At 38.2% G+C, this 144179-nt stretch overlaps 2 protein-coding genes and 1 pseudogene across 6 annotated transcripts; 2 read left to right on the top strand and 1 right to left on the bottom strand.

The window, feature by feature from the left end:
• Positions 1 to 12462: 12462 nt before the first annotated feature.
• LOC308519925 (mitochondrial intermembrane space import and assembly protein 40-like) lies at positions 12463 to 12889 on the top strand (annotated as a pseudogene). Its single transcript has one exon. The product of its transcript is annotated as a mitochondrial intermembrane space import and assembly protein 40-like (transcript).
• A 57458-nt stretch (positions 12890 to 70347) lies between these two features.
• Positions 70348 to 109688, bottom strand: FBXO8 (F-box protein 8). 2 transcript variants are annotated; one of them, XM_081091882.1, is made up of 6 exons: positions 109553 to 109688; positions 94341 to 94677; positions 91100 to 91226; positions 75208 to 75326; positions 72247 to 72443; positions 70348 to 70979 (listed from the first exon to the last, which is right to left on the bottom strand). In XM_081091882.1, exons 2-6 carry the CDS (start codon positions 94667 to 94669, stop codon positions 70792 to 70794), a joined length of 960 nt encoding a protein of 319 aa, XP_080948008.1. In that variant the 5' UTR covers positions 94670 to 94677; positions 109553 to 109688; the 3' UTR covers positions 70348 to 70791. The 2 variants fall into 2 exon arrangements, with proteins under 2 accessions (XP_080948008.1, XP_080948009.1); XM_081091883.1 differs by lacking the exons at positions 91100 to 91226; positions 94341 to 94677; positions 109553 to 109688 and adding an exon at positions 87845 to 88562.
• A 153-nt stretch (positions 109689 to 109841) lies between these two features.
• CEP44 (centrosomal protein 44) lies at positions 109842 to 135319 on the top strand. 3 transcript variants are annotated; one of them, XM_081091880.1, is made up of 11 exons: positions 109842 to 110364; positions 118807 to 118945; positions 123822 to 123969; positions 125066 to 125212; positions 125592 to 125714; positions 126778 to 126945; positions 129523 to 129729; positions 130474 to 130549; positions 133672 to 133793; positions 134053 to 134090; positions 134812 to 135319. In XM_081091880.1, the coding sequence occupies exons 2-11, from the start codon at positions 118857 to 118859 to the stop codon at positions 134858 to 134860; spliced, it is 1167 nt and encodes a 388-aa protein (XP_080948006.1). In that variant the 5' UTR covers positions 109842 to 110364; positions 118807 to 118856; the 3' UTR covers positions 134861 to 135319. The 3 variants fall into 3 exon arrangements, with proteins under 3 accessions (XP_080948006.1, XP_080948007.1, XP_080948005.1); XM_081091881.1 differs by having other exon boundaries at positions 110123 to 110364; positions 129559 to 129729; XM_081091879.1 differs by having other exon boundaries at positions 110144 to 110364; positions 126775 to 126945.
• The last annotated feature ends 8860 nt before the right edge of the window (positions 135320 to 144179 follow it).

Below are 144179 nucleotides of genomic sequence, written 5' to 3'. Positions count from 1 at the left end.
CCATCATCCGCTGCCTTCAAAAAATCTTTCCCCAAACAACTGCCTACAATTAAGCTTCTTTTCAGCTTTCCAAAGACATTCTCAATAGTGTAACTATCATCCTAGGATGCTGCCTATTAAAAATGTGATTCATTCACTCCTGATAAAGTTCAGTGATAAATCAAATACCTGTACCATGAGCATACACTAATATCTTTCAGAGAGCGTGCATTTACTCTGAAATCCCAAAGAGCAAAACAGAGGGGCAGAGCGGGAAGAAGAAAGATGGCTGGAATAAAATCCATCAATTACTATTTTTGCCTTTCTTTCTTTTTCCACGTCTGTGTTGTCTCCTTGAGAAACCCAGGATGAGATCACTCCTCACATACGTTCCTGTTTACTGGTCGGCTTTTGGTGGGCTTAACTGTTTCTCAGTAATTAACCGGAATCCCGTGGGAATGCTGAAGGATGTCAGGCCTGTCAGTCAGAGTAGCCATGTGGGAGGTCTTAAAGGACCACAGCAACGTGGTGGAGCTTTATTTTATTTTATTTTATTTTTTTACCTTTTTACAAAAGAATTTTGGATCCCCTTTAAAAATCAGTCAAAGTGCAGTCTGACTGCATGATTTCTGACCCAGTCTGGAACTGCCTTCCAGGCAGGGGATTTCACACTGTGAAGCATCCTGATCATTTGCAAGGTCTTACAATAAGGTGCACACAGAGGTCCAATGTGGCACTTGACCACACACACACACACACACACACACACACACACACACGCCTAGAAGTGTGCCTCTGCTACATTAATCATTGTATACCTTTACTTTTTAAAGTTTGAATGTCATGGGAATAATTGAGATCTTGTTCCCCAGCATATGTTGTTAGTTTGGTTCAAATAAACTCATAATAATTTAATAAAATAAAATCTGTTTGCCATGTTTTCCTAAGCTACACAAGAAGTGGGAATTCCATGACTATTGCCTGTCCATTGAGCGACTTGCAGTGAGTTACTTCCATCTAATTGATGTGGAGGAGGTATTTCAGCTATAGAATGTTATCTCCGTATCTTCAATCAGTCTTAACAGTTGTATTTTCCAAAGGCAGTAGCATAAGTAGGAGTTCCAGCATCTGACAAGGACCTCAAGCAGCACAGCAATCCATTGACACTTGCGGGGAATAAAGTTTCATTTGCCATAGTTTTTTGACCCAATAATATGCATGGCTGGGATCTTTTGGAGGGTGGGAGCAGTCTTAAAACAAGGGGTAAATAAAAAGAAAGATGCTAATGAGAATTTAACATTCTTTTTTATCAGTAATTCCAATTCAATATATGAAAATCAGATAAATAAGGTTTCTTGTAAAGACCTGAGGTGTTTTTCTCTTTCTTTCTTTTTGTTAATCCTCACCCAAGGATATTTTTCCATTGATTTTTAGAGAGAGTAGAATGGAGGGGGAGAGACAGAGAGAGAAACACCAATGTGAGAGAGATACATCAGTTGGTTGCCTCTTGCATGCGCCCTGACCAGGGCGGGGGATCGAGCCTGCAACCAAGGTACGTGTCCTTGACCAGAATTAAACCAGGACTCTTCAGTCTGTGGGCCAATGCTCTATCCAAACCGGCTAGGGCAAGACCTGAGTTTTGAAGAATAGCAGAGACAGAAAAATGGCTGGTGGTTTTTGAGAAATGGAAGAAAGTGTTGGGGAAAGTTTGACCAACTCACTGGGGCAAGGAGGGGGCAGAGAGAGGATCTAGTTATATTTCAGGCCACAGAATACCAAACAAGAGTATAAATGAAGAGGAGAGAAGAGAGTTAAGAGCATCAAAGCACAGACTGTCCTAATTTAGTGCACGACGTGCACAGCCCTGCTAGGACATCACAGTGCGTTACAGGCGCCCAGGGACAGAGCAGTCCCCAGAAATACTTTTTACATTTTATTGCCCCTGCCCAAGAGTAAACGGATGAAAGTGGTTTCGAAGCCAATCTCCCCAGAAAAACAGAAAGGAGTATTCGCTACTTCTAGAGGTGTCTCATGGGGAAAAATAATTAAGTTAAATTCACCTTAAAGACTTAAAGAAAGAAAATGCATTTATTAGTTAAGCAAAAGTTCTAATCAGCACACTTATTTGGCAAACCTGGAGCAATTACTGGCTGCTGCGAAGGTTTCCGCTGCAGATGCAAGCAAAAAGGGTCCCCACACCCTCTGCCTGAATGTGGCGGCCAAGACTGAATGGGGGATACAGGGAAAAAAAGGAATTTTTGCAACTCAGCAATAACTTTGTAAACAGTGAAGAGCCTGTTTTACCCCAAAGAAGAATAAAATGTGAGTTTACAAGACAAGTGTTGGAAAAGTATTCCCTACACCATTGCCTTCTGATTGATTCCATTTTAAAAGGCTTAGGGGTTAAAACAAATTAAAGGCAAGCCAGTAATTCTTCTTTTAAAGCTTTAATCCAAAAAAAGAAGTAGTCTCTGTGGGACCGCCACCGCACTGCCATCATGGACATGAGCCATGTGCAACCTACCAAGCCAGCCAGTCACCAAGGTGCTGGGCAGGACCGGCTCCCTACGGGAAAGGCCCAGGTGCGCCAGGGCCACATGCACACCCTGTTGGAGTCAGAGCGAGGGGCTCTGAGGCTGCGCGGTATTTCTGGGTGGGCCACTTGACCCATAGGGATGATATTCAGTTGTTAATAAAGCATTTGTATTGTAAAAAGACACAGAAAGAAAGAAAAGAAAATGCCTCATTCTATATCAATGAGAAAAACAATTTGGTAGGTTTTATATCTGTAAATATGAACAAACATGTCCCTATGTTGACATGTTGCCACATCTAATGGTTATTGGTTATTAAGATTGTAGATAGATAGATAGATAGATAGATAGATATAGTGATAGATAGATGATTGATAGATATAGAGATAAAGATATATCAAACCATATACAAAGAATGAAAAACTGAATGGTGACTAGATAAAACACCTGAAACTAATATAATTAAAACATAAAAAAGTATTTAAAAACAGAAAACAAATATTTTCAAATCTGGAGTAACGTCTTCTCTATACACTGTAGCACAATTTTATGTATATTCATACCCAAAAGACTCTTCTTAAGATTTTTAAATTATAACATGTCTTTAACCCAGTTTGTTCCCTTAATTTCCTAAAAATATAGGCACTCTTTACCACCTTTATAAATTCTTCTATAAAGTTGAGCTTTGAGAAAGACTGTATATGAGCAATCACAATGCTCTGCCAACCACTTAAATAGCTGAATTTAATGAGATATAATAATTTTAAAGAGCAAATTTTAAAGTTGACAGTGGCATGCATCATTTTGTCAAGGAAAAGATACAAGTAAGTCACACAAATCGCTCATATAAACAACATAATCAGTGTCAACATCATTAAAATTCTAAAATTATGCTACTTAATACACTATCAAAACCTGAGATATTACCTTCTCACTACATTTTCAACTACTATGTTATCAAAAATTAATTCAATTAACACTGTCATTGTCTTAAATAAATTTGTCCACTATAAATGCACTCATATATTATTAAACTAAAAGATATGTCTACTAAGGTAGAGAACAATTCCTTTATAACATGCTACTAGTTGTGTTTTCTAGATGTGTATAAAATAATGCCAGGTCAAGTAAAATGTGTTTATCTATCTTGCTAAGAAACATGTTTTTTTCTTTAATTTTGAACAACCACCAAGAAATGACATGTTTACTTTAAAACACAATCTATAACTTTTTAGAAACACTAAAGGGTGTATTAATCACCTCAAGATAACAGGATGTTTTCAGTGAGTATCAAAATGTGAACAATAAGTAAATTCTCCAGTGACTCCCCAATAATGGCTTTGATTTTTAAAATTCTGTTCAACTTTTAGACCAATACTCTGCCAGATAATAAAATGAGCATTAAATAAAGTACGTTTTCAAAGTACAAGGTTTGGCAGAAAATACTTTCAATGAATATGAGATGGGTCAGTATACAAATTAGATAGTTACCTCACAATTCAAGCAAAAACACCCGATAGATGCCTCCTTAAATGCTGGTGGAAATCTACAATTTGGGTGGCTAATTTTTTTGTTGTTTGGAAGGAGACCAGAGTAGGATGAGAACATAATCTTCAAACACCCCAGTTTACATTTGGTGGCAACATAATTTGTGCTTTAATAAAAAAAAAAAATTAAAAGAAAGTAATTATTTGAACTCAAAGTATTATTTTTCTTCTTAAATTGTTTTCACTTTAAATGTTAAGATTTTCCTCTTCTAAGAAGTCAAATGAAGAGCCAATACAGCTGTTTTCCCTTTGAACATGGAAATGGCTTTCACAGTAGTTATAAGTTTGACTATGTCCAGAGACAGACTCTCCCAAGGGAAGATTTATCAACCAAGTCAGCATCAAGTACAAATATTCACCAACAGTGGTTGAAACAGTTGTTTATCAATAATATGGGATGACATCTGCTCTGCCCCATGGAGTGGAGGAGGGGGAGCGGGAGATCTTAAGTCTCATCTCTTCCCTTGTCGACGCAGCATATTTAGCTCTGGGGTTCATTTATTATTGCTAATCAAAAGAGCACTGGGGAAGATACAGAGAACACATTGCTTATTCTGAAAATGGCTGAGAGTCCCTGAAGGAAGAAAGTGGGGCAACAGAGCCAGGCAGGGAAGGGAGATAAAAGAGACAAAAGAGCATGGATCCTGTTGGGGTAGGGATTGAGAAAATTTGCAATGAGCAGAAAGGATGGAAAGGAAAACTACCCTGCACGCAGGAGGCTGAGGTGAGAGAGAAGAATTACACTATGTTGCTCTTTCCACTGCGGAAATTTCTTGAGATGCTTAGCTTTTCACTTACTTACATACTGGACGATGACTTCTCTGGCTGAGACCCCTGCCGAGACTGTCCTCAGGCTAAGTTTGACCAGCCTTTCACCTCTCCCAAAATGTCCCTGGTGCATTCTCTTCCCCCATGTTATTCAGCCTCCTGTTCTGGGCGGAACTCGATCCTCCAAAAATGCATATGCTGCTTGAAGTCCTAACCCCAGTACCTCAGAATGTGACTACATTTGGCAATAGGATCTTTTTAGAGTTGAGGATAAATGAGGTCATTAGGGTGGCCCCGAACCAATATGACTGGTGTCGTTGTAAGAAGAGATGAGGACACAGGCATAGAGGGAAGACCATGTGAAGATACTAGTAAAACACAGCTATCTATAAGCCAAAAACAGAAGCTTCAGACCCTGCCAACACCTTGATCTTGGACATCTAGCCTCTAGTTCTTAGGTAATTAAATTTCTGTGTTTAAGCCACCCATTCTGTGGTACTTTGCTAGAGCAGCTCTAGTAGACTAATACAGGCCCACTAAAGTCTATTCTCCTTTGCTCCCATCTTTTCAGTTTTACCCTCTTCTTTCTCTTCTCTACTGCCCCAGATTTCCAAGGTTCTCTATACCAGTGCTTCTCACAGACCACCCAGATACCTGAACTCAAGTGAAGGCCAGTTACCAAGATGAGGCAGAACCTGATGTAGGACTATGAAGTTGTCAGGAAGGAGCTGGGTGCTAGAAGGACAGGGGGAGGTGCTGGGCACTGAGTTCACTCAAGAAAATAATTTCTGGGCCTGAGGAGGAGGATGGGATAAAGTACTTATGACATGGAACAGTGTTTCAGCTCTGGAGTGTTAAAAAGAGAAACAGTGTCATTTAGTGAGTAATCCTTTGTACTAGACTACTGAGTTAAACACTCAGTGTGTTCTGTCATCTATAACCAGCCTTAGTGACCCTAGGGTATAGGAATAAATATAGGTTAATCCTCAATTTACTAATGACGAACTTAAGTTCAGAGAGGTTAGGTATCTTGCTCAAGGTCTTGTAGGAATGGTCACACCATACATCAACCCTGATCCCCCTTCCTCCAGGTTCTGAGCCCATTCTCATTACACTAAACCCCAAGGTTCTAAGACAGATGAACTAAGGATAGTGAAATTCCTGACTAATAAACATGGGAAACCAAGGCCCTGTACTGGTGTTGTTACTCATCCAGGCCAGAGAATGAAGGCAAGTGGAAAGTGCAAAGAGGAAAGAGGCAGAGGAAATGACACTGAAGACCTAACCTACCATCTGGAAATTGGTCGAACTAACTCCCATCAAAACACTCTTATTCTTCCTATCTTTCTTCTGTTCTCCATCCAAATAAAGGACTTAGGTCTGATTCCACACACATATGAACATACTTATTTGATTCTCAGCTAGTAAATGATTCCCTTTCTTGCAACCCTGGCTGCCCCATCCCCACCCAACTATATATTTAACACATCCTAGGAATATTCCCACCATGAAGCCACCAGCTGACCACATGGTTGCCTTCATCCATAGAAAAACTTTCAACTTGCACAAATGTGTTTGTTCACCTGCTGACTCATAACACCTGCTGATATCTAGACATGTGTGAGGCATCTGATGGGAATGGCACCTTTTACCAGGCAAAATGTGCCCTCATAAAACACAAAAATCGTGATGAGTTAAGCTTTGGAACATGTTTAAGAGTTATTAGGACCATGACATTTCATATCCCAAGAAACTCTTCAGCAAACGTGGATGCTTGCCTTTATGGGTAAAATTTAAGGCAAATTCAAACAAAAGGGAGTTCAGACAAGAGAATACTCACAGTAGAACACAACTTTACAACATTGCCCGATTTTGAGTATTTGAGCCCTAATTATTCACTAACTGCTTTTGTTCTGCTCCACTTCCTGTAAACCAATGTTGATTAAATACACTTTCTGTGTATGTGAATAGGGTTTTGCAAGATGTTTATGAATTCAAAGACTTTACTGGGGATTAAAAGCCCCTGCCCTAGACACTCCACTTGTAGGATTCATAAATCAAATGGCTGAACCTTCCCTACATCTTCCAGATGCAGCTACAAATATTTTCAGTTGGCACAGAAGCAAAAATGAGACACTCACATCCAGGCTTTAAATGCTAACTTTAAAGCTATTGTACACATGAGTTTGAAATATGTTTAAAAACTAGAATTTTAGCTTCTCCCATTTTAATTTCCCTCTTTTATAATATACTTTGAAACCATCATGGTCTTAGGTTAAGCAACCAAGGAGAAAATAGCTTTCTTACAGGTTTGTTGCATTTTTTTAGGATTTAAAGTATGAATTTTATTTTTCATCATCACTTATGTAGATGAGATATTATATAAGTAATTTTCAACCATATTACTCTATTGATGATTGTTTCAATTATTAAAAGAATATTATTTTGGACACTTAACAGCATGTCTACTAGTGTACTTACTATTCTCTGCAAAGTCCCACTGAAATTACATTTTTCTACTTTGTTGATTAAAACTTTGGTGCTATAAGTAAATTTATATTTATTGTACCAATTAAAATTGTAAATTAATCTCATAACCTTAACATTTAGTTTTAACATTATTTAAAATCAATCTTCCACATACTAAATAACTACCATTATCAATATAACATGTCATCTATAATATGTATTTGCATATACACATATACATATCTATTATACTATTACTTACATATAATCCTATATAATAGAAGGCTAATATACAAATCGACCAAACGGCGGAATGACCGGTCGCTATGACATGCATTGACCACCAAGGGGCAGATGCTCAATGCAGGAGCTGCCCCCTGGTGGTCACTAAGCTCCCACAGCGGGAGCACCGCTCAGCCAAAAGCTGGGCTCATGGCTGGTGAGCGCAGCGGCGGTGGCAGGAGCTGCTCCCACCTCTGCTGCAGTGCTAAGGATGTCTGACTGCTGGCTTAGGCCCACTCCCCTGAGCAGGCCTAAACCAGCAGTTGGACATCCCCCGAGGGCTCCCAGACTGCAAGAGGGCACAGGCCAGGCTGAGGGACGCCCCCTCCCTGAGTGCACAAATTTCGTGCACTGGGCCTCTAGTCCTATATAATAAAAGCCTAATATGCTAAGTGTCTGACCATTGGTTCAACCGTTTGACCAGTTGCTATGATGTGCACTGACCACCAGGGGGAAGACGCTCCAACTGATAGGTTAGCTTGCTGCTGAGATCCGGCTGATCAGGACTGGGCCAGATGGGCTGGACATGCCCTGGAGCCAACCTCCTGCAGTCCCTCCCTGGCCTCTAAAATATTCTTCTAATTAATTTCCTTTCAATGTGTACAAATCCATGCACTGGGCCTTTAGTAATAAGTATAATCCTATATAATAAAAGCCTAATATGCTAAGTGTTTGGTCATCCAGTCATTTGTTCAACCAATTAAAGCATAATATGTTAATGATATGCTAAGGCTGTTCAACCGCTTGCTATGATGTGCACTGACCACCAGGGGGCAGACGCTCCAACTGGTAGGTTAGCTTGCTGCTGGGGTCCACCCGATTGGGACTGAGCAAGATGGGCCGGACACACCCTAGAATCCTCCTGCAGTTCCTCCTTGGATGGTTAACCTCCTGCGTCCCTCCCCGGTCCCGATTATGTACCAATGGAGTCCCTTGGCCTGGCCTGCACCCTCACGCAATCCGGGACCCCTTGGAGGATGTCGGAGAGCTGGGTTTTGGCCAAGGGACCCCACTGGTGCATGAATTCATGCACCAGGCCTCTAGTATAATATATTAAACATGTAAATGACTGCTTTAGTTCTTGAATAATTTATTTATGATTTTTCCATTCTTTATTTTTTATTAACCCTTGAGTAAATTATTTCAGTTTTTGTCATTTTCAGTAGCAGGTTTTTTTTTACCAAAACGGGTTTTATGCTTTGTAGCCATTAATCATGACAACTATACCAATTCATAGGTTAACCACATAAGTAGAAACATGCATCTTTATGGAATAAAACAAACATGATTAATTTTATCACAACTTTTTACTCTTGATATTAACCATTTCAACCCTTTTGCACAACGTTTCAGTACATGTGTTGAAAAAGAGTATCATATCATCCTTATTTCATAAAAAAAATTACAGTGTTTGGAGGAATTTCCAAATTGTTAAAAATGAATTCAAAGAAGGAACAACTTCTATGGCTTTGTACTTCAAAGTAAAGTGCAATATGTAAAAAAAAAAAAAAAAAAAAAAGAATATTTTGGTCAATCAGTTTCAGTACATCAAACTTGCTAATAGTGGTTTCCTATTGTTTTTTAGTTCATAATAGTTCTGGCATCATAGTTCTCTTTCATCTGCCTTTGCAAAAAAATAAAAATCAAAGATGATCTGATCTATAAATAAAGTATAGATATGGAGCTGGTATAAATTGTAGCCACAAAAATAAGAGTGTAAAAATGTAACTATTGTAGTAATCAAGGCCCCATTTTATCTCATCTAGCAGTCACTTTTAAGAAATCCAATTTGTTATTTTTTTCAATCAGCTCAGGTTTGATTTTGAACTAATTGAGAATAGCCTCCCTTCCACTTTTTTCTTCCTGAGATTGGTGTTAAACCCTAGGTGGCTTAAGCCAATGCTACCTTTACCGTAGACAGAAGAGACCCACTACCTCTCAGGTGTCACAAGCCCCTGTTCTGTATTGACATTCTCTTTTATTTGCCCCACCTGGCCATCACACAGGTCCCCTTAATATTGGCACCTGCTAAGATGTAACTGTGACTCATCCAGTTTCCAGCAAGATAAGCACTCCTAGTTCTCAGCTGGCTTTTCTTCCATCTGCAGAAAAATCCCCAAAACTCAATCTCACCCTCTTCCTTCCCTTCCTCCCTAATTCTTCATGCTTTTGCTCTGTGCCCTAATCTTGGGTGAGGAGATACGTTCCTAGGTTAACTTGGAACTACAGGAAACTAAGCAGGCAACTCTTCTCATGTGCAAGTCATCAAGTGAAGGAATGGTGCAGGGCCTTTGCAGTGAGCCTCTCTGTCATCCTGTCTTTACCTGAAGAGTGAGGGGCAAGGTCTCTCTCCTCTTTACTCCTAAGCCTCCAAAGGAGTTCCATCACATTATGCCCTGGACACGCTGCCAAGGGTCAAGGGTGGTCAATTAGTTTCGGTATTATTTTTGAGTGCATCTAACTTGCTAAATTCCTGTTTGAGCTCTTCTCTTACCTTCCACCTCAACAGTGTCTATGAGGTAAAGAAATGTACTTGGATTTAATTTCCTCAGAGCTTTTATTTTTAATGCCAAACCCAAGTTTCCAAATATACAAATAGAGTGTTGGGTTGCAAGAATCTCTTTCAAAACTCACAAAGATAGTGAAGGTGGATTCTTTACTTTTTGGAGGAGTGGAGGGAGTCATGGGAGCCAAGACACATGGATCCAGTAAACGTAAGAAAAAATTATCTCTGTCAACAACTCAAAATTATTATCCTGCTACAACTACCTTTCATGATTAAAAACTTAATAAATTTTAAGAGAGAAGAGTGAGTTCACGTGTCACTTAAATATATTTAGAGATTTAAAAGATGTGAAAATTTTCTTCTATGAGTAGTTCTTTGATTGTGTTGACTTTTCTAATTGTGACTTATGAACATTAGTGTAACCAAGCTTTTACATCTTTACCCAAGATATATGTCTTGTTCGTGATTTACTCAGAAATAAAAGTATTTCAAAGTGGCCAAAGTAATTAAAAATTATCAGGCCAAGTTTTATTCCCCTTTTAAAAAACAAAATTTAGCCTGACCAGTGTGCTCAGTGGTTGAACATCGACCTATGACCCAGGGGATCATGGTTCAATTCCCAGTCAGGGCACATGCCTAGGTTTAGGGCTCGATCCCATTCAGGAGGCAGCTGATCAATGATCTTCTCTCATCACTGATGTTTCTCTCTCTCTCTCTCTCTCTCTCTCTCTCTCTCTCTCTCTCCCTCTCCCTTCCTTTCTGAAATAAATAAAAATATATTTAAAATATAGTTAAAAAACAAATTTTACATTATATAATATATACTCATCTCAGACTGGAACATGCAGATATTTTTCAATTATAAATATGGGGTTTTTTGTTTTCCCCATTTTATTATAATTACCAGTGCTGTGCCTACAAATGTCACAATCATCCATCAAATTGCTTTAAAAGTTCATTAAAAAATCCAGTCAAACCAAAAAATCAGTCAAAATCAGCTCCCATTTCAGTTAGTGTCAGTTCAGTTGAACTCTCAAATACATAAAGTATGTATTTTTGCTTTTATACAGCACCATGTACTTATTTTTCAGTAGGGTATGTTGGCTTGATATCAGTGAATAGAGTAAGGTTTAGGGAATGTGCTATATAATATGCCAAGTTCTACGTCTTACCCAGTAATCTCATTTTTAGATGCTGCTTCCTAGGTCTTTCATTAGTCACACTTTCACATTTTAAAAATGAGGTGGGTATGCAAGGAAATCAAAAGGAAAAGAAGAAGAAAAGAAATTGGAAAGAAAAAGGATTCTTATATAGTTCCTAATACATTGGGTCATCACAATTAATTATTTTCATATCTTATTTTTAAAGTTTATCCTTCTTTTCGTCTACACCTCCCGATAGGATTGCTTCTAAATCTTCGAAAGAAGGGGTGACAGAGAGCGTCTAGGATTCCAGAAAGGGACATTACAAACTGCCGACAAACCACAAGCCAAAGAAAGAAGTTGTCAACAGTATTCATCATAGTAGAACATTAAAACGTTTACTGAAAATGTAATTGTTTACTTGTAGGATATGTTAAATATCTCAGTGCTCAGAAATATTCCAGAGCAGATATAACTTATTATGCAATAAAGGAGCTCCCATGGAAAATCTGGCTGAATTCTCATTTAAACTTGTGAAAGATAAACATCGATCCTATCATTAAATGCTTCCAACAATGTCTCTTAATTCCCCAAATAATGTAGTTATTATTTTTGTTATGGACTATTGATCCTTTTATACTTTTTGGACCAGATTGATCTTTCTGTTTTTTCAAGTACATGAATGATGCTCTCTCTGCTCTACCTCTAGGCAACACATGCGTGGCAATCACCCACTAAAATACCAATCGATTCTTCAGGAGGATATGATCATGTAAAGTCATCAGGAGATGTAAAGAGAATACTACATGAATGACCACTGTACTGGAGAAACTGACTAAAGGACAGTAGAGAGGAAGTTTTACATGAGCTCAAAAGTGGAACATACACACTTTTCCTGAAAGACATCGAGATAATTTTACAATGAAGTGCCAGTTCAGCAGGGCCTCAGATTGGTCAGAAAGTGGTCAACTAGAGCAAAGCAGGCCCTCCACGCACAGGAACTGAGAGGTAGGGAGAGTGGATGTGAAATTACTTATCTAGAAAATGCAAAATGCCCTCAATCATAATCCTCAAGTGCTCACAGACCCTGCAAGTCTTGTGGCAAGGGAGGTCCTTTTTAAAATGCACATGAAGTGTGTGAGCGCCGGGCATCAACCATCTAAAATAATCGATAAGTTACCCGAGAAGAGGTCACGGCGTGAACCACGGCGAGGTCTGAGCGCTGGTCGGCAGCCATGGCCTACTGCGGGCAGGAAGGGAAGGATGGAATCATATTTATGACCAAAGAAGACCATGAACCTCCAAGCAGTGCAGAGCTGGTGGCTGACGATCCCAATGACCCATACGAGGAGCATGGATTGATCCTGCCGAATGGAGACATTAGCCGGAACTGCCCGTGCCTTGCGGGAATGGCTAGTGGCCCCTGTGGGGAACAATTCAAGTCAGCCTTCTCCTGCTTCCACTACAGCATGGAGGATCTCAAGGGGTCTGACTGTGTAGACCTGTCCAGGCCTTGCAGGAATGCATGCAGAAGTACCCAGACCTCCATCCCCAAGATGAGGAAGAGGAGGAGGAAGAGGAAGAGAAGAAGCCTGCAGAACGTTTAGAAAAGGCAGCTCCTACTGAAGCCACGCAATGGAAGAAGAGAAGGGATCAAGCTAATGAAGGCCGTGCTGCAGCACTGGCTCCAGGCCTTCCACTCAGAGTGAGATGAACCTTTTGCAAATGCCTTTCCGTGACTCTCCAAGAAAAGTCTTTGCCTCTATTGTTCCATGTGCTGCAATGTACAAAATAACTTATTTTGATGATCAGGGGTTTGGGCCCCTTGACATATACACTGAAAAATGGCTGTGTAGCTCACATCACTCTACCAGTGACTGTGGCTGCCAATTTTAAATTCTCCTTTGAAGTTACCTCTAAGTTTGCCACTTTGAAATAATGTGCCGAATAGTCTCAGCAACCAAAATCATTATCTAGGAGTGTCTCTTGTGAGTGAGCTGATTTATTCTGATTCATTATCTCCCTGTTAGTAGATTGTATACCGGTTTGGGCAATGAAATAGAAACAAAGACATCTTCCTTTAAAAATGCTGGCATGGGGTCAAAACCAGTTTGGCTCAGTGGATAGAGCATCGGCCTGCGGACTGAAGGGTCCCAGGTTCGATTCTGGTCAAGGGCATGTACCTAGGTTGCGAGCACATCCCCAGTAGGAGATGTGCAGGAGGCAGCTGATCGATGTTTCTCTCTCATCGATGTTTCTGACTCTCTGTCTCTCTCCCTTCCTCTCTGTAAAAAAATCAATAAAATATATTAAAAAAAAAATGCTGGCATGGGGCCCTTCCTCATACAAGAGGCCAGATAATCGGATACTTATTTCTCCAAAAAACCATCTTGAGCTTGAGTATATGAGGTACTATGCTTCATATCTGATACATTTTGGTTTCCATTTTTATATTGAGCTCCAGGTTTTCTTTTTAGAGAGTGGAGCTTTGGACCCTCCTGCTCATAGGCCCTTTCTCCCTGAAGAAGTTGGTTTTGCTGTTCTCGTTTTTCCAAAAGCCCTGGTTTGGGGCCTGTGTTCAGGCTGGCTCTGGCTCAGCCTGTTCAGATGCACTATTCATGAGAGGTGGGGACCTACTTGCAACCAAGAAGGAAACATGAATTAAAAAGAGAGCACAGTTTTACCTGAAAAATAAAAAAAAATAAATAAATAAAAATAAAATAATAAAAAATCAATAAAATATAAACATTTTCTACATTTCTGCTTTAAATACCAAGCACAAGAAATAATTAATGTTGATTTTAATGTGAACACAGTAAAACAGACTAGGATCCATAGACAGTTCTAATATGAATCCTGCCATCCATTTGCATACACGCACACACACACACACACACACACACACACACACACAGGTGTTTGATACTTTTTTAACTTCATCTTCCATCAAAATGAATTTTTGTCCTCCTTTCATTAAACACCTGAAGGTCCATCATGAACTTGCAGGGTTCTAGATTGGTCATTTGAGTCAAAGTTTTGATGCCCTCCAGAAGCATGGCCACCAGGTCCTCAAACTTCACCAAGAGATTTCTCATCTAGATATCAAGAACTACATGTGTTTTTCTTCCTTCTTCTTTGCAGCCTTGAGAAAACAGGAGTCATTTCATTCCATTGCAACCATCGAGAATTAGGAATGAGAGTGCAGGGTTTTTGCGTGCTATGTGACATGAGGGGCACATATGGAACGCTTCCTTACTCTGCATCATGTTTTTAAAATTTGTTTTAAAATTACCTTGTCACCCGGTAGACATGAGATTATTTGAATAATGTAAAGCACTATCTAGTTGCAGGTTACTATCTGAACTGTGGAATTCTTCAAAGAACAAAAAAGTCTTCTTTAAAGAATTAAAAAGCAAGATTAAAAATGCTTTTTAATCATAGGCTCCATGAAAAAAAAAAAAAATCTGATAATGAGAAGTACTTGTCACAGTATGATACACACTACTCCTTATTAAACTAATGGCACAATTGTTTCTTATTTAAAAACTAGAGGCCCAGTGCATGAATTCATGCATGGGTGGGGTCCCTCAGCCTGGCCAGTGATCAGGACCAATCAGGGCCATCTTACTCAATCCCAGTTGGGGCCGCAGGAGGTTGGCTGGCTGTGGGAGGTTGGCTGTGGGAGCGCACTGACCACCAGAGGGCAGCTCCTGCGTTGAGCATCTGTCCCCTGGTGGTCAGTGCATGTCATAGCGACCTGTCGACTGGTCATTCGGTTGACTGGTTGAAATAGTGGCTTAGACTTTTATATATATAGATTGCTTTCTGTGTCATTGTGGCTATTGGCAAAGGGAATTTTCTAAACACTTGCTGTCTATTTCCTACTTTGCTTTGCTTTGTATCCATGTTTTACTTATATAAATTTTAAAAGGAAAATAAAAGCCCAAATCATTTGGACGCATGCACCCGAGGTTTCACAGCTAGATCATGCGATAGAAGGGATGTTCATCCTTTTCCTCCAAAGAACCATCTTTGCTAACAGCTCTAAACGACATCATCACAGGCAAGCTCTCCATCAGCTGTACAGCTGTGACACGAGACAATGTGCAGCATAATCTGTTCTGCCACATCTGCTTGGTCTGTCACATATATAACCAAGCTTTCATCTCTGAAGTGCAAAGATAATTATTTCCAGAAGTCACAGAAAGGGGCAGGACCATTGGAGAACATGGGTGTCAGAGATTTGCTTGACTTTCAGACAGTGAGAAAAAGTGAAAATTTCCGAAAAGAAGGATTTGTGAAATCCTACAGGAAGTGTGTGTTTCACAGTTCGGTTTTTGTCTTAGAGGAGGAGACATCGACTACACGACAGGAAATCCCACGAGGGCAGGAGGAACCGGCGGTTCAGCAGTCATTTCGGGGATTTGAAGAGCTCTATGGTTATCCAAAGAGGGAGAGGAAAGCCTGCAACATTGAACAGCCTTGGAGGTAACAGGGCTCTGGCCTGGGCACAGGGCTGCACATAGCCCCATAGGAACAAGAAGAGATGGATTTTAACAATGAACATTAGATATTTCTGTTAACAATGTTGAGACCTCAATATAGTTGTACTAATCCTAGCACGTAATTATTGAATTTCTTTTTCCTAATTAAGCAAATAAAAATAGTTCTTGAGCCCTAGCCAGTTTGGCTCAGTGGATAGAGGGCTGGCCTGCGGACCAAAGGGTCCCGGGTTCGATTCAGGCCAAGGACACATACCTTGGTTGCAGGCTCCTCCCCAGCCAGGGCCTTGGATAGGGCTTGTGCAGGAGGCAACTAATTGATGTACTTCTCTAACATCGATATTTCTCTCTGTCTCTCCCTTTCCCTTCCACTTTCTCTAAAAATCAATGGAAAAATATCTTCGGGTGAGGGTTAAAAAAAGTTCTTGATTTACTTAAAATTTTGCAGTTACTTTTAATTTTGTTACAATCATGTCATATCATTCAGAAATCGCCTAGTTTGTATTTATTCTTTTCACCCATTCTACTAGACTTGGTATGAGAAGATTGAAAAAATAGCTATTAGTAGGTCCTTTATTGGTTTGTGATAAATAACAAAGTAGCTATACTTTCAATCAATTAACAGAAAAAAGTTCATAAGTAGCAGGAACATGCTTGATTGTTATCATATTAAAAAAACACCTCGGAAAAGTTAGAACCATTCATATTAAAGGTGACAAACATCGATCTCTATTTCACTATTTCCATGATGCTAACCATTACTTTATGAAGATAAGTGTTATAATGATTCATTTATTAAATACAGTACTATGTGCCAAACACTATGCTAAGAGCTTTACTTTCATTATCTTTTATCTTTTAAATCATTTCAATTATGAAAAAGTTCAATAATATATTAAATAAAATAGTGTCAACCCTAGCTGGTTTGGCTTAGTGGATAGAGTATTGGCCTGCAGACTGCAGAGTCCCAGGTTTGATTCTGGTCAAGGGCATTTACCTTGGTGGCAGGCTCTATCCCCGGCCTTGGTCAGTGTACATGAGGGAGGCAACCAATTGATGTGTCTCTCTCACATTGATGTTTCTCTCTGTGTGTCTCTCCCCCTCCCTTCCACTCTCTTTAAAAAATTAATGGAAAAATATCCTCGGGTGAAGATTAACTAAAAAATAAGATTAATAAAATAAAGCAGTATCATGAACTCCCATGTATCTCATAATCCATCCTCTATAATTACAAACTCATGGCCAATAATAAACTTATGTCTATATTCCCACACACTTCCTCTCATCTGTACTATTTGAAGTCAATCTGAACCTTCTTATGATTTCACCTATACATATTTCCATATATAATGTCTGGAAGATAAGGATGTTTTTAAAGCAGCATCATCTACACTAATAAAAGAGAAAAATGGTAATTGGTGTACGGCGCTACTCTTTTCATTGGCTAACCAGGGCTATATGCAAATTAACTGCCAACTAAGATTGGCAGTTAACTGCCAACTAAGATTGGCAGTTAACTGCCAACAAGATGGCAGTTAATTTGCATATGTAGGCACAATGCAGGGAGGTGAAAGGGAAAGCAGGAAGAAGCCCCCTGCCACTGACAGTGATCTGAAACCCAGGGGGGAGCTAAGAGCTGCCCCCCCAGCCATGATCAGAGAATCAGGTGCCTTTGCCGCCCTGGCCAGTGATAGCAGGAAGTAGGGGTGGAGCCAGCGATGGGAGCTGGGCACGGTTGAAGCTGGCAGTCCCAGGAGCTAGGGGTCCCTTGCCTGGGCCTAAAGCGAAGCCCACGATTGCGGGGCTGCTGCAGCTGTGGGTCCCCGCTGCCTGGGCCGGACGCCTAGGCCAGAGGCATTAGGCCTGGGCAGGGGCGGAGCCTGCAACCGCGGGGAGCTGGGGGTCCCCTGCCCAGGCCTGACACCTCTGCCGGAGGCCTCAGGCCTGGTCAAGGGGCCCATCCGGTGATTGGTGATCGGAGGGTGATGAGGGTCAACTCCTCTGGCCGAGGCATCAGGCCTGGGTGGGGGGCGGAGCTGGGGATTGGGGGGATATGATGGTCCCCTTGCCCAGGCCTGAAGCCTGGGTCAGAGGCGTCAGGCTTGGGCGGAGGGTGGAGCAAGCGATCAGAGGGAGATGGGGGTCCCCTGCCCAGGCATGATTCCTGGGCCAGAGGCCTCAGGCCTGGGCGGGGGCCAGAGCCAGTGATCGGGGGGAGATGGGGATCCCCTGTCCAAGCCTGACACCTCTGGCGGAGGCATCAGGCCTGGGCAAGGGGGCAATCAGGCGATCGGAGGGTGATGGGGGTCTACGCCTCTGGCCGAGGAATCAGGCCTGGGCAAGGGGCAGAGCCAGCAATCGGAAGGGGCTGGGGGCAGAACGAGTGATGGGGGGAAATGAGGGTCCCCTGCCCAGGCCTGACGCCTCTGACAGATCCGTCAAGGGGCAGATCCAGAGATTGGAGAGTGATGGGGGTCAATGCCTGAGGGCTCCCAGTATGTGAGAGGGGGCAGGCTGGGCTGAGGAACACTCCTTCCCACCCCCCCACCCCCCCCCACACACACCCAGTGCACGAATTTCGTGCACCGAGCCCCTAGTTTTAGATAATATTCAAAATGACCTTATGAAACCGGTCCCATTAACAACCCCATTTCTCAGGTGAGAACACTAGAGCTTAGAGAAATGAAACACCTCGTCCAAAGGACCTGCTAGTGGATAGCCTACTGGGGATTGATATACAGCTCTGTCTGAATCCAAAGTCAAAGCCCCTAAACATTCCATTGACTCTCTAATATCAGATAATTTCACCCTCTAGAAATTTTGTTGACTTTTTAATATCTCAATTCTGACTGGTACTTCATGGAGACAACACTAAGGAAATAAAAAGGCTCTTGATCACTTCAAGAACTGAGAATTTTACTCAGGTCACTAGATGACATGAATTTCTAAACACCAAGGTGGTCACAGAAATCTTTATATGCCTCTTCCCCTTCTATCTTAAGTTCACCAAACTTGGCACTTAGATATGGACTCCTGAGATTCTGGCCCTGAAGAAAGAAAAACCTCTGGTCATTGGTACTCAGAAGGTACAGGGAGCTACAGCCAACCCTGACATACATCCAGGCAGGCCAGGGATAGGCTGACCAGGATATGGGGAAGTCCCAGGAGTTAATACTTCAGTACAACCGACACTTCTCCACAGCACTGTGCATGCTCTGGTGAGGGGGGTGTGGGGGACGACACATAGATGCTGCCAGATGGTGACACTTCAAACTGTTTGTTTTTAATGTGGCCATCCTACATAGGTCCTTATGCAAATAAAATATACCTTTTAAAATAATTACTTATGCCTCAGTACTTTTCTTTAAGATGAGTCATTTATGCCACTGATACTACTTGTAAAGCCAGCATGGGGTTACTTTCATGTTCAGCTACTACGAATAATGACCACTATGATATGACATAGTCATTTGAAATAGAGCTATATAATCACGGCAATTTCCATGCAAATTATCCTAGACATTGGTCTGGCCTAGAGAAACCTAACCTGCAATTTATACTTGCCAGATCACATTGGAATGGTTATTATAGAGCAAGCCCTTGGAATAGTCAAGGATTCGGCAAAAAGTGTGGTTTCCTTGGGTAAGTGATGATGAAACGTCTGAGGAGAATCAACCAAAAGAAGAGAAAATTTAGAAATCTTTGCTTCATATTCCTAATATTAAACTTATACCCTTGTCTACATTGTATAAGATTCCTTACCTTTGAGCACATTTGGACCTCTATACAAGTAAGTCTAAAATACATGCTAATTTTCCATTTTCCACTTGGTTCATTAGCTTACTTCTTTGCAGAATTTGAATCCACAAACAAGCACCATGTGTATACACGTGTGTACACGGTGGATACAAATATGAATAAGTCATAGACTGGCCGTTAAAGTCTGGTAAAGAGAAAAACACATGGAGCACTATAATGCATTGTAGTAAAAGATTCTCTCCAAGAAATGAAAGAAAACGTAAGTGCTATTGGGTTGGAGACGTGGGTTACAGAAAGAACTGATATTATTCAACTGGGATGGAATTTATAAAGTTATGGCATTTGGGATAGGCCTTAGGATATCTCCTACTAAGTCAACCTCTCCAGGAATTTTTCCATGACTCCCCGCCTAAGAGTGAGTTCCATGGCCATTCTTAGTACTCCTACTTCTCTATTAATGCCCTTCTGGTGATTCTAAAATGATGCTGCTAAATCACAGTATTTCCTAGTATATGAGTTCATTGAATTGCAGGGAGTTGACTGTTCATCTTTGCCATGTTTTTGAAATCCTGGCACAGTGCAGGTGCTCAAAACTTTGTTGAGTTGGTGAATAATGCTAAGATTTAAACAGGACCACACCTCAGAGGAGAGGTAGTGTTACAGGTATAGAAGTCACCAGCATAGAGCTGCTCGTTATAGACTTTAAAGTGTATGAGCTCCCCAAGGGCTATGGTAAGAAGAAAATGAGATGAGCCCCTGAGTCCTTGGTGAACTATATTCCCAATGAGGCTTAATCTTATTGATAATACATGCTTTCTGCTTCCAACCTTTGCAACCTCACCCATACTCAGGATGCCCCTTATTCTGCTTGAGTTTTCTTTTTTTCTAATGACTTTTAACATGATATGTAATTTTTTACTTATTTATTATACTTATTATTGCCCAACACTCTTTGTTAGAATGTAAGTTCATGATCTTTGACTATTCTGTTCACTAATGCAGCCTAAATTCTTAGAACACAGTAAGCACTCAATCAACATTTATTGAATTAATGGATAACTATGTATATTTAGGATGTTAAATAAGGAAGAAGAGAAATACTACACTAGCCAATTTGGCTCAGTGGATAGAGCGTCAGCCCACAGACTGAAGGGGTCTTGAGTTCAATTGTGGTCAAGGTTACGTACCTCAGTTGCAGGCTTGATCCCCAGTCCTAGACTGGGAGCATATGGGAGGCAATCAATTGATGTGTCTCTCTCACATCGATGTTTCTCTCTCTCTGTCTCTCCCTCTCCCTTCCACTCTCTCCAAAGAGAGAGAGAGAGAGAGAGAGAGAGAGAGAGAGAGAGAGAGAGAGAAAGAGAGAGAGAGAGAGAGAGGGAAATACCAAATAAAGTAATCATTGTATAGAACAGCCTTGGGCAAACTACGGCCCGTGGTTTCCGGCCCGTTTGAAATGAATAAAACTACTGAAAAAAAAGACCGTACCCTTTTATGTAATGATGTTTACTTTGAATTTATATTAGTTCACACAAACACTCCATCCATGCTTTTGTTCCGGCCCTCTGGTCCCAATTTAAGAACCCATTGTGGCCCTCGAGTCAAAAAGTTTGCCCACCCCTGGTCTAGGGCAATTATATTATGCATAACCATCCTGGCCAGTGAGTTGAGGCTAGCCTGAATGATTTCCAGGGACAAAGTAGTGTCATTAATCACTTCAGCTAAAGTTAGGCACCAATTTACTAGTAATCTCACCTTTTATAAATGGATGATTCCCAAGGTAGGAATGACTTCCCACAGGGTGCACATAGTAAGTCAGTTGTCCCTCTGCCATATACCCTATAAAGAGTAGTCTCATTTGGAGAGATCTTCACTGAGATCTTAGGTCCTATATAATCTACTGGTGCTGTTTCTTTAAATCCTCGAATAATCACCCTGATGATTTAATTTACCATTTTGAAGAGAGAGAAGCAAGTTAGTATAATCAGAGAACAGACTCTTACTGTGGCTATCTATACCAGTGACCCAGACAGTCCAGTCAGGATTTGTTTTCAGAGTTTGTGGACCCAAAGAAAGACTTTAATCAGCCAACCCCTGCCAACCTTTAGTTTTCCAGGTAGCAGACCAAACACGTAGGCCAGTGGCAATAACCCAAAGGATGGTAAAAATACAACTCTATCAAGGTATTGACCAGAGCTGTGAGAACAAATGTTGACTTACAGAGGGACTGAGCTGTATGAATCCACCCATAGAGTAACAAGAATCTTTTCTTGGTGAGCAGGCCCCTGAATTTTGTTGAGATTTATTAGCCACCCTTGCTAGTGAAGGTGTCATAACACCACAATTTGGACCGTTAAGACTCAGGCTCCTTCCCTGCCAACCAGTCGGTCAGCACGTGGATAGTGAGAGCTTTGGACATCAAAGAGCAGAGGCAGTCATATTAAAGCCTGACCCACCCAGGAGACAAGCCCAGGAGTCCCTCTAACACGATCTACTTTCAAACTTGGGTTGTGTTACAGGACAGAAATCTTGAGCTTAAGGACCTGACCACACACCCTTTGATCAAAGGGATGACACTATTACTATCTTCCAAAGCCCTAAGTTAAGCAAACCTGGTCTTTGCTCTGGAGGTGACACAATTTTAATCTTTCAAGGACATTCTTGAAAGAATAATCTGGAACAAAAGGCAGTGACTTGCGCAATGTTCCAAAATGAAACCAACTTGTGGAGAATTATCTCCCAACATTTAAGGTTGCAATTTTCGATAGAACATCAGGGAAAGACTGAGAAGTTGAAATAAAGACCCAAAGACTGTAAGATTAGGAGCTTTGTGGCTATATGAAGTTGAATCATATTCTTTTATTCATACAGAGTAAATGAAAAATTGCTAAAGAATACTTAACTGAGAACAGGCAAGCCTGGGTTAGAGGACTAACCTTGCTCTTGACCATATTGTAAAACTAGTAAAATCAACTGGAATTCTCTCTCTCTCTCTCTCTCTCTCTCTCTCTCTTTAATTGATTTCAGAGAGGAAGGGAAAGAGGGATAGAAACATCAATGATGAGAGAGAATCATTGATCAGCTACCTCCTGCCCAACCCCTACTGGGGATTAAGCCCACAACCCAGGCATGTGCCCTGACCGGGAATCAAACCATGACCTCCTGGTTCATAGGTCAGTGCTCAACCACTGAGCCACATTGGCCAGGCTGGATTTCCCATTCTCAACGTCATCTAGCATGAAGATATTAGACAAGGTGAGTTCGGAAAATCTTTCGGTCTCTGTGATTCCATGTTAATCCGTACCTGCAGAAGTTCATGGCACTTAAGAGCAAATCTTCAGGTGCTCATCATCAATAACATCCTATACTTGAGAATCTAGACTCTCTAAACTGACCACTTTGGCTAAAATGACTGATTTCCACCACCACCACCTTATCAAGGGCTGTCATCTCATATTGATTTATTATTTCTTACAGTATTTATCTCAATTTAAAAATATATCTCACTTTTTTAAAAATTTCCCTCAGTAGATATAGGCTTCATGAGGACAGGGATTTTGTCTTTTTCACTGCCATTTTCCTAGCACCTACAATTGTGCCTAGTAGATAATAAGCACAAGATAATGTTACTGTTTAATTATGAAAATACTTGATTTGTCAGATTTCCTACTGAGATGAATGCTTCCCTACTTAGAATCCATTTTGGTCAAATGGATTTCAAAAATGTTTCTTATTTGTAATTTAAATATCATCCATTTTTTCATTTAGAGGTACTTTGTTAAAGATGATGTCATTTCAAATAATGATTTTAAGTTAAAAAAAAATAAAATAAGGTCAATATGAGTGTACTGCATTCATTGCTTCAGACAAATAATTTTTATAATTTGCTCATTTTTCTTCACTCAGGAAAATATCAGTTTATTGGTTTTGACAGTTAACCTGAAACAACAGATGTATTATTTACTAGTTGTAGCAATAACATTAATTGTTTTTTATATTTTCTAAGATGCTTGATATATAAAATGGAATAGCTTTTTGAAACTTTCCCTACTTCTTAATATAAGGGCCAGTGAATACGTATTTCTTGGACTTTATAACTCAAATTTCAGTACTATACAATTTTTTTAAAATTCTGACTTATTCCTCTGTTTCTTCATCCCTCATAGAAACAATGTACACTCTTTTTCACTTTGCCTTTAAGAATGAGGATGACACTCCTTGCCCCATGGTCGGCAAACCGTGGCTCGCGAGCCACATGCGGCTCTTTGGCCCCTTGAGTGTGGCTCTTCCACAAAATATCACGTGCGGGCGCGCACATACAGTGCGATTGAAACTTCGTTGCCCATGTGCAGAAGTCGATATTTTGTGGAAGAGCTGGTATTTTGTGGAAGAGCCACACTCAAGGGGCCAAAGAGCCACATGTGCCTCACGAGCCGCGGTTTGCCGAGCCACAGTTTGCTGACCACTGCCCTAGCCTGTTTGGCTCAGTGGATAGAGCATTGGCCTGCGAACTGGAAGGTCCCAGGTTCGATTCTTGTCAAGGGCACATGCACAGGTTGTGGGCTTGATCCCCAGTGGGGGGGCTTGCAGGAGGGAGACGATCAATGATTCTCTCTCATCATTGATGTTTCTATCTCTCTCCCTCTTCCTTCCTCTCTGAAATCACTAAAAATATATTTTTTAAACACACACAGACACACAAATGTAAAAAAAAATAAAAGAAAAAAAGAATGAGAATGATAATGTTAACACTTTGGGAAAAGTAATGCTAAATGGGGACATGGACCAAAAGTATTCCCAAAAGAAGCTTTGTTAGAGAAAGAGTAGGTAGATGAAGATATTGAAAAATGTGCCTTCCCAAGATGCCCTTTCTAGAAGTTACTACAGTAATAAATGATAGTATGATAAACCTACCTAAATAAAATGGACGTATATAAACAAAAAGAAAAGTTTGGATGTGCAGTACAGTTTGTTGTCAAGAACATACGTTCTGGAATTGTGTCATTTGGATCCAATTTTGACACTAATTCATGATCCTAAATAAGTTCTTTAACTACTAAAAGCTTTTGTCTCTTCATATGTAAAAATTGTGTAAATAGTAACACCAATCCATTGGACTGTTGGGAAGGCTAAACGAGATAACACTGCATTTATCAATGTCTGGCAGATAGTAAATTCTCACTAAATCTTTGCTCTTGTTGCCATTTTAAACTTTAATTGGCTAAACATCTTTATCAAAATATCTGCTGGTAAATGTAAGCCTGTAATCAATAGTCCACATGTGTTTACTAAGAGTCTATTAGTCTACTAAGAGCTAGCAGTATCACAGTCATAAATATTCATTATGCTGCTGATACAGCCTATCTTAGCCTAGTTCCCTAGAAACAGAACTCCAGGCAAAAGCAGATGTGCCAGCTAGCACTTTGTTGAGGAGTAGATCCAGAAACAGGCACAAGGAGGGAAAGGGTGAAGGAGATCAATATGAGTAATACTGGACACAGCTTCATGGTGAGCAGATTGCTCATTTTTACAAGAGAGATATCTCCAGTATGCAGTTATAAAGCTATTAAGTCTCTAAACCAGTGGTCGGCAAACTGCGGCCCCTTGAGTGTGGCTCTTCCACAAAATACCACGTGCGGGCGCGCACGTACAGTGCGATTGAAACTTCGTGGCCCATGCGCAGAAGCTGGTATTTTGTGGAAGAGCTACACTCAAGGGGCCAAAGAGCCACATGTGGCTCCTGAGCCGCAGTTTGCCGACCACTGCTCTAAACAATTCTTTTATGATGGAAGAAGAGATAAGTATTTATCTATCAGTCCTCCCATTGTTCAAAGTTTGCCCCAAGGTCATTAACACTTATGGGTTGCACCTACAATTGGTTCCCAGTGGATGCCCTTGTATCTTGCTTCTCAGTAACAGGAAGCTACAGGGCCAAAGCAAGAGGTGCTCCCTGAGGAGGGGTCAGCTGGTGCTTTAAGGAATGCCCAGGAGCAACAGGAGGAATAGGGAGCAGCTGCCATAATGAGTCCGTTCCTCTATAGAAGCAGGGACACCTCCTGTCAGAGAGCAAGGCAACTACGTGGATCTGAAGTGGTGTGCAGGCTGCCTCTGCCACACTAGCTAAGGGAGTTCAGAGGTAAGGGAAGCAGGAATGAATTCCTAGATGAATCAAATCTCTTTCAATTCTAAATTAGATGAGACTGGGGTGTATATCAAGTTCTCTGAATATATAAAGCACTTACAAATGGACTCTGAACATCTTTAGACTCCAAGAAATCTATTTCTGTGATTGATCTTCAGTCTTTTCCAATACCATTTCTTTCTTCTTCTTCTTCTTTTTTTCAAATACCATTTTATTCCCTGGCTTGCAAATGAGCAAAATAACCAAAGTCAAACCCACACATACAAATTAGCTAAAACAAGCTCTAACAGTGCAGTTAGAAAAAAAGTATACATGAAGAAAAAAAAACCTTGTCAATTATTGTTTTCAAAAGCTATACTGAAAATTTCTCATATTGAATAATATTTAGAAAAAGTATCATTTGGGCTCTGCACAAGTTAATATTTGACATATATGTTACTGATATATCATGATCCCAAGATGTAAACCAGAGTTGTTTGGAGGCATTTCATATAACTGAAAAAATCTATTTCAAACAAAACATAAAACAATGGGCAAAGTTTTGAGGTGTATTTGGTTAAAGTTAAATGGGAAAAAAAATGTTGGGGGAGAAAACTATGAATATTTTTAAAAGATGGTGTTTAGCCCACAGGTATTCTGCTTTGATCTGTTAGGTCAGCTTCAACCAACAGTAAATAAATTGCCACTGTAGTGAGGTAAATTTGATCATAACATGGACAACAATAACATCGGTTTTAGGAATTAGAAAGAATTACAGGGAGAATGGTAGACTAGATAATGTGAAATAGACCTCTGCAATGTACTAGAAAAACTGGACAAAATGTCTGCTTTAAGATATGGGAGAGCTAACATGTTAGTGAAAAGCTAGTAGTGCAGAATCTTGAGGTACAAAAGAAAACCAGGAGCCCTAACCGGTTTGGCTCAGTGGATAGAGCGTCGGCCTGCAGACTCAAGGGTCCCAGGTTCGATTCCTGTCAAGGGCATGTACCTTGGTTGTGGGCACATTCCCAGTAGTGGGTGTGCAGGAGGCAGCTGATCAATGTTTCTCACTCATTGATGTTTCTAACTCTTTATCCCTCTCCCTTCCTCTCTGTAAAAATCAATAAAATGTATATTTTTTTAAAAAAAAAAAAAAAAAGAAAGAAAACCAGGAAAGTGAGCCAAGCTCTGTGACCACTTTCCATCCTTCTTCTTCTTTTTTTAATCCTCACCTGAGGATATTTTCCCATTGATTTTAGAGAGAGTGGAAGAGAGAGGGAAAGACAGAGAGAAACATGAGAAACATCGATATGAGAGAAACACATCGATTGGTTGCCTCCTGCACAAGCACTGACCAGGGCCTTGGCCCAGGGAGGACCCTGCAGCCGAGTATGTGCCCTTGACTGGAATCCGATCCAGGACCCTTGAATCTACAGGCTGATGCTCTATCCATTGAGCAAACTGGCTAGGACCCATCCTTCTTTTTTCTTAATTGAGAGAGGAAGGGTGAGAGAATCAGTGGGGCCTTCGGCAGAGAATAGAAACAGTCCAGAGCCTGCCAAAGGAGGTTGAATCCCCTTCCTTTTAGTTGGGACTTAGAAGAAAATGCACCTTCAGATGATAAGTGTCAAGGATAAGGGTAAGGATAAGTGTGAAGTGTAGTGTACAGCACTTGCAGGAACCACAGCTCAACTAAAATCATCTCAATACATGAAAATGGATTAAGATGATCCCCAACGTGCCAGTATTCCCAGATTCCTGGTGGAGGGAAAAGTAAATCCTCTGTAGAAATTTTAACATTATCCTCTTTTTCAGAATCCTTTAAGGGAAATCTCTAAACTCATTGCTAGGGAGTGACGTGGAGGGAAAGAAGCAGACAATGAAAAATAACTCTACTGAAAAATAGCAAAAAGGAACAGACCCATAGGAACTCTAAATTTGGAGTTAAGCTTATTCTGTTCAAAGACATAAAAGATAAGCCTTCAAATTTTAGCAAAAAACTAAATCAATTTTTGAAGTAGAAATTCCAGATCCACTATTAAACAATTAGCAAAGTTAAAATCTCAATGAACAGGTTTTATAGGAAATTAAAGATGATTAAGTAGAGAATTTGGAAACTGAGATGTAGGTCAGAAGAAAATTTTCAGAATGAAGCATGGAGAGACTAAAGAATTTTAAAAAAATGCAAAAAAAAAAGAATTGTAAAGAGATATAGTTTAAAAGTCTAACATAATTATAATAAAAATCTCAGAAGAAGAACAGAAAGAGAATGGAATAGCAATTATATTTAAAGAGAAAATGGCTGAGAATGTTCCCAAACAAATGGAATAAATCAAGCCACATAGTCAAGAAGCCATACAAAGCACAAGTAGGAAAAAACTTTAAAAATTTAATAGCCTACTCACATCATGGTTAAACTGATGTTGAAAATCATGCTGCCCTGGTTTGTGACTCAGTTAGTTGGAGTGTCCTCCCATTCACCAAAGGCTGAGGGTGCGATTCCTAGTCAGGGCATATATCTATGTTGCAGGTTTTTTCTCCTGTCAGGAGAGGTAACCCATTGATCTTTCTCTCCACATCAATATTTCTCTCTCTCCCCTTCCCTCTCTCTCTCTTCTCTCTCTCTCTCTCTCTCTCTCTCTCTCTCTCTCTCTCTCTCTCTCTGTCTTCCTCTCCTTTCCTCCTAAAATCAATAAACATATCCTCAGGCGATGATTTTTTTAAAAAAGAAAGAAAATCATGCAGAAAACCAATCCAAAACAAACAAACAAAAAATCTTGAAAGCAATTAAAAGAAAAAAAAAAAAAAAACAGATTACCTTACAAAAGCAATGATTAGCCTGATGGCTAACAGCTAACTCCTCAACAGAAACAACACAAGCAAAAGAAAAACAAAAATACTAGATTTAAATGATTTAGATAAAATAACAACCTAAATTTTATATATATGAATGGCAAAAAAATACCGTCCAAAAATGAAGATCAAATTAAGACATTTTTCAGACAAACAAAAGCTGAGAGAATTCATCTCCAACAGAGTTGCATTTAGAATATTTTTCAGGCTGAATAAAATTTACCTCTGAGGAAACTCAGAAATTCAAGAAGAAATAAAGAATAAAAATCATGGTAAGTATGTAGATAAATCCAGATGAATTAAGTATCTGAAAAAAGCCTTCTGTGGGGAATGTCATTGCGATGTTGCTCTGAGGACTAGAACACAGAGGTATACATCAATTTCAAATGTTCCTCCAAGCTAGCATGCCGTAATCATGTGTTCAGCTCTCTCACTTTAGAGCTGTGTGTCTAATATGGTAGCCACTAGACACATGTGGCTGCTGAACACTTGAAATATGGTTAGTCTAAATTGAGGTGTGTTATAAATATCAAATACACACTCGATTTAGAAATTTAATTTATTTTTATCTTCATCCGAGGATATGCTTTCTATTGATTTTTTAGAGAGAGGGAGGGAGAGAGAGAGAGAGAGGGAGGGAGAGAGAGAGAGAGAGAGAGAGAGAGAGAGAGAGAGAGAGAGAGAGGAGAGCACCATAGATGTGAGAGAAACACTGATCAGCTGCCTTCTGTGTGTGCTCTAAGCAGGATGGAACCTGCAATCCAGGCATGTACACTGACCGGGATTGAACCCACAACTTTTTGGTGTACAAGACAACAGTCCAACCATCCAGGGTGAGAGAATTTAACTTTTTAAAAATATATAAATATCTTGTTAATATTGCTAATTGATTAAATGTTGAAATAATATTATGGATATATTATTTTGCTATTTTTCTGTAATGTTAAGTAAAACATTAAAATTAATTTCATCTGTTTCTTTTTACTTGTTTTAATGTGGCTATTAAACCAGTACAAATTTCAAAATGACATATATGGCTCTTATTCCATTTTTATTGGGCAGCACTGCTTTAGAGCATGAATTCCATTACCTCAAAATAGAAATTTCTATATTTATATCCACTCTGAAATCACTAGGTAGAGTTTATTAATAGCAGAGACAATAGTAATTCGTGAACACTATCTTTTTTCCTTAAGATAAAGTAATTTCTTAAAGTTGTTTATCATTTTAAGTACAATAATCCTTTAAGCAAGAGTTCTTTACAGACTAAATTGACTTCTAAGGATATAGTTGGACATAAAAATACAGATTTGAAATTGTAGCAGCAGCTTCGGGACTCCACATACTCTCTTCGCTGACTCACTCTGCCTTGTAGGCCTAACCTTATCAACAGTAGTGGAAGCTCAAGTCTCCTTTGGAAATATAAAATGTCAATCACTAAAAAGGAAAGCAGTTGTGTCTTAGAGATGGTTCATGTTTGTCATTTATTACAGTATCTTGGTTAATACTTCAAAGTTTTAACCTGCAAACAGTACTGTGAACAGCACCTGAGAAATACAGTGGAACATGAATTGTAAATGTGAATGCCCACACACAAATGTGCATGAAGAGACAGTAGAGCAGGAGGGAAGCTGGGCAGAAAGCATCACGCACTTACATGCCGGTGTTTGTATGTTCTGTACATGCATCATTCTTTCCTCCTGCGCTCTCCCGCCAGAGTGCTCCATAACCAACTATGTGGAAGGCAAAATGAATGCCATGACACTATCTTTTATCTTCCAGGCTCTGGCCCCTCAGAGGTCAATATGTGCCTGAGATAAAGAAGTGATGCTATAGTGATTTTACCAACTGTTTGTGGGAACGTTCCACACTTATTTCTATTTATACCAAACATGGAGCCAGGAATCTGATCCAATGAGCACATTGCCATCTAATTCTGTTACAGAAGGAAGGTGAGAGGAGATAAGTCATTGGGAAAATATGTTCATGCGTTTATGAATTTGAAGAATTTCCCTTTCTTCAACTTATCAGTTCTAATATCTCTGCATCTATTTTGCATATTAAGAACACTCATAACCTGACTCATAAGAGCCTTACAACCTTACCTCACATGACTCTCTCACATGCCCTTTGCACTCCAGAAAGATGAACTTCCTCACACTTTCCTGGCCATGCTGTTTTCTCTCACACTTACATTTCTTCCCACACGTTACATTTCTAACTGGAGTGTTTTTCCTTGCTTCCTCTGATAGCTTAAATCAATTTTTTCTTTGTAACCAAGTTCAAATTTCACATACCCTCTTTGCCTCATAAAAATTATTTTTGTAATCTATTTTAAAACCTTGTAGATGAGTCTGTGGAAATATGAGAAGTAATGTAAATGAATCTATAATAATTTCAAGGATTTCATTAGTAATCACTCTAATGTAATGAGCTTGTGTAAAAATCTCAACTACACATATTCATACATATATATATGAATACATATATGCTTTTGTAATTGCCCTCTGAAGATAGTATGAGGAATTCTACATACACACGTATACAAATATATGCACATACAATGTTTATGTTAACAGAAATTTGCGCCACTATATTTGTTTATGTTTGGGAAACAAAATCATTTTTAATAGTAACCGGAGATATATTTGCCGTTATTTTGTTCCTAAAATATTTCCTCACTGAAATGACTAAAAATGTTAGCTTATAATTTAAAAAAAATAAACTACACAATATGCAAAGGGATACCAAATTAAAATCTCAAACTTTAGTCATGACAACAAAAACATGTTTCTCTTCAAATTTAATTTCCATGAGAAGCTATTCCAAATTAAAACCTTCCAGTGCAGTGTCCTTCCATTTTTTGCATTTTTACTACCTAAAGATCAAACAGTTTGACACAGCAAAAATTCTAGTGAGTTAGGAAGAAATGCTGATTGGTTTGTTGGCTGGTGGCCGGGGGAATGTTATGACCGAGTAATTATGTGTTCTGGACAGATGCATTAACCAGGCTTGGGGCTGGAGCCACTGGATATTATTTTAGTCATAAGGCTAGAGGAACTGAATCATTTTCAAAGCATTGGCTGGCTGACATTGCCTTACTGATGCCTGTTCCAATGACTCTTTGGCAGTAACTTCCAACGCTGCACTTATGACATGGTAAACAAAAACTACATTAAAGGTTTGCTTTTTAATCATGAAGGAGTTCAACATTTCCACCAAGCTCTCTTGCTATTCATCAAGTCACATTGAAGGCTATTGCAGATTTTCACAGTCCTGTCTTCGGACGGAAGAATCGTAGCAATGTAACAGGCAGCAGGGTTTAGCCTTTTTATAGCAATACAAAGGCACATGATCAAAATTCAAAATGAGAATACATTTTTACAATTGTTTTCAACTGTTGGACAAAGTTGACAATGTCTTTTATCTTTTACCAAGATGCCATTCTTACAACGCATCTATGTTTAAGGATAAGAAAAATATACATAATGATAAAATAATGCAGTCAACATGATGGCTTTTGGCTTCTGGGGAAAGACAATAAGCAGGTCTCATAATAATCAATTGGCTAGTTTCAGGTAACTTTTCCTTTTGTACCACTTACATTTGAAGTTTTACTTTGACATCAGGTACTAACTAGAAACCTAACAATAATTTAGTTGGAATAAAACCTACTCATTGCAAATATTTTTATATGTCATATGATTTAAAATAAAAGTACTTTTACTTCTTGTGAAGCTTTTGAATTATAGGGCCATAGTGGCATTTCTCTCAAATGTAGTTCTACTGACGTGAAATGCAAAGAAAAGTCATGTTTCAGGACATTTTGAAGACTTGAATACTTTTTTCATATTAGCAAATGATTGATTTTGATAGATAGCAAGGTAGGTAATAATGGATGAATGAATGGAGGGATTGACTTAGATGATAACTATAGATTAACATGGGAGTGTTTCATTGGTTTTATTTTTAGAATATAATGACTAGAAACTTTAAAACTATTAAATAGAAGTATTGGAGGATAGTCTCCAGAATTAGATGGGCTTAAAAACATGCATTGAGGAAAAACAAACAGAAAAAATACACATTGAAGATTCATCATTTTGATTCAGTTTCATAATATTGTTGTGATTTTCTTCACAAAACATCCATTGGGGAAAATGAGAAATCATTTTGTTGATGGATTTTTTTTTCCCTTTGATTACAAAAACCCTCAGAAATAAATCCATAAGAGTAATTATAGTAACAATGCATATGCTATAAGTAAATTATATGTCTCAAGTAACCGCAACTGAAATTTCTCAGAAAAATACTTCATGATTATAAATTAGTGATGAAATACATTAATGTGACCATTAAAATCATTATAACCATCTTATTATTTGTATTAAAGTTCCCTGTTTAAAATGTGTATTTGTTTGCTGTACATGAGTTCATCCAGGAACTGTTATCCCCTTGTACTGAAGAATTATCAAAAGTCTGGAGGGCTTAGTTAATTGGAAGGTTCTTAATAATCTTGTTAGGAAAATTTTAAAAAACTGCCCTCTACACCATCAAGCAGCTCCAAAAGCAAGATACAAACTGACACTTTATTAATATCCAAGAAGAATTTACTAAGAGAAAACCTTGAAATAGATCTGAAAAGTAGAAGCCTTATGAATGAAATCACAATAATAAAAATGATGAAAAACTCTTTCCTAGAAAATGGAAAATGCAGAAATAGAAAGGAAAAAATGGGGTTGGTGAAGAAGGAGGCAGAGCTAAAAACCAGTTGAATTGTCTTAAGTCAAAACTGTATTATGTTTTAAGAAATGGTTGTTTATGGTTCCAAAATACAGTATAGATTAACATTTACAAGGAAAAGAATTGTTAATAAATCTAACTAGATTAAAATATATAAGGAAGTATTATAATGATACTATATTATAATTATACGATAATGAAACATTTTATTCCATTAGAATTTAACACATAACTTAAATAATTAATAGAAAAGCTTGTACAGGGAAAGAACATATGTTATGTCCCAACTAGAAAACACTCATTTTTAAAATTTCCATTCCTTTCTTTGCACTAAGGATACAAACAAATATTTTCACAAAAGAAAGGAGTGGTTTGTTTTTTTGTTTTTTTTTTTACTATTTTAACTATTTGAACAAACTTATTTTGCTCTAAATTTTACTAATTTCAAGAATAGTGTTAATTAGTAAAACTAATTAATTTCACTTAAACCAGTCTTTGGATAAATGAGGGGAATATGAATTAGTGCAATTTTATTACATGTGGTACAGCAATCCCTTTCTGAAAAGCAGGTAATCAAAATAGCTGATAGTGTAATTTAGGTTGTAAAATTTAAATATTTAATGCAACATCTGCAATATAAAAGATATTTACAAAATATCATGAATAAATACATTTGGACTTTTGTGTGTACAAAGTCTAGTATTCAGTATTTATTTTCCCACTTATTCTACCCTCATGCTTTGTTTTTACTAGTTATATATTGGATATATACATGTTAAATAATCCTATGTTTAAATGTAAGAAATTCTGGAACCCATATTTTTAATATATATATATATATATACATATTTTTGTTTTTAAAAATAAAAACTCTATTCAATCAGATGTTCACCTTGCTGAAGTACCAAAAAAAGGGGGGGGGAGGGGCCAAGAAACTTTGAAAAAAACAAAGTCTTTGAAAGAGCAAAGTATAAAATATGGTGAAAACGTTGAAAGGTATTTTATTACCATAAGATGTAGTAAATGTGAATTTAGCCTCGAGTGACCTAAATTAAATACAGAAACTTATACACTATTTTCTCTGATGGGTCTAATGAAAATACAGTTTTTAAGCAAGCTTTTAAAAAAACCAAACAAAAGAAAGCATGTTAATGTGAAATGATCCTCCACTAATGATTTTCTTTTAAAAAGGAGAAAAAAACTTCCTATAAAGCCTAAACAAGGCAGAAAAGACACACAGACACACATCTGTCATATGTTTGCGGCTTTATAGTTACTGCTTTAAGAAAGGATGTGAGTTATGAAGTGAGTCCTTTTGTAAACATTCTAATAAAGTCTGGATAAGACACACAAGGCATCAGAACCCTTCAAGCTGCTGTTCTCTAAATAACACTAAGAATTATATGGAAGTCTCCAACGTCCACGTATAAATTGTTACACCAACTCAAAACATTAGACTGCTGCTTTTTCTTTTATTCTTTTTTTTGCTTCATTTTAAAAATTCTTTTAAGAAAACCTGCTTTATTCTTCTACTTTGCAAAGGTGAGAACAGTGCCGTAAAAAATCTACATTTTATAAGATTCCCATGCGTTTTAGAGAAAGAGATCAGTATATTTAATTTCTGAGTCCTAATTCCCCCTTCGCCCCCTTCTAAAGCCTCTATTCCTTAGTTCTAGGGAGGGAACCAAAGATGACGTGAGCTTGAGCCTGTTCTCGGCATTTACTCTTACGAGGAAGGTTGGTAAAAGGGACATAGAAAGGCCGATTAGCCTCTGATTACTTTATTAACTGTAGTCTTTAACAACAAAAATGAAAAGACAATAGATTTTAAAAGTATAGTGGGGGAGATGGGGAGTAATGTGGGGATAAGGACACATATGTAATAACTTAATAAAGAAATTAAAAATATATATAAGTACAGAACATACAGTAGACTATCTTCTCTTTTTCTCCCCCATTTTTCCTAGTAAATATTTTTGAATCAAATAATTTCATTCGTTTGGGATCAATTTCCACAAACACTGTTTAAAGAACTTACATTCTGTCCTGTTCTCAGACTATAGTATTGCTAGTTCAAATCTATTTCTCCTAATACTAATGACTCTTTTTAAGGGCTATTTTTTATCATTTAATTCTAATCAAATATCAACTCCTGAAAAAGGACATGTTAAAAAAATATAAAAATGTTTTCCACTAGTTAAAGAAAACAATATTCTTCTTCATTTCTAAAAGTACTTAAAGTGCAAGAAATGTTAAATCAAGAGAAAATCTGAATCTGTTAAAAGGAATTGACTAAAGTAAAATTAACAAGTTATAATCAAAGTATTGATAACAAGTTTTGTTTCATGACTATTTACAGTGTTACTAACTAAAAGCAACAAAGAAATATAAATATGACAAAAAATAAAAAAAAAACTAACACTACAGATTAAGTGTGCTGGCTTGTGTAGGATGTGGAACTCTAATCAACTTCCTAAGACACTCTAATTAGCATTTACTATTATTTCATGAAGATGTATGTTCTTTAAATTTACTGTTAAATTTAGTCTGTGAATCTCACATCATGAATCTATTTCTATTTTCTACAATAGGTATTACCTACAAATAAGAATGGCTACTGCAAGATTAGATGTCAAAAAAAAAAGAAAAGTAGAAAGAGCAAAGAATTTGAGATTATAGAAGCCATAAAAATATTTTAATTTTTACTTGACTTTCTATTAACAACACCCAGCAACTCTGGGACACTCACCCTCTTTAACTATCACTATATATATGTATGCATGCATGACAACAAAATACGTTTCAATAGAAATATATTTGAACTAGCGAAGCAAAATTGCTTGAAGCTTTTGATCTGTCTCCTAGCTCCCATCTCTGAAAGTCTTTCCCCCTCAACAGTTACATTCAAAAAGTCCAAGATATACAGCTGATGATTCAACCTGAATGACACGACGATAAACTATGGTTTCTCCTGAAGATAAAATACGTCATAAATCGGTGCAACACTTACCTCATTTTAAATATTACTGTCTCCTTTTATCAGGTAACACTATATGACCTCCCCTTACCTTCCCTCTTCCCATATTTTACATGGGATTTTAATTCTATACAATGATCACAACCAGAATTTTTTTTAATTAAAATAGGATATATGGCTTTAAAGGCTTAGGTTATCTGATAGACAGATTTAATTTAAAAAAAAAAATAATGAGGACAGTCTGACTTCTGATGCCCTGTAAAATATGGCAATCACGGAATTAGACCAATTTTTAATTGCAATAACTCTCTATACTTAGCTGCAATTTATCAAATGCTATGAAATGATAGGCAGTACGATTTCATAAAGTGGAAAGGCATTCACAGCTAAATGGCAAAGAGATATTTTTGTAGGGAGTGTATGACAACATAATGTGTCTTTTTTCCTCATTAAAATATCTATTCATGAATCACAGTGGCTCCATCAACACAGTATTGGTAGTGGACTGCTTGATTTATGCTGGCCAGACTCTAGCCAGAAGTTAGCCTTTTTCTGGATACTCAAGTCTGGATTACACTCCCAAAATTACTAAATGTGTTAAATGTACTAGGATAAATCCTGATTAGCACAGCTTTGGACTCATATCCTTCATCTTCCCAGGTTTGTTGAGGGGGGGTAGGGGGGGTCTGTTCCTTGGCTGAATAAAGAGGAAGGAGGTTCCCCAGTTGGGAAAGAGCAGCTGGGAGGGATGCACCAGTGGGCAGCGGACGGCGGGCTAACCTTTTCCCTCCCCACCTGCCCCAGAGCAGACACTGTGCGGCCCTTCCGGATACACCAGTCTTGTCTATCATGGGGAACATTAGTGGCAAAGACTTCTTCCCATTCTCCGGTCGCTTTTATCTGAAACTGGGAATCTAAAGAGAAACCTGTGGACTGAGCCCCCTGACTCACACCCCCAACTGACTCTATCTTTTGAGCTTTGTTCTTCACTTTCCAAAATATCTCAGAAGTCACTTAATGAACTCTTAATTATACCCTTTCACCAGAGGGTCCCTATAATCTGCTGATTCATTCCATCACACATTAAGGGAGATTCCCAAACCAGATGAAATCTCTTTATTGACTCAATCCATCCTATTAAAATCATTTCGAGCTTTTTTTTTAACCACATAAGGACTCTTTACTATCTGAGAGCTTTACATGCATGTAAGTAAATGGCATACCCTATTTTCATATAGTATGAAAAAGAAGTAAGATGCCTTTTATGCAAACGTATTGATTTTAAAGGTTTCCACTTAGGGCATGCTTTGTGAGGCTTTTCTAATTCTGGTGATAGATTTGTTCATATCAGACTGTTGCACCATCCCATGCCTTCGCCATACCTTTGAGTGGACATGGGGTTAATAGTGCAATCTAGAACCTTGACACAGAATGAAGCCAATTACTCTCAACATTCTTTCTCAGCAGCTTTCCCAACCCATAGCCCTGAAGCCCCGACTTTACCTGAGTCCTGCATACTGCCAGCTTTCCCTCTCCCAAACTCTAAACAGCATTCTTTCTACATGATAGGGTTCTCTTCTTCCTTCTTGCCTTTCACAAGTAAACCTCCCCCCTATGCTGCGCTTACTCCCATCTCCTCTTGCCTCCCCAGGCACTTTGCATCATCAATTATCAGCTCTCATTCTCACCAGGGACTCCTAAGAATGTCTTCAAAGACACATGCACCCAGTTGGGGAAAAAAAACACTCCAGTGTCCCACCACATTCTTCAGCTATTCTTCCATTTCTGTCCTTCTTTTCTTTGCTATTAACTTCCCAAGCACTCGGTCTTCTCCTTCTAGCGCACATAAGCCATTCATCATTAATTACTCATTTCATGTCTATCTTCTCAAGAGAGCTATAAACTCCATAAAGGCAGAGATTAAGTTGTCTTGTTCCAGGCTATAAGCTCAATGCCTAATACAGTCTGGCACATAGTAAGCATTCAAAAATATTGATGATATTGTTTTTTTTCATTTTAATAAGTGCTTTTTTTTTTTTTTTTTACCTCTTTCAGCATAATTCCTGAAAATCTGGTTTCCATTCTACTCTCATGTAATTGTACACTATCGAAAGTGTTATGGTTTGGGGGGGTGCCAGAAGCAAGGAGGAATAAATGATAAAACCATTGGATAGAGGAGAAGGGGGGGGAGAGAAAGAGAGAGAGAGAGAGAGAAACATAAAACCACCAATATTTAGCCAGAAAACTAAAATTTCAAAACATATGAAAAAATCTAATAAATTACTATCTCAACAATTACTTACAAATCGATACATAAAGTAACATTTTTCTCAGCCTTCACTTTTTTGACCTTTAAGAACCTGATGCACTTGAGGCCACTTTCTTTGGGAACCCTCCAGCGAATGGGTTTTCCTCACAGTCCAGTTCCTGAGACTTTTTCTCAGTCTCATTCCTCCGACTTTTATAAATCCACCCCAACCTCCTGGCCTGGAATGTTGTGCAAACTCCAATCTCTCCCATCTCAATCCACACTGAACATTATAAGGAGACCAATTTCCCCTGTTCAAAAATTTCCAAAGCTTCCACTGCTTGTATTACTAAATCTTAACTCCTTATCCTGGCATTCAAGGCCCTTCATAATCTATACCTTAATCTCTCTCCAACCACACCTCCCAAATTACTTATAGTCAGCCCAATCTACTTACTAAGATCATGAATGTCTTATATTTTCTTCCCTAGGACTTTGCTTAATGTCAGTTGCCCTGCCTAGAATGCTTCCCCCTCCTTTTAGTATATCCAAATATTATTTTTCTTTTTTTCCAAAAATCGCACCAAAGTAAAGCAGAGCTCTGGTTGATGGAAGCGTGTTGCTTAGCTGTTAGCAGGTCAGCTCTCACTACATGCTTATTGGATACTAGTGCAACCCTAAGAAAAGAATGGCTATTATTCATCTTTTAATATTCAGTCCAGATTACTGTTTCTTCATTAAGGCCCAAAGAAAAAAATCCAAAGAATAATGGTGTCTATTTGAACAATTTCTTTTGGAAACCAACCATGGACTTAATTATTTCTCCTCTTTTCTTTTGTTAGGTTGGGAATAGCTTTTTAATACATTATAGGTGTTCAAAATTCAAAGGGTATAAGAGTACATACCAAAAAAGTCTTTCTCCTAACCCCATCCTTCAACCAGCTAGGTTCCCTCTTAAAGCAACCAATGTTATCAGCTTTTTTATTTTATTTATTTATTTATTTGTTTGTTTGTTTTATTGCTTAAAGTATTACAAAGGGTATTACATATGTGTCCTTTTTTCCCCCCCGCCCTTGACAATCCCCTGGTCTCCCCTACCCCCCAGTGTCTTATGTCCATTGGTTATGCTTATATGCATGCATACATGTCCTTCGGGTGATCTCCCACCCCCCTACCTCCTGCCCCCCAACCCTCCCTGGCCTTCCCGCTGCAGTTTGACAATCTGTTTGAGGCAGCTCTGCCTCTGTATCTATTATTGTTCATAAGTTTATAATGGTCCTTATTATCCATGAATGAGTGAGATCATGTGGTATTTTTCCTTCTTTGACTGGCTTATTTCACTTAGCAAAATGCTCTCCAGTTTGTTATCAGCTTTTTGTGTATTTTATTAAAAGTAAATAAAATGCACTGCTTTTTAATATGTTTAGTATTTTGTATCAAACAAATATTTATCTCCATAAATATTTAATGCTTTATGTACTAACATGTTTTTCCCATTTATGGGGACACTGTGTGCCTTGGCTTCTTTACAGATTTTTTAAAATTATTTATAGATTTTTTTTAGAGAGAGAAATATCAATTTTGCTCCAATTATTTATGCATTCATTGGTTGATTCTGGTATGTGTCCAACCTGTAACCTTGGAATATCAGGATGACACTCTGACCAATTGAGCTACCCAGGCAGAGCCTTGGCTTTTGTATAGAAATGTCTGTCACAAATATTCCTCGATTGATTGTGCAATTTTTTCTTTCAAGTTTGAAACAGACTAGTCAATGGTAAGACTGAATCTCCACTACCTTCCTCCTTAATTAAGAAGGATAAAAAAGTAAGCAGTAGGTTTTCTTCAAGCACTTCCTCCCCATACACAGCCTTTAAAGGAAAATTAAAGCACAACTAATCACTTATGCAGATGTGCATTGTTTTACTGCCATAGTTTAATGTGTTCCAGATAAGGCACAGATTACCCTATTTCCTTTGGTTCTGATACATATGCAGATACGAAGATTAACAGAATCACTGATTTGTAATGGATGATTCTGTTTCATTCTAGAATCTCTCATTTCTGCTTTCCAAAGTTCGCTGAAGGTATGCTTGCACTGAAATTTTTGCTTCATAATTATGTCCCTCTCCATTTCACCTGGCACATATTAGAAATGACAGGAGAGCCCACCCACCTTGTTACTACTTCCTAAAAGCCCTATAGTTTCCTATAATTATGTTAAACATATATACCAAACTCTGAAATGATAAAGCTCCAAAATGTTTTTTTTTATTTATTTAAAGTTATAAAATAATACTTAAAGGTCAAGCATTGGACTCAAAATAAGTTTCATTCATAGCTAAACATTTGACCCAGCGGTACTAACTTAAGGCATTATCCAATACATAATGAAGTATATGTTTGTAATCAAATGGTTTATTTGTCAATAGAGAGCCAAAGCAGATAAGCTAGAACTCCTCAAGATTTATTAAAGTGTCTTCAACTATCAGGTTGGCTATTTTTAATGGATCAAAATTATTATAGAGGTGCCAGATATTCTCTTAACTTCATACTATACAAAACAGCAACTTAATGTACACCCCATGCATGACCCTGGAATTCTTTCTGATTAATCTTATATTTAAGTCAACACCCAGGGTTTAAATATTAATTATAAACTCCCAATTTTTGTTAGGAAAAAAGTATCTTGAACCAATAAATAAAATTCCATTTTCAAAAAGTTAGTCTAGATTATTTTTATCTATACCAGCACTAATACTTTTAAAAAATTAGAGTTTTTTTTTTCTTAGAACACAATAGAAAGTACTAGCATTGTAGGTTTAAGAATTGTAGTAACTCATTAAATCACCAGAATTATAATGCTGGTGTATGCTATTTTCTTTAATGGCATATTTCCTTTCCAACTAGACACACATGCACAAACAATATTTTCAAAAGTTTGCTTTTATTCCTAAGGGCACTTCACCTAGAATAGTCTCATAAATACAAAATTCATGATAAATTACAAAATATGCAGGTGTGAATGAGATCAAGTAGGCTTCACTAATTCTGATCCATCACAAAGATTGGGTTTCTTTTTTATCCTCAACTTTGCTAAACTTTGTTTGGGGTTTTATTTCAAACTTTGGGTCTATATTACCAGCTAATATATTTGAATATTAACCAGCTAAGAAATTAAGTAACATTTAACAGTTAAACATATTGCTCACTGTTAAGGCAGGTTGGAAGCACTTAGTTTTGAAAGGCATGATATATAGCTAGGGAAGTGAGTGTACCCAAATAATTACACTGTCTTTGAAAGAGTGGCCTATTTATAAGTAGAATAGCCAATGAGATTGAGGTAGTAGTTGTCAAATTTACAGGAAGTAATTAAAGGAGCAGAGATTCTCTTCTTTTACTGGTTGTTTCTGGATTCCATAGAGATTATGAAGAGAGACAAGAAAAATGACAGAGCAGCCTGAACAGCCCATCAAACTTTCTACTAAGAAAATTGTTTTCCTCCATGGATAATCTTTCCAGTTAACAAACACTTTTTGCTTTTATTTTATACTGTATTGATTGTGATTTTGCACACAAAAATGTTTAATTTCTACATTTTAATGAAAACACGGGGATGTTTTTCCCCAAGAGACTCGTTCCCTATTTCACCAGCATTTTGTAATCCTCTCCATCTTCAGTTCCTTTGGTTTGCTGCCATCTGGCATTGTGCCTTTGATTTTGTGAATAAGGTCCCCAATTGTTTCTGCAGCTGTTATCAGTGCAGTCTGCCCTGTTGCAAATGGAGAAAACAGGGGAAAAAAATCTCCACAACTTACATAACATTTCATTCCTGTGGCTCTCTTCCCAGGCCCTGATTGTGAGTATCTAGTGTACATTCCTCAACACAGATGCTGACATTACTACACCCTTGGTTCAAGGAAGATATAAAAGTGAACCCTTTCCAGTAATCATTATTTATAAACATATTCATTAATCTATGAATATGACATCTAATAATTCTATTCACATTACATATATATATGATTGTTTTTATTCATGGTCATGATAATGCTTCTAATTATACAATTTCTCTCTTGTTCCAACCAGTTGTTTCCTATGTCCACAATGATGTCTATATCTTCCATATTGACCTCATGCAAAATCATAATTTTCAAATTGTACTCCCAAGAGCCCAGGGGGGAGAAGTAAAGATGTTGAGGATGGTGAGCTGCTACTGGCCAGTTTTCTGTTATAGACCCATCGCCCTCTTTTCAACCAGGGCAATTCTTTCTTAGTTCATTTCATGATTGGGCTTCCAGGTGAAATTCCATTTGAAATACAAGTTTCACTATAACTTTTAAAAAATATATTTTTATTGATTTCAGAGAGGAAAGGGGAGAGGGAGGGAGGGAGGGAGGGAGGGAGAGAGAGAGAGAGAGAGAGAGAGAGAGAGAGAGAGAGAGAGAGAGAGAAACATCAATAATGAGAGAGGATCATTGATCTGCTGCCTTCTGCATGCCCTCCACTGGGAGTCAAGCCCGCAACCCGGGCATGTGCCCTTGACCAGAATCAAACCCAGGACACTTCAGTCCGCAGGCCGATGCTCTATCCACTGAGCCAAACCAGCTATTCTTCTGATTGTGTTCACTATCAATTTTGATGATAACTGAATTCACTCACTATTGTGGAAGGGGGCAGGTTATTTCAGACAATAAATAGATAAGATATTACTGTAGTTGAAAAGGCCTTTATTAGCAACTTCCCCTGAAATATCTGCCCTTGTGGCAAAGCCACCTAGAATTTCCATTTCCAGTCCCACCTCTTTTTAAGCATTGAAAACATTAATTTCAGGGGAACTATAATAGGTTGGACAGGAGAACACATTAAGCCATCCATCAGCACTTCCATATGAATAAGTTTATGTACTAACTCTTGGGCCTGGAGGAAAAAAACCTGGTTCAGTTTTTTGGGGGGTGGGGTTGGGGATAGAGAAATGTTTTCTAGGTCACCACTTCAGGGAACTGTAAGTTACTGTGTCATTGGGAAGTGGAGGGGACGAAAAGAAAAGATATGGAACCCTAAGCAGTAGAGGGCAGTGATAAGAAACCGAGGCTCTAAAAGCTGAGGCGTGAGAGCGAAGGGTGGAGCAGTTCTCATCTGACCCTCCCCTTGGGCAGTAGAGCTCCTACCTCCAAATCCAGAGATTTTCTTTTCTGATAGGACTACTTTATTCTTCTGATTGTGTCAACTATAAATACTTTTGTCTTAATTGATTTTGACTTTAAAAGGATTCTGTTGTCACCAATACCAATAACAGTGCCTAACACAGTGCGCAGAGCTATCCTGAGTTCTGTCTCTTTCATAAAACAGGTCTATTCTTCCCCCAACTCAGGCAAGAACGTTCTCAAAACTACACACAAAATTTGTTATACACATTGATATGTCGGGCCCCTATATTTTACGTAGGAAGTTATTCATCTAGGATACAAAGGTAAAATGTAATACCATAAACTCCCCAAGGTATGCACAGAGTATTTAACTCCCACAATTTGTAAAACGAACAGGCAAATGGCCTTCTGGGTCTAGTTTTTACATTACATTAAGGTGATGAGTAAAATTGAGTTATAGCTCTGACTCAGTATGTGTGAATTATTATTCCACATCTCCAGGCCTGCCCTGGAGGAAGTTCCCTTTAAGCATACCTCTGTACACACAGTGATTTTGTGCCTCTGACCTAACCGAGCATGATCCCTGGCTAATTCTACAGCCAAGTCTGCAGGCAGCTTAACTTTACAAAGGAAGAAGGCGGCAAAGGCTGGATTTTAGAAATACTGTGTCAAATTCCAATAAAGGTCAACTTCAGATGAGAGCGACAGCTAAAGGGGAGGTGGCAGAGAGGTTAAATAAAATGCAACCAGAACTCTCCCAAGAGTTTTCTTACCAGTCACCCCCACATTTGTCTATGAAATTTTCAAATACACATAGGAGACTTGCTATCATTCTACACATAGTAGAGTTCACATGCATTTTCCCTCTTCTGCGGGCTGTGATCCCTGCACACGCTAGGACCCAACAGGGAGTCAGCCAGGATGCGACTTAAGGCTGAGGAAAAGCCGGCTGGACCCCAACACTCTTTAGACTCCTCTGCGAAGAGACCCTGTGAGGGTCTCACAGCTGTGCCTGTGTGGGTGCGCACTTTGTGTCTAGTTCACGTAGCATGGTCAGGACACAAGGGCTGTACCTTCCGCAGGTAAGAGCTTTCTCTTCTGCGTAACCTTTTGTCCGCCTTGTTCTGTAGAAGCCAGCCCCAAGCGCAAACACCTTTCCAGAGCTCTGCGCACTACCCAGGGTGCAGACGCGAATGCCTTGCTGATTTAGCCATTCCTTTGATGATCAAATAAAATCAAGCCTGCTCCCCGCTCTTTGATGTGCGGCTGGGTCCAGGTTCTTAGGGCTGCCGGCCTGGGGCATCCCGATGACTTAATGCAGGCGTCCTAGTCCCTAGTCCCCGCGCGTCCCCCAGGTACCTATGGTCGCTGCAACCTTTTCCTGCGCGTCCCCGTTTCTTTTGTTAAGGCTCCATTTACACAAATTATTCCTTCCTTTCATTAAGGAACCAGGATTTATTTTCTTTACTCTCTGTATCAACCATGCACACATCCACTGCTGTAGAACCAGTCAACGTTTTGTGTTCTTGTTTATTTTTATTTCTGACGGAGGGAGGTTCAAATCAAATAGCGAAGGCAGAGAAAATAATCAAACAGCTGGCGGTGGGCTCTTGGCTTTTGTTTTCATTCCAGTTTTCCTTTGCGGATCTTTTTCATTCTCTTCTTTATCAGGGGCCAATGAAATGCTTGTGAGCAGCGGGTGCAGGCGGTGGCAAGGAGGCTGGGCAAGTCTCTCAGGCCCGGAGACTTCCCTGCCTGCCTGTGAAATGGGCAACGTCCCTTCCCACTGAGGAGGGGAGGCTTTCTGGAGAGAGAGAGAGAGAGAGAGAGAGAGAGAGAGAGAGAGAGAGAGAGATTGATTCAAGCAAAATAAGTCAATACCAGGAGGAAACCAGGCCAGTCCAGATGGCCATTGAAGAGCTGCTAATTCTTCCCCAAGCAACACCTGTGTGCCCTGGGAGCCGGAGCAGAGTGCATCCCAGGTGGGGAGAAGGTCCAAGCACAGCCCTGGTGGAGACAGAACACCCTTCTCTCACGGAGGAACGTGACCTTGACCTGCTTTTGTTTTGAAGTTGGCCTGGAGATCTATGGAGCCAAGATTCCTTAGAGGGCACTGAACGTACTGAATTGATAACTCCAGGAGTTGAATAATGACCAGTGCGAGCTGGAGTGGCACGAAGTGCCCTTCTCCCCAGGGCCATCAAGACGACAGTGGGCTTCTAGCGGGGAGGGGAGGAGGGCGTTGTTACCTGCTATATGGTGCATCGGGGACACCGTGGGAAGCCTCGGGAAAGGAAGGCAGGTGGCTTAAACTTCACATAATAAAGAAAACACGTAGGTGACAGAGAGGTTTCCACCAGGTGCCTCTATTAAAGCCACATCTGCTCAGTGCCCCGCCCAAGGTGAGTCTGAACAATATCAGCCTGACCCTCCCCTCTGGAGTGGAAACTCTAGGAAAGATTTGGTGTAGGTTTTTTGTGGTTTTTTTTTAATGCTGTGTCCCCAACCCCTAAACCAGTAGGCATTAAATAAGTATTTAATTGAATGGTAGAGCATTAAAAGTCACCCCCCCCCCCCCCCCGCCCCACACACACACACACACACACTACCATGAAACAATGGGATTTACAAACCAAGACCAGTGACAGAAGACAGGTTCTCTACTCACAGTTCTGGTAAGATCTGGCCACCCAGGGAAATTAATTCTGACTCAACAACACCTTCATCTCCTCTTTACAATAAAGGGAAGCAAAATCACACGTGGATGGAGGGGGGCATTTGAGGGGGGTGGGGAGTTGATGCTCCTACGGACTCTTCCTTGGTTTCTTGGACAGAAGAGATCCGGGAACTGTGGGCACAGATAGAAGCAACATCAACATTAGCATCATAACCGCAAACCGCAGAACCTTCCAACTATTGTCTAAGTAAAGGAAGTGCATTCATGCAAAATACAAACTGTGAAATGGATTTGGGTGGGGGCGGGGGAGGCTCTACCTAGCAAGAGAATTGTTGACCTGGGTCCTTAGGGTTGAGACTCAGGAGGCTTCCCTGCTCTGGCTCCTGTGGGAAGAGACCTGATCCACGGCGAACACTGCCGTTCTCGGGGTCGCTCCAAAGACTAGCCTGGACGGTGGACGCCCTCAAAGCAACACCTAGGAGCTCGCCGCCGCCTTCGGTTCTGGGGCCCCAGGCTGGTCCCCGGTCGCCGTCATCTCACTCCCTGCCAGAGGCCGTTCGCCTCTGCTGCGGCGGCGAGGAGCGAAGAACCTCTCCCCGACCTCGGTTTCCCAGCGCGCGGCCTTGCAAAAGGGCAGCTTCGGGGTCGTGCGCTGGCAGGACCTCTTTCAGAACCAGGACCACTCCAACTCCCCCTGGGTTCTGTCTTGCCCCTGAGGGCTGAAGGGGCCGGGCCCGCCAGGTTAGGAGGTGCTGCAGACACCAGCTGCGGCCTGCCACCCGGATGCAGGCAGGTCCCTGCGGGTGTACCCATCCCCGAGCGCAGGGCGCCCAGGCGCCGGGATCGCCCTCCTGGCTTTTTTAGAAAGATGCCAAGAAAAAAAGCACCTTTGGAATTCATCCTTCCACCGGTGGGCAGAGGAGCGTGTGGGGAGAGCCTGAGTCCAGGGTGGAGGGTGGGGGGGGGGGCAGCGGAGGAGAGGACCTGGAAAATGGGAAATGCGCCGTCTGCCGACCGGGGGTGATTTGGCTTTGATTTTCAAAGGCAGCGAAATGGGGTGGTTTCGGTCCCCCCTATTCAGTGGCTCCGGTTGATCCTGGAGCTAGTTACGGGTGTTAAACTGGTACGCGGGTGGGGCAATTCATTAGGCAAGAAATGGATTAGTTGTTTATTATCTATAAACATTCCAGCCACAGCGACCAATCATAAAACCGCGGAAGGGCCTATAAAATAAAGCAGCGGTGAAGTCTCCGTGTGGGCGGGCGGGCTTAGCAATTGTTCTCCGTGATAAAGGGGCCATCAGAGCGAGGAAAGGAAAGGGGTGGGAGTCCACAGGAAAGCGAACTGCCGGGAAATAACTTAGATTTCTCTAAGTTGAACGGGGAGGGGGAAAAAATTGAGGTGAGTTGGCAAAGGATGAAGCAAGAAAGGAGGAAATAAGGAGTTGGGTCATTAGTGAGGTTGGTACCTGCAATAAAAGCCATTGATTAAACGGAAGAGCCGTTTAGTCTTTGGTTCCTGATGAAATACCTAGTCACCAAACCCTGGATGCAGCCTAATCATATCTTATGGAGGGAAAACAATTTTAAAAATGGCCTCTTTCTAGGGTTAGAAATTCACTTTTGAGTATGGCTGAAATTCTTTTTAAGATTCTCATTTGGGATACAACGTTTCCTGATAGGAGCTAGGATCAAACAATTAAATGCTGTTTAAAAGTATAAAGTCTGATGGCTGTTGTTTTTTTTCCACTAAAATAGCTATATTGCTTCTTTAAGTATTACTTAAGACAAGCTTTAAACTCTCATTGCTTATTTGATATTTTAATATACTAGAAACAGTGGTCAAATATTTATGCTGGTTTCCTAATAACTAATTCAAGAATATTGCCAATTTGATTCAGAACCTAATATTTAGAAATCAAGTTATGGGTAAATTGCTTAAAGACAGTTTAATAAATGTATTGGTTTGGAAACGTATGATGAATAAATTTTAGAATCTCGTTACATACACACACATCAGAGATGTTCTGTTTCTTAGATTTTAAAAACTTTTTTATTGAAGTATAACAATCCAAAGAGACAGAAATCATAAGTGAACACTTGACAAATAATTTAAAATAATACTTCTCATGTAACTACCTAGATCAAGAAAAGAGCATTACAACACCCCAGACTGACCCCTCATTTTATATATATATTTGGGAGTATTTTGTTTTCTTAAAAAATAAGTTGCTCATCAAGTGCTCAGATCTCTTTTCAATGCCAGCACGGAGGACTTTTTCCCCCTGAGGATTATCTTCAAGAAAACGAAATGCTTTGAGCTCTCCTGTGTCGAGGGGGGACAAGAACAGGCTGGGGGTCTTTTTAGTCTTCCCTCTGGTAACGTGCACCCTCCCCCCAGCTTTCCTTGCTCCGTTTGGAGAGACATAACAAACAAACGATTACATGTTGAAAAACACATCTGAAAACAGAAAGGTCACGTCACTACCGAGTCCTGGGAAACATTAATCTGGTGTTTGGAAAACAGTTGACAGTTGAAGGTTGGGGTTTCTTTTCTATTCTTGGAAGGACTGAGAGGGAGGAAGGGAGGGAGGGAGGGGGAGAGAGAGGGAGGGAGGGAGGGAGGGAAGGAGGGAGGGAGGTAAAGAGAGAGAGAGAGAGAGAGAGAGATCATTTGAATGAGAATAAAAAGGTAGAGATCAATGCTTTGTGGCCTCTTCTGAAATAATGCTGGGGGGGGGGGGGGAGGAGAGCACTACCAACTCTCTAACCCAGATTTCAAAAAGCAAAGCAAAACAACAAACAAACAAAAAACAAATAAAGGAAACTACAGGGACAAAGAGGCCCGGATGTGGCTGGAGTTCGCCCGAGCGTGGAGGTGTGTGCGTGTCTTTTCCTAAAGCAATGAGAAGGCGAATAGTGAGGAATAATCGCGATAACGTCAAGCCCGGGACGCCCGAGGGGAGAGTCCTCTGGACGAAAACCAGTCCCTTTTCTAATGGCAGCCCCTGCGAAGGTGAAAGTTGATTGCCTGACCACTCGCCTCCCCGCGGCATTCCGCTCAGCCCGCGCGCACCCCGCCCCCTCCGCCGCCCGGTCCCCCCAGGCTCCGGCCCCGCGCGCGGAATTCCTTTCCCCGCCCTCGGGTGGGCGCCTGGAGCCCAGCGCCCCGCGGCCTCAGCGCCGGCCCGGGGGGCGAGCTGGGCGTCTATAGGACCCTGACGTCGGTCTGCGGCGCCTCTCATCTGAGCGGGTGGTGTAGCCTGAGAGAGAAGCCCTGAAGCGCATTCCTGGGGCCAGTCGCTGGAAATACCACCTTGAAACCTGCACCGATAAATTGCTATGACAGCAAAGACTTAACCCTTCTTTACCGGCACCCTTAGATGCGACCCCTGTAAAACAGAACGAATGAGAGGCAGGGTGGTGGCGGGGGCGGGCAGGGAGAGCGGGGATCCAGAGGCACGGGCCCCAGCGGCAGTTTTCCCGGGGCTCTCTGTGACCTCGAGAACGCCGCTTTCATTGGGAGGGGCTCCGGGGTCCCTGCCACAGAATGAACCCCGTGATGCGCTCTGACATTCTCTGACTGATGGACCGTCCTCTGGCCGTCGCGAGCAGGACCTTCTTCCCCCAGCCCCTCCCTATGCGTGTCTGTTCAAGTGCAAATGCGTCTTTGGAGCCAGAGGAGACTCTCCGGCAAAGACCCCGAGCAGATCCTCCGTCCGCGTCGGGAAACGTCGCGCCGCGCCGGGGCGGTGATCCCGCCTGGGGCCGCGGCGGCCAGAGCGCTCTGCCCCTGCCGTCTCGGCCGACAGTGATTTATGCGCTGGTGACACGCGTCGGCGGAAAACCCGGACGGTTCGCCAGTCGTGGGGAGCTGCGGCGGAGGTAACGCAGGACCGCTCAGCCAGAGGACCGCTCTCCCGTCCTGCGCGCCGAGCGCCCGCCTCCCCACCCGGCGCTCGGGGGCGCGGGGTTTCCAGCTTCTCCCGCTTCGGTGGATTCTATTCCAACCCCCTTGAGAAACTGAGCGCATGTCCACTCTTGGATCCGTCTGGCCGAGTCTGGTGTGGGTCCCGGCGGCCGCGGGCTGCCCCGGGTGCACGCTGCCGCGAGGCCGCAAGGCGCCGAGGCCCGGCGAGCGCACGGTCGGAACGAGCCGCCCTCGAGTTCAGCGCGAAGCGCCTCGGTGGCGGAGGGAGGAGGGACAGGCCGTTTGCCTCGGGAATGAATTATCCTCGATCATTTGTTTTAAGACGTGAACTCCTCCAGAACCCAGCAGCAGCTGCTGTGGTCGTAGCCCCAACTCCAGGCAAGCGGCCAAACCGTGCTCTCCATGAAAGATCGAGACTGGTTCCATCCGGTTACAAATACAATTATTATTATTATTATTATTATTATTATTATTATTATTATTAATTTTCCCGAGCCAGCAGAGGAAGCGCTCCTCTCGCCATTCACCATTCTCAGCACCGAAGCTCGCCGCACCCTCCAGACGTCGCGAAACACGCCTCCTCCCGGCAGGTCTCGGGTGGGACCTCCCAGGTCCTTGGCCAGTTCCTTTCTCCACGCAGCGGATCAATACATTTTATAAGCACTTCCGGACAAAAACAGACGACGACGAACGATCGCAGAGCCTGTAACTGAAGTCAGGCAGCAGTGTTTTGGGAAAATTGTCCCCGAGACCGAGAGAGGGAAGGGGCTATCCCCCTTTGCCATGCGCCCTATTTCTTCCAACTTCGTGGTCCGCTTGGTCCCAGAGAGCGCGGCGGACGCGGTCTGGAGACGGAATGGGGCGGTTCGTGCTGCTCCTCTCCGGCTCTCCGGAGTTAAATCCCCCAAGCCCATCCCCACCCGCAGCCCCGCGGCTGAAACCAAGCCCGGGACCCCGGGGCACCAGGCCCTGCCGTAGACAGACAGACAGACAGAGATGAAGGATGCGCCAGTGGGGCCTGAAGTGCTCCGCGGAGATAAGGTCCCGGAATCCAGCAGGAATTTGGTCCGCTGCCCTGCTCTGCCTCTGTTTACATCACACCGTCCCGCCCCCACACCCCCGCCCCCCAACACACACCTGGAGGCCGAGCAAGTGCCGCGGGAGACAGTGGGGAAGACTCTCCATCCCCTCCGAGCTCCCGGGCGTTGGGATTCCCCAAAAACCACTCGCTTAGCTAAGTTTTGGGGGAAGATGCTAATGAGACAATCGTCGGTATGGCGCCTCAAAGCCCAGAAGGACACAACCCTCCCTGATTCATAAGTATGAGTCCAAATGTGTGAAGGACGTTAAGTGACTCTTCTTCCTCCTGGAATCTGCCCTGGTCCACCTACGGTGCCGCGCGAGAGCCCTGTGGTTTGCGCGGGTCACGTGCCGGAACGCTGTTAAAGTGAAAGGAAGAAAGGAGCGAGGCGTTTTTAAAAGAACACAACAAAACGCGCACAGAGTTTTATGAGAACAGTTACAACGAAGAAACTGCTTTTTCCAATTTAATGAAATTTGGTTCTTTTAGTCGTTTGCACAGCTTTTCTGAGTGGATGACGTTTGATTGTAAAACTTAACTTTCCAGAAAAAAAGATTGCTCCCCTAACCAAATGATAACGCCAGGGCAACAGATAGGCTATTTGGCTTTTAAACACACGCAGTTATTTTTAAACAGAATGTTTTTAACTACCTGGAACACATACAAAACACTAAAGATGGTTGTATTTTAGAAATTATCACCATACATCCCCTTCTAAGAATTAGGAATTTGCTCCCACTTAAACCAAGAAAGAACAATTCTTTGGGTTAAATATTTTTTCTTAATTCCTAGATGTGGATTGGAAAGTAATAAAATGAATATTTGCAAGAAATCATTAAATGTCAAGATTAAAATGCTGTATAATTTTCCTAGTAAAACATAGCTTACACTTCATAACATGTGAAACTCATTTATAAATTTTACACTTCTTTGAAACATAATTCACTTATGTCATATATATTTTGTAGCAAAATGGAAGTCTTAGTGTTTAAGCACATATTGTAATGTCACTTACTTTGATTTATTTCTTATCTTTTAAAAGCCCCTCTCCCAAATGAAAGATCTTTTTGTTTAAACAGCAAATTATATAAAAATATAAAATCTGAAGAAATTAGCTATTTGAAAATCTTTTGACAATTTTAGGGATTATATTTGTTGTTTTCTTTTCTCTTTCTAATTTACATATTTGAATATATATGTAAATTATATAAGTCATGCATATTAGGCAGGAGAAATTAATTTTGAAACTCATTTATTTTAAAAACGTTACACATAGCTTGAGGTGAGTAAATTAAATTTAGATTTTTTTGTCACAATGCTAAAACAAATATTAGTACTATATTGTTGATATTAAAAGGCAAAACCTTTTAGCCTGTGATTTATATTTTTAAAAAAAGTATGTTGAATTATTTGGTCAGACTCTATAAAACCAGTGTCTTCAGTAGCTTTTATTATAAGTATTAAAATTCAGATTTATAGAACTATCCATTTAAGGAGAACTTTTGAGAAACACAAGCATAAAAGTGAAAAGACAGTTTCCCCACATAGTCACACTCTAAGCTTCCTATCCTCAGTGCAGCAGAAATAATCCTTTTATTCCATTAAAATGGTCACTAACCTTATAAAGATAAAAGAATGTTTTAATCTCTTACCTGAAGGAGTCTTGTCAATGTAGCAGGAACTGGAATTGGGACTGTTCTGTGTTGTCCATTACAGTACAGGGCTCTGGGCTGTTTTGCCTTTGTGAAGGCTCAAGTAACAATGTATGACTATCGCCTCCTGGGACCCTTAGGAAAATGAAATAGATAGCTGGTTCAAATAAATGCTCTAGACCTTCACCCAGGGATATCGTGGAGAAAAACAAATGATTTCACAGACACTAAAAATAATTGAAAGGTTATTCTGTAATTTGTTTTTCTTGTGTATGTTATTTTGTATGTACCTATAAATGCTATGTTCAATCAATAGATATATAAGAAATGATTTTTAAAATGTTACTTTAACCTCTATTTTTTTTAGAGCAGCAAAAATCACCTGAGAAGCAACTTCTACTTTTGAAGTCTTTGAAATGTATATTTTAATTCATAATGCAACTTTCTCATCCTAAAAAAATTTTATGCTTCTTAAAAACTGGCATTTTAAAAATTTCTGTTGTTTAGTAAGTTATGTATGTGAGGTTGGATTTCCTATAGCTTTTGTCAAAATAAAGTCACTGTTTGGGGTTTAGTATTTATTTAGATGTGTGTGTATATTTGTTTAAAACTATGAACTCCGAAGAGAGTTTTAATTCTATGCAACATAAATGAGTTTTATTAACAAATATATATATAGAGAGAGAGTTTCAGCTTAAAAGAACCAAGATTGTATATTAACAACGTATTATCAAAACCTATAAGGATATTGCCAATCTACTATCAGCTTGATTTGCAAACATAACAATTAAGTTCTTTCAATTAACCATAGGTATACTGTTATATGTTGTCTGTATACATATTTTGCTGATTTTAGAATGGAAAATAACCCTCCCGAGAAATTTGAGGTGGATTATCTAATTATTTTTTTCCAGCCCAAATTTTTAGGTGCTAAAACATAAGCATATGTTTTGTTTTTTAAAATATTTCCAAAAGAAAATCTCAGAAATCAAAAAGACATTAGAGAAATGCTTTACCTAAAAATTATGATGATTATTTTGTTTATGAAATCACCAATCTTTATACCAGGAGAAATATCTTAGAAGTCATTAACACTCTTGGTTCTCTGAGTAGAAGCATAGAATGTTATTTTGAAAAAGAATAATACATATCCATACATTTATACATATGCATACACACTCTTTTATTTAAAAAAAAAAAAAGGCTTCATAATTTTTGGCAGCAGAAAAAGGGAATAGCAAGCATCAAAGCCTGAAGTAAGAAGAAAGCTAGTCATGGTTTTCAGGCAAAGGAGAAAGGACATTTCCCAGGGTATCTTTAATTTCATTTGGAGCAGTTGGAGTGAGGAGAGTTAGGTTCTCACTAAACTAACTGCATTACCTGTTTACACTGAGCAATGATAACATCTTCTGCTCCTAATGAACTATGTAGACATATTTCTAACCCCATAATATAGACCCCACCACCACTTACTATTTTTTTCACCACTCACTTTTTAAATAATTTGTAACGTTCATGTCAGTTAGGAAACACATTTCCCCAACACCACATTTCCAATTCTCCATAAGGACAGTCTTTAAATGGAGTATGAACCCATCATTCACTTAACAACTATTTTTACCTACTAAGTGTCAGGCACTATTCTAGGAGCACTGATGAAGAAAAGAAACAATATCCTTGCCCTGGGTTAGAGCAATTCTTTCTGAGAATATGGAAATTAATCACTATAGGGGTGGGGGTGGGGTAAAATAAAATAAAATCCTGTAGTTTCCAGGTTATCCACCAGGTGGCGAAATGTGCAAAACTGTTAGCTTAATATGAATCAAAATTTGGTGCAAAGAATAAGAGTATTTCTATAAAAATTTCCACCATATTTTGCTTAAAATGTCTCTTTTGTAACACTACAATTAATAGCTAATGGTTATAAAGCACCTTGCGTTCAGTTTTCTAAAGCATTCCTTGCGAGGGACTCGTCCCTTCAAGGAGAGAAGAGTCAGCTGTGTTCCCCAGAGGCCTCTCTGGAAGATCCCAAACTTATCTTAAGAAATTCTGCTTTTACCCTCCCATTTTTTTAAAAATATATTTTATTGATTTTTTACAGAGAGGAAGGGAGAGAGATAGAGAGTTAGAAACATCGTTGAGAGAGAAACATCGATCAGCCGCCTCCTGCACATCTCCTGCTGGGGATGTGCCCGCAACCCAGGTACATGCCCCTGACCGGAATCGAACCTAGGACCTTTCAGTCCGCAGGCCGACGCTTTATCCACTGAGCCAAACTGGTTTCGGCTACCCTCCCATTTTTCTCTGTCCCCAAGGAGTGGGGATTATAGAAATCTGCCTAAAGGACTGAACATCTGGCTTTGCATGGGCCTCCAGGAAGCCTTGAGTCTATTGTATTCAAATTCTTGTAGAGACACTTAGGTATCACACTGCGATTTGTTTGTATTGTCCCAAACATTAATATCTTAGAATAACACCCATGCTGAAAAGTAGTCAAACATATATGACAATGTATACATACATACAATCATGTCTATATTTCATTTCCATACTCCCCTTAAGTGTGACCTCTCACTTACATTGAAGGAATAAAATTATGTATTCCAATCTCTTTGGAATAAATATATTCTAAAATAAAATTAGACCTTTCTTCACCTTCAGACTCCCAAAGAGGTAAAAGAAATAAAAAATCTTCCATTCTTAGAAAATGGTTTATATAGGATGTAGAAATACTTTTAGAGTGGTTTAAATGTAGTTTGAGATTTTTCCTAATTTCTTACTATCACCACCAGGCCCTACAAGATATGACCTCTGCCTTTTTCTCTAAAACTCACCTTCCCTGGGTTTCCTCATTCATGCATTCATGCACTCCTCAAATATTGACTGACTGTTCCTTGTTTCAGTGGCTCTTTCAAGGTACTTGGAGTAGATAAGTAAATAAGGCAGTGCATTCCTTCATGAAGCTTACATTCTATTGTACAGGGACCAACTTCGTTTTCGCCTCATGGCCTTTGCATTGCTGCTTCCCTTGCTTTGAAACACTCTTACCCATATCTTCCCAGCGATGGGTGTATTTAGATAGATGCATATCCAGGACTCACTATCTCCTCAGAGGGTACTTGCGAAGACTAAATGAGTTAAGGAATACAAAGCCTTTAGCAGAGTAAGCTTTAATAGAAGAGTAAGATACATGTTACCTGTTATTTTGATGTTATTATTTATTGCCAAATTAAATATCTCCACGATCTTTCCAGAGATTTTTGAGACTCAGTTCCTTGTCATATTGACCAAACTACAAAACGAGAATTCTAACTTACAGAATCTATTTCCAAGATGCTGAAAGAGTATTTCCTGCCAGGACCAGAGCTCTGCTGTGCAGCGTGAATACAAATATCCCTGGTTTAACAGTATGGTTTTTATCATGGATGCCAATTGGAAAATAATTTAGAGATGCTTTCAATTGGGACCAAATTTTGACCCTTTGGTGCATTTACATTCCCACTGCAAAGTGTTTAAACTTTTATTATTGCATTTATCACATTGTATTATAGTCATGGGTAGGGCGACCATACTTCCTAGTGTATGCCTGTTGTCTTGAAGTGCCATCTGGTTTAGCATTTTAGCACTTTCAGAAGTGTCCTGGTGTAGACAATAAACTCTGTAGTCCCCCAGGTTATGGGGCAGGTGCCTGGCTGGAGAGGCTGAGGAGCACTGGGGTGGTCCTAAGTCTGGTGTGGGCCTTTGTGAGGAATTGGTGAGTCTGGTTCCTCGGAGCTGTCTGGCTGATTTGCATGCAGAGAAGGGCTTTGAGGGCTAAAGGCAGAATCAGTGGAGGAAAGTCAAGAGGGCCTCAAAGACGATGGCTAGGCACCGAAAGAGAGGGTTCCTCTCCCCACTTTTGCTGAGAAAACATATGCCTGGACAGGGAGACTTACAGAGAACAGCACCACTTTGGCTCATGAAGAGCTTATAGTTGTAATAAGTATATTAGGGGACAGCATCCCGGTCAAGGCAATGGGATATAACCCAGAAGATGCTTTGCAACCCTAAACCTCAGGGAGGCGTGAAGACAACTAAACTGGAGTGCCTAAGGACTCAGATATTCAGGTGGGAGGTGAGGGCTGATTCACATGTGTCTTAATCAGTGCAAGGTCTAATTTGGTCTGGTATAATTTTAGTTTTGGGTACTTCCATTATAGAGTCAATTACAGTCTACCCATTAAAAAAGAATATTGGATAAGTAGGATGCCTCATGTCCTGGCAAGAAGATTCTTTTGGAAACAGAGAGTTATTCTGAAAGGTTCTTTAAATTGAAACACGGTATGTTTTTATATCTAAGGCATGTTATTTAAAAACTTTAAGACTATTTTTGAATATTTGGTTTGCGAACCCTTGTCAATCAATCTGTTAATTCAACAAATACTTATTTAGACTTCACTACTTGAAGTGCACTGTGCTATTTGAAGTGATCATGACATTGTCAATATACATAGCTATTCCTGTGGTTCATTCTATCATTTTTATACTGAGGACTCTACCAAAATGTTAGCTTTTATTGCCAAGCTCTGCTCTATACTACATTTCCTACCTAACTGACTAGCTGCTGAATATCTTCACACAATTGTCCTATTTGTACTTTAACTGACCAGAGGGGAAGTCATTCTCTCCCACTCAAATCCTCTCTCTTGTCACTTTATTCCCAACCCAAGTAAACTTGTCCTTCACTTGTGTTCCCTCTATCTTCTTCCGACTATTTAGAGTAATTTTTAACTCTTTAATCTTTATGTTCAACAGTCAGTACTTTGCCAAGATGGTCACCTCCAAAATGTCTCTCACATCTTCCTTCTATCATTTGCACTCCCAATAACAATGCTAACGTTCAAGATTTCGATCGTTTTTCACTGGCATAATCACAGTAGCCTCTTCAGTGATTTCCTTACACTACTTTCTGTTGCCTTTCTACCTCATAGTTCAGATTGGCTTTAGATCTTCCTAAATCACAGATTAGAAACAATACTTTTCTCCATGACAATCTCCAATTGCCTACAAAAATAAAGTGCCAACTCCCTATTTTAGCATATTCTTGCTCCAACCCGTATTTTTCAGTCTTTTCTTCCCCTAAATGATTGCTCAGACCTTGCCCTGGAATTCCACATCATTCACTATTCTATGGTCCTCATACGCTTTTCTGTTTCCGTGTCTTTGATCAGGCTCTCCTCCCACCAAGTAAGACCTCTATTAAAATAGCATTCATCCTTTCACAGTCAGCTAGCCAGTATTAATTGCTCATTCTCTTATTTCTAAAACACTTTTTAAAAAGATCTTTTAACACATTTTCTTCTGCTGTTCAATAAGGTTAGTGATATACAAAATGTACCTGGGGCTCTGCCTCTCTTAATCTCTATAAGTGGTCATGTGACCAAGACACGCCCCTTCTCCAGACCTTCTTCGCTACCTTGTGGTGATATATAGAGAGCATTATAGAGCTGAATGTGGTTATGGTTGCCTTCCTCCCCCTGAAGCCCTGGACGACAGGGAAGTTTTCTTTATTTTTGTCCCTTTCACAGCACCTGGTTAATTCCCTCCTTGCATAAAGTGAGCCATCTTTTCTTTTTTTAAATGGAACACTTCACAAATTTGGGAATCATCCTTGTTGCAGGGGCCTTGCTAGTATCTGTATTGTTCCAATTTTAGTATATGTGCTGCCCAAGCAAGTACAAAATGAGCCATCTTTAAATGTTCGTTTGCAAATTTTTTAAAAATATATTTTTATTGATTTTTTTTTAAGTTTTATTTTTCATAGAGAGAGAGAGTGAGGGAGAGAGATAGAAACACATGTGAGAGAGAAACATTGATTGGCTGCCTCCTGCATGCTTCCTATTGGGGATCGAGCCCCCAACCTGGGCATGTGTCCTGACTAGGAACTGAAGCTGTGACCTCTTGGTGCATAGGTCGGTGCTCAAACACTGAGTCAAACCTGCCAGGCTGAATATTTAAATTAAAACTTCACCATAATGTAAAATAATGCTCTAAATTTAGGTCATGTTATAGGTATTTGGGAGCTATCGTGAACTTGATTATGTAAGACATGAGATTTTCCTTAAGCAGCGAGAAAAGCACAAAATTCTTCAGAATGACTTTAGGAGAGCAGGCCATGCTTGTAATGTGATAGGCTACATAAAGGTTCTAAATACATCAATGTAATAATAATTGAAAATATTAGAAACATTCTGAGTCAATGAAAATGGGAGGCAACTGGTGAGGGGCAGAGCAAACATTGTTTAATTTAACAGTATAAAATAAGGAGAAACATGGAAGCAAATACTGGCAAAACTTATTAAAAAGTGAGATTTTAAATATGCAAAATCATCTCTATTGAGACAGAGATGCATTTGGTTCTCTCAGTCTGATACGAAACATTGCATTTGATTCAGGCAACTTCCCTTGCTTCGATTTCAAAATCATTAGTCAACTTTCTGTAGGCTGCTGAAGGGAGAGAACGATCACATGCGTAAATTATTGCTGTAACATTTCCTTTAGTTCTGGATTTTAAAAAATCAATGCTATGAAAAATACATTTGCTTGAGGTGTGTTGACAAAACCAGGTTTCTGAGGCCAGTAAGACCCAGAACCAACACCACTTCAACAGGCCAATAAATGCCCCCCTAGGAGAGCTGTTACAGGGTCTCGGAGTTCACCTGTTCCAACAGGAGCTGGGCCTTGTTCAAGAATTATTTTCTCTGGCTTTTTAATGTGACAATGGCCATACTCTTTCTTAGACGGCATTTTGGAAAATACTATGTATTATTTTCTTTGTTCCCAGGTTAAGGGACAGAAATCTCCAAAGTGAAATAAAATTAACTGTGAATTCCTTCATGAACACAATTTCCTTCATTATATTTTTTTTTTTTTTGGGGGGGGGGGGAAGGAATATTTATTGCGGCACCTAAGTTGTAATCATGTTAAATTCATGCACATTGAAAATAGTCTATATAATTTCTAAGAATTTTAGGAATGCAATATACTAGTTGATGGCTTCAGGATTGAAAATGACATTCGCTTTGGAAGAAACTCCCAACCAGGCTATGTCATGGGGACAGTCGTGCTGGTATATACACAGCTGCTTTATTTTCCTCCTTTTATTCTTCTCTCAATAAGAGCAGCAGCTTCGGTCAGCTTTTCTAGGCCCCTTCACTTTTCTGTGCTCTCTCAGGCTGCTATTCATATCATTGATTATTTTTAAACTAAGTACATGAGTAAGTAAAAAAGGGGGTATATTAAATCAGTTCAGAAACTTATAGCTGAATTTGAAAATCGATTATAAAATTAGGTCATGCTAATGGTTCAAAAAGCGTTTTCAAAAGTGAAAAATGATTTCGTTTTTTAAGAAACGCTTCATCTTAATTCTTTAAGTAAGAAAAAAAAAAACAACAGAAAGTAATTTGAGATCCTAAAGTTACTTTGTTTAATTTTTAAAATAAATTAGGGAGGAGGGACTTGGTAAAGATTTTGTCTTTAGTTCCCTTTGGAAAAACATCAACAACTTAACTATTTCAAAAGCGGTTAACCGCTTGTAAAGAGACTGAACACAATATGCGAGGTATGTGTGTCCCCCAAACCTACATATTTCTGATTCAGACTTTTAAGCTGTCAATATCTCAGAGACAATGCCATTGACATGTACCTGGCACTAGTCCTGCCAGTTAATTTTTTCCCTGGAGAGTGGTTTGGGGCGACAGAGTGGCGTCCGGGTTCCCCAGGTTGCGGCACTGACAAACTGCAGTGGTAGTCCAGTCAAGGAGCCTGACAAAATCTCATTAATCATTCTAAATTAAATCCAACCTCCCTGTCCAACCATGCCAAGAAGAAAGCCATTTTTTTTTTTCTTTTTAACAAATGAAAATTTCCTCAGCAAAGATTTGGTATCTTTCTCCTGTGGGCCTTTAATTCGATTAGACAAAAATAAAATAAAGCAATCCACTCTTCTGAGCCTGCAAACAAAACATTTGTCCAGATATGATTTAACAGATCAACCAAGTGTCCTTTAAAAAGAAAACAAATTTTGAATAAAAATACATGGGAACGTTCTGAGGGGAAACTATACTAGTTAAATTAAGGACACCGTTTACCTTTCAATGAATTTATTTTATTCTACCTAAAATGTATGATCCTTAATAATAGCTGAAAGAAGAAATAAAAAAAACTCATTACCATAATATCTTGGCACATTTTATTCCAATCTCTTCTTTCCAGTAATAGGTTTTTGCTGTTTTACACAGTAATTGTAATATGTGTCTATGTGTATAATTTAATATCCTTTTAAATATTTACCAGTTTTTATAACTGTTTTTCCATACTATTTATAAACATCAAGGCTTCATAATAATACATCATGAGGATGTATTTTGCTGTACTTCACCAGTGCTTGGCATAGTGTCTGGTATATAGTATGTTCTCAAATATGTGTTGGTTGTTACAAAAGACCCAAGTTCTTGGCTTTCCAGGTGTTTCCACCTTTTTTTCTTTAATTAAAAACAATGATGTAATTAAGGTGTATATCCTACCTTTCCTCTATTTTGGACTATTTCCATAGGATGGCTTCCCAAAGAGGACATGTTCACTTATAGATGCTTGAAAAAAGGCTGCAGGCAGTATATTATTAATTGTGATCTTTAAGACAAAGTTCACTTTAAACACAGAAAAACAGACTCCAGTTAGAATAAACAGGTTATTATTTTAAATATCAAGGCTTCTGAACAAGTTTACTCTTATTGAACACCATAGTAATAATGTAAAAAATGGAAAATATTAATTTAGAAAAGTAACAAGATCAATGATTTAAATTCTTAAAAACAAAACAAAACAAAACAAAAACAACCGCCCTGGCTGGTGTGGCTCAGTTGGTTGAGTGTTGTTCCATGCACCAAAAGGTCGCTGGCTCAATTCCCAGTCAGGGCAATGTCCAGGCTGCAGATTCGATTCCTGGTTGAGGTGCAACTGATCAATGTTTCTCTCTCCCTCTCTCCCTAAAACCAATAAAAACATATTTAAAAAATAAAACTATATTAAAGCAGTAATTTATCCAAATATTTAAAGTTAGAATCTAGAGATGAGTTTACATCTAGAATAATACATAGATTAAATCTGTATTAATATTTAAAAAAAATAACGAATGTATTCTGATTTGTAACTTTTGTACACCTGAAAGATCTGGGTATATTTTTAAAAAAATGCAAAAGTAAAGCACTTTTCTATATGCTTATGTAGAAACTGAACCAAGGCTAAACTAACCCAATTGCATTTATTGAGAAACTGCTCGTGGCCAAAGTCTGTGTTAGTTACTGAGGGAGATAGAATGACAAGATTTTCACCTGCAAGAATTAGGAAAGTTGCGCTGGAGGGAAAAGCATCTGAGAAGACTTGGAAGGACAAATAGGTAAATCTGGGGAAGGGGATACAAGTTTTCCAGATGGGAAAGCAGAACAAATGAAATTAGAGAATGTTAGTTTTAACAGAATGTAACAGGAAAAATCCTGTAGATAAATTTGGAGGACTCAAACTTTTAAAGCATTTTTCCATTTACCTTTCCTTTTCTTAAAAAACAAATCTGTATCTTAGAAAATATAGGTGTTGGTTGTATATGGGATGAATGTACTAGCAGTACCCAGCTGTATGGTGTGTTCTGAGCTTGGAACAGCACAGCCCTTGGTAGGGGAGGAAGGTGTAGACAGGACTGAATTGCAATGCACCATAAATACTCCCGTGGGTTTTAGCAGAGCTCAGATTTTACGCTGAGTAAGGGAATACTTGGTCAGAGACAATATAAAAGTCTCTAGCACTACTGTGACTTTCTAGCCTCAAAGAACTCAGACCCAAGTGGAAAAAATAGATTTCAAAAAAGCCTGAGTGTAGATAGGAAAAAACTAGTTTCTTGGGCTGCATCATATGCAAAGTTCAACATCCTTCCTGAAACCCTCCTTATCTAGTTCTTGAGACACTATTCTTCTCTGGTCTGTCTCCAGTTTTATTTATTTTTATTTATTTACTTTTATTTATTAAGGTATTACATTTGTGTCCTTATCCCTCCATTCATGTCCTCACCCCCCTGGTGTCTGTGTCCATTGGTTAGGCTTATATGCATGCACACAAGTCCTTTGGTTGATCTCCCCTTACCCCCACCCACCCATATCTTCCCTCTGAGGTTTGACGGTCTAATCCAGTAGTTCTCAACCTTCCTAATGCTGCGACCCTTTAATACAGTTCCTCATGTTGTGGTGACCCCCAACCATAAAATTATTTTTGTTGTTACTTCATAACTGTAATTTTGCTACTGTTATGAATCATAATGTAAATATCTGATATGCAGGATATATTTTCATTGTTACAAATTGAACATAATTAAAGCATACTGATCAATCACAAAAACAGTATGTAATTACATACGTGTTTTCTGATGGTCTTAGGTGACCCCTGTGAAAGGGTCGTTCGACCTGCAAAGGGGTAGCGGCCCACAGGTTGAGAACCGCTGGTCTAATCGATGCTTCTCTGTCTCTGGATCTGTTTTTGTTCATCAGTTTATGTTGTTCATTATATTCCACAAATGAGTGAGATCATGTGGTATTTATCTTTCTTTGACTGGCTTATTTCGCTTAGCATAATGCTCTCCAGTTCCATCCATGCTGTTGTAAATGTTAAGATTTCCTTTCTTACCACAGCATAGTATTCCATTGTGTAGATGTACCAAAGGTTTTTAATCCACTCGTCTGCCGATGGGCACTTAGGCTGTTTCCAAATCTTAGCTATGGTCAATTGTGCTGCTATGAACATAGGAGTGCATATATTCTTTCTGGTTGGTGTTTCTAGTGTCTTGGAATTTATTCCTAAAAGTGGGATCACTGGGTCAAATGGGAGTTCCATTTTTAGTTTTTTTGAGGAAACTCCACACTGTTCTCCATAGTGGCTGCACCAGTCTGCATTCCCACCAACGAGGGTTCCCTTTTCTCTGCATTCTCACCAGCACTTGTCATTTGTTGATTTGTTGATGATAACCATCCTGACAGGTGTGAGATGGCACCTCATTGTTGTTTTGATTTGCATCTTTCTGATGATTGATTAGTGACTTTGAGCATGTTTTCATATGTCTCTTGGCCTTTCTTATGTCCTCTTTCGAAAAGTATCTTTTTAGGTCTATTGCCCAATTTTTATTGGGTTATCTTCCTTTTGTTAAGTTGTATGAGTTCCCTGTAAATGTTGGAGATTAAACCCTTATCGGTGATAACATTGGCAAATATGTTTTCCCATGCAGTGGGCTTTCTTGTTGTTTTGTTGATGGTTTCTTTTGTTGTGCAGAAGCTTTTTATTTTGATGTAGTCCCATTTGTTTATTTTCTCTTTAGTTTCCATAGTCCTAGGAGCTGTATCGGTGAAGATATTGCTTTGGCATATGTCAGATTTTGCTGCCTGTGGATTCCTCTAATATTTTTATGGTTTCCCGTCTTATGTTTAAGTCCTTTATCCATTTTGAGTTTATTTTTGTGTATGGTGTAATTTGGTGGTCTAGTTTCATTTTTTTGCATGTATCTGTCCAATTTTCCCAACACCATTTATTGAAGAGACTGTCTTGACTCCATTGTCTATCTCCAGTTTTAACAAATCCTCCTTTTCTGACTTCTTTTTCTCTACCAAAACTTAAAATGCTGTGTTTCCCAAGTATCTCTTTTAGCTCAACATGTTCTCTAGAACAGTGGTCGGACTTCACGGACCACTGCCCTAGAAGAGTTTTCTTTTCCCATGCCTCACTTCCTAAAACTTTATAGGATACCCCAATCTTACATGTTCAGCCCCAATTGTTTTTGAACTCTAGTCTTATTCTCTAACTGCAGTCAAGCAATGTTCTATTAATACTTTCAAATTTAAAAATTGGGACTATCTTTTCCATTTCTCCAGTGGTTGCTTCCTAGTACTTACCTTTAATAATAAGACAGATTATCATATAATAAAAGCCTAATATGCAAATTGTCCCCTTGACTGCTCGCTATGATGTGCGCTGACCACCAGGGCATGGTGTGGAACATAGTAGGCATCAGTGACGCGGCACTGGCAGCGGGTGGCAGTGGAGGTGCTGCTGGCCCTAATGGGCTCCGATGAGAGCGGGACCATGAAGAGATGGTGGAGTAGGTGAGTGGGCGGTGCCAGGCCAAGGCGGGTGTGAGCAGACCGGATTGCCTCACTGATCACCCTGAAGACAGCGACCAGCAGCAGCAGTGGGGGGCGGGGCTGCCACCTGGCTCCCAGGCACAGAGGGAGTCGAGTGGGGGCCCAAACACCCCACTGACCACCCCGCAGATGGTGACCAGCTGGCTCCCAGGCACTGAGGGATCAGGGCGGAGGCCCGATGACTCAGGTGGAGGGGGGTGTGCAGGGGCCTGGGATCCCAGATGCTGCCCAGGGCCCAGAGGTCAGCTGGGACCTGCCCTTCCACTCCAGACACTGGTGTTTCGATTGCTGGCCAGGCCTAGGCACCGCACCCATGTGGGAATTTCGTGCACCGGCCTCCAATCTTTGATAATAAGACAATCAGATCCTCATCTTAGAAAACTTTGTCTAAAATCACCAAATCTGGGGGGCAGGAGGGATGGGGGTAAGAGATCAACCGAAGGACTTGTATGCATGCATATAAGCATAACCAATGGACATAAGACACTGGAGGGTAGGGGCGGCCAGGGGATTGTTAAGGGTGGGGGAAAAAAAAGGACACATATGTAATACCCTTTGTAATACTTTTAGCAATAAAAAATAAAATAAAATAAAATAAAATAAAATCACCAAATCTTATAGATTTCCAGTGTTATTTTTTTCCTCCTCTCCAATTCCTCTGCATTTGCCTAGTTTAGTTCTTATAATGAAATCTGACAGGTTGGGAGCAATCCTTGACTTCTTAAGACGACCATATTCTGATAATGGAGTAGGACATGTAGGTTAGAGTATAATTATAATAATACTAGAGGCCCGATGCACGAAGATTCGTACAAGAATAGGCCTTCCTTCCCCTGGCTGCCAGCACCGCCTTCGCTCCAGCTGGAGCTGCCTTTCCGCCTTCACTCTGGCCAGAGCCGCCTTTCTGCCTCTCGCCTTGTCGTGCCAATTTGCATATTCCCTCCTTATTGGCTGTGGGCACCGCCATCTTTGCTGCAAAGTTAAGGTCAATTTGCATATTCCATCTTTATTAGATAGGATATTTACAAAGTGCTATGGTTCACAAAGAAAAAAGCAATTAACACCAGTGGTAGTATGATAAAGACAGTCTTTGAAAGCTTTGAGGAAGAAAATATACTTGGAGTGCATCTTAGAACTTAGATACAGAAGGGAGAGAAGGATATCACATAAAGAACAGCTTATAAAAGGCAAAGATAGACTAGGCACTACATTGAAGGAGATGAGGCTTTAAAGAAAAGTTGAGGCTAGATTATGAAGGGTTTTATATGCCATGCTAAGAAGGCTTAATTTTGTAGAGAAGAGAGGCATTAAAAGCCTTTAAATAATGGTATCAGAAGTTTGTACTTTAGAAAGACAAGCTTGTTGTATCTGAAGGAAGTTCCAGTAGTCCCCAACTTTAGGGGATATGCCTCCCCAGCAGGCATCTGGCAACACTGGGACATTATTTGTATGTCACAATGACAGGGAAGCCACTGGCATCTAGTAGGGAAAATCCAAGTATGTCATGTCCTACACTGCATGAAGCAGTCTCCTATAATGAACAGCCTTCCCCAAAAGCCAGTGCAGTGGGACCTCCACTGTGAAACAATGAATTGCTAATTTAGCAAATGTTTAGTAACAACTTAAGGTTTTTCATAAACAAAACATTTAAAAAATTCTACTCACCTAAATTTAAAAATAACCAAGAACAAATCCTTATTAAGTATAGGAAGTAGTAAAAAGAATACTGTCCAATTGGAGAAGGTTCCATTTCAAATAATGGCCAGATAAAGCTGGTCTTTCAGACCAACCCTCTAACAGATAAAAATCACAAACTCAGGACAAAAAATGTCGACTACCTCAAAGTAATGGGAAGCAAGCTAAAAATAGGCTGATGGCTCTAGCCCAGGGGTGGGCAAATTTTTTGACTCAAGGGCCACAATGGGTTCTTAAACTGGGCTGGAGGGCCGGAACAAAAGCATGGATGGAGTGTTTGTGTGAACTAATATAAATTCAAAGTAAACATCATTACATAAAAGGGTACAGTCTTTTTTTTTTTTAGTTTTATTCATTTCAAACGGGCCGGATCCGGCCCGCGGGCTGTAGTTTGCCCACGGCTGGCTTAGGCCAATGGACTGAAGGGTCCCGAGTTCAATTCCAGTCAAAGGCACATACCTTGTGCAGGCTTGATTCCCTGCCTGTGGGAGGCAACCAATCAATGTGTCTCTCTCACAGATTACCATGATGTTTCTCTCTCTCTGCTCTCTGTCTCTCCTCATCCCATCCACTCTCTCTAAAAAAAAAAAAAAGGCAATGGAATATTCAGGTGAGGATTAACAACAAAAATAAATTAAAATTAAAATAGGCTGATGCAACAGAGAACACTTGGAAGAAAATAGCAGTGAGTGACTTTCCCAATTCTTATAGCTCTTAAGCCTAAGGGCAGTCCCCATTCTGTACCACAGGAGCCTATAGCTTTTCTGACTTGAAGAACCATAGGACAGAGTTGGGGCAATGGTAGCTGCTAAAAAGTGAAGGAAGAAATAATGGAAGGAAAGAACCAGAGAAAAAGCCTAAAGTCCATGTATAAACTCTGCCCCAAACTCTTGGCTGATCTCTGAAGCAGGCATGCATAGGAGATATTCCAAGTACAGCAGCTAGGTTAAAGAACTAAACTGAGATTTGAGCTGCCACCAATTGCAAGGGAGCAAGAACTTACAACAGAAATTCAGCCAAATTAACTGCCAACATATTTAAAAAGAAGTCTTTGGAGAAACATATCAGAATCCAGGGTTTCTACATTTTATTCACCATGTCCAGGACAAAAATCTAAATTACTAACCTATGAAGAAACAGGAAAATATAATCTACTCATAAAAGACAATCAAGGAAGATGGTCACTAAGATGATCTCGATATTGAGATAAACAGAAAAAGATGTTAAAGCAGCTATAATAACTATGTTTAAGACTGTAAGAGAAAACGTGCTTGTAATGAATGAAAAGGTAGAAAATAGCAAAGAAATATAAATTATAAAAACTAAATGAAATTTCTAGAACTAAAAAATACAGTAATTGAAAGAATAAAAGCTCATTGAATGGGCTTAAAATAATGATTACCAGAGAGTAAGTGACCTAGAATATAGATCAAGAGAAGCAATCCAATTGGGGGGAAGTGGGGGAGGGAAAAAGTCAACAGAACACCACAAATATGTGAGACATCAAAAGGCCAAGCATATGTATAAAGAAGGAAAGGAAAGAGAAAATTAGGCTGAAAAACTATTTTACAAAATAAAACAATTAGAGGAAAATGACATTATTATGCACAGGGGGAAAACAATTTAAATATGACTTTTCATTAGAAACAAAGGGGGGGGGGAGGCAGGACAATGAAACGATGTCTTTAAAGTGCCAAAGAGTGTGGGGGAGGGGAAGTGTTGACACAGAAATATATTCAGCAAAAATATTCTTCAAAAAGAAAAAAATGACATTTTTATATATAAAAGAAAATGATGACACTTAACTGCCAGAAGACCTGCACTATAACAGACATTAAAGTTTTTCAGGCTGAAATGACTGATACTACTGAAGAGAAAGGAATAAGAGCATTAGAAATCATGGTGTGGGTAAATATAAGAGTATTTTTCCTTAATTTATTTAAAATATATATGACTGTACAAAGCAAACTATAAACTCCACAATAAAATGATATAACATGCTATTTGTAAGACATGACAAGTATAAAATAACAGGGTAATGAGGTAAACACGCCTATGTGGTTGAGTTTTTATGTGTAGTGGTACAACAGTAACTGTAAACAGGCTTTGTAGAGTTAGCTCTTACCATGGGTTTGTTTTACATAGGTGTGTGCATTTGTGAAGACTTGTTAATTAGTATATTTAAGATTTATGCATTTTATTAAATGTCAATTTTACCTGAAAAGAAAAAAAAAAGCCTTAAAAATTGATCTCTAGCAAATGATATTCAAGTTGAAATCTTCAGGAATGAAGTGTACTGATGTCTGAAACTTATTATGGCCTGTATCCAAAAACATTAAGACAGGCTGATTGATGGACAGAGATGGATAACCATGTGGTAAAGAGTATGCAGTAAAATCTGAATTGCAGAATCTAGGTAGGAGTACACAGAAAAGACAGAAGGAGATAGAGAGGGCAAAGTGCCATGCACTGGAAAATAGAAAAGATAATGTTAGCACTACTCATTGTTTGAAAATTTCATATGATAGTTTTGAATTAATTAGTTCTGAAAAATATTAGAATTATTTTGTCATGGGATTCAAAATTATGTACCTGTGAAACTTATTAGAGTATTTGCTTCACAATCTTAGAAAGTGCTTACTTATTACCAGTCGAGAACTCCCTTTGACTTTCAAAAGTTGATTACCTTATGATTTGTCCTTGAAAATTCTTAGTACATCATTCAGTTGTAATATTGACTTAGGGCCAAATCTGGAAGAAAACTGATTCCATACCTCTAGTTGTGAGTTCCTGCTCCTCTAGTTCTCTTCCCATAAACTAGCAGTTCTATCCACCACATAGTGTATCATTCCAAAGCTGATGCTTTTCACTTAGAGGTATTTCCAGGGAATTTTTGACTTACTATATAAATATACTGTTATCATTCCAATGTTAAGTGTTTTAATTACTAAATAATTGTTAATTAAGATATACTTCATACATTTCCTCTCCATTAAGCAGTATTTTTCCTCTCATTACCTAACCATGTAACATTTGTGAAGGCAGAGCCCATGTCTAGGTTTCACGCGTACCTACCACAGTGCCTGGCATGTGGAAGACCCTTGGTACATATTTACTGAATGAAAGAATAAAGAATATTTACTATCATTCACAATATCCCTTTCTCAACTGATACTGAATAGAAATCATCAACATTAGGACAATAGTACAGTTTGACTAATTACTTCAAATATGTTATAATAATGTTTTGTTCTTACATATGTAAATCTTTTTTAACATATTTTGCTATTTTAAATGTTTTAAAGGTTATTGTGACTTGACTAAGCCAGAAGTTTTAAAAATTAAAAGTGATAAATTTATATTATAAAAATAAGTGTCTATTTTGCATACTAACAAATCAATACTCTTTTCAAAGTTCAAAGGGAAGAGAAGCTGGTACTGATTGTATCAAAGTAAGATTCAATTTTTATAAAGACTAATAATCTCATATCAGAATCAAAAAAATTTCAGAACTCAGTTTGAGAGAAAAAGGAAAGGTTTTAGTTAAAATCTTTACAATAAAATAATTATGATTATAAATCTCTAGTTAAATATATACACATTACATGGTATTTTAAAAAAGAATGGAAGTGAATAAAGTTTTTCAGGCAAATCTAATACACAAATATATCATCTTTTAGAGTATAATGTCAGTTTAACATTCTTAAACAGCTGTGTCAGACAATGGCTCTGCTTTGTGCAAACATGATAAGCAAAATTAAGAAAAATTCTGCAAAACTCTTTAGTTCCTCAAGAAAATGACTAAAAAAGAAAATAGAAAAGAAAACGAGATTGTACACTCAAGCTTGATTGTATACAGAGGCTAGAAAGACTGGCACTAATGTAACCCCCATATCTGCTAAATAGGTCCTTGGGTAGTTTTAGTTTGAAGTTAAAAGTTAAAGTCCTAGCAACTGTGCTTTTATGCAGCCACATGGCCAATAAGGTAGATGTTGTCATAAAGGTGCCCTACAAAATCTTCACTAATATTTTGAGCAGCCCGACGAGTATTTCGAATAAATTCTCGTTTTGACATTTTATTCTTCACGTGAGGGCTAGTGAGGTCAATGGAAAGTAGAATCAAAGAGTAGCACAGTACATAGACAGCATCTGGAAGGAAAAAGAAGCATTTCAAAATGTGGTTCCCAAGGCATCATATCATGCAAAAATGTTCATAATTTTAAGAGATCAAGATTAGATTCTAACTATAGGATTACCAAGTCATCTCCGTTTGCCTGGGTCTTTCCCAATTTTAGCACTGAAAATTCTGTGTCCTGGGCAAACAGGGATGCTTGCTTATCCTAACTGAATACCAATTCAGCACTTTCTTCAACTCAAAAGAACTTCAGAATAGTTCAAGAGTTTATCATGAAAACTCATTCTAAATTTTACAAGTTCGTAATTGGCTTTAGTTTCATCTTGCTTTCAAATGTGATATTTCCATTCAACTCACCATAAAATATTTGTACTGTCAGTATATTTATCTTCCCATTAAAAAGAAATCACATATTTATTTACATATGCTTTTATAAAACCCTAATTTGAAAGCATCTTTAATGACAAAAATTGTATTAACTTAGTACAATAAGATTTAAACAATTCATGTTAGTAAAATAATATTATTTGAGATAGGCATTTTAAGCGCCTATAGAATTTACATATTAATCTCAAAAGTAAATCTTTTGGGAAAAGATTGCTAAAGCTGAGCACCATGCAACAAAAAACTTTTCTTCTCTATATATATCCTTAGGGCAATACTTGTTGTTTACTATTAAAATAGTAACAAAGTTCATGATGCTTGCTACTACTTGCTACCACTGTGGTGTTTATATTTCAGAATCCTGTAGTCTTAACAAAGCTAATTAAACATTATGTCTTATAAGAGAATGTTCAACAAATTTCATATGATAGGTATTTTGTAATCTCTTCTTAGTAAGATAAGCACAATAAAACTTTTGATATGAAGCGATAAGTAAAGCTATATCACGTGAAAAATATATAAGTGACTCAGGCTATATTACGCACACGAAAACAATGAACACTAGTTGTATGAAAAACATTTTATTAGAAAAATGGTTTTACCTATGTAATATGTAAATTATTAAAAGTGTTACAAATAATTTCTCAACTTTTTAATTAGACTAGTAAAAATACCAATACTCAATTTTTAAAAATTTATATAGCTAAGTGTAACTTTCCTCCTAAGACAGCATATTAACTATATATATGATAGCTATGGCAAACTAAAGTAGTCACTGCTACAAGCAGTAAAATAAGTATTTGTAATTTTTCCCTATAGTGAGAAAAATGTCTCATAAACTACTGTTTTTACCTGAAGGAGGGAGTGGGAGAAGGAATTCACTATATATATTCTTACCAGGACTAAGGCCAAGTTCTCTCATTAAATCAGGGTTACAAGCACAGAATCTATGTGAGAACTTTGTTATAAGAGTTTCAAGATATTCCCCACGCTCCTCAGGGGCATGGATGTGACGAAAAAATTCTCTCAGTGCATTGGGCAAGAACTGATTTCTAAAATTATGCAGTGTTACAAGGTCATCCAAGACATCTCTCCTAAAAGAAAAAGACACAGCTTTAGTTAACTTTTCTCTATTAATCATCAGTTTTTGAATAAAAATACTTTATTATTGAGCACCAGATCAGCTAATCCTATAAAGTATATATAATTCTTAAATAAAAAAACTGACTGTGAATTATTTAAGGAATTAAATAATTTAAAAATATTTCATAAATAGAACAAAACAAGGTAAAACTTGTATTTCTAATTATAAAATGAAAAACTAAGATTTTTAATATTGTAAAGGGCAGTTATTTTTCAAGTGTCTTCTTGGCTAAGTCCAAATGAGCAACATAATTCTTCAATTTTTAATTATGAAAATAAAGAGTCTTCACCTTCCATATCAATCTACATCACCAGAGGTAACAACTGTTTATGCACACTTTTTACATGTCTACATGTACTGTCTATTGTTCTAGATTTTTTAAAATATATTTTATTGATTCTTTACAGAGAGGAAGAGAGAGGGACAGAGAGTCAGAAACATCGATGAGAGAGAAAGATCGATCAGCTGCCTCCTGCACACCTACTGGGGATGTGCCCACAACCAAGATACATGCCCTTGACCAGAATCGAACTTGGGGCATTTCAGTCCACAGGCTGATGCTCTATCCACTGAGCCAAACCAGTTAGGGGTGTTCTAGAAATTTTTTTTGCTTATTTTAGATAGTATATGTCAACAGTTTTCTGTCTTAAATTTTTTTTTTTTTATTTGTTGATTTTAGAGAGAAAGGAGAGAGAGAAAGACAGAAAGAGAGAGACATTGAGTTGTTGCTCCACTTACATATGCATTCACTGGTTGATTCTTGTACATACCCTGACCAGGATCAAACTCACAACCTTGGTGTATCAGGACAATGTTCTAACCAACTGACCTACCTAGCCAGGGCTCTGTCTCTATACATAGGTCTAACTCCCCTTTTTAATGGCTTCACAGTATCCCATCTTATGAATGTAACAATTCTAATGATATACATTTAGGCCATTTATAATTATATAAATATTTGTAAATATATATATATTTATATAATTACTAATGGCCCGGTGCACAAATTCATTCACAGGTGGGGTCCCTTGGCCTGGCCAGTGATCGAGGACTATTGGGGGGCCGGCTGGCCAGGAGGAGAGACCCTGGGAGGTTGGCCAGCTGGCCCCCCAACTGGGGCCTATCAGGGGGGTTGGTTGGCCAGGGGGAGGGGCTGTGGGAGGTTGGCTGGCCAGGGTGGAGGGGCCACAGGAGGTTGGCTGTGGTAACGCACTGACTACCAGGGGGGCAGCAGCTCCGGTGTTGAATGTCTGCCCCCTAGTGGTCAGTGCATATCATAGCGACTTGTTGACCAGTCGTTCTGGTTGTTCAGTCATAATGGTCGCTTAGGCTTTTATATATATAGGTTTTTTTTATCAATAGTATTCTAATAAAAAGACAATCTTAGTTAAAAATGCTTCAATTCTTACTCAACTAAACCATGATTATAATCTTTAATATCTACCAGTTGCTTATGGCAGGGATAGGCAAACAACATTTAGTGGACCAAATATGGCCACTGCCTAGTTTTATAAATTAAGTTTTATTAGAACACAGCTACACTCACTTGTTTGTGTACTGTGTAAATCTACTTTCATGACACAATGGTAGAGTTATAAGTAGCTGTGACAGAGATCATATGGTCTGTCAAACCTAATATGTTTACAAAAAGATTGATCGGGTTCTTTAGAGAAAAGCTGTTGATCCGTAGATACCTAGCATTTAAAGTTAAAAAGAATTAATGAAACTTTCTTTATGTAAGAGATTTCTTTCAATGACCAGTATGCTGGACTATAAACTCCCCAAAGACAGAGATTATATTTTAATCAAATGCATAACCCTACTTTCTAGCAAAGTTTCTAGAATATGATGAATGCAGATTGCTGTTAAAAATTCCTGAGAAATAAAAAAACCCTGAAAATTGTAATAAAAAGGTAAATACATTTTGAACCATTCATGAGATTAGTATGAGACCTTTAATTAAAAAAATGGTAGTGCAGTGATGTCACATTAAATGTCAACCCAGTATTTTTTATGTCCACTGATAACCATAATTTAGAGTAGCGGTCGCCAACTTTTTGGACCTCACGGACCACCGGTTGGTAACCGCTGATTTAGAGCACAGATTAAGGACTACTCAGCATCATTTCTGTGTATAACATACTGTTAAATGACACATTTTCAGGATTTTCAAAGTTGTCCGTGACACTTCTGTGCAGTATTGATCTGAAAATATATATTTCTTACCCCTAGGATTTGTGAGTTTATGATTACAATGTCTATCTGATTTTTATATCGGCAATTTTAGAATTCAGAACTTTTAGTTACCCAATCACTTAGGTTTTATGGCTAGTTATTAAAAAAATATAAAAGGACTGCAGCAATTCAAAAATACTTGGTTTTGATTTACTATTACAAAGATGATGGGCTACCATTTTGCATGTATGAGTGGGACTATTTTTTATTTTTGCTTTCTTTATAGGCAAGTTAAAGCTCAGAAAAAAATGACAAATTTACAAAACTGTAAATTACAAAAATCTTTTCCCTATCTTTACTCAATTATGCAACCTGGGCATATACCTTGAACTGGGAATTGAATCGTGACCTCCTGGTTCATAGGCCAACGCTTAATCACTGAGCCATGTTGGCCAGGCTTGTAGTATAGGTTTTAAAGTAAAACAACTCACAAAAAATATTACTGAACTCATTTCTGATGAAAACTTTATTTTTTTTACCTTTCATCAAGATAGATTCTCAGTTTTTTCCAATTTAGTGTTCTTGTACAGAAGATAAACTTTGCTATTTCCTTTGGTGAGTCGTCTAGGATACCCTTGGACATAAAGTAGTTCACTCCCTAAGGCAGAAATACAAATCTCATAAATAAAATCAGTCTTTATTTATAAACTTAGCAATTAGGCAATAGCAGAACAATAGCTATAATTCTTTCTAGCATTAAATATACGTTGTATAGCTTTAACATGCAAAATACAAGCTAGAACTTGAACTGAAACTATTACTTGTGGCTGACAGTTTACATGCAATGAAAAGTAGGAAATTCAAAGTTAAGACTCCTAAAAAAATCCTAATTAAATTTTCTGGCTCATGTCAGTTAAAACTAACTATACAGAAATACAGCCTAAATTAGAGGAGGGTGTTGAAGAGGGGGGGCGGGGGGGGGGGGAAACTACTATATAGACTTCAAAATAAGCCTTATCACAAACACTTTCGCTGTCTAATAAGAAAAAAAACATGATTTCTTAAAAGTCAGATACATGTTCTAATACACTTTTCAAGGAAATAGGTTCTTGAGAAGATTCTCCAAATGAAAGACTAACAACTTGATTCTGAAAAGAAAAATAATTAAATTATTTAACTTAAAGCAAAGTGGGCACAATTCCCAGGCAGTTTATGGGTTGTTCACTTTGGCTTTAAGCATTGCTATATTCTTCAAGAATTTAGCTCCAATACACACTGATGCAAAACATAAAACAATTTATGTTTTCATAGGATTTATCTTTGAATTTCCTTTTCTCTGCATGCAAAGTTTTCCAGAGAAGCATTACCCATAATTTTGTACCTACTTTAGGTTTAAAACAATGACAAAACATCAACATAAAATCAAACGCTAAAAGCAATCAATGTTCTCTTATGTATATGGAAATCACATTCAAATAACTGCTTTATGTGGATTTGAATGTGCAATTATTGAAATAAAAGGCAGGTGTGTTTATTTCAACTCACAGTTATTCAGATACTTGCATTACCACGAATGCTTATGTCTGGATAATAGCACATTATGTACTGTTAACTGGCAGAGAAAATGACGTAGTATATACACCCAACATATTGTTTTCACACATAAATTCCTTCAGCATTTCTTTCCTTTATAAACACAAACTACTCAGAAATATTAGACACATTAAGAAATCAAAAGTTGTAAGATTTTTATAAAAGACTCTTAAAACCCTCTCATAAAAAATTTTTTTTTTACATTAAAATTTTTATAACAACTTGGTACCATGAGGTAATGCTTTGAAAAGTTATAATTATCTATAAATTATAATTCAAAGATAAAGTTTTTATATAAAACTAATTGTATGAGGCATCAGATAACACCTTAATGAGTATTTTAATAGTATAAAAACAATCCTAAAGCACTGATTTAAAAAATGTATATAAAGAACAGAATGTGATATCATGAAACTTTGTCAACTCGATTGCAAGCTGTATTTTAGACTGCTTCCTGGATACAAGGCTAGAGAATGTCACATGATCAAGATGGAAAGCTGAATAATTTGTTTGGAATGAGGCTTTCAGAAATTGTCTGAGGGGGCAGGACTAGAGAAATAGTAATGCTTGTTCCATCCTTTCCTCCATTAGTTTGAATAATCGAGAGTTGACTGTATATTTAATTGATCCACCCAGCAAAAATGGTCCGTTTTTTAAATAAAATTCCTGCATTTAAAAGAATAACATATCAGAAGGGCTTAATTTTAATCCAAGTGATTCAAAGATGAAGTGTCAATTAAAGATTATTTAATAGGTTATTTATTCATACCTACTTATAAATCAATATTTAAGACATATAAAACTATTTCTAATCTATTTTTTAAAAAAATACATAAAATATAAAAAACCACTAATATGATTCATTAAATAGTACATAAATCTCTAATTACATGATAAATACCATTTTAATATCATTTGATGCTTCTTAGTTATAAATTCACATTGGTATCTACATCAAGTATGTACACTGTTGGTCATTTCCTTTTTTATGGATTACACTAGGGGCCCGGTGCACAAAATTCGTGCACTGGGTGTGTGTGTGGGGGGGGTGGGGGGTGGGGAGAGTGTCCCTCAGCCCAGCCTGCCCCCTCTCACATACTGGGAGCCCTCAGGCGTTGACCCCCATCACCCTCCGATCGCCTGATTGGCCCCTTGCCCAGGCCTGACGCCTCCGCCAGAGGTGTCAAGCTTGGACAGGGGACCCCCATCTCCCCCCAATCACTGGCTCTGGCCCCCGCCCAGGCCTGAGGCCTCTGGCCCAGGAATCATGCCTGGGCAGGGGACCCCCATCCCCCTCTGATCGCTTGCTCCACCCCCTGCCCAAGCCTGACGCCTCTGACCCAGGCTTCAGGCCTGGGCAAGGGGACCATCATATCCCCCCAATCCCCGGCTCCGCCCCCCATCCAGGCGTGATGCCTCAGCCAGAGGAGTTGACCCTCATCACCCTCTGGTCACCAATCACCGGATCGGCCCCTTGACCAGGCCTGAGGCCTCCTGGGCAGGGGACCCCCAGCTCCCCGCGGTTGCAGGCTCCGCCCCTGCCCAGGCCTAATGCCTCTGGCCTAGGCATCCGGCCCAGGCAGCGGGGACCTGCAGTGGCAGCGGGGGGCGCCACGATCGTGGGCTTCGCTTTAAGCCCAGGCAAGGGACCCCTAGCTCCTGGGACTGCCAGCTTTGACCATGCCCAGCTCCCATCGCTGGCTCCACCCCTACTTCCTGCTATCACTGGCCAGGGCGGCAAAGGTGCCTGATTCTCCGATCATGGCTGAGGGGGGCAGCTCTTAGCTCCCCCCTGGGTTTCAGATCACTGTCAGTGGCAGGGGGCTTCTTCCTGCTTTCCCTTTCGCCTCCCTGCATTGTGCCTACATATGCAAATTAGCCGCCATCTTGTTGGCAGTTAACTGCCAATCTTAGTTGGCAGTTAATTTGCATATAGCCCTGATTAGCCAATGAAAAAGGTATCGCCGTACGCCAATTACCATTTTTCTCTTTTATTAGTGTAGATGTTTTTAGACTTTAATATCAAACCTAACTTGTCCAGGCTTACACATGTGCAAAGGCAATAGAAATGCAAAGGAAATCTTTTAAAAAACATGAAAAAGAAACTCAAATGCTACCAATCCAGAGGATAAGTAAAAGACAAAGATAACTTATGTTTCTGGCTTAGATGCAGAGAGAAATGACTGACAGAAAAAAAATAAGTGACAGCAAAAATCCCACAGGTTTTAGAGGGCATTGAGTTGATGGAACAGTGGTGTGTATGGTCTTAGAAATGTTAACAGATACAACTAGAAACGTACAGTAGGCAGTTGGCAATTTAATAAGACATAAAGGAAAAAAATGAGGGTTGAAGGTACAGACTAAGGATCTTCAGTAAGAAGACTCAGTAAGAGAACAGGTAATGAAGAGAGCAGGGATAGAGTAATGCCCGGAGGGTAAGGTCTCGGAAATGAAAAGTTTACAATGCAATGACATAGTATAATTAAAGGAGTATAGTGTTCAGAAGAGGGACCAAATTTTGGCTCTTCCACTTAATGATTATGTTAACATAAACAATTTACCCAGGAGCCTTGGTTTCCTAATCAATAAAAATTAAAAGGCTATTGTGTGGATATGACAGTGCCTAGTATAGAACATGGCTAGTTTCCTTTGTCTTTTAGATAGCCCAAGGAGACAAAACTGGGAACGAGGGCACGGATTTGGTGATTGAGAGAAAAGAAAGTAGTGACTTTCAAGGTCTCTTTCCAAAAAGTAATGGGGACTCTCAAGTCCAAGTAGAAGCTAAGGAAGGAACACAAGGCAAGACCATTCACTTGAAAAATGCACTAGTATCAAGGAGGAAAAACATGGCAAAATGGAAGGGCAAAAAGGTACAATGAAGTTTTTCCCAAGAAACAAAAGAAGGAACATCAATGGAGAGAGGAAAAGACTGAAGTGCAGGAAAAAGATGAGATAATGGGAGCAGCAAGGTAGAGAAAAGGGGAAGAAGGGAAAGAATTGAAAAGACAGGTGAGTTCACTGTGTTTTCTAAGCCTGACAGACAGGACAGCACTGTTGGTCCAGAGACAAGGGTACCAAGAAAGTGATAAAAGTAGAAAGCAGAGTGCTTGTTGTTTTCTTCTTAGGGAGGACAAATGATCTGGAAGGAGTTGGAAAAGAGAGTTGATTGGGATCCTGAAGCAAAATGGTAAAGATTTCTATCAACAATGGTGGAGGGTATAAAAAATCCTTGAAGGCCTGGCGGGTGTGGCTCAGTGGTTGAACATCAGGCTATTAACCAGGGAGTCAGAGTCATGGTTAGATTCCCAGTCAGGGCACAAGCCTGGGTTGTGGCTCGATCTCCAGTTGGGGGTATGCAGGAGGCAGCCAATCAATGATTCTCATCAATGATGTTTCTATCTCTCTCTCTCCCTCTCCCTTCCTCTCTGAAATAAAAACATAAAAAAATGAGAACTCAGGTAAAACTAATTCATCCCATCTCAGGTTAAGCTTTTCTTTAATAGATGTTTTCAGCAATTCAAGAAAAAAAAAAAAAACACCAAGAAATTTTGTAAAGCAGTCTCCATATAGTATAGTATTCCACTAAAATTTTTTATGCAAATGTAGCACCAAGACTTACACAATAAAATTAGGGTGGTGAGCTGTTTTGAAGTCATTTGTTAGGTGGCAAAAACTAAATAATTCAAGAAAACATAAACAAGTAACTAAAACCAATATTAAGAAGTAATTTAGAATGAAGAAAAGATGTGTTGGAGCTAATCACCTATATAATGCATCTCTCCATTTACTTCTTAACTATGAGAATGGCTTCCCACATAATAAGTCATGTTTTAAGATATAGCTACTTTTTTTCTTCTATTACATAAGTACTCCTTATTTTCTCTCACCTTTTAAAAAAGCCAATTAAAAAAAATCAAATTACTATATCCACAGTTGTGCTTCACAAGCAAAATCTACCATATATATGTTCAGAACTAAAAATATACATATTTGGGTACAAAGCAAATTCTAAAAAACTAGGCATGCAAAGCCAAATAGGAAAGTACTGGCTTTTGTTGTAAACTTAATACTACTCTTAAAAATAAAAGTCTTAATTTATAAAAAGTACTGTTGGAATTCAAAATACTGGCTATCGGCACAAGCACTTTGCAGAAACACTGTGTAACAGTTGGTCAATAAAGGAAACCATTAATAAAACAACACTGTGGCATACCAGGGATTACCCTTAATTTATTTTCCTAAAAGACAGCTTAGGATATACAATTAGATTTAGCTAGTTTTGTTCAAATCTGCCATTGTATACAATGTGAAAATCCAGTACCTTGGCTACTACTTTTTAGGCCATAAACCTGTTCCTAGAGCATTACATAATAGGAAAAGCAAACTGGACAGTGTATTTAATTTTCTTTTAAAAATATTGAAGGCTATTAAAAAAACAATCCAAAAATTTTAACAATAAATATTTATAAAACAAAACAGTTCAATCTAGATTTCTAATTTTCTTTCAATATGACACTAATATATTAATATTCAAGTATACATTTTAACCACGGTAAAATAAAAAAAATTGAAATGCAATATTTTCACATCAAAAGCAATGATATAAAAATTAGGAGATACAATATATGTTATGAAAATTTTATTTTCTTAATTACTTCTAAAAAATAATTAGCACATCAAAGGACAGCCCTCTATAGGTCAAATAGTATTCCCATTGTCTTGGTTAAAAATAACAACATCAATGATTAAGATGACCTCTAATACCATTCTTCTTTTTCAGAGTGCTTTCAGAATTACTAAGAAAAATGTTAAATCTATTAATTTTTATTCTGTCTAGCAGTTCTTATTTTCCCTATTTAGTCATATAACATGTCCTATCATTAAGGGGGGAAAACCCACATAGAATTTGCATAGGTAAAATGCACCTAGGGATATGTATGTTATTCTGCAAATAAATATCAACATCTTGCTTTAGAGTTGAAGTAAAATAAATGCAGAAGATTACAATATGGGAAGGTTTAAGACTAGGTATCTGTTTTTTGTCCTGTCATTCTAGTTCATTCTACCCAATAACTTTTGCCTTGTTTTCTCCCTTCTGTAAGTTTCCATGCCATCTCATATGTGTAAAACTGACCTTAGCACATACTTCAGAAATGTCACACAATGCTTTTAATCATGGTAATCCAACTTACTCATACATATAATGATTGCTATTCTCAATCCAGTCACTAGATTCAAAGATAAGAGTAAAAACTATGCCTAAGTTTTTAAAGTTGTCTTATGTAGAAAGATTGCTTTATAAGAGAAATGTTTTCCTCTTACTGAGGTACCCATAATTAGGCTACTCTCTGCAAGGCTCTGTGTGACTTATAACTCAAAGGAAAGGAGACACTAGAAATTGGAAAATAAACGTAAAGATAATTTTGATGTTAGTTTGAAATCTGAGCACAGATTAAGTTTTGTCTCTTCCCTAGGAAGAGAGAGCACACACTGTCCATACTCCCCCAATCTTAATAGAGAAGTGACAGTGTAGAGAGAAGAGAGTGCCAATATCCTGTAGCTAATTCCTGAAATTGGTCAGAACATCACATTTTATCTGGAGGATAATGAAGGTCATACTGTTCAGTTTTCAGTACAAAATATGGAATGAAATCAGTTTATTTATGTACTTGTTTGAATTGACAAGGATTTCAACTTCCAAGAACAATTTATGAACGACTTTTCAGTACATTAAAATGCACAATGCTCAGGAATTGCCAAGAACAGTCACACAGACACCCTAAATTATTTGTTGCCAGAAGAAGTTAATAGGAAATCTCATATTAAGGAGGAATAGTTCAAAGAAAATTAAAAGAAAAATGGGAAATCCCCTCTAAGGGAGTCCAGGGAAAATGGAAGAGAGGTGGATCGATCTTTCTAATTCTTCTTCATAGGAGAGAAAGCAATGACATTAGACATAGTAACATGAACCTCAGTATCTAAGGTTTTAGATAACAAAAAGTCCATATTAATTAGTCCTAATAGCCTCAAACAGAAAAAGAGCCACATCTGTGAGTTCTAATAGTCCCCAAAAGAGTCAAACCCATGACAGGATAGAGCAATAAGATGATAAATATGAAATTACTTCCTAATTGAGAAATTACTACTAATAATTAAATATAGCAATCATTATTGTAATTATTATTGACAAAGTTGTTGGTAGTTGAGATAAGCTTCTTGAAAATGTCCTTTTACCTCTAATATATCTGGAAGTTAGAAAAAGAAAACATTTTTATAAAACTCAAGATAAAACTTTATTAGGTGAAGGCATGATTAATAACAATTCAAACTAGTGAGAAAATGACAAAGTTGAACACCAATGTTAGCTAATTTTAAAACTGCATTTGCAATGTGCATGTGTATTGATTTAAATGACTAACTACAATTTTATCATATTACCCACATTCTAAGTTGTACATTCATAAAAATATTTTAACAGCTCTTAAACAATTCCAAAATAACATTTAAAAAACAACAAATCTTAATAGTAGAAAAGAATGGAAGCAAGTTGGGATTTTAGTTTGCTGCCAGCACATGTATGTACTTATTCATGTAATTAAAGTATCTGTCCATCCAAGAAACATGTTTACTTTGAACATAATTTTGGACCCCTAATTGTAATGCTTACAATGCCCTCAAAGGGACTAAACTAAGTAGCACCTCTGAAACAAAAAAATGCTATGTAATATTTGCAAAAAACTGCTTATCAGATATCAGGAAATGAAAAGAAAGGCAAAGAGTATCACTGTCAAAAACTAGATGTTGGTGTGACCAATGCATATTTCATGAAGGACTATCATCAGGTGTCAATATTTATCTATCAGATAAAAAAGTTCCAAAAGAGGAAAAACCCCAGAGCCGAGAGCTGTGCCTGCCTCTTGGTAGTAAAGTTGTAGTTGTACCTGTAGTATAAATTTAAAGCTACATTCTGGTGAGCACTCAGAAGTACTAAGCTCTTAGTAGCACTAAACATACATTATTTCATTTAATCTTCAGAACACCACAATGATATAGGAACTATTATTTCCCCATTTTACAGATGGTGAAACTGAAGCACAAAGAGTTCAAATAATTTGCGCCAGGTGAAAGTCATATAACTAGTAAATGGAGAGATACTTAAAATTTGTTGAATGAACATGAGTATATATGTAAAAGATTCCAGCTGACTTTTAAGAAAAGCTGTAAATTTAAGGATTATCTATTTCAACTAAGGGAGAAAAAAAACAAAAAACAATAACAACAACAAAGACCTATAAATTATACCAAAACTCCAGTATGCTATGAAATGCTTCAAATTATAAACTCTCAAAGTTCTGAGTCACCAGTCCAAATAATAAAAACCAACATGTCATTTTGACGATACAGTTAACTGCTAATGGCCAAAATTGGTTCACGAGGATCTAAGACTTTGATTATTTGGAAGGAATCTCTAAAGATTATAATAACATATAGGAAAATCATATACTCTTATGTATAGGTGTATACTACAATTAGTTAACTAAAAAGTCGCATTTAATGTAGTGTTTCCTTCAAACCCCCATATTTCAAAAGCTACAATTAAATTGATGGATGCTGTATAATTGGTGACATCCAAGAATTGAGAAAATAATTTTCTTTTAGAGTTTTATTAAAACACTTACATTTTGGAGTGACATCTACTGTGATATTGGTAGCAGTAATTGCTAGATTCAGAAAAAGTCATAGGCGAGACAACTACCTTGGACACTAAAGCTGAGAAAGTAAATCTAGAAAGTGATGTCAATGAGAATGAGATATTTTGATGTCGAGTTTCATTAAAACAGTGGTCACATGAGATAATAAAGAACATTTCAGAGGTCTCAAGGTGGTCAGATAGGGTATGAAAGGAAATAAAAAAACAAATTTTTATTTGAAATGTACTTAAAATATTAATATAATATTGCAAATGTTTAGGTACATTTATCTAAATTGGTAACAAAACTCAAACAAAGTAAAAAATACTGCTCATTTTAGCATTTCGCACTTTAAAATTTGTAATATAGGTCTTGTGGTGTTAAAATATTCTAATTAAAATATTCTAATTTGATTCTCTCCTGTAGTTCAAAGTCCTGTATTAATACATTGTCTCCTAATGCCAGTTTACTTTTACCCTACACAGTCCACACTAAATGAGTTAACAAGTTAGTATCTCCCAAAGCATACTGAAGAAAACAAAAGAAAAATTCATCAAGTGGTTCAACTGAAGAATAAACTACGGAGAACTATAGGCTTAAATCTCTTTTTCAATTAGAATACGGCTATAAAACAGCCTGGGAAATCTGATTCTCACTGAAGCTTCTAAAAAGATGAGTCTACAAACATCCTTCAGTGGTCTGACCCTAAACCACATGCTAGAATGACTCTTAGAGACAAGAGAGGCCAAGAGAGGGTGGCCATGATATATTGTGGCCAGGTCAGAGTGTAGAATAAAGTTAAATAAATAATAAAATAAATCTTTATCCTAAACAGACACAGGATAAAGTTGCCTTCTTAACCATAAAATCAACACATATAAGTTAGATTAAAAAGAAGTAGATGTATATACACATATATACCCATACACATATCATGTTGCCCTTGAAAGAGTGAATGGCCTGCAGTTTAGTATGACTTGACTAGTTGTAACTAACCAGACTGAAAGTATTAACTTATCTAGATAGAGAATAATATTTAGTGCCTGAGAGGCAGTTTTTCACTTTGACTCTCATGCTGATCCAAAGGAAGGGACATTGCCAATAAACTTGAGCATTTTGGCTCTTTTGGGTAAACAATTCTTAGAGAGCAGAAGCTATATTTGGTGAGGGACTCCTTTCATTGTCAACTAGCTCCTTTTGCTCTGGTTAAATTCTCATCAGCAAATCTGGGGATAAAATTAATTTACTAATGAGAAAGAGCAATTTTTATTTTTATAAAAATGTATTTGGGATTACATATCAGACTCCTGTAAGTTTAGGTAATAGCAGTAATAGTGATGAGGACGATGATTAGGCAGTACTCGGATGTGTTTGACTACAAACAACAGGAATCTCAATTCAAAAAAAGTAAAGGAATTTATTGCCTTGCATAACAAGAAGTTGCAAACTAATATGGTTCCAGGGTGGTTAGGCTCACACATAGCATTATGGACCCCATTCTTTCTTTCTAATGTGTCATTCTCAGTATGTTGTTAACACCTTCATGGCTGCTAATGCTCCTATCATAATATCCTCATACACCAATGTCCAGAGTGTGCAATGTACATATGTGTACGTACACACACACACACTTCTCTTTGTCTCTTTTTAAAACCTAAAAAAATCTTTCTCCACACCATCTTCTTCAATCTCACAGGTCAGAATGGATTAAATCAGCGGTTCTCAACCTGTGGGTCGCAACCCTTTGGGGGTTGAATGACCCTTTCACAGGGGTAGCTTAAATACATCCAGTAGCAAAATTACAGTTATGAAGTAGCAACGAAAATAATTTTATGGTTGGGGGTCCCCACAACATGAGGAACTGTATTAAAGGGTTGCGGCATTAGGAAGGTTGAGAACCACTGGATTAAATGGATGTCATGGAAGCTAAGGGGACTAGAATTAACATGATTAGCTTGGAATAATCTATACTTGACTTTTGAGGCTGGGGCTGGTTTATAGTGAGAGTCTAAGTGATGGGATTTCACTGCTGCCTATATAAGGATACTGTGATTTTTTTTTTATTTAGAAATTACTTTTACCACAGGATATAGTGGTATTAGAAGGAACTCTAAAACATCTCCTGACTTCCGCCTTTTGTCCCCCCACCCCCAGTGTGCCAGTAACTATTCCTTCTGATAATTAGGCCTAATCACCTCAACCACAGCATCATTACCTACCCTCACAGCCTTTCTGTTTGTTTGGTTTTGTTTTGGCTTGTTTGCTCAGTGGCAGAAGGACCTAATATAGCCAGAAGGTAGTTTCAGCAACCAATTGGAATTGTACCTCTGTTACAATATTTCCCCCTTTGGGAAAAAGGGCTCTAAACCAGCAGAGTCCAGAAATAAGGGAAGCAGAATTACAAATTTTCCAAGTGGCTCACTAGTAAAAAATAGTGCTGCAGATGCCTGGATGCCTGCCCAAAGGCCATTCCGCTCTCTAGCATCTCAGTCACAGTTACTAAATCATGTTTAGTCAGTCATGTAGTCCTTTCTATTCTGTTCTCTGTTGTTCTAGGGGTGTACATTTGACTCAGTCTGTTCATAAGAAATGAGCACACGTACATTGGAGGCTCCTGAAAAAGAACCTCTCCCCCAATAAGCAGAAGGAATTTGAGTTCTTTGACTGCCTTCTTTGTGCTGAGGGTATTTTCATATGAGAATGAGATATTTTGAGCAGCGGTAGCCATCTTGTTATCAAGAATGGGATACCTATCTTTGGGTGTCATTTGAAGTAAATATATGTATATGGCTTAAGACATTATTATTATTAGTTAGGTTCTCCGGTCCTTCAAGCCCCAAACACCCTAGCTGGCACATACAGGGAGAAATGGGTACTGCAGGTAGCAGATCATAAAATGTGACATAGGCTGAGTAGAGCAGCAAAGTGAAGAGCACCATTTATAACATAAGCTAAGAATTTAGGAAGTTTAGTTTACCTTTCTTTCTTTATGCTATCAAACATTATGCAAAGTATACCTTCATCTAACTGCCAAAGAATACATGCTTATCTGTAAATTCTGACACCAAATCAAGATTTTCTATCTCTAGCAATAAAAATAAAAGTTCTTTTTCATCACTGTTGCTATTCTATGAAGTAATGGTAATGAAAAAAATCAGTAAGATTTAATTTCTGAGATATTATTCATAAGAATTGAGTATAAAAGCTTGTTTTCCTTCCTTTAATGGAGAACTACAAATTTCCTAATTATATTTTAGCTGGTCCAACAACAAAAAGAATATGTTATCTTAAAAATAACTATCTTATGCATTTCCATGTAAAACACATGCACAGGTCAAATTTAAAATATTTCTCATAACAGGTTCTACCCCAGATCAATTTAACAAAATGCATAAAACTGTATGCATGTGGGTCTTTTTGAATGAACACAGGAAAAAAAAAGTGCTGATATAGTTAAAAATAAAGACTTCTCATAGCTGACCACAATGAGGATTACTTTGTTTAAAAACTTTTAAAGAACATACTTAGACAAAAATAAACCTATAATAGAGTTTAAAGAAACATGTTCACTATCAATTTTTCAGACTAAATTTAAAAATAACTAGGTCAAGAAAATGTTTAATATTAAATGGAGCACAAGGAATATAGTTGACTGGATGATAAGTAAAATTACTTTATTACAATACTGCTAGTGGGATAAAATCAACACACGGAACTCATACATGCAGGGGAAATACAGCCTAATGTAAACAGATGGTTTTTAGCACATTCCTTTACTAGAATGTGGTCACCTGCCACAAAGTACACAAGCTCATGCACAAGATCAAGACTTTACATACAGCTGAGATCACAATGGCATGCATACAACAATAGCGTGCTAGATAAATCGTACCACAGACTGTGCAGATCTTCTCCCCCACCCCAGTTGCTGTGGAGTTTGGTTACCCATATCCGTGACATGAACGATGTCCTTTGGAGAATCTTGTTCCCTGTGGCTGTAAGTATTCTTATTTTGATAATATTTTAATGATGCTTGCTATCAAATCTTAAGTAGAGAACTAGAAATTATGGAAAGGTAGACTATTTTTTTTTACAATACTGAACAATTATATACATCTTATCTCAAGTACTTACAATAAACACCACTTACATTTAAACATATCATCAAAACGAATTTGCTTCTTAGGCTTAAACTAAGCCAATATAACACATCTGATGACAGTGCTCCAGTGAGGAGGGGGAAAAAGAAAATCACCCTCCAAAAAGTGCTAATTTTTAGTTCTCAAAAAACGTGTCAAAAGTCTTCTAAGTATGACTAACGTACAACTCATACAGAGAAATTCTACATGAAAACATCTATTTGGATATCCCTTTCAGTTATGTGATTTAAATTCTGAAGGCCTGACTTGGAAAAACAAGCAAATTGACATTGATTATTATTTATATTGATCAATGAAAGAAAATATGGAATATAGTGATTAAAATACTTCCCCTCATTTCTCTGCACCTATAAGTGCATTTCAATATCCTTTTTTTGCCTATTTATAGCCTAAGTACATTCAGGTAAAGGCAGAATTCTATTTTGCTATTAGGCAACACCTGCTAAGTTACTGACGTGCATAAAAGCCCAGAATCAGAATTCTGGAACCACAGGTCACTGTGATGGTTCCGCCTCTGCCTCTTGGCAGCACTAGGTGCCCCTTTCGGAACAGGGAGCTCAATACTTCTGGAATGCTCCAGGATATCTTTAAATCAGGCCACGGAGTAAAGAAAAAGAAAATACAGCCAACTCTCAATAATAATGGGAGGTAGGATGGAGAAGTAACTCTGAAGATCTAAGAATCTTACTTTAATTAATAACTTCAATCCCCCTCTTAGCATTTGACTTAAAACTAAACATTTTTGTCAGATAAAAAAAAAATAGAACTTTAATTTTGTCTCTTTTCTCTGCCCCCTCCCACTTCCAAACACTCTAGGGGCGGTATAACAAGAACTCTATAATCTAACATATGTATTGCAAAGATAGGATTATATTTTAACATCTAGCTTTTCCAAGTTAGATATTTAAAAATATCCATCACATTCTAGTATATAAGGGCCTATCTATATTTTCATCTTTGCATAAAAAGAATGGCTTTATAATTTGTTTAAAAAATTGGTACTCCTTTAGCAAGAAATAACTACTTACCACAGTCAATATCAATAGCTACATCCACCTTTTCTGACTTTTGTAAATCTACAACTCAGTACTTACCAAGTTACATTTTCCTTAGAATGTAACATTTGCAAGTAATATTAATTGAAGATGACAGTTTTACTCAACATCAGCATAAGTCATGACAGGAGCCAGTACGCCTTGGGAAACTGGCCATAATAAGACTGGGGCTTGTAATAGCCTCCTTTCCTGATTCTTAAGTATCTAGAGTAAAACACTGTATTATTCTGCTTCAGTTCTTCTCCAGTAATCATCATTCAATTAACTCAAGAAACTGATGTGAAATATATCTTACTATAAAGTTCATCATATGAACTGTTTTAGTTAGCATCAAGTAATGCCTAATTCTAATAAACAAAAATAATGAAGTCCTGAAACCATGCCAATCTTCAAAAACATAATGTGGGTAGTTAAATCTCTTGTACAGAGCAGGTATTCATAGTGCAAGATAAAAAAGGTGACATGCTATCTGTTGCTATATACTTAGACAGAATTTGAATTCGATAAAAAAACAAGTAAAGTAAGTGTATTTTATGATAATGGCACCAGAAAATAATTGCAATAAAGTGACAAGTTACAAAACCTAAATTTATAATAGTTTATCTACTCATTTGCCTTCTAAAATGATTAATTTATAAAAACCAGTACTGGCTTCAAATATGTAATTTGAACTTTAACTTATAAATCATCCTACTTTCATACAAAGTATCAGTTTGCCATTCATTAAAAATAAAAACTCTTTACACAGTGGTGAAGAGAGAGAATAAATATCGTAATTTAAATATTTGTATCAGGCTTTGTTATATTTGTGGGGCTAAGACAACTTATAATGTGTATGTATCGGCAAACCTTTGTAGTGGTGTTATGTTTTATTTTTCATTCATGTACAAAAAAATTAACAAAGAAAGAAATCATATGTAGCAAGCAAAAATCAATTTAAATTTAAAAACATGGTGTCATTTGTATTATATGCATATTTATAAAATTCGGATTTCTGTTTAATATTTAAATATTTTGCATGGGAGAAGCATTTCTCTAATTATAATTGAGCAAAAGTTAAGATATTTAAAAAATATTTGTGTGATTTAAATAGCCTTTAATACTTTCACAACAAATAAAACAAAAAGTTGGGTTTTAAAAATTAGGTAAATTAAAACAACTGCCAGGTAAGTTTTTCCACAAAAAAATAATATACCTAGAACTAGTAGTTCTGAGTGCTCTATAATTGATATTAGATTTCTAAGATAAATCTAGTATATATTTAAATATCTATCTAAAAATTTGAACCTTTCCAGGATAATGAGAACAGGTGGGAAAAAAGTCAGTGAAAGAATTGTCTTTTGATCATTCCTATGTATTATGTTAAGAAAAAATTAATTATTAAGCAGTTACTCTTGCTTCTCCCACTCTCCCTTTTTCCTGTTTGTGTTTGTTTATTGTCTTTTAAAAAATTAAATTATGAATACAAAATTATTCAATTTTATAACAGAATCTAAAAGCAGTTTCTATGTCAAATGAAATTAGATTGTTAAAGGCATTATTTAAAGAAAACATTCTGATGTGTTGGAAACTAGAACAATGTATTTTGTGATCATTTTTGATAAAAGTAGTAGCATTGTTATTAAATATAAACAAATCAAGGAGAAAATTCTGCAAATAAACTTCCATGAACGTATTTTATGCGCTCCAATATCTCAATCAGGTCCAGTAGAGGACTGCATGTGTCATGGAAGTTGTCATATAAAGTGAGCAGGCAGAGAGATTAGAACGTGACATGGTAAGGTAAAAACAGCAATAACTCAAATACTGGGCTTTGCAGTGATTGAAAAGGCACGTGCAGTGACTTGTGATTTTACTTGCAAGTTTATTGGAAAATTGCAGCAAGAAAGTAATAAAGTTCAACTGTTACAAATACTCAAGTTCTTCACTTACCTCGTCTGGATTGGCATTAAAGGTGAGGCTGCCTTCATCCAGCTGCATATATAATTTTCTAAAAGAAAATCCTATAGGTGGGTTCTTATTGTATATGGAACAGTGACCCCAAGTGGATTTACACAACCTATAAAAGATAAAATAAAAAAGAAAACATTACCATATTTAACTCCCCAAGTTAAATGTGTATAAACATGATAAAATAGTAACATGAAATGATATAAAAATAGATTTTATAGCTCTAAAGTTTAAAATGTTTAGTTTTATGCTTTTAAAATTTGTTTACTAGAGTATAGTAGACAAATTCCTTCAATTTAGCAATTCTGACAGCACATAATAAGCGTGGGTTACAAAGATCAATAATATTTGTAAGCACTATTTGAAGCTAAATATAAACTAGAGACCTGATGCACAAAATTCATGCAAGGGGCTCGGCCCTTGCAGCTGCCGGTGTCTTGCCTCGGCCCTTGGAGCCCCGGCTTCATCAGGAAGATTGTCTGGCTGTTCGGTCTAATTAGCATATTACATTTTTATTATTATAGGTAATAATGATAGCTAACATTCAAGTGCTTACTAAATACCAAGCAGTATTGTAACTTGCTTATTAATCTTTACAGCATTCCTATGATGTTGGTGCTACAGGTAAGAAACAGACACAATAAAAAAGTTGTTCAAGGTTGCACAGCAAATCTGTGTAGAGGCAAGATTTGAACCCACAGAGTCTTATTCCAGAGCTTGCAATCTTAACCGAGAGCTAAACAGGATTAAGTAAAATATGTGCTGTACTGGGACATAAAACTGAATGGGGTGGGGGGAAGATAGCTGGGCAGAAGGACAACTTTTTTTTAACTATATATATATATATTCCCAGGCAAACTATACACAGGAATTGTTTGTAATTTCAATACATACATCAAAAGCTGTGATATTAAGCATCACTATTTTTAAGATACTGCTTTAAAACACTGGCTCTTTACTATCACAGTGATAAATGATTGATTAAAAATTCATTAAAACCCAAAACGCTAACAGCTCATATTTCAAAACACATTATTTCTGCAGATTGGGATAGTTGTTTCCAATTCTGTACAGAGCCATTAACTACTGGTTATTATTTGAAAGCTAAACTTTTATCTTATTACATTGCCAGAAATTCTGACTACATACCACAGAACATAAAATGTAAACACATTATTCCAGAGACATGGAGGATATTGAAATTATATTTTTTAATAACTCTACCTCAAAATGATCTGATTTTTGTGTGTTCAAAAACACCTACTTGTACACGACATACAGATGATGCACTATAGAATTATATAACTGTAACCTATATAATTTTATTAACCAATGTTGCCCCAATAAATTCAATTTAAAATCATCATCAGCAACAAAAAAAATCTACTTGTAGAGATAAACATTAAAGTAGTTTTACTTCCTAATATTCATTATTGATTTTGGGCTCAAACTTCCTTCTTTTCACACACACACATACACAATATATAGAAAAACAAGAAAAAGCCACTGTCTCAGCCTATAACACCAAAAATTGTGAAGATAGTGGGTAAAATACCTAATTTAATATGAGAATATCTTCTTAATAGTTAATTTACATCCTTGCATTATTTTTATAAAATAAATGATTTTTGAAACAGTTTAAATAAGTTTAGTAACTTATTTAGAAAATTATCCATGTTTTAGTAGCCTCTTTAATCTATTCCCATAGATTTTGACTTTTATTACTAAGCTACAGAACCTCCCAACATTAGTAAGTATTCAGCACATCCAAAGTTAAAATAAAAACTAAGCTAGCCTTTAATTTAAAACAGAAGCAATTTATTACTAAGAAAAAAAATTCAAGCATCATAAAAATAGGCATAATTATGTGGTAAACAAAAAGAAAACATTTCTTTCAAAAATGATCAATCCAGATTTAAATCACAAGTGAAAACTACTTTCTGGTTGAGTTCATTCAGATGAGCTTAGTTATAAACTTTTTTTCAAAGATAAGGACATAAGTTTGCTGGGACTACTAAAATGTAGAAAAGAGATTATAAATAAAATGAGCAAGTTTTAAAGTATTTTCATTTCCTCTTATACTAAATCATTAAAAATTAATAAACATAATTTATTTTAAACATTTCTAATTAATATAATTTTACTCACTTCCATAATACTTTCACTATGACAAGACAATGAGAGAACGACAAGATGATACTGATGATTTATATCTATTTAGAGGTTAAGAGGTTGAGCTATTTAATTAATACTGTAATTCTGTTGCATCTGGAAGCCTGAGTGAGGAATGTCATTGTTGGTAATACATTTTGACTAAAGATTGGCTATTTAGATAATTTATTAATTCTCTCAATTGGATTTTCATTTAGAAATTCAAGTCTCATAAAGACTTGTTTTTAGATATGTTTTATATCATTATGAAGTCCCTTTTAAAAATAATGAAACAAATCTTGGTAAAGAATGCTAGAAAAACCAATGATTCTCCTATGTTTGAGAATATTTTCACAACTCTAGTATATGTACTTTTTAAGGATTAATGTAGATTCCATAGAGCAGATTCTATTCCACCAAACATTCTCAGATTTATAGCTTAAATTTACACTGGTATAATAGCTGTTAAAATTTCTATAATCTACATTCAGTTCAGCAAGTAAATGATCTCTTTGCTTTCTAATATTTGCCTACTTATTGATTACATAGTGGTTAGAAAAAAATTAAAAGTAGGTGAAATATTCACCAGTTAAAATTTATGCTAATAAGCACCTCTGACAAAAAAAAATATATATATGAGAAAAAACCACAGCCATACTCCATCTGTAACCAATGGAAACAATAAGATTTGAAGAATATTTATTGATTTTTAAGTATACTTATTCTTTATAAGGGAAGCACAAACTATACCAGGGTTGTGAACACTAAATTTTGGATTATAAATTCTCACTTAACAACTTGTATTTTTAGAATAAACTGACAATTTTTGACTTAAAATAAACTGATGCATCTTGATTGATAACCTCTCTTATAACTATAACTCATTATTTTATTTTATACTGCCCTTCTTTTCCTAATATCAAATTTGACTGTGATGATAACTGTATCTTGATTTTCCAGGTTTTAATAAAGAACAACTCTGGTTGAAAGAAACATTTCATGATACAAATATAACTAGCATAAAAAGAACAATTAAGGTGATTACGTTTAGAGATATCCGAGTTGAACTTACCCTTGCCACAGAAGTTCATCATTAGCGAGGTCCTGCCAAACACATGAAGCTAAGCAGAGGTCAGTTGCATTCAGGTAGGACAAGATGGTAAAGCTTAGCTCAGGAGGCAACATTTCCAAATTAATGAATCCTTCCTGTTCTTTAGATTTCCTTGCCTTCAAGAGATGATATATATCAATGCCTCCTTGGACTTGTTTACGATGACTGCTGTTAGAAATGCTGCTGGCAGCCATTCTCCTGGTCTGCTCTCTGCTGAGGTAGCCTTGTTCACTATAGCCTTCCTGCTGTAGCTGCTGGTTTCTGGCCACTCTCCACAGACCCTGACCCATCTGCAAGCCTGGGAGAAAGCCAAAATGTAAAAAGGTTAAATTGAAAAGGGAACCTACGTTTCCCAGTGGTACAACAACTCTGACATGAAGCATTCATTTATCAGAATTAGCATTCCTCATGAAAGCATATTAAGGAGTAATATATTACAAAGAATAGCTGGTACATCATACGTAGAAAACTTGGACAGAGAAAGTTTCAGAAATATTTGGTTTGATTATCACCTTTATCCCAGTTTGCTAACTACTTTTAAAGTCCACAGGTGACATAATAATTTTTCACATGGTGAGATTTAAAAGTTACTGGTGTCCTAAAGACTCTTACAAATTATAATTATGTGGACTTATGGGCCAGTATTAAATAGAGCTCTGATCAGAGCACAGGACTTGAGTTAAAAGGCCTCTAGACCCTGCTTTTTATCACAACTCAGGCTAAGCTAAGCTAGCCCCTTTTAACCAAACTCCCAGATGCATAACAGCTGTGAAACAGGCTTTTAGTTTAATTCTTGCCAGTCTACATTTATGTTGTAGACTGTAATAAAATGTAACATAGGCCCTGAAGTCTAATTCAGAAACCTTATAAATTAGACACCTAGAACGCCATGATAAATAGCTCAATAATGACTATTTGGTTTTGTTGTTGCTTTAAATAAAAATAATGTAGACTAATTTTCCAGTTCTTTTCCATACAGGCGTATGGATTCCTCAGAGATAACTGGAAAAGGCAGACAAGAGTGTGCTCGTCTCCTCCACGCCACCCACTGACCTCCAACCAGAGCACTTCCACATTTATCTGTTGCAAATATTGGACTTCATCGTATATAAACATATAGAAAATTAATGGCCCGGACTTTACATTTGATCTTAGCTTTAAAATAAGTAACTTTTCCTAGGCAAATAAATTCATTACGAAAAATGAAATCAGAAAGAGCTCTTAACTAATATAAGTAGTTATTTTCATGATCTCTTTTCCTAACAAAATATTCTTGTTTTATAAACCCAAGTCGATTACTAGAATGTGTGCATATTTCAAAGTTTGGGGGAAAATTGATTTTTGTATAAAATCATTAAACTAAATTTCATAGCATAACCAGACCTTAAAATATGGGTTTGTTTTAATTAGCTGTTTACAATAAGGACTAACAAAAGATAACAAAAGCAAAAACAAAACCAAGAAATAAAATCCACGGGTGGCCAGGACTTATGAAAATTATCAGGAACAATTTGAAAATTGAGTAGGATTTCAAAAGATGTCAACGATATTTTTTTCAATATCTATAAATACATGACTCATGTGTACATTTACGGAATTACTGGCTATTATTTGGATAATAGCCATTATAACAGATCACTTATTGATGAAAACAAAAAAAGAATCCAGCATAATTTTTCACTCTTCCTTCTTACAGTGAACTGTTTACACTTACAGGAGCTTAAATTATTAAGGGATGGGGATACAAAGAGAAGAAACATATTAATGATTTTAAAATGTGAGGAAATTTGTTTTTGCAAAGAAACCACAAAAGATAATCTTTCCTCCCTACAACACAAAGCACAAGAATTGTAGCAGTTCCTCTATTTGTGATTAAGCTACAGTGATTACATTCTTATTTTTATTATAGAATCTTAAGACAAGACAACCCACAGATTGGGAGAAAATCTTTGCAAAACACTTATTTGATAAAGGACTGGTATCCAAAATATACAAAGAACTCTTAAAAGTCAACAACAAAATAAACAAATAACCCACTTAAAAATGAGCAAAAGATCTCAAGCCACCTTACCAAAAAAAAGATATACAGATAGCAAATACGCATATGAAAAGAGGCTCAACATCACATATTTAGGCAATCACAAATCAAAACAACTAAGAGATAACTACTACTACACGTCTACTAGAATGACTGAAATCCAAAATACTGACAACACCAAATGCTGGCAAGTATGTGGGAATGCAAAATGGCACAGTCACTTTACAATAGTGGTTCTCAACCTTGGCTGCACATTAGAATCACCTGGGAATCTTTTTAAAATCCTGATTTCTGGGCCTCATCCTTCGGAAATTCTGTTTCTTTGTTATGGGGTGGGGCCACAACATTAGTAACAAAGAAACAGAATTTCTGGAGGATGAGGCCCAGAAATCAGGATTTTAAAAAGATTCCCAGGTGATTCTAATGTGCAGCCAAGGTTGAGAACCACTGCTTTAGAAGGTAATATGGTTGTTTCTTAGAAAACTAAACATGCTTTTACCATATATGTTTATAGCAGCTCTAGTCATAATTACCAAAACTTGTAAGGAACCAAGATGTCCTTCAATAGGTGAATGGATAAACTATGGGACATCCAAACTATGAAATATTTACTACAAAAAAGAAATGCGCTATCGAGCCATAAAATGACATGCATGAAACTTAAATGCACATAACTAAGTGAAAGAAACCAATCTAAAAAGTCATATGTAACATGACTTTAATTATGACATCCTGGAAAAGACAAAACAAAAATAAAATAACACAGAAAAATACAGAATATCAACATAAATCTGTAAGGAATTTTAAGTTCACCCAATGGATAATTTAATTTTGATACATATTTAACATTTTGAGATTATAAAGAAAGGTATTATTTTCATCATGGCTATTTCTGCATTAATCTTAGCAAGAAAATATCTAGAAATCACATTGATTGCTAAAGCTCATGTAGCCTGTCATTTTAGATACTTAAACTTATTTGTCTCTTTACCTTAGCACAACTAAAGGTAAAAAAATCAAACATGGTAACTATGGTATTTGAAGTCTCAAGGTTTAAGGCATTTAGGATCAATTTCTGTGTATTTCCCCTACAGCATCTTTCCAGTGGCATATGGTTAAGCAGCTGTTGTTCCTCTCAGGGATGTTGCTAGGAAACACAGACTCAGGGTGATTTCCCTAGGCTCTGGACTTTAATGGGGATCACTAAAGTTGAGCGCTGAATGTGATTCTGAAAGCATCCGGCAGGTAGAAAGAGGTAAAGGCAGCAGCTGGTTCTTAAATAAAAAGTAAAAAAACACACACACACACACACACAAAACTTGATGGGGAGAGGGGAAGTTTTAAGCTGATGTACACATAATTCAGACAAAGAAAACGGCATTTTCTATTCTCCTACTGTTAAATAATACTGCAAATTGCCCTTTTGGGACTCCATTTTTCTTTTAAAGCAGCTGTTGATACTGGGCAAGAACACAGTACAATAAACCACTTGAGGAAGATTAATATCATAAGTTTATCCGATAGAGAAAAGAAAGGGTGTTTATAGTGTTCCACCCCACTCCCAATCTTCATTAGGGTGACAGGGATGTGGAATGTGAATGGAACTCCCAGAAAAGTGATAAAACTCTCAAAAAGACATGATATCCATTGCAGACATTGTGAAGCAAGTCATGGATGGAGTGGTGTTTTGGACTCTGAAGTCCAACAGAGGAGTTTAAATCCTCACTCCACTGGTTATTACTTATAGGACCTTGGGGGATTTACTTGATTATTCTAAACTTTAGATTCTTCATATATAATGTAAAAAAATAATACTTAGAGCCTAAAAGGCTGTTGTATTAGATGAGATAATGCATATAAAGTTCCATTCCACGGCTAATAGCCACTAAGATGTTATCTACTACTTTGTTTTAACAAAATAATATTTTCACAAAGTAAAAATCATGAGTACTTTGGTAAAATATATTTAATGATGCTTAATTGTCCTCGTGTTCTGTACACCAAATAATCTCATTTGTTCATGTTGACACTTGCTTAGCATGGTAAGGTTTATTTACATAATTCTTCATCCTCTATCTGATATTTTAGACATGGTTATTTGTTCCCTTCATAAAAGCAATTCTTTTATATCAATGACTACATTTTTAAAAACCACCAAAACCTAAAAACAACATCCTGCCTTATGTTTCACAAAACATTTTTGAACTTCAGCATGCCTTATGGTGGTGTCAATAGAAATGGCATGAAACAGGGCCTTATGTTATCATTAGTAAGCTTCAACATTTGGCTCTAAAAGAGAGAGAAAATATGATAGTTTCATGCTGAGTTCTTACATGATTTCAAACTCTTAAAATTTGTCATTTGTGTCAATTACTTGGTCAAAAAACTAAGCTGCATAGTGGAATCACTGACTAGGCAAAGAGTTTCAAACTAAATAAAAATTAAACACAAAAATAAATTAAATACTTTTGGTGTAAATATGGATTTTGTGATGAAATCACCTATTATTTGTTGACTCAAAACAGAGATATTTCTTTCTTGAAAACAATACTTACTCTTATAAGAACACTAGAGGCCCCGTGCATGAAATTTCATGAACTGGGGGGGGGGAGGGGGGGGCGGGGAAGGGTCCGTCAGCCCGGCCTGTGCCCTCTTGCAGTCTGGGACCCCTGAGGGAATGTCTGACTACCAGCTTAGGCCCACTCCCTGGACCCCTTTGCTCCTTACCACCTGCCTGCAGCAGAGGCGGAGAGGCTCTCGCCACCACCACTGCACTCACCAGCTGTGAGCCCAGCTTCTGGCTGAGCAACGCTCCAGGGGGCAGCTCCTGCGTTGAGCATCTGCCCCCTGGGGTCAGTGTGCGGTTTTGCTGTTTGGTCGATTTACATATTAGGGTTTTATTATATTGGATAATTAGTCTATTTCATGTTAAGATAAAAAAAAACACCAGTCAATTCTTATAGTTCTGTAAAATCACTGCAAACATGGAATTAGCAAATATTGAACCACTGCTCCTAAAAGAAATATGGGGTTAGGTTCCTGTGAGCCTTTAGACACATTTTTACCAGCTGATCAATATATAATTTTGTTTTGTGTCTTTCTATTGATTCACTACCACAGAACACACCAATTCTGAAAGAAGCTTATCTAATGGATATTTCCTCTGTAAAGCACTACCACAGCCTTCTTAAACTTAGGAACACTAGACAGCTCTTCAGCATTACACTTGGGAGCCATTTTAAATCACAAAATCATCAACAAATGGCATAAATGGGAAAAATGTGGCACTATATTAACCACAAAAAAGATTTGTTTACAACATGAGAACTAAAGCAGGCAGAGTGTTCTTTGCCTTATTCAAACTTAGCTGGAAATGTGTGCCTCCACAGATGCAAATTTTTGCAGCTCTGCAAATGTCCAAGAATGACTGGAAAAGTGTCAAGAAAATTGATTTGGGGATAAAAATATTTAATGAGTAGACAAATTCACTAATACAAAATCTGCAAATAATGAGAACTGTAAATTAATAGTATTCTAGATGGCCCATGCATTTTTCTTCCAAGTGTGAATATATTTTGTTAAAGTTTATCATCTTCAGAAGATCTATAAAATTATGAAACCAAAAATATTTCTAAATGTGGAACCAAAGGTATTTCTAAATGTGGAAATAGTATTTCATTATTTATTATCTGATAGAAATAAGCAAAAGTTTCATAATTACTTACGTTACAGAGGAGAAATTATGTTAACAAAAATCCTCTAGAGTCTAGAAGATATCAAATTTGAAATTTTTCTTTTCAGAGGACAAAAGAAGCTATGTGGCAGGGGAAAAAAATCAAGGCAATTAGGACACATATTTTCTTATTTTTCAGACTGGTGATAAAATCGATACTTATAAACAAAGATTTAGATACTCTAGTAAGTTTAAATTCTTCATAGAGCATGGTTAACCCAAATATAATAAAACTTGGAACTCCCTTTTAAATTGGATGAAGTATCATATGAAGCAATGGCCAAATAAATATTATTCAGGAATTTGTATTTTCCTGGAATTATGCAAACATGGCTATCAATTTAACTAATCTTGATTGTTTTAATACAGTGGTCAAACAATGCTCCCACTGTCTCAGAACTTGGTTTTATATTGCTTGGTTTAAAAGTCAAATATTCGTGCTCAATTCTGTACAAATCACAAATGCACTCCAGGAGTGGACAGGAGATTCAAAAACCTGGCACTAAAGGCTACTGAACAGGGATTGGTAACCAAATTAAGTGACCTAGAGTACTCAGTGATGCTATGGATAAATGTCATATCAGCTAAATGACAGAGGGGTATTTTCATTTATTTAAATTTTATATTTTGGTACTATCATATCTTGTACTTCAGATTTAACTTTCTATTCCAAAGTCCTATGTGCCGTGGCCTAGTAGCTAGGTTGACATAAATGGATATTAACATGATTTTAGGACTGATTCCAGCATTTTTCAAAAATAAAGTCTTTGGAAAATATTTACCAAGAAGAGTGCATACAGTTTCTTACTTCAAGATCCGTTTATGGAGCAAACAGCCACTAACACCTCTAAAGGATCTGTCGTACCGTCAACATTTTAGTCACGGTACATGTAGTGTTATTATGCATCATTGATAATTTTCCTTCTAAAACAGCTCTTTTGGTATTACATAACTTAATTTTAATATTCTGAGCTCTAAAATTATTTCAATTCATTCATAGTTTTAGAAATAGGTTTTAAACCAGAATTAAGATAAATATAAATGGTAGGGTACCATCTCATGAACATAATTTATGACATAAGGCAGCGATTTTCAACTGGTGTGCCACAAGAATTTTTAAAACATGCAATACCTGACTATTCAGTCAGGAGTGCTGACCTCTTTTCCCTTAGATTGTAAAATTTAAAAAATGACAAGAGCCAATACAACAATAGTTGTCTGGTGTGAATGAATGAAAATCATACCTTTTTCTTTTTTTTTACCAGATCCGCAAATATATATTTTTTGGTGTGCTGCAGAATTTTAGTAGTTTATGTGTGCCATGAGATGAAAACAGTTGAAAATGGCAGACATAAGGTATCAATTGGACAGCAGATAGAAGAAAGAATGTTCTAACTCACTTTTGAAAAAATCTTATGGTCAACTTTTGTCTTGTTAGAAATAGAAGACTGAGCCCTGGCTGGTTTGGCTTAGTGGATATAGCATCAGTCTGCGGACTAAAGGGTCCTGGGTTTGATTCCGGTCAAGGACACATACCCGAGTTGTGGTCTCAATCCCCAGTAGGGGATGTGCAGGAGGCAGCTGATCAATGATTCTCTCTCATCACTGATGTTTCTATCTCTCTCTCTCTCCCTCTCTGAAATCAATAAAAATACATATATTTTTTTAAAAGATGTAAGATTGAGCACATATAATTATCACTTTTCCCTTCTATTAAAATGAGAGAAAAGGAATAAAAATTGTAAAAACTAATCCTGTGAGAGAAAGGAAAACAGGATGTTAAGTGGACATGAAATTTCAACAGATTTCTGTAATGTGAGAGTGGAAGGGGAGTGCTTACTAATGAACCCATGAAGAGGAAGGCGGAGAAAAGTCTGGAAGAGCAGAGAGAAAAGTACATTACAGAACCCTCAAGAGGCTTTTAGGGGTCCAAAACACAGTTTAAAGATGGTAGTAATTCAGAGCAAAATGAGGAACAAAAAAACAGGATTAACATCTCTGGGTCACTGTTACCTTACTTACACAATAATAATAAAAAAAATCCCTCTTTACAATTTCTTGTGAGAATTAAATGTGCGCACATGGAACAATAGACCACAATTTAGCCACCAACACACATACATCATGTGTCGAGAATGCTTACACATCTATTTCAACCCCTTTTCTTACCTAAGTGAAATGAAGAGGCAGACAGTTTCACTAAAGAAATGGAATGACCGCAGAGAAAAGGCTCCCCTCCGCTCCTACTCGCATTTACAAGTGGCCCAACATAATGGCTATCAGACCAGAGCAAGGGCAACCCTATGCAGATGCACACATCTACAGATCAACTTTTTATTGTCTTCAAGATCCAATGTTCAATCCTTAAAGTGCAGCTGAGATACATAACAATCACCTGGTTTATTTTTCCTGATTTCACCCAGTGACTCTTCAATCAAAATTAAATTTAATCTTAATCTAATAGACATAGTTATAAAATCATATACTTTACATATGACATATTTTGAGAGTTTGAGTAGAGTAGGAATCCACTGAAACTCTGCTATATAGGAATATGGCAGAAAGGTACATCTTTCTCCCAACTTTCCCCTTTGCAATCCACTTGGGATCCCCCACCCCTTCATTCCCTAAGGCAGTGGTTCTCAAGCTTCTGGTCCTTTTAAATACAGTTCCTCATGTTGTGATCCAACCATAAAATTATTTTCGTTGCTACTTCATCACTGTAATGTTGCTACTGTTATGAATGGTAATGTAAATATCTGATATGCAGGATGGTCTTAGGCGACCCCTGGGAAAGGGTCGTTTGACCGCCAAAGGGGTCGCGACCCACAGGTTGAGAACCGCTGCTAAGGGCTACCAAGAAACTCTTTCTTAAACACGGAATATGAATGTCCAAAGCTTTTATTCTTAACCACCAAACCACATGCCCTGAGTTGTTAGAGCCCACAGATGGCAAAGGCAACCTACCATCTGTTTCTTCATCACTGGCTCGCATCTTTTACCTCTGTCACTGCTTATTAGCTCCATTCTTTCCCAGCTGTGCTTCTCTTTCAGGCTACTGTTCTTGTGGAAAGCAGAGGCTTTGATGTGAAAACAAGTCTGGTTCAAACTCCAGCATAGAATCCGATGAGCCTGTAGTTTGTGGTCCTCATTTGCCACATCAGTAAAATAATGGCTAAGTCTGACCCAATGGATACTTAGAGAACCTACCCACAGCAGATAGTTTACAATAAGAGGTAGTTTTGTAGCCACCCCTCATGCCCTTTTAATGATAACACTTATTTTGTTTTTCCCCATTTCAGAGTACACTTGATTATTTTGGACTTAATTACCTGAGTAGTCATATCCTGGTTCTAAATTTCATTAATTTAGGATTTGTGAAATTTGGAGAGATTCCATTTACCTTTGGTAGGAGAAGAAAATAACAACTAGTGAATATATAATGTAGAAGGTAACTTTGCTTAGATTGATATATAAACACAAAGTTTAGCAAATAAGGTCAGTGATAACAAAGATAGCGTTTTGGTGTTAAGTACTAACATATTTAATCGCTATTGATATGTTAATGTCTGACAGAGAAATGGTTAGAAGTGTTCTTGATACTGTTACGCTGGAGGGCGAATTTAAAATTGGAGCTCCAATGATAGCATATAGTGTGTGACTGTAAATACTTCAAACAAGATTTCTGAGCTTCTATTTCCCATAAAAGAGGGGAATTCACTCCTATCTATTTTATAGGGTTGCTAATGAGCCTTAACTAACATACCATCTATAAAAGCCTCTTTTAATTGGGAAAGCTGTATGTAGGTCCTACCTCACTTTCTTTTTTCCTAATGCAAACATCTGAGAAAAAGCTATACCTATTTTTTTGGACACGATTATGGATGTCATTTTCTCTTTTTAAAAAAAGTTTTAGTCTAAACAAATTTGTTGCAAGCAGCATAAAGGAACTTCCATCTAGAAGGCAGTATACATTAGGTTAATTACCAACAACTATATCAGTTAGTTTTTAAGAACAATAATACTTTTCTATTGACTTTCAGTAGATGGCTGTATTTCTAAAAGGGATGGTGTTTTGGACTGACTGCATTTGTAATGCCTTGCCTTTTTTTCAAAAGGGCAGAGCATCTACAAAAGAATAAGATAGAAATTATTTATTAACAGCGATTGGAATATCTAGTATAAAGCCTGTATTTAAAATATTAAGCGGTTTTAGTCAAAACATGTCCTTGTGACAGACATCAAATAAAGCACTCTTCTATAAGAAAAGGCTAACTGTACTAAGGCTTTTAGTAATTCCATGACACTAAGCATTCAAATGGCACATGCTGTGGAGACAACTATAAGTAATAAAGAATGGTTTATACCCTATGCGGGTAGAGAATACACAATGGCAGATGGGAAAAGTATAAAGGAGGCTGAAGGTCTTAAAAAAGCATTCTGCTTTAAATACTCTTGTTTGAAGCAAAATGATTCCGTAAGTCTCTTCCTGAGCAAACAACGTTAAATTACTGGTTTGCAATGATTGACATGAAAAATCTCATTTAAATACTCATTATAAATGGTTAGTTTTCCTCGATATTTCTTAAGTGTCTACATAGTGGAATTTATAAATAAGAAATTTCCTACCTCAGAGATAGAGATCTAAAATATGTACCAAAAGAGTTATCTCTCAAATGCAATTTATATTAATATTTAAAGATCAAGGATGTTCACTTATTTGTATCTTTTTGACAATTTTCATTTTTTTTTCCTAGTAGAAAGAAGTAACAACTATACTTTCGTTTTTAAAAATCTTTAAGTGATATTATGATATTACTCAATGGCATAGGAACATAGGAGATTCTGTGAGAAAGTATTTTCTAGGTGACATTTAGAATCAATTTGGCAGCCCAGCATTTACTTCCCTACTTCCAAAAGAACAGACCACCAAAGTAGTTTAGAAAAGTCTGAGTAGAGAATTTAAAAAAAAAAAAAAAAGGAAAGGAAAGAAAAAACCTGATAACCAATCACACCTCTAAAATTGAAAGGCAACAACTGTAGAGAAATGAAGGAAGGGTCCGTCCACAAGGAGGTCTTTCTAAGGAGAAAAGGGAAATAGCTAAGTACTAAGAGGTCACAGGGTACATTAAACACATAAAAAAACCCAGTCATTAAATTTAAAGATCTGGTCCTGCAAGAGCAGTTTTTGTTCCTAAAAGGCATACCAGTTGTACTTGTTTTAATTCACAAAGATTTACAATATTACTTTGTTTTCTGGAGGTTTTTTCCTGTTCTTTAATTTGATTCTATAATGAGTGTTACCAAATGGCATCTAAACAAATGTAAAAATTAAGATGTGTCATTTAAATGTAACCCAAAAGCTGAGAACTGGGTGCCTATTTAATTTCTTCAGCTTTTTTTCCCCAAAAAATGTTCCACTGTCTGTTTTAAGTTTTAAATAAATTTATCATACTTCTCACCAGCATTATTTGTAATTACACTGGTTCTTCCTTGACTACACTATTTACTCAACCCAATTATAATCAGCAACTGCATATCCCAACTCACCTCCTCAGGACATACCACACCCCATGCCCACCAACCACAATGGCCATTCCTATGAGAGTTGGGAATTAAATACAAAACCAAGACTATAACTCTTACTGAATTACTTTTATACAAACCAAACAATATATTAAATAAAATAAATATCAAAGGAAGTCCCAAATAGGAGGAAAATCAGAAATGAGATGAGAAACATCTAATAATAAAGATTCCAACACAAAACATGGTTTTGATTCAGGCTCCTTCTTTAACTAGTTGTGAGTACTGCGCAAGTTACTTAAATTTCAAAGTCTCAGTTTCCTCACCTGTAATACAAGGATTTTGAACTTGGTGATCCCTAAGGTCTCTTTTAGCTATAAAGTTCTATGATTCTATAAAAATAAAATGAGAAAACATTCTTTTAGAAGGTAAAATGCAGAGGTGATGGAGACAGATGCATGTATGTGTGTTTGAGTGTATTTAGCATCTGCCCTTCCCATCTCTCTTTTCCATGTTCATGACTTCTACAAATCACTATTCAGCAAGAGCCCAGGGGCTTGTTCTCCAAGCATGACTCACTTGCTAAAATCTTGCTCCTTCTTTCAATCAGTTTATGAAATCCTGTGCGACCTATTCTTGAAGAATATGCAAACTGCTGATTACAGAGCTAAACTCCCCAAATCTGCTGCTTAAATCTGAAACCACAAATATCTTTTCTCATCTTTATATCATAAAAGTATTTGCCCCAAATATGATGTAATCTTACTCAAGTTAGGACATTTTAGTTTTAGTGTGGAATCTATGTCAATAAATTTGTCAGAATAACAAAATAATGAGAAAAAAAATAAAGAAATGGGGAACATAAATTTTTAGAAGATGTATGATATTAATGTTTTAAAATTTTAAGTAAAATACTTCAATGAAAAAGTATCATGGGTTAGATGTATATTTCACAGACTTTCAATATTAATTTTAAATTTTTTTTTATTGCTTAAAGTATTACAAAGAGTATTGCATAAGTCTCCCATTCCCCCCGCCCCCCTTTGACTTTCCCCCAGCCTCCCCTACTCCCCAGTGTCTTGTCAATATTAATTATTTTGATGCATTATCACAGGCCAACCAAGGCATTAGTCTGTTTCCAAATTTGAATGAAGATATAGAAAAACATAGTGTACACAGCAGTTGGCTCATCAATGAACTATAAAATCATAAATCTGAATGACTAATTTCAATGTACTATGATAAAAAAGGTCATCTCTTGGCAATTCAATGTTTTAGTTTACACAAAGCACAACACACACACAAAACATTCCCTATTAAACTGATCATACATAATAAATTACAATTCATGTTTTAGCTTATCTAGAAGTTATTACCTTAAGATATTGTATGGGTGAAAGTACATCAACTGTGTTACTTTTGTAAGCATCTGTTTAAAATTTTGCAGCCATCTAAGGGCCCCAAACTCCTATAAATAAAGTATGTTAACCTGATAGGGAGCCCCAATTTAAAAGCCAAATTTACAATCTGAGAATTGACACAATCAGGCTGGTATTAAGCCCCTGAGGGATAAGAGATAAACTTGAGTAATACTTTACTTACAGATAAGGATTTACAACATCTTTCAAACTTGGAAGAAGCACAGACATTTTTACAGTGGGTCACAGCCAAAATCGTGTCACAAGAAAACCTGAAGTCTATACCTTTAATTTCTGATAAACTTATATGGCTCCCTGACAAAAGCTATGCTGGTAAGGTACATCCAGGTAATGCTGGAAAAGGTGGTACCTGCCACCTAATAGTGCTTAAAAACAGGCATACAAGATAAAGTTCCACTCTAGGACATACCTCTCCCCAATCCCTTTTTGATCTCATACCACCATAAAGACTTCCACTGATGTGCCTGCTTTCTACACCAGAAGGCTTCCCTCTACCTTTTCTTTCCTCCTTAAAAGCTAACTTTGCTCATGTTTGTTTTGATACAATTTCAGCCATATAAAATGGCAATGAGTAAGGAATACACAATCTCCAGCTGGGATATGCTCTGCTCACAGTACCTTAAAAAACACAAGCATTCCTCAGACACACATCATCCCTCAGGCAGTTCCCCAAGCAAAATAATGAGCCTCTCTTCAAATAATTAGTAAGGGGGGGGGGGGGGGAGGGGAAAGGAGAAAAAAACAAAAAAAACACACACACCAAAACACTTTTCCATGAGATAAGGCTTGTGTAAGTTTGTTTATTTCTTTACAATCTGACATTCCTCCTTGTCTGACTCATTTCTGCTCAGTTATTCCTATCTATTACCTCCTAAAATTTATCAGGCGGAGTATCTCTTAGGCAGCCTCTAAGATGGCCCCCAAAGATCCTTGCATCCTGGGACTTAAGCCCTTGTGTAATCCTCTCCAGGTAGATTTTGGGTTGGATTATTTACTCACTTCCAACAAACACCATGGCAGTAGTGATGGGGTAAACTTCTGAGATCAGGTTATAAAAGCCTATAGAGAGCCATTGGGACTCCGTTAGATTGAAGCCAGCTGCTATGTTGCGAGGCAGCCCTGTGCGGAAGCCCCTGTGGTGGAAAGCCAGGCCTGCCAATACAAGGCGAGAGCACTGGGAAGTGGATCCTTCTCCCCCGCAGTGGAATCTCCAGGTGACATCTCAGCCCCCATGTACAGCTTGACCACAGCTGCAGGAAGGACCATGAGTCAGAGGAGCTCTGCTGAGCGTTTCATGAATTTCTGACCCACAGAAACTTTGATATAATAAATCCTTGTTATTTCAAGCAGCTAAATTTGGGGGCAATTTGTTACTCAGCAAGGGGTAACTAAGGAAGGATCTAATCAGACAAACTGTCAAGTTAACTGGATAAAGATGGGAAGTTTCCTACTCAACCTGAAAAAATAGAAAAAAACCTGTATTCTTCATTCTCCTCAATTTTGCAAACCATTTTCTTGGGCGAGGGGATTAGGGGACTTCTACCTCAGAAATAAGGTTACCAAACGCCAAACATTAAAAGAGGGAGAAGAAAAACTGAAATGGAAAACATAAATTAGCTCCACCTTGCAGTAGTAAACATCATGATATACTGATTTAGACAGAAACACCTGGGATCCTTTAAAATCTAAATTCCACTGGTTAAAACAAGCATGCACAATTACTAAATTACTAAACCTAAACAAAACATAAACAGAACCCAAAAATAAAACAACGAAAACCTTCAATGGCTGAGGATTAGGAATCATTTATGCTACTCCATCCAATTAATGTCATTGAGCATCCACCATATAAGAAACTAAAGCCCAGTCACAGAGACTCAAACAAAAGAGGGCAAACGAAGAAGCGTCCAAATTTATAACCAAAGTTTGATAACTGAAGCAACTGGCAATCTATCGTGACTATAACTGTATTTGCATTCATATTACTGAAAAGTATGTAAAGAACCGAAAACTGTGCTTATGCATCAAAAAAAAAAAAAAAAGCCACAACAAAAAAAAACACCACACGACGGAAACAAAACCTACTTTGCTCGAAAAGCAACACTTGGGTTAGAAAAGGACAATCATCGCCTCTTCTCGGCTTTATTTCAGGATGAAGTTGGGTCACTACGCCGGGTCCCAGGCTGACCTTAATGGCCTAGAAAACCCCAGGAACACACCTATTCCCGCCTGCCGACACCGCCTTATTCCCCACTTTAATAAGCCGTCACCGCTGTCACTCAAGAAGCTCTGCACTGTCATTGGTCCCAAAGTCTCGCTGGTTGGCAAGTTTCTACTAACTAGCGAGCACCAGTTATCTTCATTTCCGAGGAGGAAAGTGGGGGAGTGGAGGGGAAAAGAAGCAGGAGCCCTGAAATATCTAGGCTGACGCTGGTACCTGAGCAACCTGCGATCCCCACCGCCGCCGCGACGACTCGGCCTCTTGACGGGGGCTTTTAGCCAAACAGAAAAGAGCTCAGCCGGGAACTGGTGCCCAGGCCATTGGAGAAGCCGGTTCAGACGTTCCTGGTTCAAGCCGGTGAGGGTGAGGGCGGCGAGAACCCCAGAAACAGCCCCGGCTTCCTCCAAACGGAGCGCACCTCCAGCTGCAGCAGCGAGGGCTGCCGACAGCCCGAGGTTTGACGTTTCCTATTGTTGCCGGAAGTGACGTGTGAGGTCTGAGGCTTAAAGCAAAAGCACTTTTATCTCCGTTGTGGACGATTCGTTACAGATTCCCCGTTTCTTCACTTCGCCTCCCGAGCCACTCCGAGCATCAAAACTGGGGACAGTTTCTCCTTTGGCAGCTTGGGATCGGACTGGCTGTGGACAAGGCCCTCAGCAGAGTCAGCGTCCTCGGGGGTCTGGACGAACGTGGTGTGGAATCTGCGGCGAGGAATCGTGGAGCGTGGGAAGCCTGCCGCTCCGAAGGCCCGGCCGCGCTGCGTGGCGGGCTCTGACCCGCTGTTGCAGATACAAACGGTCGGCGCGAGAAACGCGCCGGGGCGCGGGGGTGCGGCTGCCGGGATTTGTTGCTGGCGGCTGGGCTGGTTGCATAGGAACCCCTCCACACCCCTCCCCTTCGGAGTCCGCTTCTTGGCTCCGCGGCTGCTGGGGGAGCCTCGAGGAGCTGGCGAGGCTGCCCCTTAGACTGGGCTGAGTTCTCCTCTCTCTGATGCCGTGACCGAGGCCCCGAGTGTGAGCGATGACCAGGTCTGTCTTTTCGTCCTTTTAAATCTCGTGGAGGGAGGAGGGCCCCTAGACGTGTCTTGCCTATAGTATACCCAACTGCTTACGTCCCTTCGTGACAGCGAAGAACCGTGGCAGCGCATCCCTGGGGTTCGGTTGTGATTTACGGTAGCGAAGTGACAGACCGCTCCCTCCTGTTGCAGCCTCTGAGCTGAGCCCCTCGGAAGTATTGACTGGAAGGAAGAGATGAAGAGTAGTGCATGTGTTCCTTGCTGGCATGTCCCTGGGGTTTCAGTATGTTTCCCTGTTCCTAGGAGACTATTGATTTTTCCCTCACTATGAAAAAAAAAAAAATCAATCTTGACGTTTTGATTCCGGAATTAGGTCTGTGTTAACCTGTTTTTCTAAAGTTGTCCAAACCTTTCAACAGTTTTATATGTGAACACGACAGTCTGAACTCTGTCTATACTTGTCCCTTACTTCCCTTGTTCCACGCCCCCCCCCCATTTTCTCAATGTTTTCTCTCCCAGCCCTTTCTCCGTCTCTCTTAGAACAGTGTTTCCCTAATATTTTTTGTGAAAAGTTTTATAAACTTAAACTTTTCCTCTTTCTACTCCTCTATTTTTGATACACGGTTTTTAGATAATATCTAGCATTATGAGCAATGTCACAAACTTAAGTCATCAACCGCAATCGCTGTCGTCAGTGTAGTTGCTTCATTTTGATAAAAAATCCCTCTGAGTTTAATGGCATTCCATTGGGAGGCATCCTTGCATGACCCCCAACAGCCACGATCTCTCGCTCGATTGAAAATGGGGTTCGATTGGGCAGAGCTGACTTGCAGAGAGAGCTCTCTGGAGGAAGCCAAGAAGCAATATTGAGACCATCGTAATGGTTGGATCCATGCTACAAGCTGAGTAATATCTTCTTCTTTTACTTTCCTTTGATACGGGTTATAAAGTGTAAATGTTATTTTTTTAAAGTTATTTTTCATCTCTGAAAGTATTATGTTAAATGTGCATAAGTTCGAGATTGACTTTTTTAATATCTTAATTTTCAATCTTGTAGTAGACTCAGTAAAGCCTTTCCTGAAACTATAGAGCAGTAACTATAATTTTTCTATGATTTCACGTTTTGTATCCCTTTATTTTTTTTATTCTATTCTTATCACTTATCTCCTTCACCTACAGATCCAAGCTATACTTGTATCTTACTCTTCTTCAAAATATTGATTCCGCAGGTACTGAAGATGATGTGTTCCAGGGACATACTTTATGGTCAGAAATTCCATTACCAGAGGTAGAAATAATGAGACATTGATATATGTTCCAGAACTACAGAGAAAGGAAAGATGGAATAGATACCATAAAGTGTTAAATGAAATGAAATGACCTATACTAGAAAGATGGAATATGCAGGATAAAAGGAAGTCTGTGGGAAGAAATACAATGTATATTAAAGTTATAGAATGTCTGAGGGGAAAAGGTGCTCCAAGAAGAATTGTGTTAAAATAGATGTGTCTGGAACTTAACCTCAGACCTTCTATAATGGCCAATGACAATTACAGCCAGCTTAGTTCCCACCTCATCTTTTCCTGGAAAGTAAAGGCTGGTCGTGTTCATGAGAAGTCATCTCTCTTCTTCCATATATCTGTTGATCCCCAATCATCCTAAATGATGTTAAAAAAGATTTGCCTTTTCGGCCAGTATTTTGTACAATGTGATTTGAGGAGTACTTCCTTTCTTTTCTAGTTATCTCCCATTTGACAGTACCCGAAATTCCTCCTGCCTAAAAATGTAAATGCTTAGTTGAAGTAATTGATTGGCTGAAAAATAGTGACTAAAACACATGCATGAGTGTATAAAAATATAGTCAATAACCTGTGCTTTACCATATTGCTAAAGGAGAGGAGACTTGGATCAGGAAGATACTGTGTTCCTAAAACAGAGAAAAGGTTCGGAATGGGATGCCTAGGAGCTTAAACTAGATAGCTTACTAAACTTAGGATTTTGCACATTGTTAGCCTTATTGCCTCTAGTTAGAAGGTGTGTAGAGAGATGATTTGTATCCTGGGTAACTGCTGGGAGGTTGACTGGGTGAAAGATCATGCTAACTCTACTTCCCCTGATTTATGAATTGTTCTGTTTTAATTTTAATGTCAATGGCTTCACTTTAAAGAAGCTTCATTCCCGAAGATTCATTACTCAAGGTATTGTTATATGTTACTAGAGGCCCAGTGCACGAATTTATACACAGGTGGGGTCTGTTGGCTTGGCCAGCGGTCAGGATGTTCAGGGCCGCAGAAGGTTTGGCTGGCTGCGGGGAGGGGCTGGGGAAAGTTGTCCTACTGCCCCATCTGGGCCATTAGGGCGAGCTGGCCAGGGGGAGGGACCACAGGAGGTTGGCTGTGGGAGCACACTGATCACCAGGGGGCAGCTCCTGCATTTAGCATCTGCCCCCTTCTGGTCAGTGCGCGTCATAGCAGCCAGTCGACCGGTGGTTTGGTCATTCAGTCGCTTAGACTTTTATATAGATTTTCCTTCTATGAAGTGTCCATGTACAGTTACAAGTAGATATTTTTAAGTGTTATTGTGTTTTGCCTTACTGGTTGACTAGACTTATATATCTCTTTCATCTCTTTCTAGCAAAGGTTCTTAACTATTTATAAAAATGTATTTATTTATTTTATGACCTCCTTAGGGAATAACCTTTTCTTTGGAGAATCTAACAAAAGCCCTACCACATCAGTCATCTACACTAATAAAAGAGAAAAATGGTAATTGGCGTACGGCGATACCGTTTTCATTGGCTAATCAGGGCTATATGCAAATTAACTGCCAACTAAGATTGGCAGTTAACTGCCAACAAGATGGCGGCTAATTTGCATATGTAGGCACAATGCAGGGAGGCGAAAGGGAAAGCAGGAAGAAGCCCCCTGCCACTGACAGTGATCTGAAACCCAGGGGGGAGCTAAGAGCTGGGGGGCAGGGCAAAGGCGGCCCTGGGGCCATGATCGGAGAATCAGGCGCCTTTGCCGCCCTGGCCAGTGATATCAGGAAGTAGGGGTGGAGCCAGCGATGGGAGCTGGGCACGGTCGAAGCTGGCAGTCCCAGGAGCTAGGGGTCCCTTGCCTGGGCCTAAAGCGAAGCCCACGATCGCGGCACCCCCCACTGCCACTGCAGGTCCCCGCTGCCTGGGCCGAACGCCTAGGCCAGAGGCGTTAGGCCTGAGCAGGGGCGGAGCCTGCAACCGCAGGGAGCTGGGGGTCCCCTGCCCAGGCCTGACACCTCTGCCGGAGGCCTCAGGCCTGGTCAAGGGGCCGATCCGGTGATTGGTGATCAGAGGGTGATGAGGGTCAACTCCTCTGGCTGAGGCATCAGGCCTGGGTGGGGGGCGGAGCCGGGGATTGGGGGGATATGATGGTCCCCTTGCTCAGGCCTGAAGCCTGGGTCAGAGGCGTCAGGCTTGGGTGGGGGGTGGAGCAAGCGATCCGAGGGAGATGGGGGTCCCCTGCCCAGGCATGATTCCTGGGCCAGAGGCCTCAGGCCTGGGTGGGGGCCAGAGCCAGTGATCGGGGGGAGATGGGGGTCCCCTGTCTAAGCCTGACACCTCTGGCGGAGGCGTCAGGCCTGGGCAAGGGGCCGATCAGGCGATCGGAGGGTGATGGGGATCAACGCCCGAGGGCTCCCAGTATGTGAGAGGGGGCAGGCTGGGCTGAGGGACACTCCCCTCCCCCCCACACCCAGTGCACGAATTTCGTGCACCGGGCCCCTAGTTTAAAAATATAATCCTATGGTATTATTTTCTTTGGGATTTTTAAAAAGTGAACCATTTTATTTAAAATGTCAAATATTTTTCATGTGGTCCTAACTGGTTTGGCTCTGTGGATAGAGCGTCGGCTTGCGGACTCAAGGGTCCCAGGTTTGGTTCCGGTCAAGGGCATGCACCTTGGTTGCAGGCACATCCCCAGTGGGGAGTGTGCAGGAGGCAGCTGATCGATGTTTCTCTCTCATTGATGTTTCTAACTCTCTATCCCTCTCCCTTCCTCTCTGTAGAAAATCAATACAAATATATTTAAAAAAATATTTTTCATGTGTTTTGCTGCACAAACATTTATAAATACATATTCTGTTATGTAAATTTTTTGAATTAGTATTTCTGTCTCATAGGCCTTATGTATACCATCTTTAGCAGATATTGCCAAGTAACACTAATATACTCTTGCACAGAATTCTGTAGATTTCAGATTTCTTTATTTACTTTGTAATTTCTTAATAATTAATTTGATTGAGTATCCTTTCACATGTTTACCCTTCTGTCAAATTCCTGATCAGGTCTCTTTCCTATTTTTCTATTGAGTTACCATTTTTTTCTTATTATTTTGTAGGAATTTCTTTACATACTCTAGACATGATTCTTTTTGTTGGTTACATATATGATAGCATCATCTCCCACTCAATGGCTTATCTTTCTACTCTTTTAAAGGTGTCTTTTGATGAACAGAAGTTACTAATTTTAATGTGTTTCATTTTATCATAAGATAAGAAATTCTTCTGCACCTGAAGTTCATAAAGATTATTCTCTTCTGTGATCTCCAGAAAATCTGGTCGTCTTATATTTTATATTTAGATTTTCAACAAACCTGAAATTAATTTGTGAAGGATGTGAGGCACCCTTTACATCAGGGGTTCAAATTTTATTTATTCCATCTGGATATTCAGTTGACAAAGTATCATTTATGGGGAAAGACCATCCTTTCTCCAGGGCTACTCAGCATCAAGTTTGTCATAAATTTAGTGTCAGTGGTCGGTTTCTGGACTGTATTCTGTTCCATTGTTCTATTTGTACATCTTTTCACTTATTCCAAATTTCACTTTATACTGAATCTTGATATCTAGTCATTAAGTCTTCCAAATTTAACTTGATAGTTATTCTTTTCTTTTGCATTGCTGTATATATTTTAGACCTATTAATAATGTCCACCTATGAAAAACTGCAGGCATTTTTTGGGGGGAGGGCGAGGGAATGCATTAAATCTATGGATCAATATATATTGAGTCTTCCAATTCTTTTTTTAAAAAAATATATTTTATTGATTTTTACAGCAAGGAAGGGAGAGGGATAGAGAGTTAGAAATATCGATGACAGAGAAACATCGATTCAGCTGCCTCCTGCACACTCCCCACTGGGGATGTGCCCTCAACCAAGGTACATGCCCTTGACTGGAACCGAACCTGGGACTCTTCTGTCTGCAAGCCGATGCTCTATCCACTGAGCCAATCCGATTAAGGCTGAGTCTTCCAATCCTTGATCAATGTGTATATCTCTTCTATTTAGGGCTACTTTAATATATCTCACTAGAGTTCTATGACTTATTTGTTTTGAGGTCTTACATATATTTTCCAGATTTATTCACATGTTTATGATTATTTATTGAGGCTATAGTGAGTTATTTATACATACATAATTTTTAAACATCTCTTAATTATTTGGGGAATACAGGGAAATACAATTGGCCTGCTATCCAGCAACCTTGTTAAATTCACTTATTTCTTTTTATTTTTTTTCATATACAGTTATGTGGTCTGTGAATAGTGACATTTTTATTTCTTCCTTTTTAGTCTTCATTCCTTTTACTTCTTTTTCTTGAACTTTTGTACTGTCTACCACCTTTAGTACAATGTTGAATAGAAATGATGAGACTAGGTAAGCTTGCCTCATTCCCAATCTCAGGAAGCAAGTTTTCAGTATTTCACTATTATGATGTATAATGTTTACAAGAGATTTCTGTAGATGATCTTTATCAAATGCAGTTAGTTCTATTTCTAATGTCATAAGAATTATGAAATAAATGGGTGTTGAATTTTAGCAAATGCCTGTTGTGCATGTATAAAATTATTATAAGATTTTTCCTTTATTTGTTAATGTATTGAATTATACTGATTGATTTTTTTTTTTTTTTATACCTTGGACTAGAGGCCTGTTGCAGGAAGATTCCTGCAAGAATAGGGCTTCCTGAGACTGGAGCGAAGCAGAGAAGGGAGCAAAGCCCACTGAGGCAGGCTTCGCTCCCTTCTCCTCTGCCTCGCTCCTTCCCTTCACTGCTTAGCCCTCGGCTTCCTCCTGTCTCCGCCGCCTCGGCCGCCTCCCTTCTCTGCCGCCTGGCTCCCTTCTCTGCCACTTCGCTTCCTCCCTTCTCCGCCGCCTCGGCTCCCTCCCGTGTCCACTGCCTTGGCTCCCTCCCGTGTCCTCTGCTTCGCCTCCCTCCCGTGTCCACTGCCTCAGCTCTGCCCTTGTCTCTGCTGTCTCCGATCCATTCCCTTCTCTGCCACTTGGCTCCCTTCTGCCGTGCTTGGCTTCCTTCTACACTGTCTTCAGTCTTCGCTGGGTGCCTGTGTATGCAAATTAACCGCCATCTTTGTTGGGTTAATTTGCATACTCTTCTGATTGGCCTGTGGGCATAGCGAAGGTACAGTCAATTACCATCTTTGTCTTTTATTAGATAATAATTTTATACTACTTTATTGATTTTATTGTTCAAAGTGTGTTAACTTTGACCATTGGGAGCTATTTCATTTGGCTCCTGTGCCCTTTTGATGTACCCCCATCAATGTTGGATTGGTTTGTTTGTTTTGTGTGTAGTTTTTACTTTCTGGAACTACATAATGCTTCAGGTTCATTTTGCATATTTCCTGCCCCAGTTCTACAATTGGTCTTTTCTCCAGGGAGCCCTGCTTTCTTTTATTGGAGAATAGCATTACACACCCAGATCTGGATGCCATGTGTGCTCTTTGCTACTGGGGTGTCATTGCTTTTAGTCACTTTCAGCTGGCAGAGAGCGGAAATAGAAGTGTATATACTAAGCTGTCTATATCTACATATCTATAAATATTTCAATATGCAACTATCTGTATCTATATTAAGCTAAACATAAATTCATACTAATGTCTCTAACTAATCCATTAGGCATGGCTTATTCTTGTCTCCTCCCCTTGCTTATCAGTAAATTCTCACTCCAGCATTGAGAAAGCGTAGCTGCTACTATTCAATCATCCACTTACTTGTTTAATTCAAGTATCAGAATTAATTCACATATATACACATATATATACACACACATATATATACATGTGATATATATATACACATGTATATATATGTGTGTGTATATATATGTGTATGTGTGTGTGTGTATATATATATGTGTGTGTGTGTATCTTACCTAATAATAGACAAACATGTAAATTGACTGTACCTTTGCTACACTAACCAGCCAATCAGGAGAGTATGCAAATTAACCCAACAAAGATAGCAGTTAATTTGCATACGTAGGCTCCAAGTGGCAGAGCGAAGCCTGACAGCCCCGGGGCTGGAGCAGCAAAGCCAGATGGCCCGGGGCCAGAGCAGCGAAGCTGGATGGCTCTGGGGCTGGCTCCGGCTGGAGCCCGGCCAGAGTGAAGGCCTGGGTCCCGGAGGCCAGAGGCAAACCAGTGCCAGCAGCCAAGGGAAGGGAAGGCCTATTGCACGAATCTCTTCGTGCAACAAGCCTCTAGTATGTATGTGTATACACACACACACACACACACACACACAAACATGAAACAAGCTAGAGGACAGTTAAACGCAGAGGCACAGACAGCTAGTTGCCCAGTTGAGCAAGTTATGTGTCAGAGACAGGAAGGGAAGTGAAAAAACAGTATTTAGCAGCTCCTTATATATAAACTTTCATATAATCATCATTGTTTCAATACCCCTTGGCCTTACCCCTTGCAGAACTGTAAGGGTACCCTCATTTCTGAACCTATGTTGCTGCTGTTGGTTTTCTCCTAAATAGATGGGATTGGCCAGTCTGTGCTCTGCTAGGTTGGCTTTTACTCATCCATCTGCTTTCCATCTTCCAAAATTTTGTTGATACCTCTTCTGTTATGGAATCCCTATAGTTCTTTTTGTCCTGGTGAGGATATGTGGTTTTTAATCACTTGTTTTTTTTAACTAAAGCATCTTATTGGCAACTGGGTGAGGTCAGAGCTCTGGGAGTTATGACTAAATCTGTGCTTATTCTGTCTCCATTTTTTACTGATTTTTTTTTAATGTACCCTTCATAAGCATCCAAAATAGTCTTTGATGTAGACTATTTCAGATTGATGTGTCTTCTCAAATGGTACTTTGTTGTTCAAAATAAAGTATCTGGGAGAGTATCATATGTGAGACACATTTCAAGAACGTGAATATAAAGCAAACTTTTTTTTATAAGGAAAAAATATTGGGGGAAAAACACACCTTATATTCAGGAATATGAGATAAATACTAGGCAATACTAGACCAGTAGAGAAGATAAGTTAGGGGAGAAATAGCTAAGCCAAGGTAAGTATGGAGATGTGAACAAAATAGGATATGTGAACAAAATAGAATAGAGAAGCTTCAAAAATACACAGACTTAATTGTTTTATAAATTTTTACTTTTAGGTGAAATATTAGATTATTTCAAAAGCTGGAGCTGAATGTAATGTTAAATAATGGCAACAGGCGACTTGAAGAGAAGCTTATGGAACCTAGAACAAATGCTTCGCTCACTAAATTATCCTCAAGAAGTGGATTGTGTAGGGTAAGCTAGTGTATAAAGCATATTTGTAGTCTTTTGGTAATGACTTGATAATAATTGACATGGGGGAGTATCTAAATAAAGACACTGATTTTATCTGGGCACTTTAATAATTTTCCTAGAAATGATTAAAATATTTTAGAAAACGGGGAATTACAGGAGTTTATTTCTAAGTATGAATTTTAAAGTCTAACTTGAGATTTAAATTAGCTTTTAGAAGTAGCAGCAAAGCCTTTGCTGGCTTGGCTCAGTAAATAGAGCGCCGGCCTGCAGACTGAAGGGTTGTGGGTTTGATTCTGGTCAAGGGCTTATGCCTGGGTTGCGGGCTCTATCCCCAGTGCGGGGTGTGCAGGAGGCAGCTGATCAATGATTTTCTCTCATCATTGATGTTTTTCTCTCTCCCTCTCCCTTCCTCTCTGAAATCAATAAAAATATATTTTGAGTCCTAGCTGGTTTGGTTTGGTGGATAGAGCCTCAGCCTGCAGACTGAAGGGCTCCGGGTTCGATTCTGGTCAGACTCCAGTCAGGGGCATGCGGGAGTCAGCCAGTCAATGGTTCTCTTTTATCATTGATTTTTCTATCTCTCTCTCTCCCTCTTCCTAATTTTCTGAAATCAATAAAAATATATTTAAATATATTTTTTTGAAAAAAAAAAAAAAAAGAAGTAGCAGTAAAATATACATTCATATATGGTATGGTCTCTGTACAACTTTTAAACTCGTAGAAATGTAATGAATTCATTAGTTATATGACTTACCACCCTCTCACATCTAGTTGGATAGTATTTCTTTATTATTTGGAAGATTCTACTTAATAGATTTCTTATGACCACTTATACCTTGCCTGAAGATTATTAAGCTAACTCATATAACAGACCCCATATTTGGACATTTTGCGCTAGTTTCCACTTTCCCAATATGACTGACTTTCTTTTGTAGGTTGTAGCAAAGCAACATACATTTCTTCTATATTCATGCCAATCTAATACGATATTCCTGTCACCCTCTATCCCCTAATACAGTGATGGCGAACCTTTTGAGCTCGGCGTGTCAGCATTTTGAAAAACCCTAACTTAACTCTGGTGCCGTGTCACATATAGAAATTTTTTGATATTTGCAACCATAGTAAAACAAAGATGTATATTTTTGACATTTATGTATTTAAATGCCATTTAACAAAGAAAACTCAACCAAAAAAATGGGTTTGCGTGTCACCTCTGACACGTGTGTCATAGGTTCGCCATCACTGCCCTAATACATCTATTCTTACCTGGGATATTCATTGATATTTCCCCCTCTGGGAAGTAAGTTGATATCTAGTACTTAGTTTTTTTAGAAAATATTTTTTTGTTGGAGTTCAGGGAGAGAGAGAGAGAGAGAGAGAGAGAGAGAGAGAGAGAGAGAGAAGCATCAATGAGAGAGGAAAACATTGAGAATGTGCTTTTTGCACACTCCCTACTGGGTATCGAGCCTGCAGTGTGGGCTTATGCCCTGTCTATTAACTGAACAGGCAGCCTTTGGGTGCATGGGACAGTGCCCTACCAACTGAGCTACACCAGGCAGGGCTAGTACTTAGTTTTGTTCATTGTAGTATCCCCTTATCTAGAATGATGCCTGGCACATATTAGAAGCTAATTAAACATTTATTTAATGAGTGTCAAGGGACAACTCCAGATTAGCTACATTGTCAAGTAGTAGAGTGAGTCTTGGCTAAACCAACTACTAAGTAGAATTCTGGAGTAATGGGCTTTATATATAAAAATAGAAGTTCTGAATGTATACTGAGAGTTAACACTAAGAAATGGCTGCAAATGAAAGGAGAGTAAGGAGAGCAAGGAGAAAGTTGAGCTCTAGTGACTATTGTCACAGGTATTATATATGAGAAACAGAAGGTATTCCATAGTATGTTTCCATAGCATATACCAATAGATTGGTTATTCAAAAGAGGGAAATCTCTACTGTCTGGTCTTGCCGGGACTTAACCAGTTTGAATAGCCAAATTTTCTTCTTACCACCTTAATTATCAACATTTTTTAAAATTTATTTTAATAGATTTTTATTGATTTCAGAGAAGAAGGGAGAGAGAGAGAGAAACATCAATGATGAGAAAGAATCATTGATTGGCTGCTCCTGCATGCCCCCTACTGGGGATCAAGCCCCAACCCAGGCATGTGCCCTTGACCGGAATTGAACCTGGGACCCTTCAGTCCGCAGGCGGACACTCCATCCACTGAGCCAAACTGCTAGTACTACCATCAACATTTTAAAGACATTTGTATAGGAATAATTTTAAAAGATACTGATTATGTTCCTTTCTTCTGAGTACACTGCTTAAACATTTGGTTTTCTTATTGACCCAAGAGTGTCATTAAAAACAATCATTTTTTAGATTATCTATAATAATAAAAGCCTAAGCAACCATTGCAACCGAACGTATGACTGAACAGGCTCCATGGGGTGACTAGGCCGGCTGTGGGGTTAGTGAGGGGCAAACACACAACCGAACAGTAGGCTGCATGGGGCGACCAGGCCCACAGAGAGGGCAGTTGTGGGTGACCAGGCTGCGGGGGGGGGGCAGTGAGGGGCAACCAGAACGACTGAGCAGCAGGCTGCATGGGGCGACCAGGCCAGCAGGGAGGGCAGCATGGTGCAACCAAACGATTGAGCAGCAGGCTGCGTGGGGCAACCAAGCCGGTTATGGGGTCAGTTGGGGGTGACCAGGCTGGCAGGGGGGTTAATGAGGGGCGACCAAATGACTGAGCAGCAGGCTGTGTGGGGAGACCAGGCCGGTTGTGGGGTCAGTTGGGGGCAACCAGGTTGGCAGGGGGATTAGTTAGGGGCGACCAAAGAACCAAACAGCAGGCTGTGTGGGGTGACCAGGCCCGCAGTGGGGGGGGGGTGGGGAGTTGGGGGTGACCAGGCCGGCAGGGGGCAGTGAGGGGTGACCAGGCCAGTAGAGGGGGGCAGTGGGGTGACCAGACTGGCGGGGGGGGGGGGCGGTGCAGTTGGGGACGACCAGGCCAGCAGGGAGGGCAGTAAGGGGCAATCAGGCAGGCAGGCAGGTGAGCAGTTAGGAGCCAGTGGTCCTGGATTGTGAGAGTGCTGTCCAACTGTCAGTTTAGTTCCGATCCCTGACTGGCAGTTGGACATCCCCCGAGGGGTCCCAGATTGGAGGGGTTGCAGGCTGGGCTGAGGGGACCCCCTCCCTCCCTGCACAAATTTCATGCACCGGGCCTCTAGTTTCATAATACAGTAATACTGGCAAGGTCTGTTGAGATAGGCAGTGCTACTTGTTGCTGCTTCAGATTACCACCCTCACATACACACACAGCCCCAGATACACGTATTTTGGTTCTTTCTACTTTTTCTCATTTTAAAATTTTTTCTTGTGATTTGCTGTTTTTTGTTTTGGTGTGCCAGTTTATAATACCTGTTCTTCTTACTGTTTCTAATCAAAGTTCTTAGACAATAGATAACCAGGATTTTTGAGGTTGTTTTATATGAGATGTTAAATGCAGATCTGGCTGTCTTTTATTCATAACATGCATAAAATGGGACAGATTTTGCCGTTCAAAAGCATTTTTTGTGTATGTCTTTTTTAAACTGTTGTACAGGTAAAAAAGGTTGCCAGAGCAGTTTTCTCATGGGTAAAATATTATTGTACCTATAAATATAAAAGAGAAACAATTTATATTTGTCCTGAAAAATTGTAATGCTATCATCATATACTTGCTCTCTGCCTTATTAAAAATATTGGGGTGGGAATAGGGGGATTTATGTACCTCTTGAATCTTGTGGAAAACAAATGTTTTACAGAAGTGCATTATTACTTCAATTGAACAAATATAACTGAGTAATTGAACTGGCCTCTCCTGTGCTTTGTTGTGGGAGAATCTGTGAAATTACTTCACATGGAGAAAATGAGATTCATATGTGTTAGACAATTAGGCAAGAGTACAAGACAGGCATGAGGCATCAGATACTGAATAGCCAGGGAATCATTCTGCGGGAGAGAAATACGGATCAGAACGTTGAGGATGGCTTCATGGAAAGCTCTGTATCTGACAAATGATTTACGGAGGATGAATAATAGGCAGAGAAAAGTGGGATACCTTTCTAGACTGGAGGAATTAGCATAAACTAATAAGGTACAGATTTCAAAGGGGCCTAATACAAGGGGAAGATACTGATCAGACTAGTGACAGGATCCCAACCCTGTTTTCCTCATCTATAACTTAAACTTTCCTCTTAGAATTGCATTTCCTGCATTTTATACTTAAGTTTTGGTAGATTGTGTTTGTATTCACTTTACCTCTATATTCTTTTGAGATCTCTATTTTTTCTTTCATCCACTGATTTTTCAGGAGTGTGTTGTTTAATATGAACATATTTGTGAATTTTCCAGCTTTCTTGAAACTAAAACTGATGTCTAGCTTCATAATTGTGGCTAGATAATTACTTGATGAGATTGCTTCTCAAAGTTTGAGACTAATTTTCTGACCTAACATATTCATAATATTTTACCTTTGCAGTTTGTGGTAAAAAGCATATGAGGTAAGGTAACAAGTGCTTGCAAGAGCATACAGTGTACTTGAGCTCTGTAAGACGGTACATTTGTTTTATTAAGACCAAATGTACTAGATTTTCTATTGGTATTAAAGAGCTATTATAATTGTTTGAGCAAATGAGTAATAATTTCATAGTAATTTGACTAGACTAATTTAGTGTGTTGGGGATAGAATATGAAGGGTCTTTGCATCACTTTATTATGGCTATAGTATTGTTATAAATTATTGACAATAATTCTTATATTGCCCCGATTTTCCAACTTTGTGGAATTATGCTCATTAAAAATATTTTTCTTTTTTTCCCCCCAACAGTTTGATTAAGGGAGATTTAGCAGCATCTTTGCCCATCATCAGCTATTCTCTTACCTCATATTCCCCTTATGTAGCAGAACTTCTGATGGAATCCAATGTAGAGCTCATAGCAAAGAATGACTTGCGCTTTATAGATACCGTCTATAAGGTATGTTTGAGTTTATGAAATAATTGTTTTAGAAGTCATCAGTGGTTTTTTCAGATTAATGTTTTTATAATAATTTCTTAAATATATGCAGCATGTATAGTTGACAGTATTTTCATATGCACTTACCACATTTAAATATAATCCCTATTGCAATCAAGATGTAATTGAAGTTTGCTTTATGTTTCATACTCTATTAAATATGACAACTGGCAAACGTTTGTCATTGGTATCATTTGCCATTTTTACAACAAATTTTAGTAAAAGTTGGTATGCTGGCAGAAGTTAGAGAGAAATGTGGTTTTATTGAGTAAAGTTTGTGATGTATAGAATTATGAGTTAATATAGTTGTTTGTAGAGCTTTGACTGAGATTTTATGTGCCTTGTCGTCTGGGACCATGTCTTATGTCTACCCTAGTATTTACACTTGTATTATGTATTATGCACTTAATCTCATACTTAGTTTTTTAAAAACCCTACTTATAATCATTAATTTTTGCTCAAGTTTTCTTAAGCTTTTTTAGAAAAGGTAAAACCCATTTATCAAATCAAATTTTTTCTTTTTTAAGTAATAAGTTGCATTTGATAAAATAGGAGCTTTTATGTGTAGGGTCTCTGTTTAATCTTCCCTTTCTTTATCTTTCACCCAGAAAACTTCTGTGGAAGCCTAAGAGGCACTTCCAAGAAATCTTAGGGTTCAAGAGTAGGTTTTGGAATTACTGGTCCGGTCTGTTTCTCTCATTTTACAAATGAGAAATTGAAACTCAGAGGCCTACTGACTTGTCTAAAAAATCATATAGTGGAAGAAGTATAAACACATAAAACTATGGTTTCCTGACTTATCTGGTATGGAGTGAGCTAAGGAGTATTTGTAGTGCCTATTAGGATCATTGGGTTTATTTTTCCATCTCTCTGGACAGCCATCTATTTTTGGTACATCCCTCACTACCTGTTTTTACCTAGATACCTCTGCTACCTGGTCATAATTCTCTTTATACCTTTTAAATAAAAGGCCACCCTAACCAGGTGACCATTTATTATTTTAGATTTTTGAAAGAGATTGTTCCCAGTATTTTGTTGATCTGTTCCCTCTTCATAGCTTCTTCGTGATCAATTTAATTATAAACCAATCTTGACGAAAAAGCAGTTTCTCCAATGTGGATTTGCAGAATGGAAAATCCAAATTATTTGTGATATTTTGAATTGTGTGATGAAAAAGCACAAGGAGTTGAGTGGTCTTGATAAGGTAATTTTCTTATAGATTTTAACTTAGACTGAGTGGCGAGTATTTTAATGTGTAAAATCAATACCCTAGACAGCAAATTAATACATAGCATAATTACTGCATTATTCAAAGATTTGTGTAACCTTGTAATTCCTGGTGTTTGCTTTAAATACTAGTCACTTGTGTTTGCACATTTGCAACTTGGAGCTACTGGTCCTAAACTAACAGTTAAAACAGTACATTTTCATCACTTCTTAGTTTTCAAAATATATGGCATTTAGACTCATTATTTGACAGTCATATTTTATATATAAAATTTAAATGATATTAGAATTTAAATATACTAGTACATCATGTTTTTACACAAAACTTTTTACATCTTAATACTTTTTTTTTTTAGACTTCCTCACTACAAAGAAAGAAAGTCAATTTTGTTAAGTCAGAACCTTGTTCAAGCAGCGAGAAGTCATCTGCAGAATCTTTTGGCATTGATATCACTGGCAGGTTCATGACTTCAGGAAAGGTCAGAAAATACAGCTACCTACCTAACTAATCCAGTGTACAAGCTCACTTTTCTAGCTAGCAGCTGGTTAAAACATTCTAGTTAGGTATTATACTGTAAGGATTTGTTAGCAATGCATATCATGTTATCTGGGGAATATTCCAAAAGGAAGAGGGTAGAAGTGTAGAATGGAACAAGCTTTCTCTTTATATTTCTAATTCTTATTTCTGCCTTGTTTCCTAGATAGAATATCAATGATTTAGGAAGGTTATATTATGTGCTCATGGATAGTTACTCCTAATTATGTATTAGGAGTCTTCCTGTAACAACATGGGAACATAAACAGAGCATGCCATTATAAGTTATGTGGTTTTATTAATCTGTGTTCATATTTCTCTATCAGGATTGTGAAGAATCCAATGATTGGTAGTTCCTAAACCTATACTGTGGTTTGGGGTAGTGTTTTGAATATCTTCTCTTTGTTGATAGGTAGCTTCCCTGCCCTTTTCTGCTCAGCACCTGTGACTGAATAAGTCCTTACTCTCAGGACTTTCCCTTTGTTGTTAGTTAGTTTGAATCATTAGCTAAACGTCTGATATTTTGTGGTTTAATTTTTAAAAAATTGTGACGTCTTATTCACAGAGTCAGTTCTTGATTATTTACGTGAATTATGTGATAACCTATTTTATGATGAAATTGTTTTTAAAGTAATTTTCAAATACTTACAAAAGTACTCATTCCCAGTTTCAGCAATTTATTAACTCTTTGCTAATATTGTTTCATCTTTATTATAACCAATTTTCCCAACATCTTTCTCCAAAACCTGAAACAGTTTGAAACAAAAGCTGACATCATTGAAGAAATATTTCAATATTCTAATATATAAGAATGCTTTAAAATATCATAACCACAATTTCATCACCACTCATAAAATAATAGCTTAATTAATGTTTTATGTACACATTATATGTAGTAATTTAAGCTTTTATAAATCTGAAAGGGAAGATAAGATGTTCTTTTGCAAAGTGGCTGTGTGTGAGGGAAACACTGAAGCAGCTCTGACATAGCTTTCTCTGGGCAGAAGAAAGCTGTGGTGATCCGTCACCTCTACAATGAAGATGGTGTGAGCATTTCTGACAGTACATTAAGTACAACGACAGATGTGAGTGAAGCATGTGCTGTGAGTGACTTAAAGGATACTGAAATAAAGACTCCTGAAGAAAAGATCCCTGAAATCAAGTCTGAGCAACAAGTAAGAATTTGGGATGTTTTTAGCAGGTGCCAATATTTCTTATACCGATGTACATGATTACTTCAGCGCCTAACTTTGGAATATCTCTGGCCTTTTGAATTATTAATCATGGCACATTATCTTTGTTACCATTACTTAAGAATCAGTAAGACTTACTGAATTTATTTATTTATTTATTTTTAAAAAAATATATTTTATTGATTTTTTACAGAGAGGAAGGGAGAGGGATAGAGAATTAGGAACATCGGTCAGCTGCCTCTTGCATACCGCCTACTGGGGATGTGCCCACAACCAAAGTACATGCCCTTGACTGGAATCGAACCTGGGACCCTTCAGCCGCAGGCCGACGCTCTATCCACTGAGCCAAACTGGTTAGGGCAAGACTTACTGAATTTAACTTGGCATATTATTTACTGCTTATGTTTAGGTGTTATGAGTAATGCAGAGATGATGAAGACATGGTACATCTCTTCAAGGAATTTAGTTTAATGAGATAAAGAGATATACTGCTTTGTACGATGAAGATTCTCTATCGCCTATTCCCTATATTGATGAATGGAAAAAACTGGTGCACTACTGCCTTTTCATATTCCGTTTTGGGCCCTTCATGTCTTTTTCTCTTTTCTCTAAGAGTACCTTTTCTATTATAGTATTGCCACAGATCCTAGTATAGTGACTAATCTCTACTGCTTTTGCTAAAACTCTTTTTTCTGTCTTCTGTGTCTTGTGACGTCTCTACATCTGTATACAGTTGGCATTAATAAAACTGCCAGATGGCCATTAGGCTTATTTCCCATAGCAAACTAAACAGTTTCAGTGCACTGCCATTTCTTGGTCATTTCCTCGTAGCTTTGTGCTGGGTGCTAAGTGTTGTTACAAGAAGCTTGGCAGTGACAGTTATATTGTACTACCCACTGTTGTTCAAAAGAGCCTTATGAAAAGTAACTTATTTAATCCTCACAAGAACCTTATGAAGTGGGAACTTTTTTTTTAATAAGTAAATTGAAGCATCAAGGTCATACATGTTAGACTGTCCAAGTAGTCTGACTCCAGAGGTAACAGTCTTAAATCTCAAGCTCTATTGCCTTAACTCTCAAGCTCTATTATAACTATTGAAATAACACAATTTGGCCCAGCCAGCATGGCTCAGTGGTTGAGCATCAGCCTATGAATCAGGAGGTCAAGGTTTGAGTCTCAGTCAAGGCACATGCCTGGGTTGTGGGGTTCATCTCCAGTAGGGAGTGTACAGGAGGCAGCCAATCAATGATTCTCTCTCATCACTGACTAGAGGCCCAGTGCACAAAAATTTGTGCACTGGGGTGGGAGGGTGTCCCTAAGCCTGGCCTGTGCCCTCTCGCAGTCTGGGACCCCTTGGGGGATGACCACCTGCTGGCTTAGGCCTGCTCCCTGGGGGATTGGGCCTAAGATGGCAGTCAGACATCCCTCTGGCAGCCCGGCAGCCCTCGGGGGATGTCCACTTTCCAGCTTAGGGGAGCAGACCTAAGCTGCAGTCAGACATCCTTAGCGCTGCTGAGGAGGCAGGAGAGGCTCCCACCACCACCGCTGTACTGGCAGCCATCAGCCTGGCTTGTGGCTGAGCAACTGACCACCATAGGGCAGCTCCTGCATTGAGTGTCTGCCCCCTGGTGGTCAGTGTGTAATAGTGACCAGTCATTCCCAGTCTTTCTGCTGTTAGGGTCAGTTTGCATATTACCCTTTTACTATATAGGATAGAGGCCTGGTGCACGGGTGGGGGCTGACTGGTTTGCCCTGAAGGGTGTTCCGGATCAGGCTGGGGGTCCCGCTTGGGTGCCTGGCCAGCCTGGGTGAGGGTCTGATGGCTGTTTGTAGCTGGTCACACTCCCTTCAGGGTGGGGGTCCCCACTGGGGTGCTTGGCCAGCCTGGATGAGGGGCTGATGGCTGTTTTCAGGCTGGGCACATGCCCTTTAGGGTGGGGGTCCCCACTGGGGTGCCTGGCCAGTCTGGTGAGGGGCTGAGGGCTGTTTTCAGGCTGGCCGGGACTGAAGCTCCCAGCCTCTTGTTTTTTTCTTTTCTTTTTTTTTCTGGGATTTATTTACCTTCTATAATTGAAACATTGTTGCCATCACTGGCACTCCCAGCTCTGAGGCCGTGGCTGGCTGTAAGCAGGTATCTGGGGTTTGGTTAGCTTCTACAATTGAAACATTGTTGCTTTCGGGCCCAGAGCCGGGCCGTGGCAGGCGGGGAACCTTGGCTTCCTCCATCACTGGAGCAAGCAAACCTCCTGCTTGTTTCAGCTGTGTGGCTGCCGGCCGCCATCTTTATTGGCAGTTAATTTGCATACCGCCCTGATTAGCCAATGGGAAGCATAGCAGAGGTAGGGTTAATTACCCTTTTTGTCTTTTATTAGATAGGAAGGATGTTCCTCTCTCTCTCCCTCTCCTCCCTTCCTTTCTGAAATCAATATTTATATATGTGTGTGTGTGTGTGTGTATATATATGTATACATATACATATATATATATCACAATGGAAATGGAAATGTGTTGACTTTTAAAGGAATTTCAGTTTGTGTAATACTATTTTTAATATTTTAGGATATAAAAGCTAATCCTGAGCTTACTGTACTACAGACTCTGCTTGCTGAATGCCAAGAAAAGCTTAAGAAACTGACTCAGATAGAGTGCAGATTAAATTCTTTAGAAGAAAAAATGAAAGGAAAAGTGATGGTAGATGAAAAAACCTGGACCAATCTAATAAGTCGTGTCACTCTTCTTGAAACAGAATTGCTTTTGTCCAAAAAGGTATTTTCTTTCCTTAGTATTTATAGGATATCTCAGATATAGTGTATTTTTTATTTATTATTGTGTTTATTCCTTTGGAAATGCTAAATAAGAGGATATTTGGATAATGGGAAATGTTTGGTGGGAATGAAGTCCTATTTAGACATGGCCTGTTTTATTGCCATTGTCATGGCTATTGTTTTTCTCTACATCAAATAAGATAATTTGATAAACCTACCACTTGAGCTTTTAGAGCTATTAGTACTTAAAGTATTTTAAAGTAAGGTAAAATAATGTTTGCTTTTGTTTTTAAAAAGCTTGAAATTATTTCATATCCTGTCATAGTACAAATGGCCTTTTTATAAGAAAAAGTTGCCAGGAGAGGAACAATTGAAATTAGAACTTCCTTTTCTTACTCATTTACTTCAACCAAATTGTAAATTTTATAGAGACAGTCACCAAATTTGCCATTGCTTCATCTAATCTGAGAAATTTTTTCTTGGTTTACTCAGGATCTTAATTTCTGGTTCTAGTCTATCCTTCCTAAAAAGTAAAGTTAGTAGATTCAAGAAGGTTACTATCTGATTCCAACATTTAAAATATTTCTTATTCTTAGGAATATTTATATATTGCTTTATAAATAAAATATTTAAATATTTAAACATTTATCATGTCAACTTTATATTTTATGCTTAGCAGTAATAATGTAAAATAAGAACGTTTTTCTTTTCATTTCATTCTAAATACTAAACTATATTATTCCAGAATGATAACTATTTTTACTATGATGAAATGAATGAAGACTGTGCTTCTGGTAGCAGCAGGAATATTCTGAAACTTGGTAAGTTCTTATGGTAGTAGTATTGGTAGTATAGCATTGTATTGGATTATAGTATATATAAAATGTGCATATGTGTTTCAAACCTTAAAGGTCTCTTGATCAACAGTTTAGAAAAATAATTTTAATATGTGTCTGGTAATGTTAATACTCCCAAGCCTTATATTTTAGAAACTGCAAAGCTCTTAGGAACAAAGAAAATATAAACTTACAGACTACTGAAGCCAAGGATTGCTAAAGAAGCCAGCTTACATATCTTATGTGACATAGTGATTGAATAAATTTTAATGTACAGAATTGCAAACTTTTAGAGATTTTGTACCCCTTTAATTGCTAAGTGCTATCTATAATAATAAAAGTATAATATGCAAATCGACCGAACAGAAGAATGACCGTCCGGACGACCTTCTGGACAACCATGCTTTGACACCCACTGGTGCCAGGCCAGCTAAGGCGGGTGTGATTGGTCAGGGGCCTGGCCATCGCCCCATGATCGCCCTGCAGAGGGAGGCCCAGGCCACTGGCTGGTGGGGCAATTGATAAGTAGGGGGGCTCCATGATTGCTCCAAAAGGGAGGCCCAGACTACCCTATGGCAGTGCTACGGTGGGCAAAGCCTCCCTCTGTGGGGGTGATCCATTGCGAAGCCCTGGCCGAGTGGGCAGGACCTACCTCTTTGGGGCTATTGATTGCGGGGCTCCTGGACTGTGAGAGGGCACAGACTGGGCTGAGCTCCCCCCCCCCCCCCGAGTGCATGAATTTCGTACACCGGGCCTCTAATAGAATAATAAAAATGTATCTCCAAGTTTCTAATTTACACTTAAGTAGCCGCTTTGCATATGTGATAATATGTGCAAGAGAATTAAACGCATTTGTCAGTAACCTGTAAACAGCATACAGCCTGCTAAAAGTGGGATGTAGCTAGTCTTCAACATTGTGCCATGTGACCTTGACCTGAGCTCAAATAACTAGATCAAGAATAGATACTTGATCTAAGGATTACCAGTACTAAAGGTGTTGAGACAAATCATTTTGTCTCCCTTGGAAATTTGGAATTAGGACACCAGGGATAATATCCTGTCTAATAAAAGAGTAATATGTAAATTAACTGTTACTCTGCGACAAAGATGGCTGTACCCATAGTGGCCAAGGTGGGATGCAGGAGGCGTTGCCCCAGCAACACGAGCCCAGCATCCCTGCCACGCGGAGGGAGGGGAGGGGCCTCGGGCTGGAGGCCAGGGCCAGGGTCGCTGGCATCATTGCAGGTTGGGCTGAGGGAAACCCCCCCCCCCCCATGCACGAATTTTGTGCACTGGGCCTCTAGTCTATATCATAAAGGCCTGTGGTCATGACAACTGGTCACCAGGAGGTGCATGGAGCTCGCGTGGCGAGGCAGGGCTCACTTGGGGCTGGTGCAGCAGAGGCGGGGCCCGCAGCCCGCGCAGGGCGGGTCTGGGTTCCCTCGGATTGCACAGGGCGGGTCTGGGTGTCGTGCGATTTCGTGCACTGGGCCTCTAGTCCTATCTAATAAAAAAGTAATATGCAAATTGACCATCACTCCAACACACAAGATGGCTGCCACAAGATGACCGGCATGGGAGGGCAGTTGTGGGCGATCAGGCCAGCAGGGGAGGGCAGTTGGGAGGGACCAGACCTGAAAGTGAGGGCAGTTGGGGCCAATCAGGCCTGCAGGGGAGGACAGTTGGGGGTGACCAGGCTGGCAAGGGAAGGCAGTTAGGGGTTCCGGGCCTGCAGGGAAGGGCAGTTAGGAGCGACCAGGCCTTCAGGGGAGGGCAGTTGGGGGAAACCAGGCTGGCAAGGGAGGGCAGTTAGGGGTGACCAGGCCAGCAGGGGAGGGCAGTTGGGGGTGACCAGGCCTGCAGGAAAGGACAGTTAGAGGCAACCAGGCCAGCAGGGAGGGCAGTTAGGGGCAATCACACCAGCAGGGGAGCAGTTAGGCATCGATCAGGCTGGCAGGGGAGTGGTTAGGGGTGATCAGGCTGGCAGGCAGAAGCAGTTAGGGGCAATCAGGCAGGCAGGCAGGCAGGCAAGCAGTTGGGAGCCAGCAGTCCCGGATTGTGAGAGGGATGTCCGACTGCCCATTTAGACCCAATCCTGGTGGGCCTAAATGGGCAGTTGGACATACCTCAAGGGGTCCCAGATTGGAGAGGGTGCAGGTGGGGCTGAGGGACCCCCCCGCCCAGTGCACGAATTTTGTGCACCAGGACTCTAGTATCAAATAATGTTAATCCTGGGCTGGGCATTTTTTCCAAATTCATGCTGATGAGTAAGCAGAGGAATTGGCAAGAAAAATAGTCAGAAGACACTGCTCTGTGAGAGAAGAAAGTAAAAGTCTTTTTAATTGTTTCAGTCCTCATGTGGTAATACTTTATTCCCTAATTGAGGTTGCCTGTATAGGCTTATAATAAAACTATTTAATTTTTTTTTCTGGCCTTGTTTTTGCAGCAAAATGGTACTCAAGCCTGTTGATTGATTTGACAGGAACATGTCTTATCTGTGATGATCTATAATTTATTCTGTTGTAGGGAGGATTTGCCATGATTTAGTAGCTTAAATTTAAAAATAAATTAACTTGCCTATTATTCAATTGATTGTTATCATGACAGAGGTAATATTATTTGTAATTATTATTGGCCAATTTTTAACATCTAGGTCTTTATATGTAGGTCATTATCTTAGAAGAATATTTAAAACTCATCTGCATACCAGTAACCATTTTATATTAAAACTAGAGGTCCGGTGCACAAAATTTGTGCACTGGTAGGGTCTCTAGGCCTGGCCGGCGATCAAGGCCAATCAGGTTCCCTGCCTCCTCCTTCCCTCGCCACCTGCGCACTGCCACCACCCAGTTCCGCCCACCTCCCTGTCTCCTCCTTCCCTTGCTTCCTCAGTGCCCTGCTGCCACTGGTTGCCCGCCATGTTCTGAGCTGCCTCCTGGTGGTCAGTGCATGTTATAGCAAGCAATCCAACTCCCAAGGGGACACTTTGCATATTAGCCTTTTATACATATAGATGTTTATTTTTCTTTCACATATAAAAAAAATTTTTAGATATTTGACTCCACTGTGAAAGGAAAAGATAACCTGAAAAATTGATTTCTCCACAGATAACAGATGCAAAGAGAAGGAAGTAGGTATTCCTCTGACTTCCTGTTATAGAACAACATCTAGAGACTCAACTCCCAGAACCTCAACTCTTAATTACTGTGGTCTGAAAGAGATTTCAGAGGTAAGAAAAACTGGCAGCTTGCTTAGATGATTTAGTTTCAAGGGTCAGGAGAACAAGCAAGCATTAGGTTTAGTTGTAGATGCCATTGGCAAGAAAAATAGTGAAACCATGCAAATCTTAATCTCTCATAAAAATTCTTCGTGATAAGTAAACAGTACTTAATGCAATGTTTTAGTCTGTGTTTTATATGTTCACAGTCCATCTTTGATGATGGTTTATTTTGAGAAATTGCCTAAATTTGTTGCTTTTTAAATTAAAGGAAACAACAATCCAGAAAATGGAAAGGATGAAAAAAATGTAAGTAACAGAAAGGGGCAACAGAAATTCATTTCTCTATAGGGAATTGTATTGGATTACAGTATATGTAGAATGTGCATATGTGTTTCAAACCTTAAAGGTCTCTCAATCAGGTGTGGAATTTCCTTCAGGACTCAAGTGGATAATAAATCCTCCTACAGTTATGTGTTTGTGAGATGAGTCACTGTTTTGGTTTCCAACAAGTGATATAAAACATTGTTAATGGAATTAATTGTAGATTAAAGAGTGCAGGAATATTTTTGGTTGATAGTTAATCAAGAGGATTACCTATTTTTGATAACTGATTTATCAAAATGTTAAATGATATGTGTAGATGGGTGGTTTGGAGACATTTTAAGCATTAAGTATTGCTAGTGTTTTTCAGAAAGTTATTGGTAAGGTAATAGTAAAAATGATACTTGTATCTAAAGTGCAGTTGAAAGGAAATATGAAATCATATTTAAGTTATTAGGTAGCCTACTATTTAAAAAACTATATTTCTTGAAATTTGAGAAGTACTGAAATAGCTTATGCTCCCAGAAATAATTGACTCCAATTGTTATTCCTCCCTTCTGACCATAGTATACTTATTAACAGTGACTATACTTGTAAAAAAGAGAAATGTTAAAATTTATTTTAGCTTAAATGCATAATTTTAGCAACTTAAAACCTATGCCTCATTATGATATTTATTTACTTAATGTATTACTTATTTTTTCAGGTTTGAAGAAACTGCAGAGTTACTGAAAGGTTCAAATCACTCACTATAGAGTTTTTCTACATGAACTTTTCCAGGACTTTGGCTACTGTATATGTTGTATATTTTAGGAATTCCCTATAAATTTTAATATACTGCAGTATTTTTGTTAAGAATTTTAATTCCATTTGGTATATGAGCTTTTTCATACAATATTGAATAAATACTTAAGTATTTTTGTGGTATGATTATATGCTTTTACTCTGTTTTACTTTTCCTAGGAAGACTTAGGTGCCAGTACACTTCTTTTACAGAGTGAACTCATTACAGCACTGTATTTTTGTGTTGACATTTGTTGGCAGTGTGCTAAGTAATATGTTTTTAAAACTACAGGTTTCAGGACCATAGCTTACATCCTGTTGGAAACACTCCAACTGGAACTTGCATATTGTACCCAAGAGGCTGTCATACATACCATTTTGCCATCTGTACTGATGAATATGTTGTAATGAAAAGTTAAAAATGCTCATTGAAAATGAAATAAAACAAAACTACAACAATTTCATGCTCAGTGAAAAAGCAGCAACACATTTTCAGTTACCATTGAGAAAGTAAGGGCATGATTCCTCTTTCAGATTTAGAAGCAGGTCGGAAAGTTAACTGTGAAAAATGTGTTGAGGATTTTAGAGCTCTATTCTGTAACACATTTTAAGACCAGCAGCACAGACACAGATGGTGGCCGTCCAGTATTACAAGATACACAGTGAGGTATTTTTGTTTTTTTTTAAGTGATGGGAAGTAATACATTTTTCTGAAGAGAGAAAAAGTTTTAGATAAAGTTAAGAGAAAAAATAAATTTTAGGTTACTAAATAAAATATTATTTTTTAACTTTATAAATAAAAATGCAATAATCATCCTGGGTATACTTCAAGAAAATTGATTCTATTATTTGAGAGGAAAAAGAGAATATTATTATTATTTAGTTCATCTGATTGTATATTATTTACCCATCTGTTTATAATATATGTGTGTAATTTGAAATTTGTCACATATTTAACATTAACATAAAGTTAAAATTCTAAGTAGAAATAACTTTTAAGAAAGCATTTTTAATATTCTAATATATATTTAGTCATTAGACTTAAAATTATGAGCTTTTGAAGTTAGCATAAAACCTTGCTATTAGAAGAGTTTCAGTAAATATTTCTAGGGCAAATCCAATTAGCTTTATATTTTCAATTACAAAATAATTTTAAAAATCAAGTTTAGCCTGGCCAGTGTTGCTCAGAGGTTGAGCGTCAACCTGTGAACTAGAAGGGCACGGTTCAATTCTCAGGACACGTGCGGGTGTTGCGGGCTCCATCCCTAGTGTGGGGTGTGCAGGAGGCAGTAGATCAATGATTCTCTCTCATCATGGATGTTTCTATCTCTCTCTCCTCCTTTCCTCTCTGAAAGCAATAAAAATATATATTTTTAAAAATCAAGAGTTTAAAATAAAAATTACCAATTAACTTCTAAAACATTAGTACCAGCATGGAATTATAGCACCACCTTGTGGTTCATATGCCACATAAAATATATTTTATTAAAACAAGTGATTTCACATAAAATAATTTTTTTATTGATTGATTTGAGAGAGGTGGGGGCGGGGGAGAGAAGCATTGATTTATTGTTCCACTTGTTTATGCATTCATTGGTTGATTCTGGTGTATGCACTGACTAAAGGTTGAACTCAACCTTGCTGTGGGGAGGATACTCTAACCAACTGAGCTACACTGCCAGGGTGATTTCTCATAAAACGTATGATCATATTTTTTCCTTTTGAAAATCCCAATTCAAAACTCAGCTCAATATCTTTTAAAAAGAAACATTTTGAAGTTTTCTTGTACAAAGACAGAAGAAAAAGTAAGTGTTTCTTCCTTCCCTCTTCTTTTTTCTTTTTTTACCATTAAAATTTTTTTTCAATTATAGTTGACATTCAATATTTTCTTTTTTCTTTATATAGTGTACATTTACACACAGATGATTTGAAACTTTTTTCTGTAATCCTCACCCTAGGATATGTTTTTATTGGTTTTAGAGAGAGCGAGAGGAAGGGAAAGAGATATCAATGTGAAAGAAAGAGTGATTGGTTGTCTCCCATACCCACCACGGCCTGGGATTAAACCTACAACCTAGGCATGTGCCCTGACGGAATTGAATCTGCAACCTTTTGGTTTCCAGTATGATGCTCCAGCTAAGCCACCCGTCCAGGTCTTAAAACATTTTTAATCTCCCAATTTATGTATAGTGTGCAAATTATAAGTATCAATTGAAAATGTAGTAAAAGATGTCTTATATTATCAAGTGGAAATTTGAAATCTAAATTTTGTTACACTTTTACTAACAACTTAAACAGGATCTAATAAAATCAGCTTATATTAGCGCGATACATTTACACTTACAAAGAATCTCACTTTCCTGCTTTGACACCATAATCTTCGGGGAAAAAGAAAGCAAATTTGACTTACTTGAAGTTATTGAAGAGAGAGCCACACTATTTTTTATTCTAACTTTTAGAAATTATAGAAAAAGTTGTTTTCTTCCAGGCAATTTGGGAAGTAGCTTGTAACTCTACATCAGCCTCTTTGATTAACTTGAAGATCTCGAGGAAATGAGGGAGGGGAATTCTGGGTACATTATTTGGAGGTACATACTTAAACCCTTAGTTAACTGGAATTTTCACTAATCCATCCCCTTAATTCTCTCATAAGCAGGATGAAAGGTATTTATACTAACCACAAAGGCATCAGCGGCTTGTGCTGCCCTATCCTATGTTCTGAGTAGATCTGGATAGAAATCATACAGGAACACTCTAGTGAATGCATACGGTAAGATACTAGTCAGAACATTAAAAAAAAAAAAAAGCTAACATCAGCTGTATGAAAATTCTAGGCAAAGCTAAGGACTATTTTTATTTTTATAAGGGTTAATTTGAGCTAAACTGATGACATATGCTAGGGAGCAAGATTTCATATGTTCCCGCTAAGGACTAGTTAGTGGGAAAAAGTAGTTCTATATTTTTTGTTTGTTTTACTCTAGTATGTAATGTTTTAACATGTAATATAGTCCCAAAAAAATACAAAAAGACTTTGGAACTGCGTTTTATGCCATTCATTATTCACAACTTTATATAATTGACAAGCACTTGGGGAAGCATTAAAAAGTAAAAGGACCTTGTCAACTTTACAAACTACAACACTTTTTGAGTTCAAATAACATTATAGATTTAATTTTTACTTTTTAACAATCCCCAGGTTTGTGCTCTTTCTTTCAAGGTGAAGGATGTAGAGAAGTGATGAGGTGGGGGTAGTGTGAAACTTTAAAGTTGAACTACAAAATCAAAACTTTAATTGTTGTGTTACTTGAGCTTTACTGTTCCTAGTGAAAATGGCAAGTTTCTTATACTACTCAAAGTGTAAAGAGAGCTGGGAAGCCAGTACTGACAGCAGTTGCAACATTAAGAATATGCAACTTTACTAGTAAGTCCAAGTTCATTTTATGATGACTTTTATTTATATCTAATATTTGTAGGAATGGAGAGGCTATATAGTGTATACATTTTATTTTTTTATCTCTGAAGTTCACTAACTCATTAATAGAGAAATTTAACTTGATTGAAAAAAATTATAATGCAAAGTGTTCAACTCAACATTTTAAAATTAAGAGCAGAGTACTTTCCCTGGCTGGGTAGCTGGGTTGGAGTGTTGTCCTGATGCCCTGAGGTTGCCAGTTCAATGCCCGGTCCAGGCACATACAAGGGTCAAGGGTCAACTGATAAATGCATGAGTGAGTGGGGCAACAAATCCATATTGCTTTCTTTCTCTCAAATCAATAAAGATTAAAATAAAAAGAATAGACTGCTTATATTATTAAGTATCCCAAATATTTAAATTATTTGAAAATTACATTATGGATGGGAGTTAAGAAAAAGGAGAGCTCGCAATATTAATTACCCAGGAAAGTTGAACAGTGGGAATTAAAGCAATGGGAAAACAATATTTTGGAATAAATCCTAACTTGTAGATCCAATTCTTCAGTTCACTTAAGTTGATATGCACTTGGAGTACAATCAACTTATTAAATCATTGGGTGTAGCTCTTCAATGTGATTGGTGTTGAAAACCTGAAAGATACTTGTGGAATACCTACCAGAATTATTCTATATCTGTTTCTTAAATGCCTTTTGATTGTCTCTATGACTCCAACCATGTTCCCTTATCTATTCCCACCACTTACTTTTCACTTTTACAATTTACCAATAAAATTAACCCTGAGTAGATTTTTTTTCTTTCTGGGTCCTCAGTAGACAGTGTTTCCAATTTTCTTTTTGCTGTCACTGAAACTTCTGAGTTTCTCTAAGAGTGTATCTCTGTTAGGATATTTGTGGAAAAAAGTTTTTTTTTTTTTAAATATATTTTATTGATTTTTTACAGAGAGGAAGTGAGAGAGATAGAGAGCTAGAAACATCGATCAGCTGCCTCCTGCACATCCCCCACTGGGGATGTGCCTGCAACCCAGGTACATGCCCTTGACCGGAATCGAACCTGGGACCCTTGAGTCCGCAGGCTGATGCTCTATCCACTGAGCCAAACCGGTGGAAAAAAGTTTTAAAGTAAGCTATGGACTATGTAAAATACAAAATTATTCATTCGAATTAGAATGCGGCCAGGATTGATCATTTTTAGACCCATTGCTTGACCATTTTTCTCATCCCCCACTTTGATAAGTATTACTTTCTATCAGTCCTAATTTAGATGGCTTGTTTTTTGTTTTAGTGACCTTGGCAATCAAGAATCTCACTCAGCCAGAGATAATGACTACTAATATTGCCCCCCACATCCTGTCCTTGACACTATTTTATCATTTACCTCCTTTCCCATTGCACTGTGTTCCCTCTTCTCATTCTTTGCTTGCACTATTCACTGATCTCCCTGCTTATGGTCTTGCATGTTCCTCTGATTATGCCCTTCTGCTGCTTTTATGTATCTTTTACATGTTCTTATTTCTACTGAGCTGTGCATACCCTGGACAACAGGCCCTTACTCTGAAGTCTCATCTACCTTCCCAGCATCAGCTTCTACAATTATGTAACATCTGTGTACATAGTTCTCTTTCAAGTGTGCTTTTGCTCACTATTTCTTTCACTGAAAGTGACTTTCCATCTGGCAAATTTTTACTTATCCTCTATGACACTAGCTTCCTTGGAAAAGCTTTTCTCAACTCAACTACAGAAGCTAAATTATATGTGTCTTTTTTCTGCTTTTCTGTTTTTATACCAGTTTCATGGCTATTATTTGTTTATGTGACTTTAATCTCAATTATTTGTTCAGTCTTCAATTTTTCTTTCAATGTTTATTTCCCCTTGAACTTAGCATTTACTTATTCATTCATTACAAACTAATTGGTACTTAATTATTTGTTGGCTGAATGAATATCAAATTATAATTAAGTTATAATATATCAAGGTTTCCAGATAAAATATGACCAAGTTGAAAGCTATGGTCTGGTCAGTCATGCTATGTACTTTTAATGGAAGGAATCTATTGACAAAAGAAAGATATAATCAGCATGTGTTCTAGAAAAGAGACATCATATTCTGTATGTTAATCAATGAATTTAGAATAAAATTGAAGTGTCTACTAGGTGCCAGCCAATGTGCCAGGCACTGGCCACAGGCAAAGAAAAAGATAAACATGGCTCCTGTTCTCACCGAGCTAACAGCTGAGCATGAAAGACAGTTAAGTAACAGCGAGTAGTAAATACTAAAAGGGAATATGATGCATCTGACTACTCTGGGGTTGAGGGAAGTCTAAGAGGAAGAAATCTAAATCTAAATCCTAAAGGATGAATGGGGAAAGCCAGGGAAAAAGGTTTAAGCAAAAGGACTAGCATGAACAAAGGCTTGAGAGGAAGGACATTTGAAAGAAATTCACTGGGTCTCCTCATTGTGGGGGGAGGTCACAGAGGCTAGGTTAGTTTATACAGGCCCCAGAGACCATTTGTATTTTATTTACTGAAAAATTTAAGCAGCTGATTATAGTTTTTGAAGGATTTATTTTAGTGCTTAAGTGTGGAGGATGAATAAGAGGTAGCAAGGCAAGAGGCAAAAAACAACCACCACAACAAAACCCCACAAAAAAAACAACAACAGCAAAAAACATTTTGGAGGCTGTTATTACAACAGTCTAAAAAAGAGATAGTAAGGGTGACTCAGATTAAGATGACAGTGGAGATGGAGAGAAATGGGTTTTGAAAGATTATTTCTTCCAATTTAAGACTATCTTCTTAAATAAGATCAAATTAAAGATTATTGTTGATATAGTATCAGTATTGAGTTAGGAAATATACCACCCTATCTTTGGTCTCATACCTTACCTAATTGGTCTCGATCTGGAATTGTATTAGAAATACAAGATCTTGAGCCCTTCTCCTGACCTAGTGAGTCAGATTCTGAATTGCACCAAGAAGCCAAAGTAATTTGTCGGTATCTTAAAGTAGAGAAGCACTAGTTTAAATGTACATACCTCTTGCTTTATTATCACAATCAACAATAGTCTAAGCCTTCAAATTTGGATTCTTTCGAATTGCTTTCATCCAAATTAGAGATACCCACTAGATTTATAAAATTTTAAAAAGTCAAACAATGGTAAATTTTGTTAAGGTAGTCAACAGGAAGTCTTAACTAATTCTTCTGGCAGGAGTACAATCAGTACCACCACTTTGTATACAATTTGGAAAAATCTCATAAAGGTGAAGATGTGCATATCCTACTAACTAGCAATACACACTATGACATATACCTTAAATTCATGAGTACTTAAAGAATATATCAGAATATTCATGGTATGCACAATAGCATTGCATGAAATTGCCAAGAAAGTGACAGTAACCATTGATGAGAAATGAGCCTGGAGAGGTAGAATCTTGTATATCATCCTGAAGAGCTTCACCTTGCGAAACAATAGAAAGTCATGAGAACAAGAATATCGTATTATAAATTTGACTCTGATGGTGTTTTAGGAGGGAAATTAGAAGAGGTTAAAGATAGAGGCAGGAGGACTGGTCAGGAAACCATTACAGTGTCCATAAGAGAAATGGGGTTCAGGGTAAAGAAATAGCATTGGAGATAAAGGGAAAACAGAAAAGAAATCTACAGACAGAATCAATTGTTGACTGACTAAGGAAAGGAGAAGTAAGGATGTTTCTGTCTTGAATGGATGATAGTCACCAAAGAATATTGACAGTGATCCTGTGGAAAGTTAATGGGTCCAATAAAATAAATAATCTCCAACAAATAATTAAATAAATATATTGATTTGTTGGATAGGCTATTTGTATGTGATTGATATGAATTTAGTACAATGTCTATCCCAAACAATGATTTAGTTTCTGCATAGTTTAAATGATAATTTTCCAGCAGGATTTTCACCAAGTTCCAAAGGACTCAAATACAACCTTTGTTCTTAATACTACATAAGATGGTCTCTGATATGTCATGGGACCATCTCTGCCTTCTCTGTTCTCCCCAATGAAATTAAAAGGCAGGGGGTGTGGATTCATCATCCTGGGACCTTTATTAGTCAAGTCAAAAGCATGTTACATTGTTCATTTTGCTCATTGAATTAGAGACTACAGAATTGCCTTTTCATCTTGGTTTTCTCTGAAAAGTGAGGAAGCATAACAATTGTTAATATGAAATAATCTATATAGCTGTGGTTGATATAGTAGATACTTATTTGCTGTCCATTCTTGCACTTCCCGTTGTTTGTGAAATTTACCCAAGTTTCCTAATGGGCAACAGTGCTTTCCTGTCCTGAGCCATGTAGTTTTAAATGAAGTGAATTCAGGTGTGGACCCACTCATTCTACCTGTTCCCAGACACTGATTGAGAGATGACCAGGCAACTGTACTGAGCTTGGTCTTCTGAGAAAGAGAAACTGCTTTCCTTTTCCACACTAGCTCACCAGAAGAGACTCTCTCTTACTCTGTACAGTCTAGTGTGAGGATGTGAATCTGGAGGTGATAGAGTTATTTGTGCCTGAGTGAAAAGCTGCCACATGGAACTCAGAGAAGAAGTCAGTATCACAAGAGGTAAGACAGTGTATGAAATGCCAGTGGAAGCTTCTTCCAAAACCAGGATTACCTATGGATTTTTCATCTGCATGAGTCAATATACTGCTGTTATTATTAGAGGTCTTATGGGCATAATGATGCATCCAGAAAATTGTAGGTACTTTTTAGGGGGAAAAATAAAACATTTAAATTATTTTGTCATGGCAAATAATCATTTAAATGATTTTTAACCATAATTTTTGATACACATAAAATATATTGTTATTATACAACTCAAACTAATTAAATTCTATATAGAAGGTATCTTAACTTTCCAGGCCCAAACTATCATTTAACAGTATAAATTAAAAAGGCTTTTAAAATCTGTTGCATAAAGTTACATAGAAAAATTTAGTACAAACCATTAGCATCTAAGGCTAGGATATAAAAAGTAATGACAATTATACTTTCCCATTTTATTAGGAAGGGGAGTCAGGATGAGTAAGAAAATACACAGACAAGCACTTTACTCAAACCCAAAAAAATTACACATTTTTAACAAGAGTTAGTCATAAGAATTTTTGAAAAGTTGTTAGCTTTCCCCCTCTTAGTGAAGTTTTAGTTGATTTTAAGTTGTAAAAGCCAAAGGAGATATGCTTTGAATTGTTTTGATATATCTTTGAAGTCATAAATGTTATAAAGTAGTCAATGTTAAAATATATTTGGTAGTTTAACAATAACATTTTGCTTCCAGGATAATGTTCTCACTCTTTATAGCTTTAAGAATGTATTTTACTCATGGGAACTAAACATTTTATGCTATGTGAAACTGAAGGGAAATAGTTCAAAAGGTAGTTCAAGACCTTTTTTGGGGGGGGAGGTAGGTGGTGGGATTTAGAAAACGGATAAAACTGTTTGGATTATGTTGTTCTCTGACTTAGTAAAAAAAATGCTAATGAATATAAGTTAACCTCAGGTTATCAACATTCTTGCTCAAGATAGATTTATGGCAAAAATAGACTACTGAACTGTCTTGTTAAAACTTTAAACATGAGTTACAAATAACATCCTCTACCCTTAGGTCAAAAGGAATATGTAAACTCACATAGTTTAGATAAGAATACTTATTATAGTTTCAGCTTTTATACTTCCTATTAAAATAACTATGTAAGTATATACAATCTTGTTTTTATTCTGAATATATAACACATGTTCATTTTATTTTCATTTTGAAGTTTTTTAGAAGTAAGAGCAAATTGCACCCAGAAATAACTTTTGTTAATATTTTGGTGTATCTA

The sequence above is a fragment of the Myotis nattereri genome (genome assembly GCF_964212035.1).
Source record: "Myotis nattereri genome assembly, chromosome: 5".
Taxonomy (NCBI): Eukaryota; Metazoa; Chordata; class Mammalia; order Chiroptera; family Vespertilionidae; genus Myotis; species Myotis nattereri.
The sequence above is the reverse complement of the archived record's forward strand: the minus strand, read 5'-3'. Positions and strand labels throughout refer to the sequence as shown.

What these genes read in the sequence shown, in the direction of transcription:
- FBXO8 (XM_081091882.1), bottom strand. Translation starts at nt 94,669, where the DNA reads ATGGGTCAGGGTCTGTGGAGAGTGGCCAGAAACCAGCAGCTACAGCAG. An exon ending in GATGAACTTCTGTGGCAAGG is followed by an intron (nt 91,227 to 94,340) that starts GTAAGTTCAACT and finishes TATCTTTTATAG; the next exon opens with GTTGTGTAAATCCACTTGGG. An exon ending in AGAATCTATCTTGATGAAAG is followed by an intron (nt 72,444 to 75,207) that starts GTAAAAAAAATA and finishes TTTTTCTTTTAG; the next exon opens with GAGAGATGTCTTGGATGACC.
- CEP44 (XM_081091879.1), top strand. Translation starts at nt 118,857, where the DNA reads ATGGCAACAGGCGACTTGAAGAGAAGCTTATGGAACCTAGAACAAATG. An exon ending in AAATCAAGTCTGAGCAACAA is followed by an intron (nt 126,946 to 129,522) that starts GTAAGAATTTGG and finishes TTAATATTTTAG; the next exon opens with GATATAAAAGCTAATCCTGA. An exon ending in CAGGAATATTCTGAAACTTG is followed by an intron (nt 130,550 to 133,671) that starts GTAAGTTCTTAT and finishes ATTTCTCCACAG; the next exon opens with ATAACAGATGCAAAGAGAAG.